Consider the following 123,589-nt stretch of genomic DNA (forward strand, 5'->3'; position numbering starts at 1 on the left):
TAATCATCCAGAAAGCCTGCTATCATGATAAATACAGAGGCAAAAGCTAGCAGCAGATCATTGAACTGAGAACAGGAACCCCGTTGGAGGAATGAGAAAAAGGATTGAAGGCGGGAAAGGGGCTTGCAACCCCATAAGAACAACAATGCCAACCAACCAGAGCTCCCAGGGACTAAACCACCACCCAAAGACCTCACATGGACAGACCCGGGGCTCAGTTGCACATGTAGCAGAGGATGGCCTTGTTGGGCACCAATGGGAGGAGAAGCCCTTGGTCCTGCCAAGCCTGGATCCCCCAGTGCAGGGGAATGTCGGGGTGGGGGAGGGTGGAATGGGGGATGGTTGGGGAGGGGGGACACCCTTATAGAAGGGGAGGGAGATGGTATGGGGGCTTATGGCCAGGAAATCGGGAAAGGGAATACATTTAGAATGTAAATAAAAAATATCCGATAAAAAGGAAAAAAAAAGAAAAAGAAAGAATGAAGGAAGGAAGGAAGGAAGGAAAGAAGGAAAGAAGGAAGGAAGTCAGTCAGTCTGCTACCAGAGGACCAGTGGAAAACACTTGTGGTCACATGGATTTTAGGCTCTTGGCATGCCCCTTGCCCAGATAGTGGTGTAGAAACCAGGGTAGGGGTGTGGAGACCTGAATTGTGTACAGAAGGCCCAGGGCAATAGGCACCGACCTCGAGCCCCACACCTAATGCAGTTCCCTCCCCTTCTCCACTTCTAGCACTCCTCCTTGCACAAACACGGACTTCCTCTGAGGAAACAAGTGTGTGAAAAGAGCTCACTTCAGTGGTACCCCTCTGGCTCACTGACCAGACACAGGTCATGATGGTGACTCAAAGTTCCCTCCCTCAGCATGGGTGGTGACCCTGAAAGGCGGCCAAGTCAGTTTCTTCCCTATCCTAGTTCCTGGCAGGTGACCCAGGACTAGTGTTCTGAAGGGGAAGAGAGAGAGAGAGAGAGAGAGAGAGAGAGAGAGAGAGAGAGAGAGAGAGAGAGAGAAGCACAAGTGACATCTGCTTGTTTTCTCAGAGAGCTCATGTGGAGTGAGGGGAGCCCACAAAGGTGAGGGGCAAGGCCCAACTTCCACAGGTTTGCAGATCCTCTAGGCAGAGCCAGTCTCACTGCCTGCTCAATACCAGTCTAAATTTCCTATTCAAAGGTTTAATTTTTTAAACTTTGTTTTGGGGTGTTTTGCCTGCACGTATGTTTGGGCACCATGTACACATCTGGGGCCCACGGAGGCTTCTGAGCTGGCATCAGGTCTCCTGTGACTGGAGCTGTAACACAGAGCCACCATGTGGGTGCTAGGAATCAAATCCAGGCTCTGTGGAAGAGCAAGTGTTTGTAGACACTGAACCAGTGTCTACATTGGCCAGGAACTGGAAACTGGATGGCTCAGAGATCTACTGTAGAACTAAACAAGACTGGTCAGCCCCTCCCACCAAAAGTCAATGAAATGATTCCTAATGGTATTTTGCTATACTCATAGACTGGTGCCTAGTTCAATAACTGTCATCAGATAAGCTTCCCCCAGCAGCTGATGGGAGCAGCTGCAGAGACTCCCGCACCCAAACATTATTCAGTGTTCAAGGAACCCCACAGAAGAGGAGAAAAAGGACTGTAGGAGCCAGAGGGGTCAAGGACACAAGGAGATCACAGCCCACAGAATCAACTAAACAAGGCTCCTAGGGGCTCACAAAGACTTAAGCAACAGTCATGCAGCCTGCATGGGTCTTTGCTAGGTCCTCTGCATAATGTCGTGATTGGTTTAGCTTGGGGTGTGTGTGGGGCTCCTAACACTGGAAGTGGGGGTGTCTCTGACTCTTTTGTTTGCTCTTAGGACTCTTTCCCCTCTGTGATGGTTTGTATATGCTTGGCCTAGGGAGTGGTACTATTAGAAGGTATGGTCTTGTTGGAGTAGGTGTGTCACTGTGGGTGTGGGCTTTAAGACCCTCATCCTAGTTGCCTGGAAGTCAGTATTCTGCTAGCAGCCTTCAGATGAAGATGTAGAACCCTAAGCTCCGTCTGCACCATGCCTGCCATGCTCCCACCTCAATGATAACGGACTGAACCTCTGATCCTGTAAGCCAGCCCCAATTAAATGTTGTCCTTTAAAGGACTTGCCATGGTCATGGTGTCTGTTCACAGCATTAAAACCCCAAGACATCATCCTACTAGGTTTCCTTGTGCAGTCTTGATATAAGGCTGTGTGCCTAGTTTTATTGCACCTTTTTATGCTGTGTTTGCTTGACATCACTGTGAGGTCTACTCTTTTCTGACAGGAAATGGAGCAGCAGTGGGTCTTAGGGAGAGGGAGGTGTGTATGTGGGGGACTGGGAGTATGGAGGAAAGGGAGGCTATGGTCAGGATGTATGAGAATAAATAAAAACGAAAAAGAATTATGGGGTAGGAGAGAAGGGAAGGGAGGGAAGAAGGGAGGGAGATGAGAGTGGGGTGAGGGGGAGAGAAGAGAGAGCAAGAGGAGAGCTAACTGGGAATGGTCTGAGCTTTTGAAACCGCAAATCCCACTCCCAGTGACACCTCCTCCAACAGGGCTGTACCTCCTAATCCTTCCCAAATAGTTCCACACAACTGGGGACCAGCTTTTCAAATATATGAGCCTGAGGGAGCCATTCTCATTCAAACCCCACATTCATCTCATTTACTTCAGTTCTGGCTGAGACTCTGGTCACAAGGCTTGCATGGAAACTGCTTTCACACGGTGAGGAGGAGCCATCTTACTGGCCCACAATTTTATTTGCTGTGCATTAATTTTCATGTCTTCACAAAGGCCTTTGACACAAATCTACAAAAAATAATTTATTAATAAACTATAGCTGATCATTTTGCGTCTTCCAATGTTTCAGGCGCCTCCTCTTCAGTATCTTTTGGTTCCACTGGGCCTTCTTTGTCGACCTCCCTGGAAGAACAATGCCAAGGCTTTCAAACTTTGAAACTGAACAACCTGCCCTTAGCTCCTCATTGAGCTAGACATTTACCATGATTCATCCTGAACATCCGTCTTCTCTGCCAAAGATGTATCACCCTGTAACTCATACCCACTTTTCTTGGACGTGTCTTGTTTTAATATATTTCTAAGCCACAGTGGCCACCTTAACCAGATAATTTTTTCCTAGGAAACAGAAGGGGAGACATTAGTTCGGCTTACTCTGCATCTCTTCCACAGCACCCAGTCTCAAGCTTACCTCACTCTTCGTTTGTCTGTAGTTTTTCTCACTCCTTGGAAGAAAACACATACAGAGGTCAGTTAGTGACTGAGCCATTGTCTTTTGTGTCTCTCCTGGGAGACATCTTGGCTCTTCCCATAACAAAAACCACCCAGCCCTGGGACTTGAGAACAATTCCATTCATGCCTGGCTTCTGGGAACTTTTGTTCTAAGGGACCCACAACACCTCTGGGAAGATCTTTGTCTATGGGTTGCACAGCCAAAGCAACAGCATGACTAGAGCCTTACTCATCCCTTTGAGCAAACTACCCTAGGCAGGAGCAGTTTGCTCTCCAGAACCTTTCCCATTGGTGCCTTTAGACCAACTCTCACATACAGATTTTCTGAAGGGAGAGAGGGGGCGCTCCTTTTGCCTAGCTCGAGTCCACAGCTCAATTCATAAACTCAGAGAATTTCACCCTGCAGACTTCCTCTGATGAGCGAGCTGAGAGAACAGTTTAAAGGACATGGCTAGTTGGGCGTGATGGATCATATCTAATTCCAGTACTTGGAAAGTGCAAACAAGAATTTTGAGACCAGTCTTGGCTACATAGGAGTTTCAGTTCAGCCTGAGCTAAGTGTGAAACCCTATCTCAAAAACAACAAAAAGGAGCAGTAAAGGACACGATGGCACAGACATACACTACCGTCCTTTCCGGTTCCGGTTCCGGTTCCGGATGGAGATGCTGGACAGAGTTATAGTGAAACATGAGCAGAGACGTGAGCATGACATGAGCACGGTGGGATGAAAGGACAAGGGCCCCTCCAGGGAGAATGGCCCTATTTCTGACACGCCCTAGAAAGTGGCCACAGAGCCAGACATTTCCTCCAGTCTCCACTTTACTAGAAGAGAGGCACCTATTTCCCAGTCTCTCCCAGTCACAGGTCTGTGAGGTTTGTGTCAATAACATAAAGAACAGAATCAAACAGTGACCAAGGGGACGAGAAGATGGTTCTCTTCCCTGGAGAGGAAGGGCTTGTGTCCCACCACTCACAGCCCTGCACTCAATACCATGGGCTCCTCTGCTTCTTTCCCACAGACCACAAGATGGAGCCTCTGGTTGCAAGCTGGTGCAGCCCAAACCTATGGGTTCCGCCCTTTCTGAAGGCCTGCGAACCCCAGATACACTCATGCTGGCACCAGCTGCCTTGCTGGGAGCCAGTTCAAACCACAGACAGGATAATGTTCTTTCTGGAAATTGTCTCCCAATCAGATGAGTCAATTAACTTAGGCCATTTCCAAGATTTCTGTTAACTCTTAACTTTTCCTTGAAAGATTTTTCTTATATTTACCACATGGGCTTTTCTTCATCTCCCTTTTTTGTTCTGTGGGAATAAACCTGTTTTGGAAAAAGCACAATTCTGATTACCAAAATGACCTTTGTCTCTAAATCCACTCATTCCTTCACTCCTCTGAGGTCTTACTCAATGAACACAGGAGTCCCACTGAGCTAGTCTTCCTCTTTTCACAATACCTAGTTTACCGTTTCACTTAATATGCTGTACTGTTTTAGATAAAATTAAGAAAACGATTCCTAATAAAAATAATTTCTGTTAAAGCTGAAAAATAAGAAATATTTTTTAACTTTATCAAAGTGTATATCAGGAGCCTAAACAATGGTGCCGTTGAGAGACCAAGACCAAGGGGCAGGAGGCCTCTATGGCTGCCATAGGTCACCTGTCAAGAAGGTCTCAATACGCAAAGAGGAAAACAAATGGGGACATGTTGGGAAGAAAGGGAAAGAACTAGTACTATTTGTATTAGAAACAACCAAAAAGCTGAAGAGAGCAAGTAAAATTGTACTGGGAACAATAAAATGTTGGTAGGGCAAGTCACAAAATGAGGAGATCCACGCACCAACCCCAATGCCCCTCACACATCCTCCAACACTAGAAACTGTAAGTACAACATTGATGAAGACGAAGAAAGGAGCTGAGGGTAAACTTAAGATGTGAGAATTCTAGTGATAAAAGCTTCACAACTTTTCTGGAAGAAATGTCAGGCCAGTCTTGGCTACAGTTTCAAAACATAGAAGACCAGAGCCAGAGAGATTGCTTGTAACCAATCCTGCTTGAGTGAGTTCTATCGCTGGGATCCAACATGGTGGAAAGTCAAGAACTAACTCCCTCAGATCTCCACATGTGTGCCCCCTACATAATAAATAAAATTTTTGTTTGGAGACAGGCTCTTACTAGGTAGCTCTGGCTGGCCTAGAACTCATTATAGGTTAGACTGGTTTGTCTCTGTTTTCCAACTAATACATGTTTTTCTTTTTTAATATTATTATTATTATTTAAAGGCCGAGGCAGGAGAGCTGAATCAGTAGTTGATAGCATAAGCTGACCTTCCAAAGGGTCTGGGTTTGATTTTCAGCAGCCAACATGGGTAGTTCACAACTGCCTGTAACTCTAGGCCCAGGGCCCCATACCCTCTCAGGGCCTTGGCAGGAAGCACATGCACATGCTGCACAGACAGATGTGCAGAAGCAGCTGGAGAGATGGCTCAGTGGTTACGACTGCTTCCTGATCTTCCAGAGGATGGTAGTTTGGTTCCCAGCACTCAACATTGGGTGGTTCACAGTTGCCTGTAATTCCAGCTTCAGGGAATTCAATACTCTATTTTGGCCTCCATGGGCACCCATACATATAGGGCAGTCATAGGGATATATACAGACAAATAAAAATAAACCTTTAAAACAAGAAGGAGAGAAATGCAGGAGATTTATCTTAAAGACAGGACACTTGCTTTCTTGCACAAGGCCACACTTGGTGGTATGGCCCTGCTACTGGTACAGCAAAGGCAGCAAGATTAATGGAAAAGAACATATAAGTGTTATTTTAGACCAATGAAAAAGAATGATTCAATGAAAATTATCATGAATTAGGCTAGAGAGATGGGTCAGTGGTCTGAGTTCAGTTTCTAGCACTGCTGTCAGACAGGTCCTCCAGCTTCAGAGGATTTGACACCTTTCTGGCCCCTGTGAGGACCCATACTCAGGGCAAAAACTGCACATTAACTTAGGAGAAAAAGGATTCTCTGACCTCAACACTACTAAAAAAACAAATAAATGAAACAAATTTTAGAAGAATTAAATAACTGTTGGGTATGATGGGTCCTGTGGTCCTACCACTAGGGAGAGAGCCGAGATAGACACAGGAGGATGAGGAGTTTTAAGGCTAGGCTAGGTTAAGTGGTAAAATTCTGACTGACCTGGGCTACGTGAGATCTTGCCTCAAAGAAACAAGAAAGGAAAATTAAGAGGAACAGGTACAAATGACAAAGCAGCGTTGGGAATGTGCTAGAAAGCAGCTGCAGAAAGTGCCTGAGGCCACAGAGCCTCTGTAACAGAGTGTGGAGGGTGCCTGCCGTCTGTGCGCTGGCCAGTGGACATCCTCCCAGGGGTTTGTAAACCGACCCCGTGCTGATCTTTGTTTTCCAGGCTTAAAGCTGAGCCTGTCCTCACTGAGAGAGAACTCATCATTGCTCCAGAGTGTCTCAAGTCAACCACCCCTCTGACACCAAATCAGAATGTGACCTAAGGACCTGAGCCTGAGGAGATGTGCATCACACACAGAATGCCTGCACACACGGGGACATCACTTGTACACAGAGGGGTAAGAGGCTCTGGCTTCCAGTGTCCAGGTTCTAAGTCTACTGTGCAGACAGGGCACACTCTGGACCCACGGGCACACCATGCTGCTGTCCTTACCTCAATGAGACAGAAAGCGATAATCAAAATTATCACTACGACGGTCACAGATATTGCCAAGATGACTTTCTTGTTGTAGCCAAACCCTGAGGCTTCTTTTGCACGCTAAAACATAGAAGGTAAATGGACATTTCTGTTACTGTTAAATAACAAGGTAAAAAGAATGAAAGGAGGAGAAAACTAATTGTTCATCATCCATTCTTGCTTGAGCTTGTGCATGGTAACTGACACATGTATATAATCTAGCACTTAGGTGAATGAGGCCAGAGGCATGAGTTCAAGGACAACCCTTGACACCAATACCAGGTGGGTTCCAGGCTAACCTGGAACATGCAGTAAGACTTGGGGTCAATGAAACTAAAATCTGGGCTTGGTGCCTTGGCACACACTTCTAATCTCCGCACTCTGGAGGCAGAAGCAGGTGGATGCCTGTAAGTTCAAGGCTAACCTGGTCTACTTTGCAAGTTCCAGGCTAGCCATAAATACATAGTGAGATTCCATCTCAAAACTACCAATCAATGCAAGCAGGACTAAGAGCTACAGCACACAGCTTAGTGGTCAAGCCTTGATTACTGTGTGTACAACCTCCTAAGTTTAATGTTCAGCACTGTAATATGACATGACAGTCAGAAAAAAAAACTAATAAAATTTTTCTATTTTAGTAGCTTCCACAATTCCAAAAGAACGTAGTTGGTTGTGCTACCAATCCAATGCGGTTGTTAGAGTTTGTACTTTAGGTTGGTTTCTGGCAACAAATTTAAAAGCTCAGTGGGAATCGCTGTCTTGGCTGGGCTAGAGTTATGCGGCCAGCAGAAGATCTGGAGTGGGAGCCCCAAGTCATTTCTGCTGAACTGATTGGGGAGACTGAGGCCCCCTGTCCCGGTGCTGTCCTCACCTGATCTGGTTCCAGACCCTTCCGTTCACCTTGCGCTCCTCTACTCTGGTTGACGTAGGTCTCAGTTTTCCACTGGTCTGTATCCCAGTCAGTCCTGGACAACTTGAAATCTTGCTGCTCACTGAGAAGCTTCATCAGGAGGCCTGTTCTGGAGATGAGCTTGGCACAGGACAGTTGCACTTGGGGGTCAGAACAGTCCATCTTTAAAGTCCTGATAACGTGGGAGATGAGCTTTCTCACATCGTTATTGGGGATAAGCGTCCCCAGCTGCTGGTTTAGATGAGATTCAAACTGTTCTTCTGGTGACATTGGCGATGGGTAAGCAAATTCTTTGAAGTTGTGAGGTGAGTCAGACCTGAAAATGAAGTGTAACTCTGGCTCACTGGTTTGCTGAACAGTGGGAATTAAGTCGGGTACACTGGCTATAAGTACATTAGAATCTGCATCGGGATTCTCAGTGGCTGTAATTTCTGATGCAGTTTCTTCAGGCATAGTGGCAACTGGTTCGAGAATATTTTCTTCAACATTATCTGTTGCTGCCTGATCTTCAAGAGGTATTTCTGTAGAAAGCTCTGAAGCAGTATATGATTCTGAAAAGGGCCCTTCTGGGTAACTCAGGTCTCCTAAAGATGAAAAGATCCCTTGTGCAGGGGAATTTACCAGGCTCCTCGCTGCCGACGATGCTGCCGCTGGCCTCTTTGTAATCAACTGGAAATGAGATTTTTTCTTCCTAAGGTTTCCACGTCTCTCTTCAGGTTGTAAATTTGGGTTAGAACCCTTTGCTCTCTTCACATTAGCATTTGCACTTTCTAACACAAAAATGGTATAAGACAAGTCTTTCCGTCTGTCTAGGAACTCAGGTAGCGATTTTGGAGCAGGAGCCTTGTCCACCAGGGCGGGTCCTAGGGAGGAAGAGAGTTCCTTCCCATGATCCTTTGCGAGTAAGGGCTCTGAAGGGAAGGAATTTCCCACTAATGCCCTGGGCTTCTGCTCCAGGTGGAGCTGCTGCAGCTCCACTGAGGCTGGGCTCCCGAGCTGCCTGTCCTTGGCGCTGTTCTCCACAGGTGTCTGGGCGCTCTGCTTGCTCCCCAGGCTCTTGACTCTCACCTCCTTGAAGTGCCTCTTCCTTAAGCTTCCTGTCCCCTCAGGGGCCCTGCTCATGCTGAGGAGCCTTCTCTCTGCCTTCTCGATCTCTGCAAGACTGTCTTCGTCTGCCTGGGCAGGTTCCCACCTCTTTTCAAATATTCCTCGTTTCAATTTGGGACCTAATTTTTTAGATTTTGCCTTGTGTCTCCCAGGTTTCTCTTCCTTTTGAACCTCATCAATTTCTGTGTCTAACAAATTCTCTAAAAAATAAAGTTTATTCAATTTATTTTTGTAAGTGACGTTACCAGACTTAGATCCACTTGTAACAGGAGCACTTTCTGTGTCCTTCTGCGAAGACCCCAAGGAATTACCTGCATCTTGTTCATGAGAAAACAGCAGTTTAATGTATGGTAACATGGAGGACATTACGTCTTCCATATTTCCCTCTGAGAAGTATGGCAGTATGTAATTTAGTGCACTCATAACGTCCTTTTCATCACCGAAGTCTATCTTTTCCTCCATGGAAGTGGACTCATTGGCATAGTCTGAACTGTCCTTTTCTGGTTCAATAGTGAGTTCAGTGCTGGTGTTCCCCTTCCGGGCCTGCAACACCTTCATGAATGTTCCTTCTGGGTTCCTTATAGATGCTTCTTCAACTGTCAAAGAATAAGACATTGCCTTCAGTCAGAGAGAATTTGCAGCCCTTCCTTAGTCCACAGTCACACGGTCTAATCAAAGAAATTAGGGGTCAGAAAGTACTGGTGTGCCATTAGTTTATGGGGGAAACCAACCTAAACTTAATTCTTTAATAAGGTAACAAGAGAGTGTGTCATTGACAAAGTAACCCCCTAATTGAAACATCCCACAGGGTGCACACAGAATGTCTATTTAAGATAGCCAATGCACTAGTAGAGCCCAGGGCCTGAAGACAAAGCCGGTTTCTCTGCACATCTGACCACCCTGCAGAGAACCTTCTCCGCTCCTATACCTACAGTTTCCCATCTCAATCTGAAGGCCCATTAAGTTTCCTGTCTCCATCTTCTTAGTGTGCCTTGTGCTGATACACCCAGAGCTGAGCATGAAGGTGGACACCCTTTGAGTGTGAAGAGGGCAGAAATGTTAAAGCAAATGCCTCTCAGTCACATCTGTATTGGATGTCCCAATTTCTTCCCATGGGCTCTGGTGCCACATATTCCAGCTCCCAGAGTGGAAGGCGCATCCTTCTCTCTGTGCATCTTCCTGCTTCGTCCATTATATTTGGGACTGGGGCCTATGAAGTATAGGTAAAGGCATGACAGTTTTCTGGGTTCATTCCTATGTCCAGTTCATTTACAGAGCAATAGCTATTTATGAATAAACATTACTTGAGTCATAAAATGCACAAGGTCAGAGCTACTCTTGTCTGCTGCCTTTTCTCACTTCATTTCTTGTTCTTCTAGCTTCATGTGGGAACAATGCAGATCCTCTGACAGTGGGAAGGACAAGGCTAACACTGTACAGCTATGTTTCTGTCCCAGAGAATGAGGATTTTCTGTGGTAGTGAAGGCTCAAGGGGGTGGTGAAAAGAAAACTGTGGGCCTCTGGACAGCCTAGTGTTAGGGTGAGATGACTTAGGCACAAAGTGCCAGCAGTTGATGCTTCTGATGTATAAAAGAAGAGAAATGCTTATCTGCCATTTCTGGGGAAGAAGAGAATAACATAATTGGTAAACACATTTATTAAAAATAAGTAATTTTTATTTATATGAACAGCCAAATGCTAATTCTATTTACCATCCACTAGAGCAAGGGTAAAGATCTGCAACCAAGCTATTTAGACAAGAAAAGTGTCATATTATGAAATGAAGTTATAGCTAACATGCCTAATATATAGAAAAATATTTTAGGACTAAGTATAAACTATACCACTGAGCTGCATCCCTGGTCTCTTTTAAAATTAAAAACAAATTATGGTAAGTTCTCATAGTAGTAGTATATTAAAGCTCTAAACTCCCCAGGGGGTGCTTGTGTGTGCTGGTGCACCTGTGTGGATTCCTCACTATCCTCCCATAAGGAGAGGACAGAGGAGGAGGAGGAGGAGGAGGAGGAAGAGGGAGAGGAGGAGGAGGAAGAGGAAGAAGAGGAGGAGAAGCAGTAACAAAGTAACTACTACAAGTAACATAGGGTCCCACAGCTAGAGAAAAAGATCATATAGTGTTAGATCTGCCCAATCTAGACATATAGTTTATAAATGTAATAACTAGATTATGTGAATTTTATATGGGCTTATTGGGGTTGGAAATTACCGCTGCACATTTTCACTAAAGGACCATCTTGCCTCAGCATCCTGAGGAGCTGAGATTACATGTGCCAACACACTCAGATGAGAAAATACTTAAAACTATGTGAATGATCTGGTGAGAGAAAAGATTGAGGTTGGAAACAAGTAGGGAGTTGGTCAAGTGTGGACATGAAGAGCTCTCTGTTCCATTGGCAGAGCAAAACAACACTCACTGGTCATGTTGAACAGAAGCTTGAGAGATTATAAATAAAAAAGTATCACTCATAGAATTACAAAAGTAGGGGTTGGGGATTTAGCTCAGTGGTAGAGCGCTTGCCTAGCAAGCACAAGGCCCTGGGTTCGGTCCCCAGCTCAAAAAAAAAAAAAAAAAAAGAAAAAGAATTACAAAAGTAAACTAAACAAAACCAATCTAGATATGTCAAAAAGACAAAGAGAATTTGAGACCTAATGCATACAAACCAGCTTACTGACTGCAGTGCACTACAGGCCTAAGGAATCACTGGAAGCAGTGTGCCAAGCAGACAGCAGAGTGCAGCCTGTAGTCCTTCATGCTTCCTTCCCATCCACTCCCTTCTCTTGTTTTCTGCACATGGAGCACTTCCATTTTCTAATCATGCATTAATAGCTCAGAGCTCAACTTTCAGCAATGAATGAATAAAAATTAGCAATTATTTTTATTGAATTTTCATTACTAGTTAAGAATTAAGACACAAAATTAAATCATTAATCGGGCAAGAGACTCACGACAATGTGTGGTGTTTGTCAGACATCCAGTGTTACAATGCACTTTGACTGTCTTGCAGACAACCTCAATATCAGCTTTAAATTTGCAGAGGCAGCAGGCCATGTGGCTAGGTAAGATCCTATAAATCGAACGACAGAGAGAACTGGTTATTGGAAATGGGTTACTGAGGTTAGAAGAGGCAGCCCAAGGCACCACAGGGTTGCAGAGGAAGGAGTACTTGGGGCATGTGGCATGGGCAGCTGGGTCTCGGAGACTCAATGCAAATTGCTGCTGATATTGAAAATGGTCATGGGGGGTGGCAGGGGTGCTCTATAGGTGGGTGTCAGGGTGGTTGTGTATGCCTAAAACAAAGATGTCGGAAGCAGAACTAGGTGACACTGATCCATAGAAGCATCTCTCCTGAGCTCAAAGTGTCATCTGGGTTCGTCATGCACAGCAAGAGGGCCTGAGTAAGCCTCCAACCTTTGGGCAATTTTCTCTATTCCTGTCAACAGAATATTAATGTAGGCCTAAAACAGCCTACTTTAACACGTACTTTGTGGTTAAATAGCAACCTAGATCACCACATCAACCAAATCTGGATTATTTTTGTGTTCCAAAAAACAAGGGCTATTTGGTATAGTGCTTATGACACACACACACACACACACACACACACACAAACACAAACACACACACACACACACACACACAGAGAGAGAGAGAGAGAGAGAGAGAGAGAGAGAGAGAGAGAGAGAGAGAGAGACTTTAACACTTTGGGAGACACAAAGAGAAAGAGAACAAGGGATAATGAATAACATAATGAAATACAATGTAAAGAGAATCTGTGAATTCTGACTGATACTCAACAGAAAAGCAAGGTAGGTCTTTGCAAAAACACTAGCTTACTCATGAGGAAGATCAATTTGCAACCACCAAGTAACAGTTCTGTCAAATTTATCAAAAATAGTTAGGCGAAATGTTTGAGAATAGGGTCTTTAAGGTCTCAATGATTCCTAGGTTGGTTCATTGTTCTTTCTTTCCTTCTCTCCTTCCCTTCTATTCTTCCTCCACCTGTTTTTGGGTTTTTTGTTTGTTTGTTTTTGTTTTTGTTTTTGAGATAAGATCTCTCTATGCAGCCCTGGCTGTCATGAAACTTGGTATGTATACCATACTGGCCTCAAACTTATAGAGATCCACAAGTCTTCAGGCAACATTTTTCTGCACTCAGTGGAGGTTGTCTTTGTATGCCTTAAATGTTCATTTCTGTACTCACAGAGAGCTGAGTACTGACCAGATTCTGGTACTGCTATTCTCATGGTTCATCGCCAGTATTATATTTTGTACACACCCTTCCTCTCTTGCCTTTTTATTGGCTTAATCAAGAGCTAAAGGCCAATACTTGAAGCAGGAAGGGAGGGCAGGACTTCCGGGCAGAGAGAAGCACTCATGGAGAAGGATTGAGAGGTGATAAGATTTGACAGCATGCCACAGAGATGAAAGGAACAGGTGCTGGGACTGAGTGAGAGAGGTAATGAACCGCACGGCAGACACAGACTAAAAGGGTTAATTAAGTTAGATGAGCTAGCTGGGAGGTAGCCTAAGTGAAGGCCTAAGCCATAATAAAAATTAGTAAGTCTCTGTGTCAGTATTAAAAAAACCCAACATGAGAGCATGTAAATTTAAGCTTAGGGCCTGAGAAAAGTTCCAGACACAGGGAAGGCCAGGCTTCCTAGGACCCTCAGTTCTCAGGCATGCCAGTCACTCACAACATGGGGCACACGGCTTTTTTCAGAGCACTTGCTTTTGTTGTACGGGTAGGCTGGCGAAAGAACGAGAGCACTTCATGAGCAGCTGGCATCCTGCTCTGTGAGCAGGCAGATGACACAAACCTTGGAGACTGCAGTTTCTCACCTCCAAGCATGGTGGGTGGAAACTGCAGCTCACTCTGGACTGCCACATCCCCAGTCAGATCAGCACCACAGCCCAGGGCTAAGTGGCAGCTGATGCCTGTGGTAGGCAGAGAGGCTCGTCACGTGGCTGGCAGAGTGGCTGTAGCCAGAGTTGGGTGGAGATGGAACCAGTAGTGCATCGCGGTGGACTGACTCTTGGTGAGCTGATGCCGCTGAGAAGCCTGCAAGTATTGCACGGGTGGAGGGACCGCCCCTTCCTGTCCGGCAGACTGTGGTGGGTGGCTGGGCCCTTTAAGGCTTGAAAGGAGCATCAATGACTGCAGGCTGCACAAGCCAGGCCCAGACTGAGAAGCTAAAGTCCCTCACACAAACAAGCCTCTGGTCCAGTATTGTATGTTTGAAATGCACTTTCAACTTCAGGTGCTAAAGAAAGAAAAGAAACCGGGTATAGACAGTCATAGAGAAAATGTACATATTTTGAAAATAATGAAGTCTTCGAAGGAAGGAGAGAGTAAGAGAGAGTAAAAAGAAAATATTTTGTGCTTAAAAACACAGAATGAAGACTACAATGGCAGAGGGAACTTGGGCCTGTGTAATTTCATTTCAATTACGAGAATAGAAATAATTATATTTTTGGTAATGATTGCAATCTTATATATCTTCTTTAAGAAAGATCAGAATGGACCCTCTTTGCATTCCATTTTTCCAGTCCACACTTCTAAATGTAATCCCAGTTCTGTACTCCATTTCCCAGACCACACCTCTGCCTGCATCCCTTGAGGCCTGCTACTACCCAGACCAGCCAGCTCTACCTGCACTCACAGAGGCCTGCTGACACCAGTAACAACCAGATGGCTAAAGGCCAGAATAAGAACACAATCAAAGAAACCCAGGGCAATGCGGCAGCACCAGAAATCAGCTACCCTACTACAGCAAGCTTTGGCTATCCTAACAGACCTGAAGTGGGATAAAATGACCTGAAACCTAATCTTATGAAGATGATGAGGCCTTTAAAGAGGAAATGAATAAATCCTTTAAAGAAATAAAAAAAAATACAATGAAAGAGGTGAGGGAAATGAATAAAACTGTTGAAGATCTGAAAATGAAAATAGAGGCAATATAAGAAACACAAACTGAGGGACTCCTGGAGGCAGAAAACCTAGAAAAATAACAGGAACTACAGAGGCAAGCATCGCTGACATAATACAAAGATGGAAGAGGGTCTCAGGTAAAAATGCAGAATTGGTAAAAGAAAACGCCAAGTCTAAAAAGTTTCCAACATACACACACAAAAAAAAAAAATAACCAGGAACCTCGCTGATCCCCGTCCGCAGCTCACTGTTCCCAAACCAGTGGGAGAGAGAGCTCACCGCCCGGACAGGTGGGCACTCCTGAGGCTGCAGAGCGGAAGAGACCACCAACACTGCCCACCCCTGCCCACATCCCTGGCCCAAGAGGAAACTGTATACGGCCTCTGGGATCCGGTAGATAAGGGCACTGGAGGAGCAGGTCCCCTGCGCCCGAGACACTGCCCGAACCTGAAGGAACCGACCAGATAAACAGTTTCCTGCATCCAAATCCCGTGGGAGGGAGAGCTAAACCTTCAGAGAGGCAGACACGCCTGGGAAACCAGAAGAGACTACACTCTGCCCACATCTCTGACTCCAGAGGAAAACACCAAACGCCATCTGGGACACTGGTGCACGGGGACTCCCGGAAAGGGCAGTGCAGGTCCTCCTGGTTGCTACCCTCGAGGAGAGCTCATAAGCAATACCCCACGAGCAAACTTGAGCCTCGGGACCACAGATAAGACCAACTTTTCTGCTCCAAGTGACCTGCCTGGTGAACTCAGGACACAGGCCCACAAGAATAGCTGAAGACCTGTAGATAGGAAAAACTACACACCCGAAAGCAGAACACTCTGTTCCCATAACTGGCTGAAAGAAAACAGGAAAACAGGTCTATAGCACTCCTGATACACAGGCTTATAGGACAGTCTAGCGACTGTCAGAAATAGCAGAACAAAGTAACACCAGAGATAATCTGATGGCGAGAGGCAAGCGCAGGAACCCAAGCAACAGAAACCAAGACTACATGGCATCATTGGAGCCCAATTCTCCCACCAAAGCAAACACTGAATATCCAAACACACCAGAAAAGCAAGATCTAGATTCAAAATCATATTTGATCATAATGCTGGAGGACTTCAAGAAAGACATGAAGAACTCCCTTAGAGAAACGCAGGAAAACATAAATAAACAAGTAGAAGCCTGTAGAGAGGAATCACAAAAATCCCTGAAAGAATTCCAGGAAAACACAATCAAACAGTTGAAGGAATTAAAAATGGAAATAGAAGCAATCAAGAAAGAACACAGGGAAACAACCCTGGATATAGAAAACCAAAAGAAGAGACAAGGAGCTGTAGATACAAGCATCACCAACAGAATACAAGAGATAGAAGAGAGAATCTCAGGAGCAGAAGATTCCATAGAAATCATTGACTCAACTGTCAAAGATAATGTAAAGCGGAAAAAGCTACTGGGCCAAAACATACAGGAAATCCAGGACTCAATGAGAAGATCAAACCTAAGGATAATAGGTATAGAAGGGAGTGAAGACTCCCAGCTCAAAGGACCAGTAAATATCTTCAACAAAATCATAGAAGAAAACTTCCCTAACCTAAAGAAAGAGATGCCCATAAGCATACAAGAAGCCTACAGAACTCCAAATAGATTCGACCAGAAAAGAAACTCCTCCCGTCACATAATAGTAAAAACACCAAATGCACAAAATAAAGAAAGAATATTAAAAGCAGTAAGGGAAAAAGGTCAAGTAACATATAAAGGCAGACCTATCAGAATCACACCAGACTTTTCACCAGACTATGAAAGTCAGAAGATCCTGGAGAGATGTCATACAGACCCTAAGAGAACACAAATGCCAGCCCAGGTTACTGTATCCTGCAAAACTCTCAATTAACATAGATGGAGAAACCAAGATATTCCATGACAAAACCAAATTAAAACAATATCTTTCTATAAATCCAGCGCTACAAAGGATAATAAATGGTAAAGCCCAACATAAGGAGGCAAGCTACACCCTAGAAAAAGCAAGAAACTAATCATCTTGGCAACAAAACAAAGAGAAGAAAAGCACACAAACATAACGTCACATCCAAATATGAATATAACAGGAAGCAATAACCACTATTCCTTAATATCTCTCAACATCAATGGTCTCAACTCCCCAATAAAAAGACATAGATTAACAAACTGGATATGCAATGGGGACCCTGCATTCTGCTGCCTACAGGAAATACACCTCAGAGACAAAGACAGACACTACCTCAGAGTGAAAGGCTGGAAAACAACTTTCAACCCACTAAGGTATGTTGCATTATGCTGTGTTTGTAAGTTGTAAGGGCACTAGAGGAAGGTATAGTTATAAATACCATCTAAGGCCACGTAACCAGTTGCAGAAACAAGGATTATAAAGTAATATGAATGCTTCTGTTTTATTTTGTTAAGAACACATTTGTATAGCTATTTGTGCTTTCTTCCAATTTCTTGAACATCGATTGGTATTTAGTTGAGATATTAAAAGAACGTTCTCAAGGAACACTGCCCCATTGTAAATTTGCAAATGCATTTGCGACTGTACAAGGAATAGTTATATTACGTTAGGCATATTCATGACCCTATTATTGCTTCATGTGAACATGAGATATTCTTTGTGTCAAGTTGACAATGGTGGATTATAATGGCTATTCCTGGTTGTCAACCTGACTATATCGGGAATGAACCACAATCCAGAATTGGAAGGCGCACTTGAGATCCTGATCTTGAGGCATAGTGGCCATGAATCCCAGGAGACTAAGGGAAAAAGATCTCTGAATTCAAGGTCATCTGGGACAAAGCAAGTCCTGGATCTAGTGATGGCACACATCTTTAATATGGGCCACACTTTCTGCTGGAGACTTACATAAGGACATTGGAGAAAGGAAGACTCTTTCTTCCTCACCTGCTTGCCTTGTAAAACTCAGCAACTACTAGATCACTGGACTTTCATTCACAGCTGCTGCTGACCATTGTTGGGGAGTTGGAATAGACTGTACGTCATTATAATACATCCCCTTACTATATAGAGACAACCCATAAGTTCTGTGACTTTAGAGAACCCTAACTAATTCAGAGACCATAGTCTTACAGAGTCTTAACGTTGTCTTAAAAGATTTAAATACAGTAATGCCCTATGGCTTATATTCACCCTATATAATAATTGGGCCAAAAGACTAGAGAGAGTTGATGTCAGCCATCTCAGAACCCGACCCTCAACTATGATGGCTGACATGGTAGAAAGAGGAGGCTTCAGTTATGGAGCAACAAGCCAGACTAGAGGCATCAGTATTGTCAAGGATCAGTTACTAGGTGAAGGTCAATATTCTGAATTAAGAGTATGGATTATGTTTGATGTCATTTTAGAACAATGTTGTAAAGTAGCTGTAAATGTTTTGGACAAGCATATGAACCATTTACAAAGATAACCCAGGGTTTAATGGCTTTTTACAAAGATAACTTCAGTTCTAAATAGAGCAATATCAGATCCAAGTGCTAGAGAAATTTTGATTGAATCTTTAGCTTTTGAAAATGCTAATGCTGAATGCAAAAGGGCTATTGGACCATTAAGGGTCAGATCTGCACCTGTTTATGAATGGATTAAAACTGCTGCAGACATTGAATATAATGCTCACAAATAAGTTATGGTTAGACAAACAATTAAAAGGATTAAGAACTCAAAATAACCATTGCTGTAGTAATGAAAGTTATTTCATAAGAACTGTAGACAAACAGTTCCTAAGAATAAATTTTTCTCTAACAGTAATCCAGGGAGGAAGTTTCTTGGATATGTGGAAGATGTGGAAGGAATCTACAGGGCTATGAATGATTATCCACAGATATCCTACTGTTGGATATTCCTTACTGTTGGAATTACCTAAGTAATTGACTAAGGGACCTTGCTCAGGGTGTGGCAAAAAATAAAAAAACCGAAAAACCAAAAAAAAAAAAAAAAAAAAAAAACCCACACGAGCCATCTGTTTGTTTCCTGTCAGCCAAGGAAAAACTGTGCTTGAAAGTGACTAGAAAAATTAAAACCTGACAGGACAAACAACACTGCTCAAAGCTTAGCTAAACCATTTAACAGAAATAGAGCAGTTCTTGTAGATAGACTGAGAGATTCCAAAGATAGCAGAAAACAGATATTTTAGCAAACTGCTAGAAATGAAGAGAGACCAAGGTTGAAATTACGATGAGATGTAATTAAGATTAAAGACCTAGTGGCTATAGGACCAAATGCAACGATAATATCACAAGCTTCCTTGAATCCAATTTGGCCATTTCAAAAGGTATCTACACAGTTCCTAGGAACTGGGACATTGTTTCAGGTAAAACAAAGTCTAAAATGAATTAAATGCATAGGACCAGAGGTCATGTAGGAAAATTAAAGCAATATATGGCCCTTAAATAAAACTGTAAAGCAGTTATATCCATGAAATTATAAACAAGAGATTTATTACAGCAGTAGGAAGCACTGATTAACATTTCTCCAGCTTCAGAGATAAGCTGTAAAAGAGATGTTCCTGAGAAAGATATTGGAAAATATTATCAAAAACACTTACAGACTGCCCAAGCTCCATAATCTGGACACAATAGAGGTTGGCTCTCCAAATTTATAAGGAGTGAGAATACCAACTACCCTACCATTAAACTGGTTCACTGACAAGCCTGACTGTGTAGATCAATGTCTCTTAAATAAAGAAAAGTAAACAGCTGGTCCAAGAGCAGCTGGAGGCTAAACATATAGAAACCCTTGGAATTCTCCTATATTTGTTATTAAAAAGAAATCTGAAAGAAGGAGTATGCTGACAGATCTGAGAGCAATCAATAAAGTCATTCAGCCTATGGGTTCTGTACAACCTGGAAATCTCTTTAAGTTCTTTGTTACCTAAGACATGGCCTATTACAATGATTGATTTAAAATATCACTTTTCTTCAACACCCCTTGAGAAATAAGATACGGAAAGATTTCCTTTCACTGTGCCCACATTTAATCGTGCCATACCAACCAAGAAATATCAATGGAAGGGATGTAAAACAGTCCTACCTTATTTCATAGTGCAACAGCAGTTGGAAATAATTCATAACAAGTTTCCTCAATCTATAATTTATCATTATATGGATGATATCTTGCTACCTGATTCAGATTCAGATGCCTTAGGGAAAAATATTTGGCAAAGAGAATTTTACCTTGTTGGGAATTACAAATTGCTCCTGAAAAAAACATCAAAGAGGAGATTCTATAAACTATCTAGGATATAAGATAGTTCTGTAAAAAAAAAAATGCAGCCACAGAAGATACAGATCAAAAGAAATCAATTACAAACCCTTAATGATTTTCAAAAAATGTTGGGAGATATTAATTGGCTAAGTCCCAAAATTGGACTAAGTACTCAAAAGCTAAATACTTTATTAAACACCAAGTAGTTTATTAAAAGCCTTACAAGGTTATTCAGATTTAAACAGTCCAATAAAATTAGCAGCTGAAGCTGAAAAGAATTGGCTTTGGTAGAAAAGAAATTACAGGATGCACATGTGCACCACTTGGATTCAAAGCAGAAAAGAGCAGTAATATCTTAGAATGAATATTTTACCATATAAACAGACTTTAAAACCTATATAAAAGTGTTTCTGATTTGATTGTGAAAGGGAGAATAAAACCATCAGTTAGCACAAACAGACACAGCAGAAATTGTAGTGCCTGATACTAATGCTGAAATTACCTTATTATGGTTAATAATGAGGATGGGAAAAGAGCTTACAGTGACTTTTGGGTGGCAAAAATTAACAACAAATATCCCAAAAGCTAGCAACTTCAATTTATAAAAAGAACTAATTGGATTCTTCCTTGCATAGTGAGAGGAACACCAATTTCTAAAGCTCTAACCTTTTATACAGATGCAAATAACTCAGGAATGGTAGATCATAAGTCAGAAAATATAAGTGTTGCAGGATATTTAATCATATTGTGACCTCTGAGATTGTGTTATTGTAGTGTGACTCAGCCCTTTTTGCACATTTAATTCCTCTGGCTGGAATACAGACATGCTCTTAGTAAACACCTCTAATCCCAAACAATGAAGGTAAAGTTAGTTTGTGGAGGGAAGTTGCCATTTTTGAAAGTGACGTCTGAGTAGCAGACAAAGTGATGAATCAGAGAAAAATTTGACAGAGTAAGATATGCACAATTCTCATGAGAAGAAATGGGAAAAGGAAGCTACTTAAGGGAGCAGTGCAGAGAGGAGAGGAGAGGAGAGGAGGGGAGGGGAGGGGAGGGGAGGGGAGGGGAAACAAGCTATACACAGGTATAAGTTAAATAAGCCACAGAATGAGAAGGAGCCAGGAGATTAGAACACACTGTAAAAGTTAATATGAGGCCAGGCAAAGCAGGAGAGAGAGAGAGAGAGAGAGAGAGAGAGAGAGAGAGAGAGAGAGAGAGAGAGAGAGAGAAGCTAGATTGAATCAGTTAGCTTGGAAGGGGGTTTGAGCCAGAAGAGCTGAGCTGAACCAGCCAGCCAGAGATAAAAGATCAGAAACATAACTAGATAGTGTGAGCTATTTAGCAGCAAGTCTCAGAGGTTGAAAACATTCTAGGCCTAGAAAATATTATTCAGAGGCTAGAAGCTTCCAAGACTAGGTCTAGGACAGCAGACTCAGGCAGTAAGCTTCAGAGATGACAACTGCTTCTGGCAAAAGTTTCTGTTATATATAAATAAAATAATTCAAAGTCCAAGGCCTCACCTCAAAAATCAGATTTAATGCTCTTTTCCTGGTTCTATTAGATTTTCTAGAACCTCTTAATAGGTACTGACTCTCAACATGCAGAGAGAGTTGTTTTGCATATAGAAACTGCTGAAATTATTGCAGAATTAACCTTGTTATTTATACAACTGTGGCAAGTAACCTGAAACAGAAATCATCTAATATATATAATCCACATTTGATCTCTTATAGGTTTGCTAGGACCATTGTCATTAGGAAATGAGGAGGTAGAAATATTATTAATAGTAACTTTTAGAGGCATCAATTTTTCATAAAAGACATCCTGTAAATAATAAAAGATTAGAGAAAAACTTTTCTCTAATTTGGCAATAAGTCAAGAAAATGATAAAGAATTGTCCTACTTGTTTATATAATCACCATTACCTATCAGAAGTAACCCTAAAAATAACCAAAGTAATGTAATTTGGCAGATGGATGTTTCAGGTTGCAGAGTTTGAAAAGTAAGTATGTATGTCATACAACTGACACCCATTTAGGATTATAATGGGCTCCTTGAGTTTTGAAAAGGCTGATTCTGTAACTACACATTTATTAGAAGTGATGTCTATATTAGGGATGCCTCTATAGATTAAAACTGATAATGCTCTGGCATATGTATCTAGTAAAACACAACAATTCTTTAAATGTTACAACATAAAACATTACAGCATGCAAGTGACATTCTGGAGAGGATACATTGTATTGCGTAGTCTGTGATGGGTGAACTCTGGTTTGCAGGGCCTCTATAGATCTCACTTCAGAATTGATTCTTGCAGGTGATATGCCTTCCCTGTCATTATTAAATTAATATAATTCTTCCTGGGCACCAGTCCACATTACTGGGCAGATTTTCTGTAGATCAATGAAGATGTACTTTCTTGTAGCAATGTTATGTAGACGAACTGATGATTTCATAGTTCCTAATAATGATTCTATAGAATTCCTAAATTTATAAAAGTAAAATTTGAGCCATCTATAGAAAAAGCTGCAATTAGGGCTCTGTAAACCTTTATGTGTCATGGGCTAATTGCATTGAGATAGAAGCAGGCTTGAAACGAATTTACAATCAAGGAAAACATTCCTTTTAGGCTATCTGTAAAACCACTATCTGATAACTAAGGTCATAAACTGGAAATGGATAATTTATTAGGTGCAAGAACAAAAAAATGTTGACTGGATTTATCTATACAAAACAGAGAGCACAGAGAGAGCAGAGAGAGCAGAGAGCACAGAGAGAGAGAGAGAAAGAGAGAGAGGGGGGAGGGAGAGCACAGAGAGCAGAGAACAGAGAGAGAGAGAGCAGAGAGAGCACAGATAGCAGAAAACACAGAGAGCAGAGAGCACAGACAGCAGAGAGAGCAGGCAGGCTTCTTCTTACCATGAGACAGGGTTTTTCTTAACAGCAGGTTTCTTCTTACTGACAAGGACAGGGCTTTTCATACTCATAAAAGTCGACATTTTTTTCTTTCTCTAAGCAATAAAGTTTGGAGCTTACATTTCATCCAGAGTGAGTTCTTTCTGCACTGGTGCTTGCTCAATAAACCTGCTTGAAGATTTTGCTCCATCTACCAAACATACATACATACATATATGCACACACACATACATACATATATATACACACATACATACATGTGTGTGTGTATGTGTAAGTATATGTGTATGTATTTAAGTATGCATGAATACTTGTGGGGTTGATGAGGCAGGTGGTCGGACCCAACAAAAAATGTGAATGTGCCTGTATATAAATGTGTGTGTTTCTATACATTGTCTATGTAAAAGTTTCTGTTTCTGTGAGCATGACTTTCTTTTCCTGGTTCACTAAAATTTATTTGCTCCAAGCCCCCCTCTTGCCTGGTCAGTGAGAGGTCAGGCACCTGGGCAAGAGAAAAATGATCTTTAGCAATGAATCCTCTACTGAATTCCCTGGTGCTATACAGGATATGTTAATTGCCAGAGAATTATAAAGTAAGAGTTATGTTTTCTAGTGCTTATGCAAGCACAGAGAATTATAAATAATAAGGGAGGCAAAGAATTAATTTCCCCCAGTGCTTAATGAGGCACAGAACAGCAAGAAAAAGTTAAATTTCTTACCAGGCCAGAGATCATCAGTGTTTTGGCTGTGTTCAATGCTGTATTCCACTTTAGCACCCCTTCTAAGGCCAGTCAGGCCCCCAGCAAAACAAGTTACTAGTATACCTTACAATCATACAGGTCAATCGGTTGTGTAGAGATCTAACAGGACTTTAAAGGAAGTGCTCATAGCAACCCCATAGGAAGACCAGCAGTCTCAACTAACCTGGACCCCCGAGATCTCTCAGACACTGAGCCACAAACCAGGCAGCATACACCAGCTGATGTGAGGCCTCCAACACATGTAAAGTGGAGGACTGCCGGGTCTGGGACTCAGTCAGAGAAAACGCACCTAACCCTCAAGAGACTTGGGGCCTCAGGGAGTGGGGAGTTTTGGTGGGATGGGGGAAGGGGAGGGACATCCTCCTGGAGACAGGGGTGGGGGGTGGAGGGAAGTGTGGGATGTAGAACAGTTGGAGAGTAGATCAGGAGGGTGCTAAAAAGACTAAAGACTAAAAAATAGAATAAAATAAAATAAAATAAAAAAACAGAAGGGGGATATGCCATCTCCCAAAGATAGATTAAATAATGCTTTATTGATTTTTAACTTTTAAAATGTCAATGAGACAGGTAGCCCAGTTGCTGAAAACACTGGATCTTATAAAGGACTGTTAAGTCAGCCCATATATATTATAAGATTGTGTTGACTTCAGAATGGAAGTTAGGAAATGTGTTATTTTGGGGGAGAGAATTTGCTTTTTGTTTTATCAGGAAACGAAAAGATGTGGATTCCATCAAAATTAGTTAAGATTAGTTTTGAACAGGAGAGACCTGAAAATCCTGGCTGCCGACATGAAAGAGGTCCAGAAGAACAGCCAAGCAGGCATACAAATGCTAATTCAAGTCCCTCAGTGGGAAAGGATCTGAGACTGGCTGAGACATGAATGCCTCTGTGGAGCCAATGAGCCTTACTGGCTACAGAGTCCTCACGGTCTATTATTACAGCCATCCCTTTATAAGGCATGAGTGGAGATTATATTATAGTCTGGTTATACAGTCAACAGACCTATAAAGTTTGAGGCATTTCACCTGATCAAACATAGAGCAAGGAATCATCTTCAGCTACTTGTGTACACTGGACACAAATGCAGGAATGTATACTTCCTTTAAATGTTTGTGTTTTCAGAACAAAAAGACCAGACACCAATAAAGACAAAACACGTAGCCCAGGTGATCCAGCCCCACAGACTGCCACAGTTGCTACATCCAAGACAACTTCAAGTGGCTAGCTAAGTTGGTCCAGCTTCACAGACTGTTGCATCCACGACTTGACAGGCCCTATATTTTCCCATCCCACAGAGAATGGGCAGCAACCATACAGCTAGCTCTCCTAGGACTTGGCCTTCACCCCAAGACAGCAGGAAGCTGTCTTAAGAATATGACATCCCCTTTCTCAAGAGGTAGGGTAGGTGTTTTTCAGTCATTCCGTGGGCGGTGGGTATTCACCACTGTTTAAAGGGCTGGAAGTTAGTAATGGTCTTGGTCAGGGAGGAAATAAAGGAGGTCAGGTTAAGAGATCTCTTTCTTACTCTCTCTATAGTCTATTCTTTCTCTCCTATCTAGTGTGAGGCGGAAAGGGGGGGGGATGAGAAGAAAATGAGGTGGTATAGGGATGAAAGACAAAAAAATTTAGAATATTGAACCTACTTTAGAAAGCAACTACAAGTCTCAAGTATTTTACATTGGTGTGGATCTTTGTTTACAAATAGGAATTTAGGGCTATTTTTGTTACAATGTATCTTATACATGTTTCAACTCTTGTCATTTAAAAATGTAGTATAAAGGTCTAGTCCTATGAAAGCAACTAGTGTAGACAGTTTAGGATAATTAAAAATGCAAGTTAGTATATAGTCACATATAATAATCTTGTAGTCATGTTAGGTGCTAGTTTAGTTAATTACAGAAATAAGCTTATTTAGCCTCTTGTATACGTTTTTAAAGTTAAAACAGATAGTAAACAGAAATAATGTCTACCTATTCAGATAAACTTTAGATAGGTACTCTTTAAACACTTCAGAGATTTACAGAATATGACATTTAAGATGTTTTTAAAATAAAAGGCTTTTCATGACAGTGAGACACATCAGCTCCTGGCAGCAGCTATAATCTATCACAAAGATGATGATGGACACCAAAAGAAACCTCCTTATGGGGTTTGCTTCAACTGTCACAAAGCCACTAGCCACTGGGTAAAACACTGCTGATAGCATGCTGCCAGAACTGTGGATTAGCAGGACATCGGGAAGTTGATTAGCCAGCTTTGCACAGACAAGGTAGACCAGTCCTTCAAATTTCCTGCTTCACGGAAAAGGCTATCAGATATTCTGGGCCTGAAGGCTGAGGACTGGATGTCCCAGCATTACAAAGGAACCTTGGGTGACCGTCCAGACAGCCAGTACTCTCTATCATGTCTATAGTTTTAGAAGCTGCTTGCTGTCTACTTCCTGTTTACTCAGGTAATACGTATTCCTTCTCAGGTTTCTCAATTCTCAGGTTTCTCATGGGGGAAGACAGATAGTCATAGTCTCACATATAGATTTAAATTGTTTAAGATTTAAGAAAGTGTTTTAAATCTAAAAATATGCTTATAGGTTGATAAGTGAGTTACGTTAGAAAATGATTTAGGTATAAAATTTTGAACTCACCAAGACAGGATAGATGGCAGAGTGCTTTCTCCAAGATTGCTAAATACAAATGGGCTGGACATTGTGAATGTAATTCTTACCTGATAGTTATCACAATTGTCCTTGTTATAGTTTATTGATGTTAGAGGAAAAGTCATTCATTTATTGGGTGATGTTGGGGTAACCTTTTTTGTGCACTGTGCAAAAGTTGTCTTGGTACTATTCAAATGTTGATTTCTGTGCCAGCAGAGAGCTGAGTACTAAGTGGATTTTGGTATTATTTTTATGGCTTATCAGCAGTATCATATTTTGTAAACACTCTTCTTTTCTCACCTTTAGACTGTCTTAAATAAAGAGGCAAAGGCCACAGCTGAAGCGGGAAGGGAGGGCGGAAGATCTGGGCATAGAGGGGGACTCGGAAGGACTGAGAGACAAGATTCACCAGTGTGCCACCCAGCATGACACCGAGGTGGAAGGGACAGGTGCTGGCACCGAATGTGAGAGGTTAAGGGCCACAAGGTGGGTGTGGACTAGAATAGTCCGCTTAACTAAGTTAGATGAGCAGCTGGTAGGTAACCTAAGCTATAATAAAAATAAGTCCCTGGCTCACTATTCAAAAGTTGGTGGGTTCAAGAAAGTCCGACAATACATGAGTTCCTGCCTTCTGTGCCAAGACAAGCCACTGGAGTCAAAAACTTAAAGGCTGGAAACAGAGTGGGGCTTCTTCAAATCTGGGAGTGCTTCTGGCTGCCATCAACTGTAGGAGAGGAGACTGTGGCTGCCTAGTACAGTATCCCCAGGCTCTGTGGCCTCTTAGTGAATTTGCCTCAGACTATCAGGTCTTTAGGATGTTCTGAAAGGCAGAACCAGGAAGTCCACTGGTGCTCTAGAAGTCTGGACAGCCATCCATGAGGTAACTCACCCCTGGGGACAATGGTTCTCACTGTCCTCAGCTGGCTAGCTGTTTCCTTTTTTTTCCCCTAGAAATGTGTGGATGATGAACAGACAAAAATTAGGCCATTCTGGGTCATTTTTCTCATTTTCATCTTCCTACTCTTCCATTTGTGTCTCGCCTTCTTCAAAAGAACGCCAGTTAGGCAAAACACAACCTAGGGCACTAAATGCTTATGGAAGAAGTGTCTAATATAAAATCAGAAGCTAACAGGATGAGAGACCCTGCCCAAGACTCCCTGCTTTCAGATGCTTTCAGTGGATGTGAGGTTTGCATACGCTTGGTCCAGGAAGTGGCACTATTAGCAGGTGTGGCCTTTTTGGAGTAGGTGTGTCACTGTGGGTGTGGGTTTTAAGACCTTCCTCCTAGCTGCCTGGAAGTCTTCCACTAGCAGCCTTCAGATGAAGATGTAGAACTCTCAGCTCTGCCTGCACCATGCCTGCCTGGATGCTGCCATACTCCCGCCTTGATGATAATGGACAAAACCTCTGAACCTATAAGCCAGCCCCAATGAAATGTTGTCCTTTATAAGACTTGCCATGGTCATGGTGTCTGTTCACAGCAGTAAAACCCTAAGACAGTGGATCAAAGTAGTAAAGGACTCATGAGGCACTTGTGTGCTGAGCAAGCAAACCATCCTAGTGAAGTTGCCCTCTCTAGCCAGTTTTTGCTGCTTTGTGGGTTCTTCCTTCTTCCACCCATTCCTCACCCTTTCAACCCACTGACACTAGATAGGGGAGACAAAACAGTAGAAAGGAAAGGGGTACTATCATTATTAGACTACATCCTACTGATTAGGGGTGTCAAGTTCCTTAGGGCAAGTTTGAACTTTGCTGTCAGGATATCTGATTTCGTCCTGCTGTTCCTTCTTTGAAAATGACTTAACCAACACCAACCAGCAATCCAATCAATAACCGACAAACCACTAACGACCCAACAACCTACCGGGGCCCTGGCATCTACATACCCTCTGAATTCCAAATAGCACACACTTGCACAAACTCTCTGCTACTGGCAAAATCGCACCCCTGTAGAGCACACGGCAAATCATAGTCAGCTGCTGAGAAGCAGCCTCGCATCCCCAAACCTGGGATTAAAACGAAAAAACATTCCCATAATACAAACACAAACTCTAAAATTCTCACTACATTTCCCTACTTTTGTTCTAAGCCATTAACTGTGATGTGTGTGGCAGGAAATTATGAACAGACATTTTCAATGAACTGAATGCTCTTTGGGCTGGCGTCTAAGGCTTTCAGGAGTCCTCTCCTGCTCGGTTCTAATCTTCATCAGTTACTTGTAGCCAAGTCTAGGGCATCACTTTCTGTTTGGTGTTTCCTAGCAGACAGCTTGTGTTTTTATTCATTATTTTTATTTTATTTTATTTCATTTTTTGTTGCAGGGCTTCAAGCTAGGTCTCCCATTTTATTTTCTTGCCTTGGATTTCTCTCTTGGATCTATACTCATGGATCCAGAGACAATCCCTGCCACATCGCCTGCACATCCCTGGAAGCCTGGGTCTTCTTTCTGGTTTATATTTAAAAAATCATTGCCTTCTTTTCCAGGGCAAAGTACCGTATTTCTCACAATTAACACACCGGACACATTGAAATCTGAGCCCTTTAGCAGTTAGGTCACAGCCTCTTTGCAAATGATTGTATTTTCTGCCATTGAAGCACCAGAAGCACCAGACATTTTGATATAGCAGACCTCTACATAGCTTGACCTATTTTGTTAGCATTGAACCTTTAGAACCAGTATTGGTTGTGTACCTTATTATCCATTCATCTATAGGTTCAAGACTTTAATGGTCTAATAACTTCTTACATTCAGTATTTGCATTTTGATATAGCTCTGTTCACAGCTGAGACTAATCTTTGTAAAAAAAAGAAAAGAAAGCCAGTGAAGGCTTCCCCAGGGCTTTGTGTAACCTTTTATAAACGAGGTGGATCTTTTCCCAGGATTCTCACCTGTGTCCCAAGCTCTGAAAGCCACAAAGCAACCTTGTTCTACAGTAGCGTCAAGAGATTGAATCTGTCCTTGTACATCCCAGCACTGCCCTTCCCCCAGCAACTGGCATTTCACTGTATTTACTCCTCTCACTCTGTTTCACTGGCCAGTGTTTGTGGCTTCTTCCCTCTACCATGACAGCCATTGCTATTGTGGACCGGTCTCTAGTATAGCTGTCTGTAGGATGATGTCATTATGCAGGTGAAGGCAGGTACAGGATAGAACGAGGCCTGTCATTGGCCAAGAAGGAAGGATGGGCGGGAGAAAAGTTTTAGAGAGGAAAGAAGAGCAGCTGAGAGAACATGGCGGTGAATGTTAAGATTTCTCTCTGCACATTTACAGGTTGTTATGACTATTCTTAAGGGATGTATATGTACAGGATTTTGTGTGTCTAGATGAACAAATTATATCTTATTTAAGTGGGAGTTTTTATCCTTATCAATTGGTTGCAAGTTTTTGTGTGTGGCTGTATTGTACATTGAGCATTTAACAAATAAATCTGGTTGCTGGGTCCCACTTTGTTGAGTCATGACTTCACTGGGTTATTGGGAGGGTGAGCAGAGTCCGTGACAGGAAGCCATGCTAGGCTATAGGATGTCTGGGGTTAGCGTGGTGTGGGGCCACGCTAGCACTGCCAGCAGGACTTGATGTGAGTCATAGGCATGGCAACAACTGCCAAGGGGACAGCGTGTGAAAGTGGTAACAGAGAAACAAGAGCGCGTAGATTCTTGCGGAGTGGGCACTCGCCAGAACCAGGTCGCATGCCTTTTTAGTTTTACCACAACATGTCACCAATCCCATCCAGTCACCAATCCCATCCAGTCACCAATCCATCCAGTCTCCAATCCATCCAGTCTCCAATCCATCCAGTCTCCAATCCCATCCAGTCACCAATCTATCCAGTCTCTAATCCCATCCAGTCTCCAATCCATCCAGTCACCAATCCCATCCAGTCTCCAATCCCATCCAGTCTCCAATCCCATCCAGTCTCCAATCCATCCAGTCACCAATCCATCCAGTCTCCAATCCATCCAGTCACCAATCCATCCAGTCTCCAATCCATCCAGTCACCAATCCCATCCAGTCTCCAATCCCATCCAGTCTCCAATCCATCCAGTCACCAATCCATCCAGTCTCCAATCCATCCAGTCACCAATCCATCCAGTCACCAATCCATCCAGTCTCCAATCCCATCCAGTCTCCAATCCATCCAGTCTCCAATCCATCCAGTCACCAATCCATCCAGTCTCCAATCCATCCAGTCTCCAATCCCATCCAGTCTCCAATCCCATCCAGTCTCCAATCCCATCCAGTCTCCAATCCCATCCAGCCTTGGGGAACAGTTCTATTTTGAGTAACTCAGTTTAGAATTTGTTTCAGATATGGCAAGTGCATTTCATAGGAAAGCACAGCATCTTTAAAATGCCTTAGATCCATCATTTACTACAGGATGTCATACTATCTCATCATACCTTCCCCACTGTTAGCAGGCATATATGCTCTATGACTACCTGCAAAACTGATGGTGATGATCTTGTAGCCCTGGGGCCACCAGTCCTCACATTCTGGTAGCATGGCTGGTTAGAGATTAACCCTTTCTCCTGAAATGGGCTATTTGACCAGATTGTCCTCTGGCCCTTTCAACCTTTTTTGCCCTGTCGACTGCCCTCTGCACAGTATATCTCCCTCTTTCCTCTTGCAGGAAGCTCCTGCTCTCTCGCCCAGTCACTAGAACTATGCCCTTTGCTCTCCCTTGTCTGGCACTCCTCGCTTCCCGAGGACTTCCACTTCTACCCACAGTTTTTCCAGTTGCACAGACAACTCTCAACCCTCAGAAACACGAGCAGGGTGACCCTTTGGTCTTCAATTTTAGCCATGTTTTGTTTCTTAGGTCCTTCCATTTCCACCCGCAACTTTTCCAGTTGTTCAGCCATTATTCCAATCTTTTTTTTTTCCTTCCGATCTTATTTGAAACAGAATTATATGAAGAAGAAGAAAAAGCAGAAAGTTGGCTCTAGAAGAAGAGTGGGGAGATTTCTCAGCAGAAGGCACCACAATAAATTTTGCTGGTGTCTTGGGGAAAAAAAAAATCCATTCCTCCACAGTATTTAAAACCAACTTTCCCATGACTGGGCACCACTTACAACTAGCTTTTGGTACTTTGTGGGTTCTTCTTTTTTCCCCCTTCTCTATCATTTTCCTACCCTTTCAACCCCCCAACACTAGATAAGAGATTTAAAAATAAAAGGACAGAAAGGAAAGGGGCAATGTTACCTTTCGACTACTTCCTGCTGATTAGGGGTGTCAAGTTCCCTGGGGACTGACTGTGCATGTCTGTATCTCTAGAGATGGTAAGAATTCCAAGTCCTTTGGAATACACTAGGATTCTATTGTTGCTGATTCTTTTTCTGCTCTTGCTACTTTCTTTCCCTGCCTGTAGTGTGCTCTCCTCTTAGTGTTGTCTGTGAGGCTTTGATTCTGCATCTTTGGCATCACCAGGGATGAATTCCTGTGTCTTATCACATGGAGGCTCCTACAGTGCTGCCACTTCTGCTCCAGGTCCTCATCTTCCTCAGAAAGCAATGGCTTTCTCTTTTGGCACACCTGAAGCTGAGTCATAGCCATAATTCTTCTGAAGGCATAAATAAATAAATCTACAGGCATCTGGAAGGAGTGCTAAAGCAGCACCACACGGTTCCTGTCAGGCTCTGAGCACTGCGTGTCACCTGACCGTGAGCTTGCCTGTTATTTGCATCTTGAGCAGCTTCCGCAGAATCTTCAGAAACATTATTTGCAAAACTGTCCTGCCACTTGAGTGTTTTTCTTCCTACAACCTGAGAGAGACCCGTGGAGGGACTTGTGCTACCTTATTAAAGAGGAAAGGATGGCAGAAGAGACCATGCTAGGCAGCTAAGCACTGCCTGGCCCTTTGCAGTGAGGGTCAGCCTACAGCACTGGCCAGTACATACAAATCATGACTATTTGGTCCCCCTCTACATGGTTTCCAGACTGATATCCTCCAGACGTTTACCCCAGTGATGTCCTTTTCCACTTGGGCTGCACTTTCAATTCTGGGTAACTCAAAGATTTCTTATGTAAGTTACACAAAAAAGCACAAACTGGAGGAGAAAAACAGCTAGTGTGTCATACATAAAAATGTAAAAACATGTGCTCTTCAGGAGACACTTCATTAGTGAACATAAACTATAACCAGAGAAAAGATACTTACTGAACACACATGAGACAAAACTTTGTATGCACAGTCCAGAATGCAAACTTTATGCAAGGTTGCTTCCTATGTGTGGGCATGTGCCATACTCAGAACACATATGGTAGAAGGAGATTACTGGAAGTTGTCCTTAGACCTTCACACGTGTGCCATGGAGTACGCTCACCATACACATTCATGTGCACAAATACATACACGCAAAATAGAGAAAAATAGATCCTTGCTAAGAAACTGGATATAGTGGCAAAGGTGTAAAGGCAAAGGCACGAGGACAGCACAAGTTCAAGGGCAACCTGAGCTATATAAAAAGACCCCGTGTCTCAAAGACAAACTGAAACCAATGCTCAACAGGAACAAAAAAAAAAAAACAAAAAAAAAACAGGATTCAGATATAGACACAGGCTTAAACGCACGCCACTAAAACACACTGTAGTGTAACTAGACACTACACAGCACTGGTTGTTAAGTAAATGCAACACAGACTACAAGGACACAGACACTACCACGTACCAGGTAGTCGAAAGGCAACCTTTTCTTATTGTTGAGACAGAGACACGATCTCTTATTTATCCTGGGCTATCCAAGAACTATCTATGTAGCCAAAAATATGTTACTATTATATCTTCCTGCTTCCGCTCTGTGAGTGAGTGCTGAGGGGGACAGGTATTCACCACGATGCCTGGTTTACATCAAACCCAAGGCACCAGGCAAACTAAGCAAACACCGTACCAACTGAGTTCTAACCCCAATCCAGGTGAGTGCTTTTTAAAACTGAAATATAAGGATCAGGTAAATGAAGCAACTGTCACACATTGCTGGTGACATCTGCTAAAGATCATGGTGAGTGAAAGAAGACAGATCGAAAAGGCCACAAACTATGGAATGTCATTTAGGAGACATTCTGGAAAAGGGAAGCTATAGTCTCAGAAATAAGGCCAGTGGTGGATTGAGGGGTGAGAGGAGTGACTGAGGGCAAAGGCTCACGAGGGGCCTTTGAACTTTTATTACTATTGTGTATACGCATGTGTTTGAGCATTCATACGGAGGTGAAGGGCATGCTTGTTGAGTTGGTTCTCTCCTTCCACTTCAATGTTGTTTCCAGGAATGAAGCTCAGGTCATTGGGTTTTCATGGGGCTATGCACTGAGCCATTTCACTGCCCACGGCAGACCTTCTGGGGGTGAAAGAGCTTGCTAAGTTGCCTAAGCTGTAGGGTAGTGTTTAGATGACTAGGCAAACTCAGACTGAACTGCATGAAAATTATAAATCAATAATCTTGACTTCAGAAAATAATAGAAAACTATCATAAAACAAACTTTTAAAAGAAATATCTTAGAAATTATTCTAAGATAAACCTTACAGATGTTGAAGCTCCAGAGTCTTCATGAGGATGTTCTCAACTGTTGTCAGTTGCACCTGTGTGGTCCCCAGGTCCCTGAAGGAGAAAGCCGGACTTCATGAGGAACCGTCTCACCACACACTTACTTAACCCTCAGCTTTCTAATAAAACTCCCTGGCTCAGTTGTAAGCCAGCCTGTCCTAGAAGAACTTCTACAGAGCTAAGGTTACTGCTTCTACCGTCCTCTAAATGGGCTGGCACTGAACACAATCCATCTTCCTACTTCTCATTTTCATGTTGCCTTTACTCCATAACTCCCTACTTTACACTCTCTTTTCTGTTTAAAAATAAGCATCGGATTCTTCTAGAGCTGGAGACAAAGGCAGTTATGAGCAGCTAACCTGGGTGCTGAGAAACAAACCAGGTTCTCTGCAAGAGCAGCACACACTCTTAACTAATGAGCTATCTCTCCAGCCCCTCACTAGCATTTTAAAATCATACAGTCAAAACTAAAACTGTGACTTGTTTGTTTATTTGTAACAGGATTTTTGGTGTAGTTTTGACTGTCCTGGAACTCATAAAGATGCACTGGCCTCTGCCTCCCAAGTGCTGGGATTGAGGGCACGCACCACCGTCACCCCGACAACTTTTTTTATCCTTACAACAAAATGCTCTTTGATGCGTAGAACATAGGGTGGAATAGCTAACACTAAAGATCTTTGGAAAACGTTGCATGGAAACCTACTACTAGAAAAGCTTCCTAAAGTCCACAGAGTTTAAGTTGAGTAACCCTATAATAGGGAAACAATTTCCTTATGAGACTCCACAGGCTAACAAATAAAAGGGCCAATACTGAGGATGAATTACTTGTTTGACATTGTTGGCCACTGAGGTCCCTTAGATTTCCATTAGTCTTCATTATTGCCAACCCTCTTGATTATCTTTCATAACTTGATGGTAAAACCCTACCGCAGAAGATACCACATACTTAAGCCACAGAATAGGAAGAAAGACTAGTATTCAACGGGAAACTTCACATTTATTGGCTATAACAGTGCTGGAAGGTGCTGTGCGCACCTAGTCAGCCGTCTTACTCAACCATGAATCTTGCAAGCCAAAGTAACGATTGCCCTGAGTACACATGGTCACGGATACAATACTGACACATATGTCATCCAACCACTTTCCAATGGAATCTAAGGTCTGCTCTACAAGCTGAGATCCACAGCTAGCACATTACTGGGGCATGAATCTGTGACTAGGCAGGTCATAGGCCTAGGGGAAAAACTACTATTACTACTCTGTCAAAAAAAAAAAAAAACAAACAAACCACAGTGTTAAATTCTAATGACTTACCTTTAAATCCATACATTAATATATCCCTCAACCCTCACTATGGGAAGATGGCAATTAACACAGAGACTGACAGAGGTCAAGGTGCAGAGAAAAAAAAAAGACTGTAGACTGAGTAGCCCTAAATGGGGCATTTTATATCACATCTCTCTCCAAGGACTCAGGGATCATAGTAGGAGAAAGGGCAAAATATTGTAATAGCCAGAAGTATAGTCATTCCCTGTAATGACTGCAAGCAAACTGTTTTCTAAACACGACAGGGCAGCTGCACATATGAATTCGTGACAGCTGTGATAGCATGCATGTTAGAGACTTATACAAAGACAGGGCAGACAAAATTCCAATACAAAGAGGGAAGTGGAGCATGAGACGATGCCCATAGCTAAGGGCTATTGGAAACTGAAGGCAACTGAGAAAGGGAGAACCTTTTTTAAGGGTGTGGCCCAGGTGAGCTGACCATATTCTACTGGAAAGCCATACAAACAAAAGTCTAAGAGCACAGAGTTGGGTGGGTAGGGATGGAGTACGGATGTGAGGAGAGTTGAGGAAGAGATAAGTATGATGCTATCACAGAACTAATTAGAAATGAGAAACAATGCTCTCTGAACGTGAAAGTCAGTAAGGATAGAAACTATCTCATAATTTGCAAGATTATTGTAATACTTACAGATATTTTAGTGCTGGCAATTTAAAAAAGTAGGGATCTTCAACAACAGTGAGAGGATTTCGGCTGAGAATTCTGAAAAAAATACAATTTAATTGAAATTACCAGCATTTTCAATATGCATGAGTCTACTTATAAAGCTTAATTTCTTTGATATGGAACTTTTGAAAAAAGGAACTTTTAAATCAAACAGGATTGTTTAACAGGTAAAGGTGCGTGCCACCAAGCCTGACAAGTTAGGTTCAGTCTCAAGGACCTGCATGATGGAAGGAAAACACTGAGCCCCCCCAAGCTGTCCTCTGACCTCTACATACATGTCATGGCAATCACATGACCTCCCTGACATTCATATACCCACACACAGACACAAAACAAATGAGCAGACAACTAAAAAACAAAACAAAACAGAAAATATCAGGAAGAGAAAAACAGAAAAAAATAGTGGATTGAAAAGAAAAAAAACGCCAGAGAACTTTTAGGTCAAAAATCCTACAGACACAGGCGGGGCTGGAGGTGAGACTCAGTGGTTAGCACTGCTGGCTGCTCCTGCTCAGGTCACAGCATCCACAGAGTCGGTCACAGTCATCCATAATTCCTGTTCCAGGGGATCCAATGCCGCCTTCTGTCTTCTAAGGGCAATGTGTGCATGTAAATACATACAGGCAAAATACCCAAGTACAAAAAATAAATCTAATTTTTTTAATACCACAAATAAGTACACTGGCAGTAAAACCTTCCACAGTAGAAAACATTATTTTTAATGTCTCCCATTATTCAAGATGCTTGTCCATTTAAAAAATATATAAATAATTTGTGCTCAATTCACTCACTCAAAGAAAAAACCATGTGGGAGGGTCTGTGTGGAGGGGGCCATATCCCTGGCTGTGGAGCCAAAGAGGATGTCAGAGGAGGAGCTGGGTATAATTCAGGCTCCATCAAATACTCTTACTTGTATTCTTGATCAACAAAGCCTGTGATCATTGTCAGTTTCCTGGTCTAAAACTTCTGAAGGCAAGGAATATGGTATTGCTACTGTTATCCCTGTGCCACAGGGAGTGGCACTATTAGGAAGTGTGGCCTTGTTGGAGGAAGAGTCTCACTAGGGCTGGGCTTTGAGGTTTCAGAAGCTCAAGTCAGGCCCAGTGTCACTATCTCTTCCTACTGCCTGACCATCTAGATATAGAATTCTCAGCTTCTTCTCCAGTCCCAATTAAATGTTTTCCTTTGTAAGAGTTGCTGTGGTCATGGTGTCTCTTCACAGCAATAAAACCCTAAGACACAGCTGAGGAGTTATGAATGGCTGAACGTTTTTGGAGTGGGGTGCAGTCAGGTTTTCAGAATGAGACCCCTGATGAGATGATCACTGACACTCCAGTGATGCTTTCACACAAAGGAATACATGGCACAATGGGTGTATTTCTCTTGCTGTGACATAATACTATACCTAAGGCAACATATAAAAAAGTTTATTTGAACTTAGAGTTCAGAGCTAAGAGATTATAGGAGTAGAGCACAGGCGTGAAGAGGAAGCTCGGGGCTCACATCATTAACCGTGTAAAGCAGAGAGAGCAAACTGGAAGTGTGCAAGTCTTTAAACCCTTAAAGCTCATCACCAGAGACATACTTTTCTAACAAGGCCCACCCCTCCTAAACCGTCCCAAATGGAACCACCAACTGGGGACCATGTATTCAAATGACTAAAAAAGAAGACATGAGTTGGGGGTGGGCCTGGGAGGAGTTGGAGGAGGAGAGGGTGAATATCATCAAATTACACTGCATGAAATTCTCAAAGAAATAATAAAAACATTGCATTAAAAAATCCATTGTGCTATTTTACCTTTAATTGTAACAACTTAAGTGGTTCAGTTATTACTGGTCCATTTACCCATGAGAAAACTAGGCATACAGGGGCAAAAGAATGTCTGTGTTTCTAAGATCATGAAAAGTAAATCAGTTAAAATCAGTTCTGACACCAAAGCTTATGTTTAACTTGTTAGATGGAATTTAAGACAGCTGTGATTTAACATTAATTTTCCAGAGGACTTAATATGGAAAACTTTTCAATTTATTTTTAGTGTGTATTAATTGTGTCAAATAATGAGTTAAAAATAACTTATTTTGTTTTGTTTTTTTCTTTTTGAGGCCAAGTATCAGGTAGATCATTTTATAGCTTCAAACTAGAACTTACTATGCAGATCAGAATGGCCTTGGAGCTCTGATCCTCCTGATTTAAATATCATGTGCTGGGATTACAGAAAATGGCTTAAAAATAATGGTTTAAACTTCATATGCTTATCTGAGAATGTCTCTATGGGAAGTACAGTTTTCTTTTATTCTTGTGCCAGGACTACTACCTAATTAGGTCACTGTCATTGAGACTTGAGAAACTCAAAGCCATGACATCAATGAAAGTGTTGAAGTAAGGACATTGTCACAGTGTCTTTTCAGAGCTACAGAAATCCTAACTGAGACAGGGGCCAGCTTACAGTGTCAGTAGTTCAGTCCATGTGTGTCTAAACAGGAGTACCCACAGAGGGTAGGAAGTTAATAAAGGGCCACGAAGATGGAGGGACGTCAATGGAATAAAGATAGAATGCAGACGGTATGAAGGAAGAAAGAGTGAAATAGGACAGATTAAGTGACTTTCAGGATGGGAAGGCAGGGTAGAGGAGGGGGTAGTATGGGGGTATCTAACACTAGAGACCTTTGAAATGCCACATGGAAACTTACTATACAAGCTTCCTAAAATATATACATTTTTCCAAAAATAAATATTACGAGTTGTCCGTTATCAGATATGTAGGCCCTGAGAAGCTGTCCATGTTCCAGGAGATGGTGCTAAATTCATGCCATGCAAACACAGGCAGCATCAAGAAGACTCAGCAAAAGTTTTTCTTTTTCAAAAAACAATCACTCAAACTTTGTAGAGGAACTTTAATCCAGCAACATGACTGCTCTGAACACATCCAAAGACCTTCTAGGTTTGTGAGATCTGGCTGGTCACAGACACACCCTAACAGACACCTTTAATCCTAAACAATTACATTTAATTCAGGGACAAACTAAGTGATGAATCAGAGAAAAATGTAACAGGATGACAGGATATGCCCGATTCTCATGAGAACAGCACAGGAAGGATTCTATTTAAGAGAAGCAGAGACAGGGGTGGTGGGGGAGATCGATCAGTGACTTGGGAGTCAGCTGAGAGGCAGTACAATGAAGTTGAGTTCTTTGAAGTTCAGTTGAGAGCAGCTCAGTTGGTGGAGTTTAGAGGCACTTTTTTTTTCTTTTCTTTTTTTTTAGGAGCTGGGGACCGAACCCAGGGCCTTGCGCTTGCTAGGCAAGCACTCTACCACTGAGCTAAATCCCCAACCCCCTTAGAGGCACTTTTTACTGGGAGAGTTTTATGGAGAATGGTTGCAGAGAGAATAAGCTAAACACATAGGTGAAGACAAAACAAGCCAGAGAATGAGGAGCCAAAAGATTAGAACAGATTACTAGAGTTGGTTCAGGCCAAGCAGAGCAATTCAGTTAGAATCTGAGAAAAGCCAGTTAGAATCAGTCAGCTTAGAGAGGAGTTTGAGTCAGAACAGCTAAGTTAAACCAGCCAGTCAGAGTTCAAAAAGAGCTAGGAAAAGTAAGTGTATTCAACAGTAAGACTCTGAATGACAATTACTCCTGAAAAATAAAAGCTACCTTTAAAAATGTTGAGAGGGAAGGATAGGAGCTGAATTAAAGAGGAAAAAATGTGAAGGTAGATTTGAATAAAACATGATTTGTGTGTGTGTGTGTGTGTGTGTGTGTGTGTGTGTGTAAGTGTATAGTGATATGTTTAACAGAGTCATCCTATAGTGGGGAAACAATGCCTCTTTCAGACAACATATGCTATCAAATAAAAAGCCAAAATACATGTAATATGAATTACCTCTTTTCAAGTTGTTGGTCAGAGGGATTCCCTTCACCCCCTTCTAAATATTACATATAGGCTATTGCCAATGCTATTGGTTTCCCTCTAGAATTTGATCATAAGACCATATAGCTGAAGATAAGACATATTTGAGTCATAGGGAATAGAAAAATCAAGTGGCTACCTGCTTGAACTACTTTAATGTTGCTGTGATAAGATACCATGACCAAGAAAACTTAGAAAGTGTTTAATTTAAGCTTACACTTTAAGCAGTCAGAGTCTGCAAAGGTGTCAGTGCAGGAACAGCTGAGAGCTTACATCTTGATCCACAAATAGAAAGAGGAGAGCACTGAGAGTGGCTAGAGCCTTTTAAAACTTTAAGGCCTTCACCCTGTGACAAAACTCCTCCAAGAAGACCACTCTTTCTAATTCTTCCCAAACAATTTCACCAACTTGGGACTAAGTACTCAAATATATAGGTCTATGGAGTTATTTTCATTCAATCTGGAAACTTCATTAGTTTTCACGGCTGGAAAATACTGGAAGGTACTATGTACACTCCTAGGGGAAAGGAATGACTGAAATTACCAAGTTGTGAAATCTGCAAAATTCAGCAATTATAACATGACCACTGGTGTAATAATGGCATAATTGTTATCCAAGTTACCAGTTACTTTCTGGTTAGATTTAAAGCCTACTACATAAGACAGAATTCATGCCTGGCACAGACAAGGTCCAAAACCTGTAATTTGCTAGTTCACTGGCTCTAGAGGAGATTCAGGTACTATTACTCTGGACATAACAATGAACTGTTCCCTACATTCTTATTTTTATGCCCACAGATTAGTGCACTTTTCAATTCAAACCAGAGAAGCCTTTATTTTTAACAGTAGATGACTAATACAAAAACATACAAATAGACAACATGCAAAGAATGAGAGACTATGGAGTACTTAACTACAGATGGCGCATCTATACTATACCACATCCTGTCCCCCAAGGGTCATGGATCATCAGAAAAGTGGGGAAAGAAAGACTGCAAAAAGCTAGTGGGAGCTAATATCTCCAGAAAAATAGTATTTGCTAAACATTTGCACTGTTGCAGAAATGAACACATACCATCTGGGACTATATTCCTGAGACTGGTACAAGACCAACTTAGCTAAAATCGTAATAAGGAAGAGGAAGGAACTCATGAAGTTCTATCCCTATCTGAGGAGCTACTGACCATGATGGTTTCAGGGTGAGGGAGAATAGTCATTCAGAGATGTAGGCCTTGAGAGACTATCCATGCTCCAGTAGATGGTCCTACACTCATGCCATGCACATACAGGCAGCACCAAGAAGACTCAATGAGTTTTTGTTTTTAAGGAGCACTGAAAGCGTTAGCAGGAAAAAGTAATAGGAGGTGTAGGGGTTGAACTAAAGGGGAAAGAATGTGGAGATAGGTTTGATTAAAACATGCTACATGAGAAGTTTCCACTGTCAGGGAAGACTCAAACATGGTCTGGGCCCCCCTCCCACCTGGGGAGTATGTCTCTTTTGTGTGTGTGAGTGTGTGTGTGTGTGTGTGTGTGTGTGTGTGTGTGTGTGTGTGTACAGGCACACATGCATGTGCTTCTGCTTTCAATAAATGATAGCTGATTGCTAAAAAAAAGTCATGTTATATAAAAGTATGAAATTCTCAAAAAATATAAAACTATAAAAGAGTAAATAGTTTCCTATAGGAAACCAATGCTAGGGGACCAGAAGGAAGCTCTGGGGTATTTCTGGGGCCATGAATCAATTTATGGCCATTTACTCCATGAATATTCTTAATAGTGGGCAGATACATCAGTGGGGATAAAACTTGGATTTTCCTTTCACTTCCTTTCAGGGTTATGCTCTTGACATAACCAGAGCCAAACTGTCCTGTGAATGTGTTTATCTGAATAATGTGCAGATCTTCTGCCAAGTGAAGACTTCCGGGGAGTATGAGTAGAAGCAATGAATGTTTAGCAGCTAGTGACGAAAGAATTTAAAACAACAAGCCATCAGTCCGGACTTGCTTAGAGAAATGAAGGAGAATCACTTTAAAGTCGGAGGTGGGGGAATACATTTACCATTTAGATTATCAACCACTGTTGGATGTTTTGGTAACATTTTTCACATGAATGAGGAAAGATGCCTGCTACCAATCAAACAATGGGACGTACTTAATGAGCTTTTGGTGTGTGTTTGAACTGGATTTCAGATCCAAGAGCATCTGCCCTAGGGTCCTGCCAACATGTAGCATCTGTGTTGGTCAGTAAGGTAGAGGCTGTACTCAAGGAGGTACCTGGAACCAGAGGTGACAATGGATCTTGAGGAGCCTGATCCTTAACTAATTTGGGACCTTTGTACAAAACTTTTGTAATGCACGGAGATAGAACTTCAACTTAAAAAGACTCCAGGAATCACATACTAGGTCACAGAATTCCTCTTCTCTCTCTTGTCAACTTGCCTCTGGAAAAGGTGCAAGAAGCTTGTGTCCCACTAGAGTTCGTGCCTGCTGCCAGGACCTCTGAAGCCATGCAGGCTGCCAGAACTCCAGCCCAAACACAGAAATCAGCACCTACGTCTATAATCTCCCTAAACCCAGATGTCTAGACACCAGTGTAAGGACACAACCATAGCAAAGGCCACATGTCACCACCAGAACCCAGTTATCCTACCACAGCAAGCCCTGAGTATTCCAACACAGCTGAAGCACAAGAAGACGACCTTAAGCCAAACTCTATGAAGGCAATAGAGGACCTTAAAGAGGAAACGGACCCCTTAAAGAAATCATGGAAAAGAAACAAAAATAGGAGGAAATGAATAATGACCCCAAAGAAAGCCAAGGAAAAACCCAAAGGGTTGAATGAAACAAAACTGTTCAGGACCTGAAAATGAAAATGAAAGCCATAAAGAAAACACAAACTGACCAAACTCTGGAAATGGAAAATCTAGGTAGTGAATGGGAGTTACAGAGGCAAGCATCTCCCAAAGAATACAGTGGAAGAGAACTGCTCAGGCATTGAAGTAATTATAACAGAAGTAGATTTATCAGTCAAAGAAAATGTCAAATCTAAAACTTTTCTGACACAAAACATCCAGGAAATTTGGGGCACTATGAATAGATCAAACCTAAGAATAATAGGAAAAGATGGAGGATGAGGAAGAGGAAGAGGAAGAGGAAAAGGAAGAGAAAGAGGAAGAGGAAGAAAAAACCCAGTTCAAAGACCCAGAAAATATTTTCAACAAAATCAAAAAAACATTCCTAACCTAAAGAAGTACATGTCTGCTGTCTATTACAAATAAGGCTGCTATGAACATAGTGGAGCACGTGTCTTTGTGGTATGGTGGGGCATATTTTCTGTATATGGTCACAAGTGGTATAGCTGGGTCCTCAGGTAGTATATGTCCAATTTTCTAAGGAACCACCAGATCAATTTCCACAGTGGTTGTACCAGTTTGCAGTCCCACCACCAATGGAGGAGTGTTCCTCTTTCTCCACATCTTCACCAGCATGTGCTGTCACTTGAATTTTTGATCTTAGCCATTCTGAGTAGTGTGAGGTGGAATCTCAGGGTCGGTTTGATTTGCATTTCCCTGATGATTAAGGATGTTGAACATTTCAAGTGCTTTTTGAGATTTTTCTGTTGTGAATTCTCTGTTTAGCTCTATATCCCATTTTTTAAATTGGGTTATTGGTTTTTGTTTTTTTTTTGTTTTTTTTTGTTTTGTTTTGTTTTTTTTTTCGGAGCTGGGGACCAAACCCAGGGCCTTGCGCTCGCGAGGCAAGCGCTCTACCGCTGAGCTAAATCCCCAACTCCGGGTTATTGGTTTTTATGGGAAGTTAACTTCTTGAGTCCTTTATATATTTTGGATATTAACTCTATCTGATGTAGGATTACTAAAGATTTTTTTCCCAATCCATAGGTTGCCTATTTGTCCTACTGGCGGTGTCTTTTACCTTACAGAAACTTTTTAGTTTCATGAGGTCCCACTTATCAAATGTCAATCTTAGAATCTGAGCCATTGGTGTTCTGTTCAGGAAATGTCTCCCTGTGCCAATGAGTTTGAGGCTCTTTTCCACTTTTTCTTCTATCAGATTCAGTGTATCTTGTTTTATGTTGAGGCCCTTGGTCCACTTGGACTTGAGCTGTATGCAAGATGATAAGTATAGATCTACTTTTATTCTTCTACATGCAGACCTCCAGTTAGACCAACACCATTTTTGAAGATGCTTTTTTCCCCACTGTATGTTTTTGACTTCTTTGTCAAAGAACAAGTGTCCACAGATATGTGGGTTTATTTCTGGGTCTTCTATTCTATTCCATTGATCAACCTGTCTGTCTCTGTACCATATGGTCTTGTCCCTCAACCAAAGAATGGATACAGAAAATGTGGTTCCTTTACATAATGGGTGACCTTTCAGCTATGGATGGAACTAGAAAATATCATCCTGTGTGTGGCAATGCAGACCCAAAAAGGACATGCATGGTATGTACTCACTATAAGAGATTATTAGGCATAAAGCACACGATACCTAGGATACAACCCACAGACTGTAATAAGTTTAACAAGCAGAAAAGCCCAAATGAGGACGCTTCAATCCCACATGCAAGATGTACTGGGACAATGGTGCAGAACCCGTGGGACAGGCCAATCCATGACTGGTCTAACTTGAGGCCCATGGCATGAGTGGGAACCCACACCTGACACTGATTGGATGGCAAGGAACTAGAGGTAGGACAGCCTAGAGGCCCAGGATAGAACCAAACATGACTGGGGGGAAAATATTCGATGAAATACTTACTAATGAATCATTGCTATACTCACAGATCAGTACCTAGCCCAGATGTTACCAGAGAGGACTCATCAGCAACTGATGGAAGCAGATGCGGAGGCCCACAGCCAAACACTAGGTAGAACCAGGGGACTCCCACAGAAAGGGGAGGGGAGGACTACAGAGACCAGACGAATTGAGGATACCATAAGAACACAGCCCACAGGATCAACTAAACAGGACAACCACAGACCCTGTGTGGATCAGAGCTGGTCCCCTGCATATACATCATGGTTATGTAGCTTGGTGTTCTTATGGGGCTCTTTTTTTTTTTTTTTTCGGAGCTGGGGACCGAACCCAGGGCCTTGCGCTTTCTAGGCAAGCGCTCTACCACTGAGCTAAATCCCCAACCCATTATGGGACTCTTAATAGTGGGAGTGGGGGGCCTTTTTTGCCTACTTACAGCTGCTGTAAAAACTGCATTCCATGCCATGCCTGAAATGTTCCAAAGCTCAGTTCAGTGAGTAAATTGCACCCAAGGTTCCTAAAATAATTTTAAAAAATAAAAAAGACATGAGGCAAAAGACAAAGTCCCCAGAACAGTAATAGTCACCTAGTATACATATGGTGAGACATAACCTTCTCTGAAACCGTCTCAGTGTCTTCTCAATCCACTGTGGACAACGCTGGCTTATGATTCATACTTCATATTTACATAGCAGTGTACAACTACAGTAAATGATAACTAAGTCCCCCTTCTTTCAATGATCTTACTCCTCTAGGACAGGGTTTTACAACCTCAGTACCGCTGAATTTTTAGGCTGGAGCACTGTTTTGTCTGATAGGTTTGTTCTACATACTGGAGGTTGTTCAGAATAGCTTTAGTATCTGCATACTAGAAGTCAGTTGCAAATCCGCAGTTGCCAAATACCATCTGGGTGCACGGTCACACCAACTAAGAACCAGAGCTATATATTGTAAGACGAGTCTCATTCATTTTTACCACAGACAAAAAAATGTGGGGTGAGATAGTTCAGTGAGTAAAAATGCTTCCAGGACTCATGGTGGAAGGATAGAAAATATAAACAAATCCACATGGATGTATACACACACACACACACACACACACACACACACATTAATTTGTTGTGTAATTTTGGTTGCTTTCTATTAGCTACAAAGTGTTCCATTTATATATTATAATTGGTTTCATCATGACAGTTCACATTATATATGGTAAATATGTATATATATATACATATACACACATATATATGTGTGTATATATGCATTAGATCTTACTTCTTATCCTTACTACCATTCTCCACTGTCCCTTTCCCCTTCCTCTCCACAGTGTCACTTTTTCTTTCTTTTATGTTATACACACACACACACACACACACACACACACACACACACACACCCCACTCACTTAAATCTAATTTCAACTGATAGAAAACAACATCTTTTTCCCACATCCTCTCTTGTTCTACATATTTCTAGACTTCTTGCTCTCCATAGTCCATCTTCTCCTTTCATGAGAAATACATATGTGAGTTCACATATAAGTCTAAGGGTGTAGATTTAGCTCACTGCTGGGAGTGCTTGCTTAGCAAGTACAAGTCCCTGGGTTTGGTCCCCAGCACTGAAAGAAAATAGGCTTACATCTACTACATGTGAGAGGAAACATGTGCTCTCTGTACTGAGTGTGGCTTATTTCCTACTAGCGAATCAGTAGCATGGGGGTTATAAAATTCCAAATATGGATATATTTGTGACTTACATATACTTCAGAAAAGGTAATGATTCAAATGTCCCTCTTTCAATATAGCGTATTTTATTGCAGGATAAATCCCTAGGAAAAATAAAAGAAATATTGCTTTGATTAGTTATTAGATATCTCATTAGTATGAATAAAGCAACAGAATTTAGAACTGATAATATTATTGTTTTGTTTAAACTCTAAACCTTTGGTTTTATACTTGAACTTTCTTTTTCTTTTCTTTTTTTTTTTTTTCTTTGGTTCTTTTTTTCGGAGCTGGGGACCGAACCCAGGGCCTTGCGCTTACTAGGTAAGCGCTCTACCACTGAGCTAAATCCCCAGCCCCATACTTGAACTTTCTTGAACCCTAAACCCTATCCTAAGTATCTTGACTTTATGTTCCTCACCTATAGATCGCTATAAACTGGTAAATTTCAGAGGTTGTCTTTCTTGAGAGAACTGTAAAGTGACTTGGTTTTTCTATGTAGAATACTCCTCCACCTCAGCCTCCTGAACACTGAATTTACACACAAATCTGGCCCCTGGAAGCTTTAGAAGAGGGAAATTCTCAGCCTTCTCCAGACGTACTGAATTGGTAACTTGGGGATGGGGGCTGTCAGAAGGAAGTTCTAACAAGTTCTCTAGGTGACAATGAAGCTCCCAGCTGTCTTGGAGCATGAGTTACAGCACAATGATCCCATTACGGTTGCTGGCTTGGCACTCAAACCCAAAGAAGGCCTGGCTCTGATCTACCTTCCCTCTTGTACTCTGCAGATGCTCACCCCTGAACCCCTCTAACTCTGATGTATACCTTTTTCTCCACTCTTATTTTTAGTGTTTAACACATTCTCCCTAAGAGACCTGCCTGATGATCCCCACTGACTCTCCAAGGTCTTACTCAGATTGCACTGGTGCAGGGACAGCTTCCGTGAGTCAAGGTCCTTTCTCCTCTTCAGTACTCTACACACAATTTATATCTCAGTGACCTATAAAGTATGTAGTATGAATGTGTACATGTGTGGAGGTCAGAAGACAGGCTCTAGAAAGCAGTTCCTGTCTTCTACTTTGTTGAAGCAGGGTCTCTTGTCCTGCCATACTGCTTCCTGGAGGCTAGCTGGCTGACTGAAGATGCACACTGCTGCATCTGGCTTTTCTCTAGTGTGGGCTCTAAGGACTAAGTGTGTACGTCCCTGAGCTTTCATGACTTATGCTTGTGCTCGTACCCACTGAGCCCTCTCCTCAGGTCTCATTAAAAAATATTTTACTTTCACTTCTGTGTGTGTTATGTGTCTGTGCACATGTTGACAGAGTACTAGAAAGGCTTCTGATCCTCCGGACCTGGAAGTTCAGGAAGTTGTGAGCCCCCTGATGTTGATGCTGGGAACCGAACTCAGATCCTCTGAAGAACAGCAAGTGCTCTTAACTGCTGAGCCGTCCTCTCCAGCCCCGTCCTGCTTTTAAAATTATTTTTGCATCCCTTCTTATAATAATAAACTTGAAAGTAGAGTCCAGCTTATCTACGTCACCCACCGAGTTTGAGACTGACACAAGTAATTGAGCAAATTCAAATATATATAAAAAATAAACACATATTTGATGAGTTTTAAGTGACTTTTTTGGAAAAAATTCAGTTTATGACTTCGTGGCTGAATCTTCTGTGTCTCGGCAGCACTGAGAGCCATGCTCGTGTGCTACTTCACGGTATGTGAGTTCTGAGAGGGAAGGAGCTTTGCCTTATGCCTCTGTGACACCAGTAAGAGAAGCTGTATTTGGCATGTCCTATTTTAACACATTTTTAAAATGGAGAGACATTTAAATAAGTGAATGATAATGTTGACATGAAATAGTTTTTTTATAAACTAAAATAATAAGAGAATTACTCCACTAACTTTATTTTCTCTAAAGTAAAACCCCTCAAAACCAATACAAAGTAGGACCAATCAAGGACATTCTCTAAGTGTCTATAGGAGGAAAATGTTTTTGGTTTCTTTTTTAAAGACAAGTTTCACTATATAGCCCTGGTTGGTCTTCAACCCAGAGAGATCTGTCTGCCTCTGCCTCCAGAATGCTGGGGTTAAAGATGTGTATCACCACACCCAACAGACAGAAGATTTTTTTTAACACCATATAAGGCGATATGTATGCACTTCCCTAATGTTCTAATACAAAATATACCCCATTCATTAAAAAAAGTCACTTTTTTCTGTTTAGCTCAGTAATGATTAAAGATTTGTACTGTTCTGGACCCTGTGGGGAAAGGCTAGAAATCTAGCTCTGACACTGAACAACATACTATATTCTTATCTCTAAATGAAGAGAGTTACGTTCCAAGTATTCTTTCCTGGACAACATTGTTGTTGAGATCTTTTTTCCCTTTTTTATACAGTCTCTAGACACTATAAAGCCCTGACTGGCCTGGAACTCACTATAGACAAGACTGGCCTCAGCCAAACTCAAGAGACTTGCCTGCTTCCACCTCTCCAGTGCTATGATTTAAGTAATGTGCCAGTATCCCTGCCTTTTATTGTTTAATCAGTGAATGGCAGGGGTATTTCTGGGACCTCTGCTCCAAGTAAACTTTTGTATATACTTACTAACCACTATTTCAGTATTTATTTCGACATGAGCATAAAAATTATTGCATTGAAAACTGCAATACCAGTCTGTTCTCCTAATGACTTAATCATATTAATAATATTTATATACTCTACCATTCAGCTGCTATATTCCGTTGTCAATTTCATTTGGGCTAAGTTGTCATTCAAAGCTGGATGTGATGGCGAGTAAATGTAATCTTAGAACTTGGTAGGCATAAGGTATATCTATTGTGGTTGGTAGAGATATTGCCTAAGATGCACAAAAGCTGGGACTCGATACCCAGTATTATAAAAAAAATGTGATAATATATCTCTGTAATCCCAGAACTTTGGAAATAGAGGCAAGAGGTGCAAGAATTTGGCAGGTCCAGCTCTGGCTCTTTAGAGAGCTCAAGGTGCGTGTGTGCTACACGAGACTGTGTCTCAAAGGGGGAAAAAGCATTGTCACAAGATTCTAGGTTAATGACCTTCAAATTCAAATCAATGTAGTTGGCCAAATGCTCTCTTTGATACAACTATCTCAAAGTTAACATTAATTTCTTAAATCCTACTATGCTATCTTAAACCTTTTTGTAAAGACTGAATTAGTAAACATGTTAGATTTCTAAGCCCACACACAGGTCCAGAAACAATGGAGCCAGCTGCCAGGAACCGAAAACCTCTGAGATGAAGGGCCAGGGTGAATCTTGCCCCCTTAGGTTGTTCTCATCAGGCACCCCGTCACATCAACTTGCACCAGTCCTGTAAGAGTGTCAAAGCACTCCCAACTCATGGCTACAAGGAAATGAGAACATGGACCAGGCTTGACTGAGGTATGGCAAGATGTAAATAGAAGCATATGCCTTAGAAAACGAGGGCCGTGTGAGTTTCAGTAATGGCTCAGGGCTTACTAACGTTCTCCTTCTGCAAATGGACTTCTGTTTGAAGCTTGCCGATACGATTTAGGAAGTTTAAAGTGCATAGAAGGCATTTTGATGTTAGAGCGAGGCTGACACGCCCGCAGACTGACATAACTGCAGAGTTTCTTGTATCATGTCTTTAGAGCCAGGCCCTTGCCAAGCAGCCCTGGGACAGGCAGGAAGCCCACTAGGCAGACCATGCACTGGTCCAACTTGCAGCGACCTTCCTGCTTCCCACCTCCCTCAGTACTGGGACTAGAGGCAAACACTGCAGAGCCTCGTCAGTAATGGCACAGTTTTGTTGCTTGAAGAGATGTTAGTGTCTAATTCACCCACAGATAGCACATTACTTACAAATAGATATGCTAAACTAACTTACAAAACCTGGAGGGACAGCAGGCCTTCGAATGAATCCTTATGCAATTCAGTCAGGTGATTTTCACTGAGAATTCTGGAAAATCAAAAGGTTATCTGGATCAAAAATCATCAATAGACAGAGAACGTTGGTGTGGAATGGGACGTAGGTGCACACTGTCATGTGCTACTGCTACAGTGTAAGGTGGTGCTACTTATTTTTAGGGCAATTAAAATTTCAAATGCACCATGATCTCCATCCCAAAGGTTCTATTCCTGGATATCTGGTCTATTGAAACACTTGTCCAAGGTACACAGGACATTTAGTACAGCCAGACATGGAGCAAAAAAATCCCCTAGATAGTCACTAGACACCAGCAGGATAATATTAAATTCTCACTGATGTGCACACTCTAGGAAATATTACACAGAACTGTAAGTGAATAATATAAACCTCTACATATGTGAAAGAAAACTTTAAATATCATGGAGTGAAAAGAAGAAATTGCAAATGACCTTCCATGCCCATGGATTGGCAGGATTAATAAAGTAAAGATGGCCATCTTGCTGAAAGCAATCTACAGATTCAATGCAATCCCCATCAAAATTTCAACACAATTCTTCATAGAATTAGAAAGAGCCATTTGCCAATTCATTTGGAAAAGCAAAAAACCCAGGATAGCAAAAACTATTCTCCGCAGTAAAAGAACTTCTGGGGGAATCACCATCCCTGACCTCAAGCTGTATTACAGAACAACAGTGATAAAAGCTGTATGGTATTGGTACAGAGACAGGCAGGTAGATCAATGGAATAGAACTGAAGACCCAGAAATGAACCCACATACATATGGTCACTTGATCTTTGACAAAGGGGCTAAAACTATCCAATGGAAAAAAGACAGCATTTTCAACAAATGGTGCTCGTTCAACTGGGGGTCAGCATGTAGAGGAGCGCAAATCGACCCATTCTTATATCCTTAACAAAGCTCAAGTCCAAGTGGATCAAAGACTTCCACTTAAAACCAGATACACTGAAACTAACAGAAGAGAAAGTGGGGAAGAGCCTCGAACACATAGGCACAGGGGAAATTTTCCTGAACAGAACATCAATGGTTTATGCTCTAAGACCAAGAATCAACAAATGGGACCTCATAAAATAGCAACGCTTCTATAAGGCAAATGACAGTGTCGATAGGACAAGACAGCAACCAACAGATTGGGAAAAGGTCTTTACCAATCCAACATTCAATAGATGGCTAATATCTAATGTGTACAAAGAATTCAAGAAGTTAGACTCCAGAGAGTCAAATAATCCTATTTAAAAATAGGATACAGAGTTAAACAAAGAATTCTCAACTGAGGAATACTGAATGGCTGAGAAGCACTGAGATAAAGGTTCAGTGTCCTTAGTTATCAGAGAAATGCAAATCAAAACAACCCTGAGATTCCACCTCCTACCAGTCAGAATGGCTAAGATCAAAAACTCAGGTGACAGCAGATGCTGGTGAGGATGTGGAGAAAGAGGAACACTCCTCCATTGTTGGTGGGATTGCAAGCTGGTACAATCAGTCTGGAAATCAGTCTGGCCGTTACTCAGAAAATTGGACATTGAACTACCTGAGGTCCCAGCTATACCTCTCTTGGGCATATACCCAAAAGATGCTCCAACATATAACAAGGACACATGCTCTACTATGTTCATAGCAGCCTTATTTGTAATAGCCAGAAGCTGGAAAGAACCCAGATGACTTTCAACAGAGGAATGGAGACAGAAAATGTGGTGTATTTACACGATGGAGTACTATTCGACTATTAAAAACAATGACTACATGAAATTCTTAGGCAAATGGATGGAACTAGAAAATATCATCCTGAGTGAGGTAACCCAGTCACAAAAGAACACACATGGTATGCACTCACTGATTAGTGGATATTACCCGAAGAGCTTGGAATTCCTAAGAAAAAATTCACAGATCGTATGAAGCCCAAGAAGAAGGAAGAGCAAAATGTGGATGCTTCAGTCCTTCTTAGAAGGGAGAACAAAATACTCACGGGAGGAAATACAGGGACAGAATGGAGCAGGGACGGAAGGAAAGGCCATCCAGGGCCTGCCTCACCTGGGGATCCATCCCACATGCAGCCACCAAACCCAGTCAGTACTGCTGATGCCAAGAAGTGTTTGCTGACAGGAGCCAGATATGGGTGTCTCCTGAGAGGCTCAGCCAGAGCCCTACTGATACAGATGAGGATGGTTGCAGCTCACCATTGGACTGAACAAGGGGACCCCAATGGTGGAGTTAGAGAAAGGACTGAAGGAGTGGAAGGGGTTTGCAATGCCATAGGAAGAACAACAAAATCAACCAACCAAACCCCACCAGAGCTCCAGGGACTAAACCACCAACCAATGAATACACATGGAGGGACCCATGACTCCAGCTGCATATGTGGCAGAGGATGGCATTTTCCAGCATCAATGGGAGGAGAAGCCCTTGGTCCTGTAAAGACTTGTTTCTCCAGTGTGGGGGAATGCCAGGGCATTGAGATTGGAGTGGGTGGGTGAGAGTAGGAGCAGGGGGAGGGAAGAGGTTATGGGAAAGGGGGAAAGGGGATAACATTCGAAATGTAAATACATAAAATATCCAAGAAAAATAAAATTAAAAAGAGAATAAAAAATTACCAAATGTTATCATTTATCTAAAAGTGATAAGGAAAACAGAGACACTTTTATTTTCTGGATGCAAATGTGTCTGGTTGGATATATACCAATTTAGAGTAGTGTTACCTCAGAGCTGAAGAATATGGCCCAAGGAAGGTTTCACTATCCCTCTTATTTAATTACTATTGAAAATGGCATCACAGATTGTTTTTGTACTGCAAAACAAATCTGCCTCTTCTTTCAATGAAAACCCACAACATTTAAATTAAAATTTTTGCCTGCACTGGTGAGGTTCCAATTCATGATCTCATGCACTGGGCAACTGTACTAACACTGAACCACACCCTAGTCCTCATTCAACTTACCAGAGAAATGCAATCAATACCAATTTATTTGTTTATTTCGTGAAATTAGAACTCCCTACACCTTCCATGTTAAGTTATCTATTCTACAGAAAGTTACTGGGATGCGTAGATAAAATGTCTTTCCTCAGACATACTGACCTTGAATCTGGACAAAAGGGTCTTAGTGCAATATTTTGCATAATATGTGGAGAGAATATATCTATGCACACACACACACACATTACTCACAGTTTCTCAGTCCAACGGTATACCTTCCATACATTTTTGTCAATGTAAGAAATATCATTTCCTTTGAAATTTCTGTGGAGAAACAGTTGATATAGTTGAATAAATAGGAAAATAAGAAGCAGAATCAGTAAAAATTATAACACCTTTATGGAAGTGCTCAATGCAGAACATGGGACACCATCAACTTTATAATTCTTTAAATCTATCAGTTTCCAAGGGAGCACAGTTAAGAATGTATGGCTACTGGTGCAAATGGTGAGATATTTCCTCAAAGGTTAACTTCTAATCTGATCCACTTTTTGGTTAAAAAATGATAGTTGATTATTAAGTATTTTTCTCAAAATTACTTGTGTTTAAATAAAATCCTTCTATAAATCCATAAAAATATGATTCAAACTTTAATATAGTAGTTAATAATTCATCAGGAAAATAGGCAAATTTTTATCACTATTAGTTAATAAGAAACCATATTAGTAATACCAAAACTTTGTTTAAGGTCTGTCTGTTGAAGCCTGTGTAGGTGTTAGAAAGATGAAAAAGTTAGAATTGGTGAGAGTAACGTACTTGTGTGGAAATAGTTCTCGGACATGCCACATAGGGGGAAAGGTACAAAACCACTGAGAAAGGAGTTTAGGCTAATGTGGGGAAAACACAAATGAAATTGCATTTCGCCCCCCAAAATGCAAGTGAGATTTGTGTTATGGATGGCAGGGCACAGAGAAGGGTGACAAGCTCTCTGGAGTGAGGTAAATAAATTATCCTATAAACACTGTATGTTTTGCTTCCATTTCGTACATGTATGTGTAGAGGCCCACATTCGATGGTAAGAGTCATCCTCAATCAATCTTCTACTGTACTGAGGCAGGGTCTCTCAATCAAACCTAGACTCTCACTGATACAGTAGACTTGTCCAGCCAGATTGTTCTGGAGAATGGGATCTGGCTTTCAAGCTGTAAATACAGGTAGCCTGTCACACTGACCTGTCGTTTACAAGGGATTTTGAGGATCTGAATTCTAGGCCCCACCCCACACTTGCAATTTGGACGTGGTAACAACTGAGTAATCTGCCCAGGTGTCCCAAACCTCACCACTTTTTCCAGTCCTAATGATGGGATCCAGGGCACTGTGTGTGCTAGTCAAGCACTCTACCACTGAGCTGTATTTCTAGCCCTTCGGTCATTCTGAGATAGTGCCTCACAAGTACAGTCCAGGCTGGCTTTGATCTTGTGGTTCTCCATATTCCCCAAGTGCTGAGATTATTAGATACAGGCCAACACACAAGGCTTCCATGATATTTCAAAAATGAGAATATATACATGAGTGGCACATACTTAAAAGCAGCTATTAGATACCTTAGTTATGTTCAGTTTCTTTGTTCTGTGACTCACTTTGAGCATTTACCTTTCGTTATGTTCTTACTTCTCAGTGAAGACTTTCTTGCTCAGTTTAAACCTATGTTTTCTCATATTAGGGAAGAAAAAAACCTTTTCACTTGATAGTGGACATCTCCACTCAACCTAAGATAATTTTATGTTCACCAATAAAGAAAAAGCTTACAACTGAACTCAGCACCCCCATGCTCTTCTTGTTCCTGACTGCTGAGTCCATCTGTTAAACTGTCTTCCTCATCTTCATCAAAGACAGAAACTGTGGGCTCATTTTTTTTTTAATTTGGAAATGGGATCTTACCTGTAAGCCCTGGCTGGTGTGGAACTCACTCTGTAGACCAGACTAACCTCAAATTCGCACAGACCTGCCACCTCTGCCTCCTGAGGACTAGGACTAAAGTCTGTATCAGTTCTCAGCTCTTTAGTCAGTCACTAGATCCTACCGTCTCCTACTCTGTGGGGATTCAGGGTTTTCTTCCCACTGCCAAATAGCCACAGTGGCCCAGGTCTCCCTCACTGTATTCCTAAATTTTGCTAGATCCTTCTACATGGTCATCAAGAATTAAGTTTCTCGGGCTGGAGAGATAGTGCAGTGGTTGAGAGCATTGACTGCTCTTCCAGAGGTCCTGAGTTCAATTCCCAGCAACCACATGGTGGCTCACAACCATCTGTAATGGGATCTGATGCCCTCTTCTGGTGCGTCTAAAAACAGCTACAATGTACTCATATAAATAAATTAAATAAATCTTTTTTTAAAAAAAGGAAAAAAAAAGAATTAAGCTTCTCTCCTGGATCACAACACATGGGTGCTAAAATAATCCTATATCTGAGTGTTAACACATGCCTATATTTATTATTTAAGAGGCTGAGGTAGGATGAACATGAACTTAGGGCCAACCTGTACTACACAGCAAGGTTCTGCCCTCCATTTAAAATAGCTTTTCAAAAGTTCTTAGAAATCTATTATGGTTCTCCATATCGTACTGTAACTTTCAAACCACTAGAGTTGATATTCAAATTATTTCATAGTATGTCTCATTGTTTTCCCTTTGCTGGTAAAGGAGTCTACTTAAATCATTATTCTTGTAGCTATGCCTTTGCCTATGCTGTAATCCCTATTTTTTATTTAAAAATTAGAAACACTTTGAGCCAAAGTTAAAGTTTTCACATAGCATTCCCCTTTCCCCTGTCTAGTGTTTCATGTTCCACCAAACATATATGGGTCACATACTTCTTAGCCCTGAGTAATGTACACAATGAATGCAAAATATAGAAAGCTAAGAAAAAGAATGAGCTCTGAACAAAACTGAGAGATTTCAAAGTATTAACAGTTAGCGCTTATGTATGCTAAGAAATGAGATAAATATTCCATGTATTCAACTAAGCCTCACAATAGTCCTATGAAAGAGTAGCTATCAGACTTCCCATTTTACAGGTTAGGAAGTTCATTCGCAGCTAAGCATTCTTCCTAGAGTTGAAGCGCTACCACAAGAAAGACCTGAGGTCAAATTTCAGGAGTCCAGCTCTGCAATCTACTCCAATCATTCTGTTACATGTTCACTAATTAAATTATAGAGAGGGTGTGGTGAAATAGAAGAACAGAAATTAAGCAATGAATATAGAAAAAGAAAGCTATTATGAATAAAAGGTTGGAAGGGGCACTAAAGTAACAAGGAAAGTGAAGACAATAAAAAGTTGACAAGCCAAGGTAAAAGCAAAAAGTCAATCAACAGGAGCTGGGATGACAAGGAAGGTGCAGGAAGGCTTTGAGGGAAAGATTGCCATGTCAGGCAGAATGTAAAACAGAAATAAGGAACGATGAGTCTTACAAGATAGCAAAAGTGTCATTGTAGGTGCTGGGCCTTGGCACAGGCACTTGCTGGAGTCTCCATATTGGGTTGGGATGAACACACAACAGTGTCTCATTTTCACATAAGCAGAAGTCACATATGTTGGTGTAGTTGTAGGCATTTTTTTCTATACTTAAATCATTTTCTGTATTAGAATTTTCAGAATATGGAGTTATGGTAGATTCCATTTTCAAAACTTGAACCGTGACTGCAGTTGAGCTTGGATGTCTCTCAGCCTGATCTGGAGGTAGACCTGTTATGCATTTTGGAGTAGGAGCTGTAGTCCCTGGGGCTTTAGAATGTGCAAACTCTGGAGAAGCAGTTATAGTTGTTGAGACTCCAAAATGTGTGGCCACTGGATAAAGAACTGTAGTTGTTGGGACTTCACAAAGTGAAGCCTCTGGATAAGAAGCTATAGTTCTTGGGACTTCAGGATGTGCAGTCTTTGGAAAAGAGGCTATAGTTGTCAGGACGTCAGATTGTGCGGTTTCCAAAGCTGATAAATTTGAATGCTGAGTATCAACATAAACTGAAGTTGATGAATAATATTCTACAGATTGGGTTACGGTCTCCATAGGTATCTCTGAAGTCTGAGTTGGAGTCTCCTTCATTCGAGCAGAACGTTTAACCATTGTATTAGGTTGTTGAGTTACAGAAAATTCTGAGTGCAAAAGTGGACTTACGACTTGATGAATTGAAGAAGGAACTGTAGTCTCATTGAAAGTGGTAGAATGATGAGCCTCAGTAGTAGAGCCAGAAGATTCAAAAAGTTCCAGGTTTAAAGGTTGATATGGAACACTGGGTGTTAGGTATTTATCATTACCCTCAATTAGAGATGAAACCACTACCTCTTTATATTCTAGAGTTTGAACTACAACCTCTTTTGGAGACTCAGTATTCTGAGCAAGGGACTCCTGCACAGGTTTAGATTCTGTAGTTTTGAGAAAGAACAGATCTAGAGGTTCAACTACCATTCCCACTGAAGGGTGTGGATGCTGAAAGAAAACCACTTCTGGCTCATGTTCTTTACTTTCCTTTGGATTTGGAGGTTGCTGAGCCCTTCCAGGAGGAGAAGATATGGAGATTTCCTGATCCAAAGGCAGTAATGAAACATTGGGTGGAGTTGGAGAATCGTCTTGACCATCAACTGGAGCTGGAAGCACCCACTGCTTATATTCTACACTTGGAGCTACAACCTTTTTAGGTGACTTCGTAATCTGAATTGGGATCTCCTGCACTGGTTTAGATTCTGTAGTTTTGAGAAAAAACAGATCCAGGGGTTCAACTACCATTCTCATGGGAAGTTCTGCATGATTAAGAAAAATCTTCCCTGACATATGTCTTTTAGTCTCTATAGGAGTTGGAGAATGGTGAGTCCCACCAGGAGAATGAGAAGGTGTGATGAGTTCTTCATCCAAAGATTGTAATGACATAGTGGGTGGTATGGGAGACTTGTCTTGACCCTCAAGTGGAGCTGGAAGAACAGCCTCCTTATATTCTACGGTGTGAGCTGCAACCTCTTTAGGAGATTTTTTAATCTGAGTTGGGTTCCCCTGCACAAGTTTAGATTTTGTAGTTTTGAGAAAAAACAGATCAGGAGGTTCAACTACCAGGCCCATGGGAGGGTCTGCAAAATGAAGATAAATTTTGCCTGGTGTATAATTTTTAGTCTCCTTCGAATTTGGAGGGTGGTCAGTCCAACTTGGAGATTGAGAAAATGTGGTAAGTTCCTGAATCAAAGGCTGTAGAGACATATTGGGTGGTGGAGGAGACTCAGCTTGACCTTTGATTGGGACTTGAAGCACCCCCTTCTCACTTTCTACTGTGTGAGCTACAACTTCTTTAGCTGATTTTGGAATTTGAGTTGGGGTCTCCAGTACAGGTCTATTAAGTATTTTAGTTTTGAGAAAAAAAAGATCTGGAGGTTCAACTAACATTCCCTTGGGAGGTTCTGCATAATGCATGTAAATCTTGCCTAGTGTGTGGCCTGTATTTGCATTTGTACTTGAAGGGTGGGAAATCAAAACATGAGGTTGAGAAGATAAGGTGAGTTCCTGATCCAAGGGCTGTAATGATATATTGGGAGGGGATTGAGATTCATCTTGACCCACAACTGCAGCTGTAAGAACACTCTCCTTATATCTAGTACTTGGAGAAATAATCTCTTTAGGTGATTGGGTACTCTGAGTGGCTGTCCCCTGCACAGGCTTAGATTTTGTAGTTTTGAGAAAAAAAAGATCCGGAGGTTCAACAAACGGTCCTGTGGGAGGTTCTGCATAATGAAGGTAAATCTTTCCGGCTGTATTTGGAGGGTGGGGAATCCAACCATGAGGTTGAGAAGATAGGGTAAGTTCCTGATCCAAAGTCTGTAATGATGCATGGGGCGATGATGGAGACTCATCTTGAACCTCAACTTTGGTGGGAGGGCCAGCCTCCATACCTTCTGGACTTTGAGAAACAATCTCTTGAGGTGACTTGGTCATATATGTTGGAGTTCCCTGCACAGGCTTAGATTTAGTCGTTTTCAGAAAAAACAGATCAGGAGGTTCAACAAATGGTCCATTGGGAGGTTCTGCATAATGAAGGTAAATCTTGCCTGGTGTATTTGGAGAGTGAGGAATCCAACCATGAGGTTGAGAAAATAGGCTGAGTTCCTGATCCAGAGGTTGTAATGACACATTGGGTGGGGAAGGAGACTTATTGTGTTGCTCAACTGGGGCTCTAAGAACACTCTCCTTATGTTTCTGGGTTTGAGAAACAATCTCTTTAGGTAACTTGGCTATTTCTGCAGAGGTCCACTGCACAGGCTTAGATTTTGTAGTTTTGAGAAAAAACAGATCCGGAGGTTCAACAAATGGTCCGGTGGGAGGTTCTGCATAATGAAGGTAAATCTTGCCTGGTGTATTTGGAGGATGGGGAATCCAACCATAAGGTTGAGAGGACATGGTGAGTTCCTGATCCAGAGGCTGTAATGACATATTAGGTGCGGATCTAGACTCATTTTTACCCTCACCATGACCTGGAAGAAGAGCCTGCTTATATTCCGGACTTCTAGAAACCATCTCTCTAGGTGATTTGGCTATCAGTGTTGGGGACCCCTGCACAGGCTTAGATTTTGTAGTTTTGAGAAAAAACAGATCTGGAGGTTCAACAAATGGTCCTGTCGGAGGTTCCGCATAATGAAGGTAAATATTGCTGGGTGTATTGGGAGGGTGGGTAATCCAACCATGAGGTTGAGAAGACAGGATGAGTTCATGATCAAGAGGCTGTAATGACATATTGGGTGGGAATATGGATTCCTCTAGACCATCACCCTGAGCTGGAAGAACAGCCTCCTTATTTTCCAGACTTAGAGAAACCATCTCTTCAGGTGATTTGGCCATCTGTGTTGCGGTCCCTTGCACAGGCTTAGATTTTGTAGTTTTCAGAAAGAACAGATCTGGAGGTTCAACAAAGGGTCCTGTGGGAGGTTCTGCATAATGAAGGTAAATCTTGCCTGGTGAAGTTACAGGGTGGGGAATCCGACCATGAGGTTGAGAAGACAGGCTGAGTTCCTGATCCAGAGGCTGTAATGACATATTGGGTGATGATGTGGACTCATCTAGATCCTCACCTGAAAGAACAGCTTCCTTATATTCCGGAGTTTGAGAAACCATCTCTTTAGGTGATTTGGCCATCTGTGTTGGGGTACCCAGCAAGGGCTTAGATTTTGTAGTCTTTAGAAAAAATAGATCTGGAGGTTCAACAAATGGTCCAGTGGGAGGTTCTGCATAATGAAGGTAAATCTTGTCTGGTGTATTTGGAGGATGGGTAATCCAACCATGGGGTTGAGAAGACAGGGAGAGTTCCTGATCCACAGGCTGTAATGACATATTGGGTGGTGATCTAGACTCATCTTGAGCCTCACCATGGGCTGGAAGAAGACCCTGCTTAGGTGATTTGACCATCTGTGTTATAGTCCCCTGCACAGGCTTAGATTTTGTAGTTTTGAGAAAGAACAGATCTGGAGGTTCAACAAAGGGTCCTGTGGGAGGTTCTGCATAATGAAGGTAAATCTTGCCATGTGTATTTGGAGGGTGGTGAACCCAACCATGAGGTTGAGAAGATAGGGTGAGTTCCTGATCAAGAGGCTGTAATGACATATTGGGGGGGGATATAGACTCCTCTTCATCTTTACCCTGAGCTGGAAGAACAGCCTCCTTATTTTTCAGACTTAGAGAAACCATCTCTTCAGGTGATTTGGCCATCGGTGTTGGGGTCCACTGTGCAGGCTTAGATTTTGTAGTTTTGAGAAAAAACAGATCTGGAGGTTCAACAAATGGTCCCGTGGGAGGTTCTGCATAATGAAGGTAAATCTTGTCTGGTGTATTTGGAGGGTGGGGAATCCAACCATGAGGTTGAGAAGATAGGGTGATATCATGGTCCAGAGACTGTAAGGATATATTTGGTGCGTATCTAGACTCATCTTGACCCTCACCATGAGCTGGAAAAACAGCCTCCTCATATTCGGGACTTTGAGCAACCATCTTTTTAAGTGATTTGTCAATCTGTGTTGGGGTCCACTGAACAGGTTTAGATTTTGTAGTTTTGAGAAAAAACAGATCTGGAGGTTCAACAAATGGTCCTGTGGGAGGTTCAGCATAATGAAGGTAAATCTTGTCTGGTGTATTTGGATGGTGGGGAATCCAACCATGAGGTTGAGAAGACAGGGTGAGTTCCTGATCCAGAGATTGTAATGACATATTAGGTAGGAATACAGACTCCTCTTGACTCTCAACCTGCGCTGGAAGAATAGCCTCCTTATATTCCGGACGTAGAGAAACTATCTCTTCAGGTGATTTCGCCATCTGCGTTTGGGTCAGCTGCAAAGGCTTTGATGTTGTAGTTTTTGTAGAAAACATATTTGGATGTTGAAACAATGGTACAGTAGGATGTTCTACGTAATGAAGGTAAATCTTGCCTGGTGAAGTTACAGGGTGGGGAATCCGACCATACTGTTGAGGAGACAGGGTAATGTCCTGATCCAGAGATTGTAATGACATGTTGGATGAGGATGGAGACTCATCTTGATCTTCACCTGGAGCTGACAGAACAGCTTCCTTATGCTCTAGAGTTTGAGAAAACATCTCTTTAGGTGATTTGGCCATCTGTGTTGGGGAACCCAGCAAGGGCTTAGATTTTGTAGTTTTCAGAAAGAACAGATCGGGAGGTTCAACAAAGGGTCCAGTGGGAGGTTCTGCATAATGAAGGTAAATCTTGTCTGGTGTATTTGGAGGATGGGTAATCCAACCATGAGGTTGAGAAGACAGGGAGAGTTCCTGATCCACAGGCTGTAATGACATATTGGGTGGTGATCTAGACTCATCTTGAGCCTCACCATGGGCTGGAAGAAGACCCTGCTTAGGTGATTTGTCCATCTGTGTTACAGTCCCCTGCACAGGCTTAGATTTTGTAGTTTTGAGAAAAAACAGATCTGGAGGTTCAACAAAGGGTCCTGTGGGAGGATCTGCATAATGAAGGTAAATCTTGCCATGTGTATTTGGAGGATGGGGAAGCCAACCATGAGGTTGAGAAGACATGGTGAGTTCCTGATCAAGAGATTGTAATGACATATTGGGTGAGGATGGAGTCTCATCTTGATCCTCACCTGGAGCTGAAAGAACAGCTTCCTTATATTCTGGAGTTTGAAAAACCATTTCTTTAGGTGATTTGGCTAACTGTGTTGGGGTCCCCTGCACAGGCTTAGACTTTGTAGTTCTGAGAAAAAAGAGATCTGGAGGTTCAACAAATGGTCCTGTGGGAGGTTCTGCATAATGAAGGTAAATCTTGTCTGGTGTATTTGGAGGGTGGGGAACCCAACCATGAGGTTGAGAAGACAGGGTGAGTTCCTGGTCCAGAGGCTGTAAGGATATAATGGGGGGGTTTCTAAGCTCATCTTGACCATCTCCATGACGTGGAATATCAGCCTCCTCATTTTCGGGACTTTGAGAAACCATCTCTTCACGTGATTTGTCAATCTGTGTTGGGGTCCACTGCACAGGCTTAGATTTTGTAGTTCTGAGAAAAAACAAATCTGGAGGTTCAACAAAGGGTCCTGTGGGAGGTTCTGCATAATGAAGGTAAATCTTGCCATGTGTATTTGGATGGTGGGTAATCCAACCATGAGGGTGAGAAGACAGGGTGAGGTCCTGATCCAGAGGCTGTAATGACATATGTGGTGGGGCTCTAGATTCCTCTTGATCCTCAGCCTGAGCTGGAAGAACAGACTCTTCATATTCAGGACTTTGAGTAAACACCTCTTTAGGTGATTTGTCAATCTGCCTTGGGGACCCATGCACAGGCTTAGATTTTGTAGTTTTCAGAAAGAACAGATCTGGAGGTTCAACAAAGGGTCCTGTGGGAGGTTCTGCATAATGAAGGTAAATCTTGTCTGGTGTATTTGGATGGTGGGTAATCCAACCATGAGGGTGAGAAGACAGGGTGAGGTCCTGATCCAAAGGCTGTAATGACATATGTGGTGGGGCTCTAGATTCCTCTTGATCCTCAGCCTGAGCTGGAAGAACAGACTCTTCATATTCAGGACTTTGAGTAAACACCTCTTTAGGTGATTTGTCAATCTGCCTTGGGGACCCCTGCAGAGGCTTAGATTTTGTAGTTTTCAGAAAGAACAGATCTGGAGGTTCAACAAAGGGTCCTGTGGGAGGTTCTGCATAATGAAGGTAAATCTTGTCTGGTGTATTTGGATGGTGGGGAATCCAACCATGAGGGTGAGAAGACAGGGTGAGGTCCTGATCCAGAGGCTGTAATGACATATGTGGTGGGGCTCTAGATTCCTCTTGATCCTCAGCCTGAGCTGGAAGAACAGACTCCTCATATTCAGGACTTTGAGTAAACACCTCTTTAGGTGATTTGTCAATCTGTCTTGGGGACCCCTGCACAGGCTTAGATTTTGTAGTTTTCAGAAAGAACAGATCTGGAGGTTCAACAAATGGTCCAGTGGGAGGTTCTGCATAATGAAGGTAAATCTTGTCTGGTGTATTTGGATGGTGGGGAATCCAACCATGAGGGTGAGAAGACAGGGTGAGGTCTTGATCCAGAGGCTGTAATGACATATGTGGTGGGGCTCTAGATTCCTCTTGACCCTCAGCCTGAGCTGGAAGAACAGACTCCTCATATTCAGGACTTTGAGTAAACATCTCTTTATGTGATTTGTCAATCTGCCTTGGGGACCCATGCACAGGCTTAGATTTTGTGGTTTTCAGAAAGAACAGATCTGGAGGTTCAACAAATGGTCCTGTGGGAGGTTCTGCATAATGAAGGTAAATCTTGCCATGTGTATTTGGATGGTGGGTAATCCAACCATGAGGGTGAGAAGACAGGGTGAGGTCTTGATCCAGAGGCTGTAATGACATATGTGGGGGGGCTCTAGATTCCTCTTGACCCTCAGCCTGAGCTGGAAGAACAGACTCTTCATATTCAGGACTTTGAGTAAACACCTCTTTAGGTGATTTGTCAATCTGCCTTGGGGACACCTGCACAGGCTTAGATTTTGTAGTTTTCAGAAAGAACAGATCTGGAGGTTCAACAAAGGGTCCTGTGGGAGGTTCTGCATAATGAAGGTAAATCTTGTCTGGTGTATTTGGATGGTGGGGAATCCAACCATGAGGGTGAGAAGACGGGGTGAGGTCCTGGTCCAGAGGCTGTAATGACATATGTGGTGGGGATATAGACTCCTCTTGACCCTTACCCTGTGCTGGGAAAACAGTCTCCTTATTTTCCGGACTTAGAGAAACCATCTCTTCAGGTGATTTGGCCATCTGTGTTGGGGTCCACTGTGCAGGCTTAGATTTTGTAGTTCTGAGAAAAAACAAATCTGGAGGTTCAACAAAGGGTCCTGTGGGAGGTTCTGCATAATGAAGGTAAATCTTGTCTGGTGTATTTGGATGGTGGGTAATCCAACCATGAGGGTGAGAAGACAGGGTGAGGTCTTGATCCAGAGGCTGTAATGACATATGTGGTGGGGCTCTAGATTCCTCTTGACCCTCAGCCTGAGCTGGAAGAACAGACTCTTCATATTCAGGACTTTGAGTAAACATCTCTTTAGGTGATTTGTCAACCTGCCTTGGGGACCCCTGCACAGGCTTAGATTTTGTAGTTTTCAGAAAGAACAGATCTGGAGGTTCAACAAATGGTCCCGTGGGAGGTTCTGCATAATGAAGGTAAATCTTGCCTGGTGTATTTGGATGGTGGGGAATCCAACCATGAGGGTGAGAAGACAGGGTGAGTTTTTGATCCAGAAGTTGTAATGACATGTGTGGTGGGGCTCTAGATTCCTCTTGACCCTCAGCCTGAGCTGGAAGAACAGACTCCTCTGATTCAGGACTTTGAGAAAACACCTCTTTAGGTGATTTGTCAATCTGGCTTGGTGACCCCTGCACAGGTTTAGATTTTGTAGTTTTCAGAAAGAACAGATCTGGAGGTTCAACAAATGGTCCTGTGGGAGGTTCTGCATAATGAAGGTAAATCTTGCCATGTGTATTTGGAGGGTGGGGAATCCAACCATGAGGTTGAGAAGACAGGGAGAGTTCCTGATCCAGAGGGTGTAATGACATATTGGGTGAGGATGGAGACTCATCTCGATTCTCACCTGGAGCTGAAAGATCAGCTTCCTTATATTCTGGAGTTTGAGAAACCATCTCTTTAGGTGATTTGGCCATTTGTGTTGGGGTCCCCTGCAGAGGCTTAGATTTTGTAGTTTTCAGAAAGAACAGATCGGGAGGTTCAACAAATGGTCCTGTGGGAGGTTCTGCATAATGAAGGTAAATCTTGTCTGGTGCATTCGGAGAGTGGGGAATCCAACCATGAGGTTGAGAAGATATGGCGAGTTCCTGATCCAGAGATTGTAATGACATATTGGGTGGGGATGGGGACTCATCTTGATCCTCACCTGGACCTGAAAGAACAGCTTCCTTATATTCTGGAGTTTGAGAAACCCTATCTTCAGGTGATTTGTCAGTCTTTGTTGCGGTCCCCTGCACAGGCTTAGATTTTGTAGTTTTCAGAAAGAACAGATCTGGGGGTTCAACAAAGGGTCCTGTGGGAGGTTCTGCATAATGAAGGTAAATCTTGTCTGGTGTATTTGGATGGTGGGGAATCCAACCATGAGGGTGAGAAGACAGGGAGAGTTCCTGATCCAGAGGCTGTAATGAAAAATGTGGGGGGGCTCTAGATTCCTCTTGACCCTCAGCATGAGCTGGAAGAACAGACTCCTCATATTCAGGACTTTGAGTAAACATCTCTTTAGGTGATTTGTCAATCTGCCTTGGGGACCCCTGCATAGGCTTAGATTTTGTAGTTTTCAGAAAGAACAGATCTGGAGGTTCAACAAAGGGTCCTGTGGGAGGTTCTGCATAATGAAGGTAAATTTTGCCATGTGTATTTGGAGGGTGGGGAATCCAACCATGAGGTTGAGAAGACATGGTGATTTCCTGATCCAGGGATTGTAATGATATATTGGGTGGGGATGGAGACTCATCTTGACCCTTACCCTGTGCTGGAAAAACAGTCTCCTTATTTTTCGGACTTAGAGAAACCATCTCTTCAGGTGATTTGGCCATTTGTGTTGGTGTCCCCTGCACAGGCTTAGATTTTGGAGTTCTGAGAAAAAACAAATCTGGAGGTTCAACAAATGGTCCCGTGGGAGGTTCAGCATAATGAAGGTAAATTTTGCCTGGTGTATTTGGATGGTGGGGAACCCAACCATGAGGTTGAGAAGATAGGGTGAGTTCCTGGTCCAGAGGCTGTAAAGGCATATTGGGTGGTGATCCAGACTCATCTTGACCCTCACCATGAGCTGGAAAAACAGCCTCCTCATATTCGGGACTATGAGGAACCATCTCTTTAAGTAATTTGTCAATCCGTCTTGGGGTCCACTCCGCAGGTTTAGATTTTGTAGTAGTTTTGACCAAAATCAGATCTGTAGGTTTAACAAAGGGTCCTGGTGGAGGTTCTATAGAATGAAGGTAAATCTTGCCTGGTGTCTTTGGAGGGTGGGGAACCCCACTATGAGGTTGAGAAGACATGGTGACTTCCTGATCCAGAGATTTTAGTGACATATTGGGTGGGGATGGAGACTCATCTTGATCCTCACCTGGACCTGAAAGAACAGCTTCCTTATATTCTGGAGTTTGAGAAACCATCTCTTTAGGTGATTTGGCTATCTCTTTTGGGGACCCCTGCACAGGCTTAGATTTTGTAGTTCTGAGAAAAAACAAATCTGGAGGTTCAACAAATGGTCCCGTGGGAGGTTCTGCATAATGAAGGTAAATTTTGCCTGGTGTATTTGGATGGTGGGGAACCCAACCATGAGGTTGAGAAGATAGGGTGAGTTCCTGGTCCAGAGGCTGTAAAGGCATATTGGGTGGTGATCCAGACTCATCTTGACCCTCACCATGAGCTGGAAAAACAGCCTCCTCATATTCGGGACTATGAGGAACCATCTCTTTAAGTAATTTGTCAATCCGTCTTGGGGTCCACTCCGCAGGTTTAGATTTTGTAGTAGTTTTGACCAAAATCAGATCTGTAGGTTTAACAAAGGGTCCTGGTGGAGGTTCTATAGAATGAAGGTAAATCTTGCCTGGTGTCTTTGGAGGGTGGGGAACCCCACTATGAGGTTGAGAAGACATGGCGACTTCCTGATCCAGAGATTTTAGTGACGTATTGGGTGGGGATGGAGACTCATCTTGATCCTCACCTGGACCTGAAAGAACAGCTTCCTTATATTCTGGAGTTTGAGAAACCATCTCTTTAGGTGATTTGGCCATCTCTGTTGTGGTCCCCTGCACAGGCTTAGATTTTGTAGTTCTGAGAAAAAACAAATCTGGAGGTTCAACAAAGGGTCCCGTGGGAGGTTCTGCATAATGAAGGTAAATCTTGTCTGGTGTTTTTGGGGGGTGGGGAATCCAACCATGAGGTTGAGAAGACATGAAGAGTTCGTGATCCAGGGATTGTAATGACATATTGGGTGAGGATGGAGACTCACCTTTACCCTCACCCTGTGCTGGAAAAACAGCCTCCTTATTTTCCGGATCTAGAGAAACCATCTCTTCAGGTGATTTGACCATCCGTGTTGCAGTCCCCTGCACAGGCTTAGATTTTGTAGTTCTGAGAAAAAACAAATCTGGAGGTTCAACAAAGGGTCCCGTGGGAGGTTCTGCATAATGAAGGTAAATCTTGCCATGTGTATTTGGAGGGTGGGGAACCCAACCATGAGGTTGAGAAGACAGGGTGAGTTCCTGTTCCAGAGATTGCAATGACATATTGGGTGGGGATCTAGACTCCTCTTGGCCCTCACCATGAACTGGCAAAACAGCCTCCTCATATTTGGGACTTTGAGAAACCATCTCTTTACGTGATTTGTCAGTCCGTGTTAGGGTCCACTCCACAGGTTTAGATTTTGTAGTTTTGAGAAAAAACAGATCTGGAGGTTCAACAAATGGTCCTGTGGGAGGTTCAGCATAATGAAGGTAAATCTTGCCATGTGTATTTGGAGGGTGGGGAACCCAACCATGAGGTTGAGAAGACAGGGTGAGTTCCTGTTCCAGAGATTGCAATGACATATTGGGTGGGGATCTAGACTCCTCTTGGCCCTCACCATGAACTGGCAAAACAGCCTCCTCATATTTGGGACTTTGAGAAACCATCTCTTTACGTGATTTGTCAGTCCGTGTTAGGGTCCACTCCACAGGTTTAGATTTTGTAGTTTTGAGAAAAAACAGATCTGGAGGTTCAACAAATGGTCCTGTGGGAGGTTCAGCATAATGAAGGTAAATCTTGCCATGTGTATTTGGAGGATGGGGAATCCAACCATGAGGTTGAGAAGACAGGGTGAGTTCCTGATCCAGAGATTGTAATGACATATTGGGTGGGGATGGAGACTCATCTTGATCCTCACCTGGACCTGAAAGAACAGCCTCCTTATTTTCCGGAGCTCGAGAAACCATCTCTTTAGGTGATGCGGCCATCTGTGTTGCAGTCCCCTGCACAGGCCTAGATTTTGTAGTTTTGAGAAAAAATAGATCCGGAGGTTCAACAAATGGTCCCGTGGGAGGTTCAGCATAATGAAGGTAAATCTTTTCTGGTGTATTTGGAATGTGGGGTACCCAACCATGAGGTTGAGAAGATAGGGTGAGTTCCTGGTCCAGAGGCTGTAATGACATATTTGGTGGGGGTTGAGACTCATCTTGACTCTCAACTAGAGCTGGTAGCATGCTCTTCTTATTTTGTGTGTTTTGAGCTGTAACCTGTTTCAGTGATTTTGTCATCTGATTTGTGTTCTCACTTTCTGTTGTAGCTTCTGTAGTCTTGAGAAGAAACAGGCCATGATGTTTAAGTTCTATTTCCATGTTGGGTTCTGCATAATCAAGTAAAATCTTTCCAGTTGTATGTCCTTTACTTTCTTTTAGGTTTGCATGCTGTTGAGTCCAGCCAGGAGACTGTGAATGTATTGTTAATTTCTCATCCAAAGATTGTAATGCCATACTGTGAGGTGTTGGAAATGCAGTTTCTTTTAGTATTGGCATTGGAATTGTCACCTCTTCACTTTCTTGAGCTAGAGGTACAACTTTTTTGCCTGGTTCTGTAATTTGTGTTGTCTTCTTCTGAATGCTTTGTGAACGTTCCTCCTCAATAGTAGGTTGATGCTGAACAGTATGTTCTAAATGGAAAGGTTGATTGGTGACCTCAGTTAGATTTAAATGCTTATGATGATCATGATCTGGATATATTCCTTGACGGTCCTTTGGCGGTAGAACCATAGTCTCATCTGGAGTTGTCAGTTGGTGAGCCTCTCCAAGGAGCTCTGAACTTAGAGTGAGTTCCTGGTCCAAGGAATTCAATGAGACAATGGATGAAAGTGGATACTTGGCTTGATCCTGAACAGGTGCTGGAACTGCCACTTCTTGATATTCTGGGACTGGAGTTACAACCTGTTTAGGTGGTTCTGAAATCTGAGTTACGGTCTCTTGCATACTGTATAAAAGTTCTCCCTCAGCAGTAGGTTGTAGACTGGAACTTATGGTAAGTTCCAGATCCAAAGGTTGAACTGTGGCTTCAGCTGGGTTTGGATGCTGAATGTGAACATATTGTGGATTTATCGCCAGAGAGTTCTTAGAAATTGTAGAATGGTAAGCCTCTTTTGTAGGCTCTGAAGTTACCGTGAGTTCTAGATCTAACGGCTGCAATGATTTTTGATACTCAGCTTGATACTGACTTGGTGTTGGAACTGTTACTGCCTGATATACAGGGACTGGAGCTACAACCTCTTTATGAGGTTCTTTATTTTGAGTTGTGCTCTCCTGCACAGTTTGAGAAAGTTCTCCTTCAGGAGTAGGTTGTGGAGTTATGGTAAGTTCCAGATCCAGAGGTTGAACTATGCCTTCAGTTGGCTTTAGGTGCTGAACAGAAACTTGTTGTGGAAGTGTCACATCAGTGTACATTGGAGGAAAAACAGTAGTCTTTTGAGTTATAAAATGTTCAGTAGGCTCTGGAGTTATGGTGAGTCCCAGGTCTAAGGACTGAAACGAGACAGTGGGTGAAGGTGGATACTCAGCTTGATCCTGACTTGTTGTTTGAACTGTCACCTCCTCATAGATTGGGACTGGACCTACAACCACTGTAGGTGGTTCTATGATCTGAGTTGTGCTGTCTTGTAGAGTTTGAGGAAGTTCTCCCTCAGCAGTAGGTTGTGGAGTCATGGTAAGTTCCAGATCCAAAGGTTGAACTGTCACTTCAGTTGGGTTTGGATGCTGAGTTTGTTCTGAATGTATCACCAGAGGGTGCTTTGTAGGATGAACTGTTATAGTCTGCTGTGGAACTGTAGGATGATGAGGCTCTCTGATAGCCTCTGAAGTTATGGTGAGTTCCTGGTCTAATGGCTGAAATGAGACAGTAGATGAGGTTGTATACTCAGCTTGATCCTGACTCACCTCCTGATAGACTGGGACTAGAGCTACAACCTTTATAGGTGGTTCTATGATTATCTGAGATGTGCTGTCTTGTAGAGTTTGAGGAAGTTCTCCCTCAGTAGTAGGTTGTGGAGTTATGGTAAGATCAGGATCCAAAGGCTGAACTGTCGCTTCAGTTAGGTTTGGATGCTGAGTGTGAACTTGTTCTGAATGTATCACCAGAGGGTGCTCTGGAGGATTAACTATTGTAGTCTGCTGTAGAACTGAAGGATGGTAAGACTCTCTGGTAGCCTCTGGACTTATGGTGAGTTCCAGGTCTAAGGACTGAAATGAGACAGTGGGTGAAGGTGGATACTCAGCTTGATCCTGACTTGTTGTTTGAACTGTCACCTCCTCATAGATTGGGACTGGACCTACAACCACTGTAGGTGGTTCTATGATCTGAGTTGTGCTGTCTTGTAGAGTTTGAGGAAGTTCTCCCTCAGCAGTAGGTTGTGGAGTTATGGTAAGTTCCAGATCCAAAGGTTGAATTATGGCTTCAGTTGGGTTTGGATGCTGAGTGTAAACTTGTTCTGAATGTATCACCAAAGGGTGCTCTGGAGGATGAACTATTATAGTCTGCTGTGGAACTGTAGGATGAGGAGGCTCTCTGATAGCCTCTGAAGTTATGGTGAGTTCCTGGTCTAATGGCTGGAATGAGACAGTGGGTAAAGTTGAATACTCAGCTTGATCCTGAATTGGTATTGGAATTGTCCCCTCATGATGTTCTGGAGCTTGAGCTATAACCTCTTTAGGTGGCCCTATCATCTGAGTTGTGGTATCCTGGAAAGTTTGAGCAAAGTTCTCCTTAGGAGTAGGTTGCAGATTTATAGCAAATTCCAGATCCAAAGGTTGAACTGTGGTTGTTTCTGAGTTTGGATGCTGAGTCTCAACATGCTGTGAATGTGAGATTTTCACTTGAGAATAAGTCTGTGGATTTACAGTTCTCTTTGGTAGTATATGCTTAACCTCTGGAATAATTCCTGAAGTTAAAGTGACTTCCAGGTCCAAAGGCTGGAATGAACCATTAGATGATATTGTATACTCACCTTGATCCTCTTGGATCTGTCTTGGAACTGTCATTTTGTGCGCTGGAATGTGAGTTACCATATTTTTCAGTGGTTTTGAAGGGTGGTGTGGAATCATGTTATTGGTTGGAGAAAGTTTTTCCTTCCTAGGAGGTTTTAAGGCCTGAGCTGCAGAGGGCTTTAGCACTGGAAATGATTTTGGATTCTCGTGGAGGCTTTTAGGACTAGATTGGGTAATTTGCTGATATAGAGAAGGTTCTAATCCCATAGTGTAATCTGGAGGTAGTTCTGAGGTTTTCAGATGAGTGGAAGAAAGATCCACCTGTTTAGAGTTGTATGTTGTCTCAGACATGGTCTCTTGGAATGCTGAAGATTTGGTGTTGGAAACATATGGAGGTTTTGAAAGGGTGCTGGTCTTGATATGTGAAAATTCACCTTGCCCAGTGGAATCTATGGGTTGAAGTAGGTCTTCCTGTGGGAACAGAATAGATCCATCCTCCAGAGAGGGCTCTGGAGTTATGGTAAGTGCTAGGTCCTCATGTTTAATGGTTGTTTTATATGATTTTGATTGTGTACTTCTGAATATTGTTTGTAGATCTACAGGTGAAAGAAACATGTCTGTCACTGAATGCCATGCTGAGTTCTCCTGCTGACTTGGAGAAGGTTCCACAGAAAACTCTTCAAGATGGCCTGGCACCCCTAGACCAACTGGAGAATGCTGATCCTTTTCTGGGAAGGTTGAATACTGAGTTAGGATATTCTGTAATGCTGGAGAATGAACTTGACCATGACCTAGGGGTGGACCTGTCACCTCGTGGTGACCCGGAGGTTGTGCTACCTCTTCTGTATGCATCCCTACACTATGTTCTGGAGTCTCCTGCTGGGTTGGAAAGGGTTCTCCTCCCTCAGAGATCTGTGATATTCCAGTAGTGTATTCTTGCTGGCTTAAACGATCATACAGTATAGGTTCTAGGGATTGAGATAGAACACCTTGTTGATCTGATAGGAATTCAACCTCTTCAGGAGCTGCTGCAGCATCATAATAGACAGGAGAAGTTCCCATCTCCATGGGTTTTTCTGTTATGGTAATATCCAGATCTAAAGGTTGATCAGTCACATTTGACAAGATAGAATGTTGAGCCTGATAGTGATTTGAGGGCAAAACTGTTACTTCATCATTCTCTGGAAATTGAGCTAGTTGCTCCTGTTCAGTTGCAGAAGTTTTAAACTCTTCATCATACTCTGTTGCTTGAGCTGGTACCTCCAGCTGGCTTTCAAATTGACTCTCCCCAGGAGTCTCAGGAGCCTGCACTGGAGGTTCCTCCTCATTGACAAAGGGTTCCACATCATTAGAATACTCTAAAGCATGCACTGGGAATTCCTGTGGTGCTAGAAAAGATTCAGTCTCCTTGACAGGCTCTGAAGTTACAGTAAGGGCCACATCCACGGGTCTAACTGTAACATTTGGCAACTGATATCCATAATCTTCATTTTGAGTTGGCTGAATTTCATGAATTGGTAGAGTTTCAATTACAGTCTCAATAGAGGACCCTGGAGCTCCAAATAGAATCTCTTGCTCTACTAGAGGGAGCACTGTAGGCTGAACTGAGGCTTCTGGCTGGTTTTCAGAACCTGATCCAACCTCCTCAGAAGACTCAAAGAGTTGAACTGGTTGCTCTAGTTCACTGAGAGAAGATTCATCCTCCAAAACAGGGCCTAAATGTTGAGATAGATCTTCCTGCAGGGTTGGTAAGGGCCCTATCTCCTCTGAATCCTCCTGAGGATGAACTGAAGATTCCAGATCAATTCCAGAAGATTCACCTTCCTCAGGAGTCTCAGAAGTTTCTGCTGGCTGCTGTTGCTGGCTAGGAAAAAGTTTGGCTTCAACAAAAGGACCTGGAGTCTGAGTTGGAGTTTCCTCCTCATATAGAGATGACTCAACCTTTATAGGCTCAGAAGTTATTTTAAGTTTTATATCTACAGGCTTACCTGTAATAGTGGGCAAAGTATAATGGTGTTGATAGTGAGCTGGGTCTTCTTTTTGAATTAAAGGTTCATCTTCCTCAGGGGACTGTGGGAAATAATCTGGAGCTTCCTGCTGGGAGTTCTCTGGATTTCGAGTTTGTGTCTCCATCTGATAGAGTTCAACCTGCTCGAAGTGCTCAGGAGCTTCCTCTGCATTCTCCTGGGACTGCAGAGGAAGGTTATAAGAATGAGGTTCATTTATATTCAGATCTTCATAATAATCATCCCTGATTTGGTTCTGAAATTGAGGTTTTCCAACAACCACTTTAGCAAGTTTCTTGTGCTGAGCTAGATCTTTCAACTCCTTGGGTGAAACAATGAATGTTGTTGCTTTTGAACTCTGGCTGTCTAGCGGTGGAACAGGTATTTCATACAACTGATGATCTGCAGCCCCGACTAGACTGGTAGTACTTTTGAATTCTGAAGGCAGAGTGAGAGCCTGATTTTGATCCCCATTTAGCATTAAATTATCCTCTGGCTGTTCCCCCGTTGGTATCAGCTTGTTGGTCAGATCCTTATGGGGAACAATGAGCTCTTCAGATTCTGGTTTCAGCTCCTGAAAAGTACTGGGGTCCTGGAACGGAAGTAAACTGTCAGTCAACTCTTCAAGTGGGGATAATACCTCTGAGGAAACGGAGGACCCCAGGTAATCAACGCCCCCTGCATCTGTCTTGGATATTCGAGTATGTGCAGCTTTACGTGAATGATCAGAAGGGTGCCAAGACCAGAGCTTGGTTGGCACCCAGGGCTCTGAAGTCAACTGGACTGGATTTCCAGTGAACTCTGGAATGGGACTAGCTGGGGCCAACAGCCACAAAAGTTGCCACGTGAAAAGAAGCCTTCGTGCGCCAAAGTGGAGTGGAGACATGACATGCAGTAAGGACTGATCCACAGTGCTGTCCCACACTGGTGGGAAACTGAATGAAAGCCCCCGGAACCTTGGCAACCAGCTTGCCTGGCCCCGCCCTTTATTTATGACAATTGACCTTTGTTACAAAACCATCACTAGGCAGGGTTCCAGTTGGATTCTTCTTGTTCTCTTGCCTGTAATCTTTTCTCCTGGGCCTTTTGGACTATCTTGTAGAAAATTCCAACAGTCAAATTTAAAAGTTATCTTGGATTTGTATCCTGCTTCTTGCTTCTAGAGCATCTTCCTGTGTCCAGAGTAGACTGTTCAATGAAATAAGCACCAAATATCTGTTGTTAGGACTTTAAAAATAATGTTTAATTACAATAAAGTTATACTCTTCATTATTATTGTATGGTGAATAGGGCATATGCTCCAACATGCACGCAGAACTCCAAGAACAGTTTATGGAGTTTGTTCTCTCTTTCCACCTTTAAAAGGCTTCTAAGGATGGAACTCTGGTCATCAGGCTTGCATTATGAGGTGGCAAGTACCTTTATCTGTTGAGCTTCCAGCAGGCTGTGAATATGAGCTTAATCATACATTACTATCTTCAAGTTTTTAACCTCTCATAGACCTTTTTAATGTAGACCTTCTGTAATGTGCTTAACCTTTACGGGTTTGTCCTAAATTTTGATGTACATTTTGGAACACTGACTACTTTAGAACAAAGCTACCATATCCAATCCTTTCTCATCTGAAAGCATTCTTTAACTATTTTTACCAAAATGTATTTTATATCTATGCCTTTTTTTGTGTGTCTCTTTTCTCAATTGATTACTTTCTTATACTTTCTTTACAAATCTAAAATCATTTTTTGTCACACCTCATACTGTCATGTGGATATGTAGGATGCTTATAAACTGCAACAGTGCTCTGAGCTACATAGCTATGTACCTATGTGCCAAAATTAAGCATAAGCCCACCTCACACCTCATACACAAACAGAGGACATGGGCCACACAGCAAAGATAAAGCTAATAGACTCAGTGAGATTCTGTTGTCAAATACAGATGAGAAAAAAATTGCTAAGGAACTTGGTGTTCATGTTATCTGAGAAGAGAATAGCTAACTATTACTTGCGCCTTTGTTGGGAGAGGGAACTATGGCATCCACAACCCTGAAGAGTCCCAGCGTCCTTTTTGCTCTATGTTGGTAGTAGCCTAGAGATTATACTATGCCACTGCCTTTCTTTAATCTAGGAAAGTGGAATGACATATTCTTTATGAAAAGACTGGCTGTTAGACTTCACTCAAATGCTTCTTCTGATGTTTGCTGCCATCTCAATGTGCACAGAAGTTCACTCCACCCAGATGAAAGGAAATCAGACAGTTACTCCCTAGAATAACATCTATCCTTTCTGAGTCTTTATGGCTTCAAGAATATCACAAAAAGAAGCCAGTTAAAAAAGATAAATGGTCTCTTCATGTAAACAAAAAAGACACTTACTTTAAATATAAAGGTAAGTTCTATATCTAAATATACCGGTAGCTATAATCTCCTTGTGTTTCAGTCTGCATCACTGCTTTTCTTTTGAACACTCTTGGTATACCATATTCTCAATAATGTATAAATGATTATAACCTCCCACTATTTTCTTATTAATTATTCCATCATTGACTCTATTTCTTAGACTTGTTTTATTCTGTTTACCATATAGAATATTCTGCATGTAACTATCAGTAATTTTTTTCAAAATCAAAGAGGGCTTCTTGCTTAACTCAGAAGTTAAGACACTGAAGACAGCTGTCTAAAAATAGGTGTCTGACAAGACCTGATGGCTCTTAAGATCTGTCAGCAATGCTAGGGGAACCTGAGCCATAGTAAACAGAATGATGATTGCCCTAGATCCAACCAAATAAATGAATTTTTAAATGCTTGTAAGAATAATAATTGTTCTATGTTTCAAAAACAAAAGTATATCCGTTATTCTTAGACCATTATCCTAGTGAGGAAAGGCAGTCATAACACAGCATCTGCCTAACTGACTTGACTTTAGGTACATTCTGATAGAACTCATTGTCTCTGCCCCTAATCTTCTCCAGAAGTTCCTGGTGCCAGCTTAGGGATCTAAGTTGAAAATATGGCATGAATCTTACATACCTGCAAGTTTCAAATTGACAGGTGGGAGATTTACTTCTTGCAGACTCTTATAGGTCAATGCTTGAATCACACACTGAGCTAAATTGGTTGGTAGAACAGATGGTAGTGAGCCTATTCTACTCCAACATTAGCAACCCTACTTCTGACTTAGACCCTCTAACCTTAGAAGCAGTCTAGAAGAAAAAAAAAGCTCAGAATCAATTGAACTATCTTTTCAACACTGAATTTATTCACTGCCATTCCATAAGCAGTCAAAGACCTAAATGTTCACACAAGAGTTTATGGAAATATTTAGATAATGGTTTGCCAAAGTAATTGAAGACTCTCAAGACATTTGGATTTGGGCAACTATTTTATCATAAAAGCAAGTCCTTAACCAGGAAGTAAGGAAACATAATTCTCTTTTTCCTCCAAAACTTCCGGGCAGGTCAACCCTTGTACTGTAAATTTAAAAGTTCTGTCAAGTATATGCTTAATAAAAACTTGCCACTGAAAAAGAAGTTCAAAAGAAATTAATAATAATACATCTATCCTCTATTCTCCTCTCCACACTGAGACCAAAGCTTCCTCCAACTCATAACACAGACTCTTTGGGGGCACTAACAACTCAAGGGTTTCTATGTTCATGAGACAATAGCACCACTTTTGCAGCATAGAATAACTAAAGCCGTTAATGCTAATAGGAGTTTGAATTAAAGACTACTCTAGAATATATTCTACCCTCCCCTGTGTACGTGTGTGTGTGTGTGTGTGTGTGTGCGTGTTAATGAAACTAAAATCAAAGGCCTCCTGAGTGTTAGGCAAGCTCTTTAACACTGAGCCACATCCGCAGAACCCTTAAAATTTTAATGAAAAGATATTTTTAAAAAACTTCCAACAATCCCAGCTGACAGTGAGGTATCCTATAGTTTCAAAATCAATTAAGATTTGCAAAGGAACTACTAGATGTTAGCATTTTGATTATATAGTAGAGAAGCAGTGAAGAAAATACGGACTATTCAAATGATTAAGGTGGTTAATTCTAGGTGGTGGGGTAACTCATTAAATATCCACTTACTTTCAATAGTAGTCGTTCTCTTGCATGTTCTCCACATAATCCAATTTACCCTTTTGTCTGAAGTCTTTGATTACACTGGCATAAAAGTATGGTTAGCCAAAGTCTACGAAGTTTTCTTCATGACTGTTTGGCCAATGGAAACCAAAGTAATAATTTGACCATCCTTGGAATTGTGATCCATTTAGGACATGAGCCCAGTGTCGGGCTGCCTTATATTTGGTGCTAAGATGAAGCTAGTCACAAGAGACTTACAATATCGTATCTACCAGAGATTCTATTCTGGATATACTTGTCTTCAATGCTTGTTTTACAGAGTGGATGTGAAGATTAAATGGTATAAGAAAAACAGTTTTAACTGTAATCAGAGAGAACCCTAAACAAATGCTTTTTTTTTTCCTGGAGCTGAGGACCGAACCCAGGGCCTTGCGCTTGCTAGGCAAGCGCTCTACCACTGAGCTAAATCCCCAACCCTCCCCCCCTTTTTTTTAAAGTAAGAGTACTTTCCTGCCTCATTTTCGGGACACTTGATTTACTAGTTGCCCTCTATTGGTGTGATGATAACAAGGAAGTTCTGTAGAGAAAAGCTGAGAATTGTGAGTGAGCAAAGGCATGTTTCAGTCTTTACATCTAGTAGCTCTCACTTCAGATTACGGTCGAAAATGCAGAGGAGATGAACTGGCCAACACCCTCCTCTCCAAATTGCTAATCCATTAAAAGAAAGAAATACACCTATCTCTATGAGGCAACTAAAGCTATGGCAACCAAAGCTGTGAGAAAGGTTCAACTGCATTACTACACTTCTGTGACAATGCAAGTTCTTCCTAACATTAAATATTTTGCAAATCATTGTGGAATTTTCTTTTCTTTTTTTCTTGACAAGGCCTCCTATAACTAGATTCTCTTCGTTGCCCCAGGACAATATTGAACTTCTGATCCTCCTATCTCCAATCTGAGTTGGAGTGTTGGGATTAGAGGTATATACCAATGTGCCCACTTTTGATTTTTTTTTAATGTGATGCTAAAAAAGAGATGCCCACTTCATGCTAGGCAAGCACTCACTCTACCAAGTGAACTAATTGCCAGCCTTACAATACAGTAATTCTTTCAAAGATATCTACTTCAATTTTTTTAAAGTGTTACATATTCATAAGATTTGAACAATACAAAATAAATAAATGAAAGCACTATTAGTAGCCTGTGGATCTCTTTATGTACCTTTGTTCTCTGTCACAAGTCTATAAGCAAATAAGCACCTGATAGGCCAATATTTTGTTCTTTTCCAGAACCAAGTACAGTTTATACTATCTACCCTAGGATTGATGATATGTCAATTGAATGACTGAATGAATAAGTGATTTAAAAATGAAATTGCTTTTTGAAAATCTAAATCTGCCTGTTAGAAATGCCCACTACTGGGGTTGGGGATTTAGCTCAGTGGTTAGAGCGCTTGCCTAGGAAGCGCAAGGCCCTGGGTTCGGTCCCCAGCTCCGGAAAAGAAAAAAAAAGAAAGAAAGAAATGCCCACTACTGCAAGGGGACTGGCCGTATGGTGTGTCACAGTGGGATTCCTTTGGACAAGCAGGAAGCACAGCTTACCATAATTATTTCTCGCAGTCTTCCTTCATGAAGAGAAAAATGAAATAAAAATTTCTCTTAAAAGTGCTTTATCTCCTTTCTTGGTGGTATTTTAAACATTGTTCTCTTTTCTATATTTATAAAAGGTGTGTGTGTGTGTGTATGTGTGTGTGTGTGTGTGTGTGTGTGTGTGTGTGTTGGGGGTGGGAGACAAGACAGAACGACTTATATTCACTGAAGCTAAAGGAATAATTATAGTTAAACTGGTAACAAGGCAGAAGGGTGAATCATAGGAAGGCAAGGTTCTGCAGTAAGTATGACTTGGCTTATGCAATGATGGGCTTAGCTTGTAAAATTCTTAAAACCTAATATTTATAAAATGGCTTCAGTCCAAAAACCAATAAAAAAAAAAAACTCGCTACTGCTTTGTAATTTTTTCCAGTGACATCTACACTTATACAAATGCTTGGACCTACTCACAGGCTAGAAACCAATCACAATAGGTAAAGAGTGTCTGACAGATGATCTCTTCGGTCATTAGAAGTAGATGAAGAAAGAGAACGTTGAGCAGTGTACAGAGGTAGAGATAGTGTACTAATATACTACTGAGGGGTTGGGGACTTAGCTCCGTGGTAGAGCGCTTGCCTAGCAAGCGGAAGGCCCTGAGTTCGGTCCTCAGCTCAAAAAGAAAAAAAAAAAAAAAAAGAATATACTACTGAGTAGAGTGTCCAGATTCAATAAAAGCTACATGGACACACATAGGTAGCAAAGAAATATCAAGTGGCCAATCATTACAGGAGTTCGAATTGAGGGACATAGTGAGAAGTCGCCTTGGAAATTAAATTGCTTGGCATGTTGACATGGAAGGGAGTTTCTACAATACCTTGATGGAGCCCATTTTCTGGGAACTGAAGGGAGTTTTGATAGACAGTTTAAAAGTGTTCAAGATAAGCTATCCCCTCTTTGGATTACAAATGACAGGTAAAGCAACAGAAGTCAATGTCCTGTGGTTTCTTAAATTTAAAGGCAACATAATCTGGAACAGAACATTCTATAGGAGTACACTTGAATTTGACATCACACAAGTCACTACTACAAACCTAAAAACAATATCACGCAGAAGCCTGGAGCCAGGGGCTCAATGAAAATGCACCTGGAAGCGCGGTATGAACCAACCAGACAGCAGCACAAAAGCTCGCTCACTGCCCAGCACAGAATTGAACTCCAGATCCTTCACTTGTACTCACCTTCCTGAGCGTTGATTCCCCGGCCCTTCTCCAGCATTCCTCCCCGAACGAACGCAGGCTTCCTGAGAAGGAGATGAGTGCGTGAGAAGCAAAAGCGCGGATGGCTAAGATCGTCCCGCTGGCTCACTGGCCGCTGGTCCTCCAGTCCTGTGTCCAAAGTTATTACTTGCAGGTGAAACTCGAAGCCGAGGGACCCGGATTCCCTCAGGCGCGGGAAGCAGCCTCGTCCATCCTCTCCTCAGCACAGCCCCTCTCTTGCAAAGACACAGGTCTGAGGGCCCACAGCTTAAGTACCCACTCAACGCTTTCGCGTGCCAGCCGCAACTCCTACTCCTTACCCTCACTGCGCCTGCGCAAGCAACGCACAGGCGCACAAACAAGGGGCGTGAGCCGCGGGTAGCCAGCGCCCTCCTCGCCCCGCTCACCTGGCTGACCTCTGTTTCTCAGTCCTCAGCTCCAGCTGCACCACTAATTCCCCTATCCAAGCATATTTTTAAGGGTAGAAATGCAGGATCCAACTGGCTTCACCTTCACTTCCGGAAGAAACTAAAACAGTAGGTAGTAAGCTCCGTTGAACTGGTGGGAAATGACTTCTAAAGATAGGTTCCTTGGAGTTAATTCTTAAGAGGTTTAAAATATGCTAGATTAAGCAGAACTCAATCACTAGGGGTCTAGCGGTGGAAATGTTTAAAGATATGTCCCTGATTGTCCTGGAGTTTCTAGTGGTGTTTGTTATGTGGAGTTGGGCGGCGGGGCGGGATGAGAAGCTGGGAGTAAAGTGAGAAGCAGCACATTTGGAAGGGATCAAAATGGGTCCAAAGAACTACTGGAGCTGATGGCGCTTAAGAAAGGTGTTCCTGAAGCTATAATGGGCTACCTATGGGAGTAATACTCAGAGAGAAGGTGAGGCCCAAGGCTCAATAATTCTAGGTTGTTAGAGGCCAATAGGACTCTGCAGAACTTGTGAGTTCTAATGACAGCCCTCAGATCCGTGCTATGATGGCGTTTTCACCTGTCCTCAACAAAATAATAAAAGAACAGTTTTATTATTTTAATGTTTATAGGTGATTTGCCTACAAGTATGGCTTATGCCTATTACTTACATAGGCCAAAAGATGCAGTTGGATCCCTTGGAACTTACAGGTAGTTGTGAACTGCCATGCAGGTGCTAGGAATTGATCCTGGATCCTCTGGAAGAGCAGCCAGTGTTCTTAACCACTGAGCCATCTCTCCCACCCTCACAATAGACTTTTTTTAATTGTATAAAATTAACTGTAATATAGTCCCACCCCCCCTGAATTTTACAAAATGATGCTAAGACTAGTTATAATATTCTCTTTTTTTAAAATAGCATTGATTCATTTGTCCATAGTGAAACCCGTGATGCCAATCGCTCTAAGGACAGCTTGGACATTTGGGCTCATTTCTCCACCTATCCTTGGTCTCCTGATTTGCTGCTCTCAGGCTCTGCAGAGTAGAGGCTCAGTTAAAGTTGAACCAGGTTGGATTACTGGTGCTTTGAATGCCATCATGGTAGCACTCTCTCATTTATTCCAGAAGAGTGCTGTGGAAAAGAGATTCGGAAATGCTCGTGGAGCGAGTTTGATGGAGTCTCCATGTCGAAGCGCACCTGTGAACTCAAACCACTCTCCAAGGCTCCTTTTGAGATTCTTTTCCATAGATAGGAAAGGTGGCATGCCATACACAACTTGTGACAAAGCAATTGTCCCATCCATGCACAGCTCCAAGAACTGCTTGATCAAAACATACACTGTCATCTGAGCATACGATGCCACCATTGGAATCTAGTCTATAAGCTCTTTCCCAGGAGACTTAAATTTGGTTGCTAGAAAACCAAAGAGCAAGGATCCTACCCAAGACTGGGAGGTGAACCAATCAACTGAGGCACTTGGTAAGTGTTGAGACAGGTTTCAGACACTGCGTAGCCAGATTTCCCTAGTATAACCAAAAGAGTCTTGACTGGATGTTGACTCATTCAGAGCCGCTACAAATTTTCTCAGCAAGACCCAATAACCAACCCAATCAGGAGTGTACAGCAGTGGCCAACAGTAGACGATATCTCTAGAGATATAATCACAAGTTCTTTACTTCCCTCTAGGCAGCACACCAAAGGTTCATAGGCAGCCCTGTCTTTCCCTTGGACAGGCGAGGAGAGATATGACCACTCAGGAACTCCAGCAGAACACAGAGCTTCCCACAGTTCTGGGAATAGATAACACATGAACATCAAACTGCCAGTAGCTGGATGGAATCTTGTCCTGTGTTCACGACTGAGCACGGACAGCGTGCTGATGTCGATGTCTCTCTTTCTGCCGATTCCTACATTGGGAATCTGTGGTATCTCTAGGATGTTCTCTGCAGTCACCACTCAAGTTGAAAAACAACGTAGGGGTTGGGGATTTAGCTCAGCAGTAGAGCGCTTGCCTAGCGAGCGCAAGGCCCTGGGTTCGGTCCCCAGCTCCGAAAAAAAAGAAAAAAAAAAAAAAGAAAGAAAAACAACGTAAATCCAGTATCAGTTGTTTCTGTGTCCATACAGAAACAGCTTTTACTTCATCACCGGCAAGAGGTGTCTGGGTGGGGTCAGGCTTCCTTCTTTTGTTGACATTTTGTAGACATCTTAGAATATTCTAGTTATCATATTCTTAACTAAGTATTAAAATCAAGTTGGAATACACGATGACTAATCCTTGTCGCCCAGACCTGATTTAAGATTACCCTGGATGTGTCTGGGAGGGTATTTCCAGAAAAGTTTTGATGGAGGAAGGAAGACCCACTTGAATGTTGGGTGGTACCATCCCATGGGCTGGGATTAAGAAAGTGAGCTGAACACCAGCATCTATCTCTCTTTCCTAACTACAGATGCCATGTGACCAACTGTCCCACACTTTTGCTGTGATGGACTGGACTCTCAAACTGCGAGTCAAAGAATAAAAACAAAATAAAATAAAAACATTGGTTCCCCCCCCCTCAGTATTTTGGCACAGCAACAAGACAGGCATCTAATACAGGGCTCTTCTGGTTTTAGTTATTGATTGACATCCTACTTGCTTGGGAAATACAAAAGTCAGGAAACCAATAAATTGTCAGATCCTTCGTCTGGTTGCTGATGCAGTTAAAGCTTGGGATAGAGGAATAGGAGGTCCGAGCTAATAGTCCAGGTTAGTTAGACAGTACTGATAGTAGCTGGGTGCAGGACATCCCCCATCTGTTCCTTTTATGCCTTGTTCTTTTTTTTCTCTCTCTCCTTTTCTTTTTTCTTTTCTTTTTTTTTTTTTTTTTTCGGAGCTGGGGACCGAACTCAGGGCCTTGTGCTTGCTAGGCAAGCGCTCTACCATGAGCTAAAGCCCCAACCCTTCTGCCTTGTTCTTAAGCAAATTGCAGTTCATATCTGCACCTGCCAAACCAATAAGACCCTGTGAAGAAAAGCTTTTGTGCGTGTGTGCGTATGTGTGCACAGGAGTGTAGGTCAGGACAACTTGCAGGAGTCGGTTTTCTCCTCTACCATGGAGGCTCCTAAAACTGAACTAAGGCTTGACATTAAGGCTTGAACGGAAGCTGCTACCTGCTCAACCATTTTGCTGTTCCCTTTACTACTACTACTACTACTACTACTACTACTACTATTATTATTATTATTATTATTATTATAGATTGTCAGTCTCTCCAAATCATTTGTACCTATTACCATATCTTTTTATCTACCATTTTCTCCTCTTCAATACCAGACCCTTGGCACTCCTGGCTGGTTACCTATATCTGATCTTCAATTTATCTTTAAAAACGGTTGTCTGGCACTGTTTCTAACCGATGTGTATAGATTTAGAAAACATTTTATTGCCCACTGCACTGTTCCCGGCTATCTCCTTTCCTTTGCCACTTTAATTATGAACACCCAAGGGTAACAGATACACCGGTCTTCCTTTTTTTTTTTTTTTTTTTTTTATGCCTAGAACACTCTTAAAGTGACAGGTACACAAGTGTAACTGGAATTAATAACTAAATGAACACATTCTTTGCCCATGGTGTGCTTTAATAAATTTTGAAAAATGCAATTGTATTTATATGACACCTTCTTGGTTTGCAAATGATAGGAACAAAGGAACCGGGCCTGGGTGAACACAAGCAGGGAGCCGAGGTAAGGCGTTTCCCCCTGGGACTCTGGTCAGTTTTACTTGCGAGTGGGAAGAGGAGAAAGTAACAGGTGAAGGCAAGACGATGAAATAGTGAAGAATGGCCAAGGAGTACAGAGGTCCTGGAGTGACTCCCCAGTAAGTCTGCACCCTGGTTCATACCAGACGGCATCCCGTCAGCCAGTAGGAGAGTGGCCGTCCTAAACAGTGCAACCTCCAATCTACCCTGTGGAGTTAAAAATATGAGGTGTTTGCTCTCTGTTTAAGTGATGTTTCTCAACACACTAACCCAGTTCTTCAGACTCCTCCCCTAGAGCATTCTCTAGAATCCCCTTCATTCCTAGCAGGGCCATCCCTTCTGATTCTTCTTTAGTGTTCTCTCGCCTCTGCTGCTTACCCTCTCCTGTCATTAAGTAAGTATCCACATTTTCAATCCACATTTCCCTTTGAAGGTGGGTGACACTATTCTCTAGAGTTAGCTAAAACCCTGGTTGCAATCTTTGAACCTACCCTTGAGAAAGAAGCAGCCCTTAAAATCATTAACGCTCTTTCCTGGAATCTTGTATTGAATATGCAAGGCTCATAACTTTAACCCTTACACATTCCTGTAGATGAAGCCATATGTTTTACTCACATGTCCAGTTTGAAGCACAGAGAAGTGGTCCCCTACGCATCCAGCTTTGAGGAGCTACAAGCGTTGGGGGTATGTATCCTACTAAGGGCCCCCCTTTAATAGGAAACATTGTCGATTAGGAGAGGCCCCCTGCAGTAGACACATTTGTATTAATTAAATCCTCTCATGCTTCCAGCTAATTGGAACAAGGAGAAAAACCACTGATTCTCTATCTCTCTGGAACTTGACTAGGACTTGTCTACCGAGTCCACTTAGGGCTTTTAATTGTAGACTTGGGAGGCTGTAGTCTGTCTTATGTGTTGGGAAGCAAAGATGCTAGCCTACAGAGGACAGTGGCTTGCTTATGCAGTGGAAGCAGAACTGGCCACAGGAAACCACTGCCTTTTTCCTAGCCTCCCCTGAGGTTCCTGTCCTCTCCTGAGGCCTAGTTGCTACATCCCTTGAATGGGCTCAGTAAGAAACCTTCTCTTGAAATAAATTTCTGGGCTGGGGATGGCTCACTAGCATAAGGACCTGTGTTGGAATCCCCACCAAACCCACATAAAGGCTGGGTCATCTTCCCTGCCTGCCTGCCTGTAATTCCAGTGTTCAGGAGGCTGGGACAAAGGATTTCTGAAGCAAACTGTTTAGCCAGACTAGCTAAACCTGTGAGTTCCAGGTCCAATCCAGAGACTTCATCCCATCAATCCTCCCACTATTCCTCCCTCTAGTCCTCCCGCTAGGCCTCCCACTAGCCCTCCCATTAGGCCTCCCACCAGCCCTCCCACTAGTCCTCCCACTAGTCCTCCCACCAGTTCTCCCATGTCCCCTCACCAGTTCTTCATCCCTCCAGATCCAGACACAATCATTTTTGCACAGTGGATGGATGGAATGAGGTTGGGATTCAGTAGTTCTGAAAAGAAGGAAGAGGTCACCTGTGCTGGGTACAAAGACTAATCCCAAAAACCAGACAGACACTGTCTCGACCTAGGGCTTGAGCACTTTCAGGTTAGGCAAGGCCTCCATCCTCGGAACCCCTTAGCTAGCCTACAGTGGTTGCTGGAGATGGGAAGTGGGACCAGAAGGAGACTGGACTCTGGCCCCTCTTCTTCCTGTAGCCAGGGTAGGTAATGGCTCACCCAACGTTTGCAGGATTTCTGGCATGAGGGATGATGCCAAAACAGACAACACAGAGACTAAGAAAAGGTCCTGCTTTTAGTGGGTTCTATAGGTGAGAAGCCCAGGGATATTAGGGTAGGAAGGATTCACCCACCCTGTCAAGCCTCCTGGATTAGCTTTGACACAAGAATTTGTACCTGGCCGTTAGCCTGGGTCCTAGTGAATGGACATTTTTGAGCCTTCAAGACCACAAATCACATTCATTTCTAGACTAACTGCCTCCCTCTCCCTCCCCTCTTCTTCCCTTCCCTTCCTCCCTCCCTCCTTCTCCCTTCTTCCCTTTCTCCCTCAGAAAATATTTTTTCTTCATTCCTCAGAAAGTATCTTATTGTACATCCCCAGGCCAGCCTTGAGTTTCTGGGCCCTGACAATCCTCCTGCTCCAGCCTGCCGAGTAGATAGTACTAAATGACGACCCATCTTGGCTCTTCTCTGAGCTTCAGTTTGCTCATCTGAGAAGTGGGGCTCATAAACAATTTCTACTGTGTGGAAGGGTGGATACAATGGCCTGTGCACACACTGTGTTCGATATAGAGCATGTTGTCAGTGTGGCTTCAAGGCCACTCCTGGCCATGAAGAGTCTTTCTGAGCTCAGGTGACCCTCCAGACCTTCTCCAAGGACAACTGTGGAGTTATTCATCCGCTCAATCAAGGAATTCCTTGTTCTTTAAACTGTCCTTGGAAGGACATGCCCAGGTGGTGCCTGGGAAGAAAGGTCCTGTAAATAGAGCCTAATCTCCTCTCTCACCTCTCCCACCCTAGGGTTCCCAGCCAGACCTTCACAGTCCAGGCGGCAGAAGTTCTCTGAATGACTCTGGTAGTCATTGCACCAGTAACGGCTATTGATCTGGAAGATTCCATAGTCAAAGGTACCATCTGCATTCTCAGTCACCTTTGATATGTTGAATTTGCTCTCCACAAAAGCCAAGCACAGCCCTTAGAAAAGAGAGAAGAGGGATGCTCTTTAGGTAGGATCTAAACTGAGTGGGTAGGAAGTTGACACAAAAGGGGGCGGGAGAGAAGGCATCAGGAGAGAGAACAAGGCCCAAGAGGCTAGCCATGCCTGAAGAGCTAGAAACAGCCATAGGTTTCTCCATCCTGTCCTTCGGTCCATTTCCCCATCCATTTGTATAGCCACACACACCCCCCATCTTTCCACCTACGTATGTTTTATGCACTCTCGCTGAGTACCTTCTGTTAGCTAGGAGCTATGCATAGCCAGATAGGCTAGTATTGACTTCAAGGGGTCTAGTACAGATTGAACAAAAGTACAAAAGTATGGGCTTAACACAGAGGAGGGGAGGAAGAGAGGGGAGGGGGGAAGGAGAGAGAGAGCGAACGGTGAGGGAGATAGAGAGAAGGGGATAAGGGAGGAAGGGAGGGAGTGAGAGGGAAGGAGGGAGGGAAGCGGGAGGGAGGGAGGAAGAGAGAGAGAGAGAGAGAGAGAGAGAGAGAGAGAGAGAGAGTGAGAATATATGTTCAAGTCAGTTTTCATTACTTCAGGACCTCTCGTTTCTGCAGCTGTGTCCTGTATTCCACACTAACTATGGCCTGGAAGCTTCAGGCTGCTCTCTCTCTCTCTCTCTCTCTCTCTCTCTCTCTCTCTCTCTTTCTCTCTCTCTCCCACTCTCTCTCTGCTACCCATTTCTCCATGAGTGCTAGGATTATAGATGCATTAAAAAGTTATTTTTATTTATGCGCATGCGTGTCTGTGTGCATGTGCATGTGACTGCCAGGTGCCTGTGGAGGCCAGAAGTATCAGGTGCCTTGGAGATGGAGTCGCAGGTTCTAAGTTGCTCCAGAGGGGACTCAAACTCAGGTCTACTGGAGGAGTAGAGCATTTCTCCAGCTCCCACTTTAAAAAAACAAAAACAAAAACAAAAACAACAACAAAAACTTTAAGATCAAAGTTATCAGGCATACAAGGCAGGTGCTGTTACCCGCCCAGCCATCTGCTGGCCCCTTAAGCTTCTCCTTGGTTTGTTTGAGACAAAAACTTTGCTATAGAGCCCTGGTTAGCCTCATAGCAATCCTCTTGCCTTCGTCTCTGAGAATGACAAGCCTGCACCACGTTCTCCACACACATGTCACCACCAGCCGACCCTGGATATCTGTGTGTGTGCTTGTTGCTGTGTTTGCCCTCCTAGAATGTAAGCACTGTGAGGGAAAGAATTTGATTTACCTCTACCACAGTAGTGCATAGCAAGTGCTCAGTTAATAGCCGTTGGTTGAGATGGGACATGTTGGGAGAGACTTCTTGTTGGAGGGAGATAGTTCTCTGAGCTCAACTTGGAAAGACAAATGTCAGAGAAAGGAAGGCCGGTAAGAGATGCAGGGAAGGGGGGCGGGGAAGGAGCCGAGGAGAGGACACTCACAGTGAGGCAGGGAGTAGCCCTCAAACCCATCCAAGTCCTCTTGATACAGAATCCTGGCCAAGGTACAGCGATTGATGATGCTGCCATCATTCACGACCAGAAGGCAGCTCACCACACAGATAAACAGCACCCTCATCATCATCCAAGGAGACGGGGTACCAGCCGGTCTCTGAGAGCCTGGGGAATCTGAGCGAGAAATCAAATTTCCCTAATGGGGTCAGAGAGTGCTTGGTAAGGAAGAGGAGGCTCCTGCCAAGAACCACCTTGTTCTGTAGATCCTCCCAGAAGGCCCCCCAGGCTGGCTGGGAGCTAGGGCCAGAGAGGTACACTTTGAAGCTGGATAGGGCCACCTGCTGGGACCACTGTTGCCCACAAGGGAATCCCTGTGAGGCTCAATGGCCAAGCCAGACCTTCCTGCATCCCAAGGCTCTGAGAAGCTTATCTCTGAGGGACATTCTGAATCACAATAAAAAGGCCTGCAAGACACACCTGTGAAATAAAGAGCTATTTGCTACTGACCTGAAAGTCTAACTCAACAGGGCTTCATCCATTCTATTTGCAACACCAGAGCGGGTCAGTTCTCCTTCCTCTCAAGAAGGCATGTGTTCTTGGCACCCCCAGCCTTCTGGAACCCTGGTTCTGTGACGTCATCACCCTCCAGGAAAGATGGTGGTTTGAACTGTGCAAGCTGTCCAAGCTTCAGGTAGAAATGGTAGATAGGTCTGGAAGGCAAGGAAGGTGTCCCATGTAAGGCAGACGGATGGGCAAAACCCTACCACCTCCCTCCCTTTCTGGGAACAGGACAACCTTAGCTTCCTACTCGTCCTGCCCGTGTCCCTGGGCTGTAGGATGTGTACCTATATTCTGAATTGGAACTCGGCAGAGCTGTGGGGTTTTGCACAGGACCTATGTACCTTGCAATTTGATTTCTGTGGGCCCAGCCCCTGTGCAGCTCCAGTCCTTTGTAGAAAGTCTGTGGAGTCAAGGCCAGAATCCAATCCAGAAGCAACCTTCAAGGATCCACATACACCTTTTCCTTCCCACTCTCTGGGACTCAGTGAGCCTCCCTTCCTCCATAAACAAAGCTGAGTTGTGTTTCTGTTACACGCTCACAAAGAAGACCTATCTACCTATTATAACATGACGATGCTTCAGAAGGGTGCTGAAAAATATTTAGAAATCACTATCACTAAACAAGATACATTTAGTGGGAAGGTAATTATGGGTAATTTAGAAGTCTGGAAGCAATGCTCAACATCTTGAAGCTGGTACTTGCTGTGCTAGCCAGCAGCCACTAGAGGACAGAAGCAGCCGGTGTCAAAGAAGATGGGGGTGGGGGTGGGGGCCAGAGTTTGGTATTCCGAAATGCAACACGCCTTCCCTTAGAGGCCCTAGCCTCCCCAGTTAGCCAGCAGCGACCATTCTCTTGAATTTCAGACTTGGTCTCTTTGGTTAGGAATCTGCCTTGTTTGTCCGTCAGCACTGGGAGAGCTCCCTGTGCTCCCTGTGCTCCCTGTGTTTAAACAAGGGCGGACACCAGGCTCCGGGTTTGTGGAGCTGTCGATGGCACCAGAACTGTGATTCTCAGAGTAGCTTCAGAAAATTCTCCCATTCACTTTGCCTGGAGCCCTATGATTAGGAAGCAGGCCAACTTACTGGACCAGTCGCTGCAGCATCATGGGCTTAACTAACCTGGTTGGCACACGGCCAACAGTGGGGCACCGGGATAAACGACTCAGTGAAAGAGACAGAAAAGAGAGCAGAGTCGATGCAGACAGGGAAATGCCCATGGATGCGGTGGATGAGCCTCCCAGTGAGAACAAATGTTGACCCTGAATGAGCCCTGTCCGCGGGGTGCAATGCTCAACTCTGCAGGCAAGGAATCCATTTGTCTTCTCAGAGTTCCTAAGAATCAGCTGCAGAGAAGTTAGCCATCCCAAAGTCTCAGAGCTGGGAGGAGGCAGCCTAAAACCAAACCTGTGAGATTTAGCAATCACATAAACAAAATCGTCTTTTTTTTTTTTTTTTTTGAGGCAAGAACTCTGTAGCCCAGGCTAGCCCCAAACTCATGGTCCTCTTCCTGCCTTAGTCTCTCAAGTCCTGATGGACTTATTGTTGAGCACTAACGTCCAGCTCTGCCGTTCATTATTTGAAATAGCCACATTACATGTTGCAAATCTGTGATGTGTCTTAATACATTTCCTTTTTTTTTTTTTTTCTGTTCATTGAGAGTTGAATCTAGATGCCTAATCAGATTCAGATGAAGGTTTAAACTTTTGGCAAGTCTTGTCAGTTGTCTTCCCAAAGGCATTGTCCTGATTTTATTTCTGTTGTTATGATTAAAATTCCCTGACAACCGACAACCGGCAATTTAGGAGAGAAAGGATTTGTTTTAACTTGCAATTCCAAGTTACAGTTCACCAATACTAGGAAGTCGTTGTAGAAAGAGCTTGGGACAGCTGGTCGCATCACACCAGTGATCAGTGGAGAGGACTGAATGTCTGCGTTTGCTTGCTTGCCTTCTTGTGCTCAGATTGGTTTCTCCATCTTAAACAATTCAAGATCCCTTGCCTAGGGAATGGCGCTGCCAACCTGGGCAGGCTTTTCCCATATCAGTTAACTTGGTTAAGACAACCTTGGACAGACATGTCCACAGGGCAGTCCGAGTAGACAGTTTCTCTCTGAGACTCTTATCTCAGATGATTGTAGGTTACCTCAACATTAAAGCTAACTGTCACAAGCGTGTCATGAACTTCTTCAGTGATATTGCTCAATGTCCAGCCCTGTTATTTCAAGTAGTACGTGCTCTTAACTGCTGAGGCATATTTTCAACCTAGTCTCCCACCTTCTTTATAATTCTGATGAAGCAGGAGGTAGCAATCATTTTTTTTTTATAGAAGCCTTCATAGTATGTATTTTCACCATTGCAGACCGTAAGATCTCCTTGCAACTGTTTGGTTCTGTCATCACGGCACAAAATCAGCCGCAGATAAGGCATCCGAGAGTGAGTCTGTCCCTGCTGCTGTAAAATCTCGCAAAAACAGGTTGTGGCTAAACTTGGCCCATCAGCTAATGACTGATCCTTCTTATAAACAATAATGTACAGTGTGTCTCCTTTGAAACAAACCCTTGTATAATTGAGCAATTGCTGTCTTGTGATAGCAGCTTTATACCATTTTCAGAAGTAGGATCCTTTTCCAAATGACACACATAAAAATTCATCTAGCCAGGGGCTGGAGAGATGGCTCATCAGTTAAGGGCACTGGCTGTTCTTGCAGAAGATCCAGGTTCATGTGTCAGCACCCATGTAGCCACTAACAGCCAGCTGTAACTTCCGTTCTAAAGAGTCTGTCACCTGTTTCTGGCCTCCATGGGCGTTGCATGCATAGGCCCTGGATGGTTGAAAACTTTAGTAATGGCATCATTAGTAGCTATTAAAGATGCCATTGTTAAATAACATCATGTAGGGAGCGTACCAAGACAACCAGACCCAGAAACAAACATTTCTCACACTGGCCCCTCGCTTTTACCCTTTCATTTGTCCAATTGGCCAGAAGAAATCATACGACGAGTTCCATCAGTGTGAAAGGTATGTGTCTTAGTCAGGGTTTCTATTCCTGCACAAAACATCATGACCAACGGGCAAGTTGGGGAGGAAAGGGTTTATTCAGCTTACACTTCCACACTGCTGTTCATCACTAAAGGAAGTCAGGACTGGAACTCACACAAGGGCAGGAAGTTGGAGGCAGGAACTGAGGCAGAGGCCATGGAGGGGTGCTGCTTGCTGGCTTGCTTCCCCTGGCTTGCTTCCCCTGGCTTGCTCAGTTTGCTTTCTTACAGAACCCAGGACTACCAGCCCAGGGATATCACCACCCACCATGGGCTGGACCCGCCCCCCCATCACTAATTGAGAAAATGCCCAGCAGCTGGATCTCATGAAGGCATTTCCTCAAGTGGGGGCTCCTTTCTCTGTGATAACTTCAGCTTGTGTCAAGTTGACACACAAAACCAGCCAGTACAGTAGGATTCTATGGTTCATCGGTGGTTACCTAACCGTCGCTCAGGTCACAGGCAGAAGGATCTCTGTGCCCAAACAGCTTGGGTGGGGGAAGGTACTAGGATTGATTCTGCAAGAGGGAGAATGCGTCACTGGCATGTTGGCACGTTGCAACCCACTGCTGCTGACTACAATGGAGAAGGGAAATTCCTCAAGACAGTGGGCATGCCTCAGGCAGACAAAAAGCAACAATCACCCATTTTCCCCAGGTCAAGCTTCCTTAACAAGACAGAATACAAGCTTAGCCAGAGCTGGCCCTGTGCCTATACCCGCAAAGACTTGCTTCATGTCCAGAGTTCAGAGGCATTTTCCCTGAACTGTTGAAAGTAAAAAATCACTTCCAACCTTGGAAAGCGACAAGAGACACTACAGATGCCTGGCCGTTCCTTGGGCCAGCATCTGACTGCCATCCTGTCACTTCAAAGACTCAGTGCTGAGCCCCATGCCTGCGAGGCTGGGAATGGTTTCCCATGCTTAAGCCAGAGTTGGCATCACTAAGATGCTTGGGAATCCAAATAGAGCTTCCCTTCCTGTGTTCTACTAGCCTTGGGTGCCCAGCATGCATTGTCTTCCCCTAGCTTGTCCTTACCAGCTTGCTCTTACCAAGTTTCTCTGCCTCTGACCTACCTGTCTGTGGCAGGGACTGTCCTGTACAACCATGATTTCCCAAGGTCCCACTCATTTTATTGTTTTGAGACAGGGAGCCATATATCCCAAGCTGCTCTCAAATTTGGCAAGTAGCACAGTAGAGGATGACCTTGAACTTCTGACCCACCTGCCTCTGTTCCCCAGGACTGGGATTACAGGCACGCAACACCACGCTTGGTTCATACCAAGCTGGGGCTCAGACCCAGGGCCTTCTGCAAGTGCTCTACCTACTGGGCTACATACCCAGCCCTTCCTTTTGTTTTTGTGAGTCAAGGCCTCATTCTGTAGCCCAGACTTTACTGGAGCATATGGGAGCTCACCTGCCTGACCCCGCTTGCCACGCGCCTCCCCAGACTGTGTGGTATTACAGGCATGAACCGCCATGCCCAAACCAGGGGCCCCATCTCTTCAAGGTTCAACCATCTCCTAGTTCCGCCCTAGGAACAAAGTCATCAGCACATGAACCCTTCGGGGACGTTTCAAACATATTCGACTTCAGCAACCATAAGGCAGCCCTGATCTTTCCCTTCAGCTGTCTGCACTGGCAAATATCCCCCAAGGGTCTGAGCTAACAGGGAACCACGGGCTCTTCAAGCCCTGTCATTAAGGGACTGGCATCTTGCTCTGTTCCCTGCTGTTCCGGCTGGTAGGGAGGCTGCTGCACAAACGGGCAACACAGAAGGATCTCTCTCTCTCTCTCTCTCTCTCTCTCTCTCTCTCTCTCTCTCTCCTTCCTCCAGGCTTGTTCTTTCTGCTCGGGAAGCCAGATGCTTTGCAGTTTAATTGCATGCTGCAGTTGGAAGTACAGAATGTCAATGTTGGAAAGGAAGGACCTCGTTATAGATAATAGCTACCAGCATTTATTGAGCACTTACTCTGTGCCAGGTGCCGTGCCAGGCCTGCTTCCAGGCATGGCCTTATTTAACTTTTGTGGCGTTGTCTGTGTTCTACACGAAGAAACTGAGGCTTAAGAGAAGCTTCAGACCACTGAACTGAGAATAGGTCCCCTATTGAAGGAATCAGAGAAAGAACTGGAAGAGCTTGAAGGGGCTCGAGACCCCATATGAACAACAATGCCAACCAACCAGAGCTTCCAGGGACTAAGCCACTACCTAAAGACTATAGATGGACTGACCCTGGACTCTGACCCCATAGGTAGCAATGAATATCCTAGTAAGAGCACCAGTGGAAGGGGAAGCCCTGGGTCCTGCTAAGACTGAACCCCCAGTGAACTAGTCTATGGGGGGAGGGCGGCAATGGGGGGAGGGTTGGGAGGGGAACACCCATAAGGAAGGGGAGGGGGGAGGGGGATGTTTGCCCGGAAACCGGGAAAGGGAATAACACTCGAAATGTATATAAGAAATACTCAAGTTAATAAAAAAAAAAAAAAAAGAGAGAGAAGCTTCAGAGAATTCCCCTGTGTTCTAGGCGGTACCTCATGGCACAAAGTATTAGTTGATATTAGCAGGGGGTGGTGGGGGAGTAAGGTTGTGTTGAGGGGAGAAAGGTTTCCATTGTCGGATGCCACATCCTGACTCTCCTTAGAGAACTCAAAAATAACACCACATATGTAAGGCCCTGAGAGTTCCTGCAGCATCTCATGTATTGCAGACTTCATATTACCACTGCTGTGGAAAGGGCAGTCTGGAGACTGCAGATAATGACCAACCTCCTCATCTACAGATGGCCCATGAGGCCTAGACACTTTGGGGACAGACCAGACAAAGACCCTGGGCTTCATGTTTCTACATACACAGAGCACAAAAAAGCAGACAGAAGCTCATCTGGTCCACTAACCTGTTTGAGTTTTAAAAAAAAATGTAATGAAGACTTTCTTTGTGTCTGTACAAGTGTGTGTGTGTGTGTGTGTGTGTGTGTGTGTAAGTAGGAGGTCAACCTCAGAGGTTGCTCCTCAAGTAGTATACTTACACATACACACACACACACACACACACACACACACACACACACACACACACACAGACCCTTTTTTTTTTGAGAAAGGGTTTTTTACTTGTGGGACTCTACCAAGTAGGTGAGGCTATCTGGAAAATGAATCTCAAGGGACCATCAGTGTCTGGTATTACAGGTAGGTAATACAGTATATATGTACAACATGCCCCACCTTTTATAGAAAACATACTTTGTAAGGATCAAACTCAGGTCCTCATGCTTTCAAAGCAAGCATTTTACTAAGAATCTCTCCAGCTTCTTGATTAATGGATGAACCAATCAAAACCCCAAAAAGGAGGGTTGACTTGTCCAAAATCACACAGCCAATTAGGAGCCCAGCAGAAACAGATTCTAGATCTCTAAAATTATAATATTCTCTAAAACATGACCCAACTAGACATAGTATTTCACCTGTTATCCTACACCCAGGAAGCTGAGGCAGGAGCATCTTGAGTTCCAGGTCAGCCAGGACTATGTAACAAAACTGACTTAGCTGTGAAGAGAAACCATGACCAAGGCAACTCTTATGAAGGCAAACATTTACTTGGGACTGGTGTCTTACTTAGGGTTTAACTGCTGTGAACAGACACCATGACCAAGGCAACTCTTACAAAGGACATTTAATGAGGGCTGGCTTACAGGTTCAGAGCTTCAATCTATTATCAACAAGGTGGGAACATGGCAGCATCCAGGCAGGCATGGTGCAGGAGGAGCTGAGAGTTCTACATCTCATTCCAAAGGCAAACAGAAGACTGACTCACAGGCAGCTAGGACAAGGGTCTTAAAGCCCGCCCCCACAGTGACACACTTCCTCCAACAAAGCCACATCTATCCTGACAAGGCCACACCTCTTAATAGTACCACTTCCCATAGGCAAAGCATATTCAAACCACCACAAAAAAACCCTGTCTCAATAACTCAGTCAATCAATCCTAAATCAGACAGGTGGTGGCAGGTGAGGCATAGCGTCTCTTGATACCTATGACAAATATATCTGCTCATTGGGCAGTGCTTGTGCTGGCTTTCCACAGCTAAAGGTATCACCCCGCCCCCCCCCCCACCTCAGGCCTTTCTCCCACGGACCTCGGTAAAGCTACCCTGACTAGTACAACCTGAGGGACTCCCTGTGCCCTCTACCCACTTGCCATAGCAGAACAGGGCTGGCACCACAGTGGCAACGTCTTGTGAGCGAGGGCAAACAAAGCAACCAGTGTTTAATTCTGTACCCAGGGCAGTAAAAATGCCATTGGCTTCCCTCCTGTCCTCCAACTGGAAACACGAGACCATTTGGACAGGAACTGGGCAGAAGGCAAATTTGCCTGCCTCAGGAAGAGCTTGCTGAGATAATGAACCATGTAAATAGGATCCAAGAAGATCTGCTGGTGATGTAAATTCCACTCCGGGGCTCTCAGCCTCTCTGAAGGGCATGCTCCTTCCATGGTCAACTATTTACATTTTAAATAGAGAGAAGGGCAGAGAAGGTATAGTTGGGTATGTAGATGAGCTTGGTCTTACCGTTATTACAATAGCTCGCACGTGCGAGGAACACTGTCTTTACCCTGTTTACAGTGTAGATGGTTTCTAATGTCAGCTCATGAGGACGTTTTAGTCCCCATGGTTCATCTAGCCAGCAGCTGCAATGAGGAAGGTTTTATTAACCTCTTTGCCCCGGGGGAGGATCGTTTCTTACCAACCCTGGTGGCCCACACATGCCAGAAGGCCAAAGGTTATTTCAAACAGCTGCAGAGACAGTGCATTACCGCCTCCTGAGTGGCCCATGCCATTCCTCTTGGGGACCAGATTGTCCACATGGCCCTTCCAGAGCTGAGAGAGACAGAAGTGTGACTGAGGTAGAGGGTAAAAATAGTCCCACGTGGGTGGCAGCTGGGCCAGAAGCACCTTCTTCCTTCTCTCTAGAGGAGGGTGGCAACCCGGGTGGAGAACAGCTCCTGGGTTCCAGAGGCCCCCACCCTGCACTTTGAACTTCCCTTCTTCCCCTGACAGTGAAATGCACCCCACACAGATCTACCCATACGCATCATGAGCTGGAAGCATGTGGACTTGGTTGTAAGTCTTACAGGTCTGTAAGTCTTACAGGTCTGTAATACTGTCTGTGCCACACTACCTGCTACGACCTCGGGCAAGATTTCCTTCTAACTCTCCAAGGACTTCTTTCTCCAAGGCTTGCTGTGAGAGCATGGCCATGGGAGGGCTGCTGGCAGGTTTCATTTTTCTTCCCTCTTCCATCTACCAGCTGTTTACATGCTAGCCCATTCTCCAAGTGTGGCCATGAGAAAAGTCAAGCAGCCCCACGGAAAGGCTACTGTGAGGGGAGGATTAAGGTTTCCTCCTGCCTACAGGCAACTAAGGAACTAAGGGAGTATGGTGGTTTGAATGGAAATGGCTCCCATAGGCTCATAGGGTGTGGCCTTTTGGAGAAGTGTGCCTGAGGAGAAGCTCAAACCAGGCCCTGTGGCTCACACTCTCTCTTCTTCCTGCCTGCTGATCCAGATGTAGAACTCTCAACTCCTCCTCCAGCACCTTGTCTGCCTGCAGGCCACCATGTTTCATGCCACAAGACAGTAATGGACTGAACCTCTGAACTATAAGCCGACTCCGAGTTGCTGTGTTCATGGTGTCTCTCCACAGCAATCGAAACCCTAACTAAGACAGAGAGATCTGGGAAGCCAGTCCTCTGCCCTCAGCCTAACTTATAGATGACTGTGACCTTAGCCAAGACCTGGAGTTCCATCTTGTGAGGGACTGTGCCAGAGCCTAGCTGCTCAGGTACTGGGAGGAAACCAGTGTCTGCTCCGTGTGAAGGGATCTGTGAGGCAGCCATTGAAGAAGGAATGCCTTTGCCTGTCAGGGTTCCCACAAAATTGAAGAGTACAGGAGCCAGGGAGAAGGCTCAGTCAGTAAAGCGTTTGCCACACAGGTGTGAGGACTTGAGCTTTGCACACCTGTAATTCTAGTGCTGAGGAGGTGAAGACTGGAGGCTCCCTAGAGCTTGAAGGTCAGGTAGTCTGGCTGGCTTAGTGACCTCCAGACTCAGCTGGAGACCCTGTTTCAGAACTAAGATAGAAGGGACTGGAGCTAAAGCTCCCTGAGAGAATGCTTACCTCACATATATGACACATGGGGTTCAACCCTTAGTCCTGAGGGGATCATGGGGAGGAGGTGGAGAAAAACACTCACCTTTGACCTACACACACACACACACACACACACACACACACACACACACACACACACACACAAACACATACATACCTGGGGGTGGGGGTGGAGTAAAAAGAGTTGATACACACCAAACTGGCCAATCTTGCCAGGACTCATGGTCCAGAGAAATAGTGGGTAATGACCTGGGTTTGGGTCAAACAGGTCCCCCATTTCTGAGCTAGAGGAGCCTGAGAGCCCAGGTCTACACAGGCAATAGCCAGACTTGTATGTGAAAATCAAACCTTAATACCTAGCAGCAGTCAGAAGGCTAAACACAGCCCCCGTAGTAACAAGCAGGCTTGAGTTTGGCAGGCAGCTAGCAGCTGACAGCGCCCCTAGTTTTGTCTCTAAATCCTGAAGGACACGATAGGGAAAGCAATATGTTCCCCCAAACTATGCCTACCTTTCGTTGAGCCCAAGTTATACTGTTCTGTACCCCACCCTCAGGCTTTCCTGCCTCTACTGCGAAGCTTCCTGCCCTGCCTGCCTTCAGTCAGCTAGACACAGGCAATTGGCTGACTCTTGTCCCAGCAAGATCTCAGGGAACAGCCTAGGCTTGTCCTCAGTTGGTGATTCCACGAGCTAGAGCTCTCTCCCTTCACACGACAGGTCAAAGGCAAACATCTCTCAACCCTCCTTTCACACCACGTTATCCAGAGGGATCTAGACTGAAGGGTAGGTGGGCCGGCAGCAAGGACTGAGAACTTAAGGACTAGAACATTGCCCCATGCGTGCTGCGCATACTCCCTGAAACAGGCGTTGTCCTGTTCTCCCTACTCACTCTCTACTCCCACCCTTTGCGGCCGACAGCTGGACTTCAGCTGGATAGAGTCAAGGACATGGGCTCCAAGTCCAGCTTAAGCCTCCCCCCGCCCCGCCTTAAGCTGAGCAGAATAATGAGCAAAGGACATATACGAGCATTTCTCTAAAGAAATTCTGCTGCCAAGAGTAAAGTACAGACTGTCCGGGCCAGATACTTGCAGTACAAAACAGCATGTACACTACAGAAGACAAGACACTACATTCCCGGACACAAATAGACAACCAGGAGGAGGTTGTACCTAGGTAATAACACTGACCTGCCCCCAGGCAGCAGTTTTAGAGGGTTTCCCCCACTTTTGCTGATCCATGCTAAGTGATCTACAATGACTGATTCTATAAAGTAAATCAAATAGAAACTCCCCCAGATGACTTAATTTTAATGAATATATGAAATAGGGGTGGCATATGGGGCCAAACACATGGTAAGAGGCAAAGAGCTTTCCTTGGCTGTGGCTTCAGCCAGGGGAAAGCTGAGAGGGTCCAGCAGAGACAATGTGGCACAGCCAAGACACCCAGAGTCAAGCCAGTTGGAGCCGGCAATGCCAGAGCCAAAGCTACCCATTCCTGCCCCGCCTTAAACATGAAGAAGGGCTCCAGACCGCCCCCAGCTACAGTTCTGAGAACAGACATCTTGGGGCAGCTTTCAGCCCAGAAACAGACAGCAACCATCCAGAGTGAGTCAACGTTATTTGGCCGGAGGGCAGGAGCTGCCTGGACGCTCTGACCCTTTCCAGCGGAGTTTGCGCAAACTGCACGCTGGGAGGGGTTCGTGTCCCCGCAGCTTGGGCGCCGCGAGTGGGTTGGGGAAGGGCGGGGCGGGGCGGAGCTCGGCGGTTGCCAGGGGCGGGGCGGCACGGCAGGCTAGGAGCTCCGTGGGCGATAGCCACGCACTGTTGGCTCTCTCCAGATCGCGCGCCGCCTGTTGCTCTCTGCTCCAGGCCGCCGGTTTCCGGGTGGGGAGGTAGGCGGACCGAAAGCGTGGGCGGCCTCCCGCCTTCCTCTCCTGCTGGCGCAAGGGTGATCCAGGGACCCCAAGGCGTCCCCGACAGCGCGGACGCCGCCAGCTCCCGGCGCGTCCTAGCCCGCGTATTCAGACCCCCCAGGCACCGCGCCGGGATGAACGTGAGCTTTCTGAACCACAGCGGCCTGGAAGAGGTGGGTGGTGACGCCCGAGCCACCCTGGGAAACCGCAGCCACGGGCTGGGCACGTGGCTAGACTGCTGCCCCGGCGGCGCACCGCTGACCGCCAGCGACGGGGTCCCCGCGGGACTGGCGCCCGACGAACGCAGCCTGTGGGTGTCGCGCGTGGCGCAGATCGCCGTGCTCTGCGTGCTGTCGCTCACCGTGGTCTTCGGCGTTTTCTTCCTGGGATGTAACCTGCTCATCAAGTCCGAGAGCATGATCAACTTTCTGATGCAGGAACGCAGGCCCTCCAAGGACGTGGGCGCCGCCATCCTGGGACTGTACTGAGCGCCGGCCGCCCTCGCCAGCGTCGGAGCACGGCGAGGAAGGGACCACGGAGCCTCTTTCTCAAGGCTTTGTCCGCTGCCTGCGATCAACGAAGTACCTCGCACCACCTGGTCCTGGACTCCTCAGGACTCCGCGGCGGTGGCGCGGGCGGTGCGCGAAGGGACTGTCACTCTGGACTCTTTCGTGTGCGCTCCAGCAGGGGCCAGGGACGCAGGGTTCTTCACAGGTTTTTTACAAAGAGAAGTTCGGGGCAGGGTGGGAGACACGGATAGGGAGATGTAATGCGAGGCTAAGGTTACTGCCGCGGGGATGTCGGGCGTTTTAGTGAGGGCCAGCTCCAAGGAGGGCTCAGGGAAGAGAGAAGCATCACTGAGATTTTGCATCTGATCTCGCATTGCGTCTGAAAAGAAATTTTGTAATAAAACCATGGCCGTCGGGCTTCCTGATACATTCTAACTGTGCCTGTGCGGGGTGTGTGTGTGTGTGTGTGTGTGTGTGTGTGTGTGTGTGTGTGTGTGTGTGTGTGTAGGGAGGGGAACGTGTCCTACTTCTGGCCCTATTTGGTTGACTTAAACTGTAGGGCAGACAGCGCTGAAGCTCCTTGGGGTCTCGGACCAAGAGGAGAGAGAAAGGAACTGTTTTATGTTTGGGTTTGGTTTGTTTATTGATTTCTTAGTTTTTCATTCAAGTTGTTTTTGTTGTCTTTTTTATTTTTTTCCCCTTCTTTCTACAAAGAACTGTTTTCTTCTACACCTACACCTACAGTGGAGGAAGCAGGTCCTTTGGGGCAGCCAGACACTTGGTGAGATTAATTGCTGGAAATTGAAATGGAAAAAGAAAGTGAACAGAATTGGGGGAGGGGATAAAAATAAATGTATCAGACAAATTCGTTTGGGTAGAGAGGGACTAGATCTAGTAAAATTCCAGCCTGAGCCCAGAAGCCCCATTTAATGGTTTATTTTGCCCCACTCCGATAGATGGTAGATGGATGGACTCAGAACAGACCCCTTAGTTCTGTCCTGGAAGGGGACTTGGATGTTTAAGATGAGGAAAATGACCTCCAAATGCAGTCGTCTTCTGAGTACTAGATCCTTCTGTTTAAAAATGCATCCTCCACTCCCTAATAACCTGAAACTAAGTTCTGGAGGGGACTTGGTGCTTACTGGACAAAAGGAAGGGAAGAGGGCCATCTGTCCAGGCCACCACAGGGAGAAATCCCTCTTCCCATAGGCTTTTTGACCTATGTGCACCCTCTTAGTGAGTCTTGGGCATAGAGTACTTGGAAAGGTTTCTGGGGAAACGGAGCTCAGGTCCCTCCCTCTCCTCTCCAACTGGGCGGAAATGAAGGAGGACTAAAAAGAGAATGGCTGGTGCCTTCTCTGGCTTTAGAATGGATAACAGAAGGAACCTTCTGTCTTTGGCACCAGTTAGATAGGAAAGGAGGCTGCGGTGGGGATGGGATATATCACATGTGGTGATTGAGTCTGAAGGATTTTGACTCGTCTCAGCTCCCATACAGCTCGGTAGCTTCGTCAACACTGAGACATGTCCTTCCCACCACCCTGCCATTCAGTCGTATACCCGGGGATTCATCCGTGGGCTGGACAGGTCAGTAAGGCCAGGTACTTCAGAGCCCTTGTTAAATATCTATGAGACAAGTCCCACAGCATGGACAGAACATTGGAGTGCCAGTGACTGGCTGGCATTATCTCGGGTAGTTTGATTGGGCGGGGAGGGTCTTGGGAGATGGGGAAACTTGGAAATGGACTCTTGACCCCTGGCATGAGTTGGCACAGGTGCCTGGAGTCTGGGCCACCTACTGGCCTGGAGAATTTCACAGAGACCACCACAAAGAAGTCTCTTTAACTCCCAAAGGGCAGGAGACAGGGGAGGGGGTGGGAGCTTGGGAAGGAACAAGGGCTTCAGATGTCTGCCTGGCCAGGTTCCAGTGAACACTGAGAACTTCCTGCAGCAAAGCGCCCTGCTGCTAGTGTGACGGAGGGGAGGTGGTCCACGAGTTCAGTTTCTTGAATTTGCTGACAAAGGAGAACTTTAGTGCAGAAGTCTTTCGGGTCCATGATCATTGTTAACAAAGACCTGTCTGAGAAGTATGAATGTTTTGTTTTTGAGTCAAAAACTCTAAGGTCTCCCTGTATGACCCAAGATGGCCTCGACTTACAATCTTCCTTCCTTGGTCTCCTGTGCTCTGGATTCACATGCACACACCAACAGCCTAGGCTTACCATGAATGTCCCACTGTCCATTTCAAACTGTTCGAGCATTCATTCACAGGCAAATATGCATAGGTGCATGTTTGCACATGCAGGTATATGCAAAGGCCAGGAAGAAATGGCAGCAGGCACTGGTTCTGGGGAGGGGAGGAGGAGCAGACACATTTGTAATTCTTACTTCTGCAGCCTAGGAGGGATGGAGTGGTATTGACTGCTATGTAAATCTCAGACAAGAGGAGGAAGACAGGATCGAGTTAGGTAGAACCCAGTGAGGCACGACGCTCCAGGAAAAAGGTGACCTGTGATCAGAATGTTGAGCCCTGGGACTTTGGATGAAAACACTTCCTGTGTCTACAACCCTTGTGTAGTATGTATTCTCCCTGTGAGACTGGCTTAGGACTCAGTGGCCAAATCTCAGAAGGTCCCAGATCCAGCATGGAGAAATTCACGACCCTGTTCTGTGGTATCCTCACTGTTCTGTTTCCTGGCTCTGTGACTTCAACAAAGTAGCTCAACCTTTCTGTGCCTCCGTTTCATCTACACAGTAAGACCCAGAGGTCCTATAACATGCATGTGAGGTAGTCAATACAGGGCCTGGCACTTAAGAGACAGTCAGCAAAGAAAATTGCCAGCACTGTGGTTATCTCTGTTGAATGTATGAACTCTTTTCCCAGTAAAATGGAATTGCCTCTGAAATGAGAACCCTGGACAGAAAGATAATATTAATTCACACTCAGACCTCATTTTGATGTTTTCAAAGTAACAACAAAGTGGGAGCACTTTGTTAAGTATCTCATTGGTAAAGCACTGGGTTTTGTTAACATTCCCATTTTACAGATGATGAAATTAGGGCCCAAAGAAGCTGCCTGAGTAAACACCGAATAAAGACCTTGCAGAGTAAGACAAGACATCACCTCAGTTGCTGTTATGGGAGAGGAAACTGGGGTTGGCTTTAATGGACTTCTTCATGTTCACTCTCTCTGTTAGCATCTACAACTAATCTACTGTAGGTCTAGTCCTGGGCCAGGGACCTGCAAGAGCCCAGTCCCAGTCTTCCCATCCCTGAGGCATCAGCAATGGTCCTGGGGTAGAGCAGCTAGAACTCAGTCTTGTCTTCTATTCCTTGCTAGATGTAACATCGTCTACAAGATGAACCTGGAGCAGAGGACGGTTGGGAATGCTAACACCCACACCCCCACTCCTTCCCCAGCTGCAGAGGGTGCAAAGCCCTGGGCTGCACGGAGCCCCACCCTCCTGCGATCCCCACCCTCCCGTGATCCCAGCACCACAGCAGACCATCAGTCACCTGGAGTGTCAGAACTGGTTTCCGTAGGAAAGGAGAGAGAGCAAAAGAGGCCTATGTCTGTTCCCAGTTGCCTCACTGCCCTAAAGGGGGTTCTTTGCTGAGCAGAACTAGGGGTGGGGTGGTACACCACCACCACCGTTTGTTCCAGGCTGCCATTCAACCAACCATGTGCTCCCAGCAGCTCTTCCTGGAGTCCTTTTCTGCCCCCGCTTAGCTTGTCTTCACCCGGAGCCAGGATCCATGCAGGAGCGTCCTCCCATTCTAGCTAGAACAGGAAGCAAAAATAAGAAGAGGAGGAGGGAAAAGGAAAGGGATGAGGAGAGAGTGTGATGGGGGGGGGGAGCTGAGAGAAGATGGTATGGAGAAGAAGGCAAAGAATAGAGAAATATGGCGGAGGGGGAGCGAGAGGCTCGGCAGGATCCTAAGGTCTCCTCCTCTGTGCCATCTTCAGGATTCTACACATGGGATGGCCAACCACAGCCACTTCCAAATCTGCTGTAAATAGAGAGGCAAAGCAGCAGCATTAAGGGGGTTAATTGAGGTGGTCCCACCCCTACCTGTGTCCTCTGCCAACCACACAGCTTCCTTGTGATGGTGACCCTTCCTCAAAGCCAAGGCCTGGGCCCCACTCCTCTATACTCCATAAAGTATCATCCCTAGTTGGGGAGGAAGTTACCACAAAGGGTGTAGTTCAGGCCATAGAACATAAATAAATAAATATATGAGCATTCAATAAAATCAAGGAAATGGGTGGACAGTAGGTAGATGTACACCAAGGCACAGGGCGTGAAGAGGCAAGCCTCGGGCTTCCTGGCTGACAGAAAAAGCCCTCGGCCCCTCAAGCTTCAGGTCCCTCATCTCTAAGAATATTAGCTGGCCAAGTGGTCGGGAAGTCGAATGAGAATGTCTGAAAGCACTCAGTAGTGCAGTGAACTATGCAAAAAGAATTATCTCGAAGTGATTGTGCATCTCGGCCCTGGTCTGTATGAGGCTCAATGCCAGCGCAGGATGCAGGCAGTCACGGTGGCAGGAGACACTGAATCACAGAGCCCCGTAGCCATGTTAGGTCCTCGGACACCAGCTTAGACCAGGAGGTAGAATCCGTGGACTTTATACTTGGTCCATTTTTCCTCATACAATGATCCCATTTGAGTTTTCACATTTATAGCAGCAGCAACAACAACAACAGAAGGGAGAAAGGGCAAAAAAGCAGTCCCAGCCTGTCTTCCAGAAAGAATCACCATGAACCCTTTGCTGTAGCTGCTTTTGTAGGAATCAAAACAGCAAAACTTGGACTTTTTAATTAAAAAAAAAAAAGAAAGTTCTTGTAGCATCCGTGCCATTTTGAACATTTGAACTGTTTTGAGGCGCGTGGCTGTTTTCACTTAGCAATGCACAGTGACAGGTTCGTTTGGGAACTAGCATCACCTACACGATAGGTTTTTGTTATGCACATAACACCCTTTAGCTAACTGGTCCCCTGCAGTTGGGTGTTGCCCTGTTTCCAGGTGGGTGGAAAGGCCCCAGCTGTGCGCCACCCCACCTTGCAAGTAAGTGAACTTAGAGAACGCTTAACTGGAGCATTCATGCCCAAGCATCTCTTCTGTTGCTTTCTTGGGATGCAGGAAAAGTCTTTAGGCTCTTGGATGGCATCTGCAACCACTCACTGAGTCCCATCTATTAGCCAAACTTTTAATTTTCACAGTAACCTTAGATGTTTAGATGTTGGCATTCACAGACAGACACTATGCACGCTCAAACAAAACAAATAAACAAAACACCAGGTCTGGCCAAGCAACGGCAGAGCTAGGATCTGGTGTCTTCGTCTTGGCCCCTACATGCTGTGTCTTTTGCTCCATTGTATCTCTATAACCATCTATAACCAAGACTGGCCCTGGAAGGGAGCAGAGAGATGCGATCTAGAGCCACGGGGTACAGCAGGCTTGGGGAAAGTAGCACGTTCCTATCTTACCATGACTCTAGAACTCAGAGTCTTAGGTCAGGCCACAGGGCAGCACCCCTCTCTCTGGTTCTTAGTCACTCATCTGCAAACCTCTTTCAGTATCTGTGTCCCATAAACAATTCTCCTTAAGCACTACCCACCGAACACACTTCTTATGGAATTGATTGTCAGAACGCAGTTTCTGCCTATCAGGACAGAGCTTGGTCACAGCTCACCTATGGCTGTCCAAGTAGCTGTGACCCTCTGCAGGGTGTGGTTAAAATAGAGGAACCTGAAGGCCAGGGACAGAGGAGAGGGGAAGAAGCATCTGGATGGTAGACACCTCCTTTCTGGACACTCACCATGTAGCCCACTAGCTACAGGATTACTCCAAAGTGGGGCACAGGGGCAAATTCAGCAGGAAGGACACTGATGTGTTCTGGGAAGGTGGCAGTCAGGGGTCCCAGGTTTTTCTCTCCTCCTCACAGCACATCTCCCTGGCACAGACAACCACAAGCCTTTGTCATGTGGTTCTTTTTTTTTTTTTTTTCAGAGCTGGGGACTGAACCCAGGGCCTTGCGCTTCCTAGGTAAGCGCTCTACCACTGAGCTAAATCCCCAGCCCTCACAAGCCTTTGTCATAAGCCGAGCACTAGGGGAACACACCGAAAGAGGGGCTCTTTGTATCCATGTGTAAATTTACAGGGCTCTAAGACCAGGGGAGGTTTTAATAGATATGAAATGGTGGAGCTCCCTCAAAAAGCACCAGGGACCTTTCCTCTGGGCCCTGGGCCCTGAGTATCTTCAAATGTACCTGTTATGCTCCTGGCTTGCAGATTTATATAATTAGAGATTCCACCTCAAAAAAAGGTGATTTTTTTTGCATTAATTTGGGGTATGGTATATGTATAGGCATTCACATGTATACACACCAGGGGGTGAAAAACTCTAATGAATTGCCATGGAGATAAAACTTAGGATGAAGTTGCCATAGTAACAGAAATGTTTTTGAAAGGCCACATCACCTTAGTGAAGTAAGGAGCTCCTGTCAAGAATTTGCTGTTAGAAGCCAAATCACAGACCTTCCCATCAGGGCCGGGTGCTTGCTCGCTCGCTCTCTATCTCTCTATCTCTCTATCTCTATCTCTATCTCTATCTCTATCTCTATCTCTATCTCTATCTCTATCTCTATCTCTATCTATCTCTATCTCTATCTCTATCTCTATCTCTATCTCTCTATTTCCTGTTTCTCCTGATCACTCCCAAGAGCACGAGATTTTTATCTAGGAAACTGATTAAAGTTCTGGCCAGTGAGAAGGCAGGGAAGACTCTGTTGATTTAGCGTATGGCGTCGGGCAAGTTGTTTCTCTCCTTTCCTGAGTCTCCTCTCATGCAAAACGATGAGGCCAGACACATGGAACCCTGTGTTCTTCAGAAGGTCTGCTCGCCTGCAGAGGACCCAGCCTCCCACCTATGCCCTAAATCCGGTCTCCTACAAAGCCGAACGGCTGCGCTGTCCGTGGTCCTGAAATCTCACAAGCTGAACACCTTGCCCAAGGCCTATTCTCAATGGAGTGATGTTAGCACCAGCCATGCTGGGCTCAGTGCATTCCAATCAGAGGCCCTGGGATTCAGAGAACCCCAGGGGAGAGATCTGGTGATGCATCCTAGCCTGACAATCTCTCTCAGGAGCAGTTAGGGGTCACGGCCCCCACCCCCACCCTTATCTATGAAACTTGAATAAGAGTCCAGAAGTTCACCTAGCTATGGGGAGAGGAGGACCCCCCCCAAAAAAAACCCCTCAGTCTTTCTCCTTTGCATGAAGCTCAGCTTTTCCACTGGTAACAGCAGACAGAGATCAAGACGCACCCCCTGTCAGGGACACATGCTCACTTCCACTAAAAGAGAAGCAGGTCTCGGACGCAGCATCTGCATGTTCTCAAGCCACAGCTGAGCGCTGATTGCTGCTTGTTATGAAACATGCTGAAATCACAATAGCTATGTCCCCTCCTAATTACTTGACCATCTCTCCATAGTCTACTTCCCTCCTCCAGAACACAGGATGAGAAAAGAAAGACAGGGGGGGGCATAGGAATTTGCTTGGGACATCAAGCATTTTCACCTCTTAATGTCCCCACCTGCCCACATAATGCAATGTGTGGGAGTGTGGAGCCCACAACTCGGAAACCCTCTACGTAAGCCCAGCTTCTACCCTGGACATCGCGTTCTTCCTGAGTCCTCATTTGGAAAATGGAAATCCGTTACACATACTTTAACTGATGTTTTAAGTAGTTGGAAGATTAAGCAGGGGTAGGGGGAGTCGGGGAGATGTTTAGCAAGCCCAGGGTCTGGCAACATTGAAAGTAACTGTTTGGTTAGTTTTAGCTGGGCTACAAACTGGCCCCAAAGCTTTAAATCCATGGTTCTGTGGGTCAGATGGACCTAGGTAGGCACTCCTGATGCAGCAGATGTCAGCTTGTGACTGAGGCGTCCAGAGGTGACACACGGACTACAGTGTCTGTTTCTGGCACATTAATGGGGACAGCCAGGAGGGTGAGTGTAGCAGGGTGGATGGGCTCTTTCTTCTCCTCAGTCCCATGCCATTGCCTTCTCCAGTCTTCGTGGGAGGAGAGCTGAACTTAGGACTGGGCAGATTTCTCCACCAAAAACAGAAGTTTCTAGACCTTCAGAATTGGCACAGAACTGGCATCTTTTCTCCTTCAACAGAGCTTATGTATTACTACTAAGTCACTAATTGAGTCCAGATCCACAGTGGGAGGAGACGGCACAAGAACATGAGGACCTGGAAGTGTGGCTCATTATGGGGTAGCATTTGAAATAAACACTTACGTAGATTAAGAAGTATTCTTGTTACTGGAATTTAAGGGAGGGTCCATTCCCTTATCCAATATTTTTTAGAAATACCTCTGGAGGTTGGAAGCATGCTCAGTGGATATTTATTGTGCACTTATAAGGACCATAGCTGGATCTTTGGCACACACACAGAAGCCAGAGGCAGGGGTTTGGTGGCCCACCTGTGACCCCAGTACTTGAGAAACAGAAATGGATCCCAAGGGGCAAGCTGTCTAGCTAGGCGGTCGGAACCAGCAGGCTCTGGATCCAAGCCAGAGACCCTGCCTAAGGGAAGAAGTAGAGTCATCAATGGAGACATATGATGCCAGCCTCTGGCGTCCACGTGCAGAAACATACAGGTGCACCACCCCACACACATGAAGAAGCTTGGATTTGCTGACTAGAGAAATTCAAACTCATGTGAGCACCATTCCGGCTACCACCCTAAGCTAGTCAAACCGCTCTTCCCCCCTCATCACCCTGCAATGGGCTTTGTGTACGGCAGGCACTAAATGCAAGTTGCCTTTTCTGTTAATGGTATGCGAACGCTTCTAGATCTGCACGGTTTTTCTTTGTGTGCGTTCCCTTCAGCCCATTCGATACCCTTGCGAATTTCCCGTGTTTTCCATTTTGGCACAGCGTGTCGCCGAATGTTATGAATATATCACCTTGTTATTTGGATTTTCCTTAATCGTGTTAGTGTATATATTTGGATCCATTTAATATGGTGAGCTTTTTTAAAAAAAAAACATAAGCAACAACAACAACAACCCATTTTGGTTACTTTTCTCCTTTTTCTCATGCCCTCTATTGGCTTGGAAATTAAACACATTGTCTTGATTCTTTTAGCAGTCACCTTTCAAGTTTTGACAGCTTCATTTTTGGAAAAGTCGTAAGTTAGTTTCTACCTTCTCATATAAATTATATCTATATTACATATAATACAGACATATATTAAAATGTTATTTGGAAGCAAGGGCTCACATCATACAGGGTGTTCTCAAATTTACGTACAACATAGTTCAGGTGACCTTGATAAAATGTTCAAATTCCGATTACCTCCTCCATAGACAAAATTGAGTTTATTGTTTGTTGTGTTTTTCAGGCATAGTTGCAAACTATGTAGCCCAGGCTAACCTCCAACTTGTCATCTTCCTCTGTCAGCCTCCTGAATGCTAGGATTAGTTACTCATCACTGTGTCTGGCTATCATGTTATTTTTGTCTCATTTTATCCCTAGCTTCAAAAAAAAAAAAAACTGTCTCCAAAGTATTCACTAGAAACATATCTTTTTAGTCCTATTTTAGATTTACTGTAAAATTAACTTTTGGAGCTGTTTGCTGGCTAGTTTTATGTCAACTTGACATAAGCTAGAGTCATCTGGAAGGAGGGAACTTCAATCAAAAAATGCTTCCATAAGACCAGGCTGTGGGCAAGCCTGTAGGGCATTTTCTTAATTAGTGATTGATGGGGAGAACTCAACCTGTTGTGGGTGGAGCCAACCCTGGGTTGGTGGTTCTGGGTCCTCTAAGAAAGCAGGCTGAGCTAGCCCTGAGAGTAAGCCAGTAAGCAGCAAACCCCTGTGGCCTCTGCATCAGCTCCTGCCTCCAGGTTCCTGCCCCCATGTGGGTTCCTGCCCTGACTTCCTTCAATAATGAACAAGGATGTAAAGTCATAAGTTAAATGAACCCTTTCCTCTTGGACTTGCTTTTGGTTGTGGTGTTTTATCACAGCAATAGTAACCCAGCTAGGACACGGTGTGTGGAACTATGAATTTTAACAGCTACTTAGAGTGCCTGGAAAGACCTCCTGGTGCAGCCTCTTTGTGGTCCAGCCTTTCATTCTTCTCCTTGGCTTCCAATGAGCACTCATCTATTCTCTGCCTCTGTCCCTGTGGCTTGCCTTCTCTGGATGTCAAATAAACGGGATCATACAACTCAATCCGGTTTCTCATTGTTTAATGCACCCAGTGTTATTTCATCTGTCAGGAACACATTTCTTTTCATGGCAGAATGGGTACTACCACATCAGATGGGTTATTAAACCACAGGTCTGATTTGGGTGGGTTGAGATGCGGTCTCCCTGTGCTGCTCAGGCTACTCAAGGGATTGCTTTGCCTCAGGATCCTGAGTGATGGAAGTGAGTCTACGACCATGCTGAGCCATCCCCTAAGTTTTAAAATTTGAACTCTTATTTTTGTCTATGGCTGAGGCATATTTGGGTTGTATTCAGTTTTGGGTGACTATGAATAAACCCAACATAAATATTCATGTATAGATATTTATACATGTGTGATTCAAAGTTATCATTTCGCTTGGGCAAATACCTAGAGGTGAGGCTGCTGGGTCACGTATGAAGCATAAGCTTGACCATATGAAGAACTGCAGACTACTTTCCATAGCGACTGCTTAACGCACTCACATTCTCACCAGCAGTGAGAGCTGCTCGGGTCACCGTGCACCCTCTTTGTTCCTGATATCACCTGAGCTCATACTTATTATGCGCGTGTGCAGTGGTGCCACACCTTGGACTGGATACATAATGAATGATGGTGTTATACGTCTTTGCAGGTGTTGGTTTTGCTCCTTTCTAATGTTGAAATGTCTTCCCTCACATCACTGAGCCATGAGATTCAGCAGCAGTAGCAGAAGGGGCAGAGGGCATGTGTGCACCATGATACATGTGTGCACCATGATACATGTGTGCACCATGATACATGTGTGCGCCATGAAACATGTGTGCACCATGATACATGTGTGCACCATGATACATGTGTGTACCATGATACATGTGTGCACCATGATACATGTGTACACTATGATACGTGTGTGCACCATGATATATGTGTGCACCATGATACATGTGTGCACCATGATACATGTGTGCACCAGGATACGTGTGTGCACCATGATACATGTGTGCACCAGGATACATGTGGAGATCTGGGCATAGCTTTCTGGAGGCAATTCTCTCCTTGTACCCTGTTGTGGCAGGCTTTCTCTTATTGTTTCTGCTGTGCTGAATACCCCAGGCTCACTGGCCTGGACCCTTCTGGGTGATTCTTCTCTTTCAATCTCTCGTATCACTGTAGAAGTGCCAGGGTTACCAATACACATGGTTACATACAGCTTCAATTTTTTTTAGACTATGCATTCTGGGGATCAAACTCAGGTCATCAGGTTTGCTCAGCAAGTGTTTTTACCTATCAAATCATCTCTCCAATCCCTGGACCTGGATCTTTCCGGCGACATGATTTTGGAAGATGCATTTCTGATTAGCCATCATTGAGTTTGGTCAGCGTGAGGAATCAGGCCTGAGAGGCTGACCGCTTCTAGACATCCTGATCCACGTGGATTTCTCTGTCCTTCTGTTGAAGACAGACATGGGCTGTGGTAGCCATTCTGAAGCCCACTCTGAGGAGTCTACCTAAGTGATCAGCCTCCTTTCCTCCGATGGCCTCTCTCACACACCTGTCTCTTCCTACTCAGAAGAGGAAGTAATTCATCTGTGAGAGTGGGAAGAAAGGCTATGGAGATGGGAAGTAGACAAAAATGAGAAGGATGTTTTGATTTGGAGAGAGAGATTCTGAGAGAAAGAGCCCTGAATAGGAAACTTGCTAATGCCAATGGTCTGACTTAGCTCCTTCTCGCCATAAGTCAGAGTAAGGTATTGCTGGCCAGAGGGCTCAGTATGGCCCGTCATGGGTGCTTCATGCAGTGAAGGGTGATTGCATGAATGAGACACTTAAGAGTGTCTCATTGTAAGAATCTGAGCGTGGTTTTCTTTCAAAAAATCTTCCAATTGCTAGTAAGACACAGTGGAACGTTTTCCTTGCTGTGGAAAGAGTCAACTTGCTTTTTCTTTTCTTCATGCCCCAAAGGACTATTTAAACAAAGCCCCCACTCCCCTTTCCCTAGGGACACTAAAGCAAACTGAACTCTAGGATCAGAAAAAGAGCCAGTGGTCTATGGCACTACCGGGCCAAGGAAAACCAGAAGACCGTGTGTGTGTGTGTGTGTGTGTGTGTGTGTGTGTGTGTGTGTGTGTGTAGGGTCCAGTGAGGGCTACATTTACCTCATTCTGAAAGGAAAATAGAATGCTTTTCCATTTTGGAGCCAAACTTCTCTTTAAAACTAAAATAGACATCAGCGATTACATATAACCGCCTGCCTGGGAGCTTACTCTACCAGGCTAACCATCTGCTTGCTGGTAGGAAGCAGATGCCGCTCGCTTCAGCCACTAAGCCGCCCCCCTCCACCTGGGCCGTCTCCCTGGTTCCTCTCTGACCACAGTTGAGTTGAGGTTCCCGCCACACTCCTTACGCTGATTGTTTTTTTTTTGTTTTTTTTTTTTTTTTAGTTCTTTTTTTTTCCGGAGCTGGGGACCGCTTACGCTGATTCTTGCCCACCTGTCTCTCCCTGGTGAAGACAGCCCTAGTGTGGCTCACCTTGTCCGGCTGTTTCGTTGTACAGACACCTCTGTCTGCCCTGAAGTCTACCTTTATTGCAAATCAAAACAAAACCAACCAACCAGCCAACCAACCAAACTAACAATACAACCCACTTCCTGTCTCTTGCTGTTAACCCAGCTTTGGAACAGATCTTGGAAGTAGGTCACATACCTAACTGTGGGGGAAACTGAGAGGGATCACACAGGGAGTGTTAGACAGAGCTGGTTAGAACTCAGTTCTCCCCCACCCCAGCAGAGGCGAGCCTTTGGCAGGCTCCAGTTTTCAAGCAGACTCAAGTTAGCCAAGGTCTTTGAGGTTCATCCTCAGCCCACCCTAACACCCCTAGAGGCCAGGGAGAACTCTCACATGCCAAGTGGGCTGTGGGACGGGTGACTTCTATGCCTAGTCCACGTGTTCCCGGAGTGTGCCTCACGTGGGCCTCCCAGTTGCTCGTCCTTTGCCGACCCTTACTTCTGGCCTAAGCTGGCTCTGGAATGACTTGGGTCTTGCCACCAGCCCAGCCTTCCTTCCATTTAAGGATAAAAGGAAGCTATTCTCTGAGCCCCACACACATCTCCCACCCCCGTAGTCTTCCTTGCTAGCTCCTGCTGTTGCGACTGTCAGGAGTGGAGTTTTGGGTAATTGTTGCTATGGAAATCTAGTCTTGAATTATTGTACAACTGTGCCCCATCTCTCTCCTTATTTAGTATGGAATAAGGATACCTAAAAACGCTTCGTGATTCTCCCTCATTCTCCAGATTGCTTAACCTGGGCCAAAGCCTCGGGGCGTCCTGCTCTCCACTCATCTCCAAGCTTCTTGGTTGGTTACGGACAGATAGAGTTCTGGGCAACTGAAGTTCCTGCTCTCTGTGGGACAACCCAAAGGAAATGACCTCCGGCACAATTGGCTCCTAGGTGATCGACCTCATGGCTCCCCATCCGACCAGTCACAAAGCCTGTGTAAAAATCAAGCCCCAATACCTCCTGTCCCCATAGATTGCGCTGTCCGGACAAGCAGCTCAGCTGTCTCCCTTCATGCTCTTCCTCCCACGTGCAGATGTCTGGGTCATCAGCACTATCTTTATCATGTCTCTCTCCTGTCCGAGGTCTGGCCATCTTGCCATCAACTATTCCGCTAAATACAGATTCCAACTGTAGTCAGTTTCCTCCGCTCCCCTGCACAGCTGGCCCCTGCACCCTCTGGGACTCAGTCCTCATTCCCTTTGCTTTCTGCTCTTGGTGACTCAGAAAAGCTCACTCATGTCTGGTGGGCACTCGGACCCTCCTCACACTTGCCACCTTAATGTAGGCTAAACTTCCTTCCTACAGGGCTTCTCTTGGCTCTGTGAAAACTCCTTACCTCCTGGAAGACATTCTTTTAGCATTCTTTCTCCATGACACTCATGGTGTAGCTGCTGTTGTAAAGATTTTGGTCTTTTGGAAAGAGACAGGGGTCAGAAACGAGGTGCACCTTCTCCCAGTGACTTATGAACTACACAGGGTATTCCCATCCAGCAGAAGCCATAGGCCACAAACACACAGGGGCCTCCTCTCATAAGTCTACCATGGTCTTACAAGCTTCCCAATAAGGGGATCCATTGTCACACAACAGTCAAAAGACAAGAGACAGAGAAAAGTCCTATAAGCAGATTCCTGGGAGCTGGAAAGATGGCTCAGTAGGCAAAGGCCCCAACTACCAAGGCTGATGGCCTGAGTTCAATCTCTGGGACCCACAGGGTGGAAGGGGAAGGCTGACTTTTGCAAGTTTCCCTAACACATATATACTCTCTGTCTCTCCCTGTCTGTCTCTGTCTCTGTCTGTCTCTGTCTCTCTGTCTCTGTCTCTCTCTGTCTCTGTCTCTGTCTCTCTCTGTCTCTGTCTCTCTCTGTCTCTGTCTCTCTCTGTCTCTGTCTCTCTCTGTCTCTGTCTCTCTCTGTCTCTGTCTCTCTCTGTCTCTGTCTCTCTCTCTGTCTCTCTCTGTCTCTGTCTCTCCCTGTCTCTGTCTCTGTCTGTCTCTGTCTCTCTCTCTCTCTCTCTGAAAATGTAAAAAAAAAAAAAAAAAAAAAAACCAAACAAACTGTAATTGTTAAACGGAATCCTAGCCATATGTGTGTGTGGGGTGGGGGGTTGCACATATTGCTGGCCAGGAGGGACAGGGCCTGAGTTTGAATATTGTTATTATCATTGGATCACGAATTCTGACTTACAGATAGTTCTTAAGGGCTGTTGATCATCTTCCTCTAAATTGGAAAATGGTCCTTTATGCTAATTATTCACTCTTTCTCTCTTCTCCCCCAACTGAAGACTTTTAGTCCAGTCTCCATATTTTCTTATCTGGCCATTGAGAAGGAGACAGATTGAGTGTCCAGTCTGAAGTGAGTAGAAGCAGCAGCTGGACCCCAATCCAATAGGCCCACCCTACACACAGGGACTCCCTAGTCTGAAGGTAAAGACACTCCAAATGCTGCAGTCTAGAGAGGTCTCCACTCACTGGTGGGGTGAAACTTGGGGGGAAGACACACACAGTGCTCAAATGGTTCGTGGAACTAGGTACAGCCAGCTTGAGCTTCGAAAAAGAGTAAGCCATCACTGGGGATGTAGCCCAGTGGAAGAGCATCTGCCTAGGATGTGTAAGGTCCTGGGCTAGGTCCAGCAGCCCAGGAGAAAAGTCAGAGCTAAAGAATCACAAAGACAGGATGGTGGAGTCAGGTGTGATGTGGCCGGTTCCCCAGAGGTGTGAATGCTGAAGGGGAGGGTTTGGTAGAGACAAGGCTGGCCCATGCACTGTTTCGGGGACCTACTCAGATAACTAACAAGTCTGTTCTTATTTGGCCTACTCTGTATGTAATACAAAGTCTTCAAGCTCTTGCTGGACCTTGATGATGAATCTGGGCACTTGAAGAACAATGTATGGCCTTTCACCCCTGCCCTTGGCATTTCCTTGTACGGATTTGGGTCTTAGTGCACAGGATCCAGGTCTTGTGGAGGTTTCCATTCAAGAGTCTCTCACTGTGAGGAAGAAACCCAGTGCGGGCCTGCTGAAGTAGGAACAGGAAATGCCAACTCTCCGCGCTGGGACAGCCCAAGCCTCTGGTGTGGCCGGACGCACAGGTGTTGAGTGATATGCACACTCTCTCCCCCTCGCTCTGGCTCCAGCACTGCCCCTGGTGAGCTTCACAGTCAGGTAGCCTCTTACTTGACTGCAACTAAACCACTCAGGCTGAAGTGTCATGGGCCCGAGAGGCATCAGTTAAGGTGAGGGTGGAAGAGACCATGCCGATTGAGTCTGTTCCCAGTTGTCTTTTCCAGAAACTTCCGTCCATGTCTTAATGACCAGAACTAAGGGACATGACAATTCCTAGCTGTAATCATCTCCAACTGTTCTGTTAAATAAGTGCCACAGGGGGGGGGATCGAGAATTGTCAGAGAGCCGTAAGTGTCCACAGGAATGCCAGGGGAAATTCTCTTTGGCTCTACACGGTCACGTGGTCATCTTTAAATCAACATTTATGACCTGTCACTTGCTTGGCCAGATTCTTATCGTTGGGGGAGGAGGAGGAGGCAACTCTAGCTGGCCTATGGAATAGAATTTCCATAAGAAAGAGACTTGTATGCTGGGCAGGTAAACAACATATGCTCACTAGAAGAATTTTTCAGCAGAGAAAGAAAACACACTAAAAAAAAAACAAACTTCAGAAAAATAAATAGCTTCAGGGATCTTCCCCCCTCCCTGGCACAATATACCATAAGGCAAGTCATGTTACAGGGACTAAATATAGCCACTGTGAGAAGACAGAGGGGAAATTATTTAGACAGGAAGACTTCTGGTGGGAGGGAACTTGTAGCTGGGTTGTGAAGGAGGTGCTGTATAGAGGGGGAGGGCAGCGTGGCAGAAACAATACGCAGAAGCCAGGAAATGGGGTTACCTGAGGCTCGAGAGAGGGGTGGTGGTCCCTGAACAGCTCCACACACGGAGCTAATTCTCATCTCCGAAGGTATCAGGCCATTTCTTTTCCCATTGGGTCTGTAACTGGCTTTGCAGTGGCTCTGGTTAGCAGCACTCTTATGACTGGGGACATTGAGCAGGGGACAGGGAAGATCTTAATGCTGAGCTCCAGAAGACAGGAGGGACCTGGCTGCAACTCGGAGAGCAGAGAACCCCTGGGAACAGGTTCCTAATCCAATTAAGAAGCAATCATGTGGACGTTCCCAAAGGCTGGCCAGTTACCAGGCACCTCCCAGGAGACTCTATCTGGCGGCTTGACAGATCACTGCTAAACCTGGGCTCTGGAGCTGTAGGCTGGCACGGCGGCTGGGCGAGGAGCCCAGGCTCAGACAGCTGGGGTGGGAATCTTTTAAGGATGAACAGGATGGGTAAGGCGCTTGTTGTTGTCATGGAAACCAACTCTGGGTAGATGAGACATGCCCCAGTGGAGAGAAAACCACCCACTGCTAAGCTTCACTGTGGGCGGCCAGCAGGCACCTCCAAGACCTGCTGCTCTGGCCAGTTTAGGGACTGTGTCCATCTCTGTCTTCCTCCTGGGGACACCCCAGTCTGGCCATGAGAGTGAGAACTTAAACCAGTTCCTGAGGGGTCTGGAGAGATGCTTTGAAACCAGAAAAACAAAATCTTTGGCATGGCTCCTACTTCCCTTAGTTAGCTGTGTGGAGCAGGAATACTGCACAGGGCTGGTGTGTAGGAACTGTGGCTAGGACGAGGGTCCCAGGCCCAGGCTCAGATGAGATGTTCAAGGCAGTAGGATAAAGTGGCAGGAGCCGTGAATGCCAAATACGTGGCCTTCTCTCCACTTCCAGCTCTGCCACCCCGAGCAGGCTGGGTGGCCCTTGACCAGTTGTCTTTCCCCCAGAAGTTTCCTTTCAATTACACTGATCCTGTTCTTAAGATTTAGAACTGGATGTTTTTGGTCTAATCCGGTCTCACATCTTGGCCCTCAAAAGTATCCCACCCCTGCACAGGGGACCCTCAAAGCATCAGGTCTGGGCTCTCTCTCAGGGCAGCTGCTGGGGTAGCCCCTTTCTGCTGGTCTTCGCAAAGCTCGGGGGATTCGATCTCACACAGGGAGGTTCCTCAAGCTCACAGCTACCCTGATTGCCTGTGGAGATGGGCCTAATAAGCAGCCTGTTGTAATTCTGCTTCCATTTTCAATAGGTATTATTTTAATTGGGCCTTTCCCTGGGACAGACATGAAGGAAACAGCAATTTGCAGCACAGGCCTTTGGCTCTGGGACTGAGCACACACTTAGCAGTTTCCATTCTCTGTGCCCCCTCTCCTCCTCTAGTCCCCTCTCCTCTCCTTTTCCCTCCCCTGGCCTTGCTGCTCACTTGCTCTCAGCATTTCCCCAAGTAGTGGCCTCCTGTCCACCCTACACAGAGCAGCAGAGAACACGGGCTATGGTCCAGGAGGAAGAAAAACAATCCAAAAATCCTGCAAGGGGGCCACAGTTAGGAAAGAGGGCGCCTGTGGACTCTGAGGTATTGAGAAGGCAACAACTAAAAAAAGAACCTCAAGTTTCTGTAGTAAGAAAGTGAGGGACTGGAGAGACAGCCCAGTGGTTTAGGGCACTTTCTGCTCTAGAGGACCACAGTAGTCCAAATGAGAAATGGGTGGTTGGGAGCCTGACTGCCACAGTTGGGCAGGTAGGGCAGAATGTCTTCCAAATTCTCAGGCCAGATCGTGAGATGTACAGATCCTGTCTAGTTCTTGCTTTCAGGTGCCCTCCCTTGGATCCTGGGCCCATGCTGTGAGGAAGCTCTGGCCACATGCATGAGTGTGCTGGTGTCGGCTTGGCAGCTCCAGCGCAGGGCTCGGGCTGACAGCAAGCACCACTCAGGTGGAGAGCATCCTGAGGACTTTCCTCTGTAGCTCTGGGATCGTCCAGCTGAGGCTTCGGATGTCATAGAAGAGTGACACGCTATACTAACCATGTCTTGTTCTATAGGAACTGTGAGGTGCAGCCCTGAGTGCTGGGTCCTGCAAGTTTGTAGTGGTTTTTATCCCGCTCGCACTCTGAATCCACACCCTTGAACTTGACTGTCAACATGAATCACCTAGGGGACAGAACTCTGAGTATGTCTGTCAGGGTGTTTGCAGAGAGACTTCACCTGACTGTAGGTGGTAGCGGTCCCGGAAGAGACTGAATAAAAGGGAGAAAGGGAGTTGTGCACCACAGTTTATCTGCCTCATGGCTGCCAACAGTGTGGCCTTCTCCACCATGATGGACTGAGCCGTAAATTCACTGGGAGCCAAAACAAACTTTCTTTTTATAGGTTGCTTTGCCAAGTATCTTGTCCCAGCAAGGAGAAAAGTGACTCAAACAGCAGATTATGATTCCGGTCTGGCCTTTCCATCACAGCTCATCCCTCCTTCATTCTCTCTCCAGAGTTCCACGGCTTACAGGGAGCCCAAGGTAGCCCAAGCCTGCCTCAGTGACATTACTAAGTCTTAAAGCAACCGACCCCATAAGCTTCCTGAGATCCACAAGTCCCTGCTGCTCCAGATGCTGCTTGAGTAGGGATTTCCAGTACTGACCACCTGGGTTGTCATCAGATTCTTGTCTCAACGTGTGTGTGTGTGTGTGTGTGTGTGTGTGTGTGTGTCTGTGTCTGTGTCTGTGTGTGTCTGTCTGTCTGTCTGTCTGTGTGTGTCTGTGTGTGTCTGTCTGTCTGTGTGTGTCTGTGTCTGTGTGTCTGTGTGTGTGTGTATGTCTGTGTGTGTGTGTATGTCTGTGTGTGTGTGTCTGTGTGTAATTCTTGTTGCACATGCACACATGCCCACAGCAGAGTATGTGTGTCGGAGGACAGCTTCATGGAGCTGGTTTTCCCTTCTACCTTTATGGGTTTGAATGTGGGTCACTAGGCTAGAATGCAAAGTGCATTGCCTGAGTCGCCTCGATGCCCCTGCTTCAAAAATGTTTGTTCTCTCTGTGCTCCACGCCATTACTAACATCCCCCACTCGAAGGAGCTGAGGATGAGTGGGGACCAGTAACAATAAAGAGGGTACTTGAATGCGGCTTGCCCAACGCCAAGCTTACGTAATGTTGATTAACAATAGGAAAGTTTGTGTGATTGTCCAAGCCTTGGCGTTGGCTGCAGACACCCCGAGGCCAAGGCATTATTGATCCCATTAAAGTAAGAGAAGCACAGGAGAGAGGACATGGCTTGCTCAAGTCCACACAATAAAGGGACGAGCTGATCCTCATAACCAAGTCATGCCAACTCTCCTGCCTTCTTAAAAACCAATCACTCCCATTGACTGTGCTCGTAAATGCAGGCATGTGAGCTGTCCTGGGGAGTGTCCTCATTACCCTGATAATACAGACAGGGAACAGAGTCAACAGATGGAACCCAAGGTTGGGGATGGTGACTTCACTAGGTTGGAGATGGGGAGACCAGGAAACTGGGTGCTCCTGAGGAGACTTGAAGAGCTATAGTATACTCCTTCCTAGGTCGTGTGGCTCCTGAGAGCTTGAAAATCAGGAAAGACTTGGGCCCTTCCCTATCTTTGGGTTCCAGGATGACATGGTATTTCCATCCACACCTACTCCCCACCTTTGTCCCCTCCCCAGATTTCCTCCCTACTCTTTGCTCAGTGCCCCCTGAACCCGGGCCACTGAACACTAAACCCACTCCCTCTGACTAGGTCCCTGCCTCAATCTCCAGCCCACTGTAACACCCCTTCAAGAGAGCCTACCTACTCCTGTGCCTCTGGACCCCAGGCACCTCTGCCCCAAGTGCCTGGCATCTAACTGCTGCCCCATGATATCCAGTCATTAAATTGGCCTCTTTTTACTTTGAGGTTGCCTTCTCTAGGCAGTTCAAGCTGATTTCAGATTCACCAATGGCCCTTTTGCCTCTGCCTCCCAAGCGCTGAGATTCCAGGCCTTCTTTATCACTCACAGCTTAAGACGACTTCATGGCTTTTATACGTAGGAATGTTTTGCTGTGTGGTGGGGCACATGTGTGCGCATGCGTGTGAATCCAGAAGAGGGTACTGGATGCCCTGATCTGGAGCTACAGAGGGTTGTGTAGAGCAATGTGGGTTCTAAGACCTGAGCCTGGGTCCTCCACAGGAGCAGTGTCTCTACACAGAGGGAACCACTCTTCAGTCCCTTAAGTTGACTTCATGTTAAAAGGTGGCAGTGCCGGGGCTCAGCTACTTTTCCTTCATTGAGTTTCCCAGGCATCCCCATGTTTAACCAAGTGCAAGTAAGAATGACCTTAACACTTCTATTCCAATGTCTTCTTATCCAAGAGATGCCTACAGCTCTTGTTCTAGAATTCAGCTTTTGGGGTTTTCTAGAGCCCCTAGACTGTGGTAAAGGGTTGCCTTCTGCCATGGTGGAAAAAGAAATGGTTTCTTGTCTTAAATTGCTGTGGACACCGAAGGTACACTCTGACTCTAGCAACAGAACTTGGCCAGCACCAGGAGACTGAGGCTTCATCTCTAAAATTTTTATATTCCCAAAGTCACATCTGCAGAGGTCCTGTGGCTCTGAGGTTGTTTTGCCCTCCTACAAAGGTATCTACTCCTTGCCTCTCAACCTGTGTCAACATGTCCCGGACACAGAAATCTACTCTTAACAGAAGTGTGGAAAGGCTACAGGGTGGGCTCTGCCCACACGGCCCCTGTTGCCACGTTGGGAATGAGAGGAATCGATTTCTTCCTGCACAGCCCACGCCTGTATCTCTGACGAGTTAACACCCACCATACATTCAGCTCTGCTTCCAGCTTCTCTGCCTCTGAAGGGCAACCAGCTCTTTACGAGCTCCAAGCAGCTGTGAGCTGTGTGGTAATGGGCTGATGACGGCCATCAACCCTGCCAGCAGCTGTCCCACTGCCTCCTGCAGCCAAAGGCTGGTGAGAGCTCATTAAGGCCGCAGGACGCCCTGTGTCCTCTCAGCCCCGCTGACTCTTTCTATCCTCCAAGGCCCAGTCATTACCCATCATCTCCCAATCTCTGGAAAAGCCCATCCTATTAGATGTCCCCACTGAGACAGCTGTGGAGAGTCACGGTTCCTCGATGGTGGGGACTGTGTTGCCCTGTCCTCTGGCTGTTTTGGAGGAAGAGGGCTAATCTCTGAAGCTAAGCAGGATGAATAGTGCACCACACTTGGAAGGCATGGATGAGCCTTCCTAGGAGAGCCCTTAAGAAGTTCCAAAAGAACCCAGGATCTGCCCCACACCAGGTAGCTCGAGCCTCTTAGGATTGACCCCCTAAACTACAAAACTCTCCAGGAAGTGGCCAAGGCTGAGACGCACCACTTTGGTGACAAGAACTGAGCTTGTTGTCACTGTGGTTCCCTCTCCACTTCCTCTCTGGACTACAGTAGCCTTAGCAGCGGTTCCGAGGTTGTCCCTAGTGGCTGGAAGGAGGGGTTCTAAGACACCAGCACTAGAGTGGCTGAGCCAGGGCAGCCTCTCAGGTGGCCCGTCCCCTCACTAGGGGACCCTGAATTGGTCACCACTGTCTGCCACTATTTACTAGGGACTTGGAAGGCTGCTCCTGCAGACCTTTCTACTTTAAAACCCA

General features: G+C 44.4%; 3 protein-coding genes and 1 long non-coding RNA gene across 9 annotated transcripts; 2 read left to right on the plus strand and 2 right to left on the minus strand.

Moving 5' to 3' along the window:
* Nucleotides 1–2,722: 2,722 nt before the first annotated feature.
* On the minus strand, nucleotides 2,723–81,025 carry Prp2l1 (proline rich protein 2-like 1). 5 transcript variants are annotated; one of them, NM_001419907.1, is made up of 15 exons: nucleotides 80,767–81,025; nucleotides 56,802–75,048; nucleotides 53,585–53,656; nucleotides 50,361–50,432; nucleotides 46,507–46,578; nucleotides 45,187–45,267; nucleotides 36,028–36,099; nucleotides 34,029–34,103; nucleotides 11,952–12,070; nucleotides 7,842–9,583; nucleotides 6,947–7,051; nucleotides 4,530–4,576; nucleotides 3,216–3,249; nucleotides 3,009–3,142; nucleotides 2,723–2,929 (listed from the first exon to the last, which is right to left on the minus strand). In NM_001419907.1, exons 2-15 carry the CDS (start codon nucleotides 74,744–74,746, stop codon nucleotides 2,851–2,853), a joined length of 20,649 nt encoding a protein of 6,882 aa, NP_001406836.1. In that variant the 5' UTR covers nucleotides 74,747–75,048; nucleotides 80,767–81,025; the 3' UTR covers nucleotides 2,723–2,850. The 5 variants fall into 5 exon arrangements, 4 of the variants coding, with proteins under 4 accessions (NP_001406836.1, XP_063124824.1, XP_063124822.1 ...); XM_063268752.1 differs by lacking the exons at nucleotides 2,723–2,929; nucleotides 4,530–4,576; nucleotides 80,767–81,025 and having other exon boundaries at nucleotides 3,072–3,142; nucleotides 56,802–75,045; XM_063268754.1 differs by lacking the exons at nucleotides 11,952–12,070; nucleotides 45,187–45,267; nucleotides 46,507–46,578; ... (2 more) ...; nucleotides 56,802–75,048; nucleotides 80,767–81,025 and having other exon boundaries at nucleotides 36,028–36,092.
* On the plus strand, nucleotides 79,324–92,209 carry LOC103693460 (uncharacterized). 2 transcript variants are annotated; one of them, XR_005490783.2, is made up of 7 exons: nucleotides 79,324–81,320; nucleotides 82,324–82,678; nucleotides 84,879–84,922; nucleotides 85,529–85,620; nucleotides 87,471–87,577; nucleotides 89,133–89,786; nucleotides 92,014–92,209. It is a non-coding gene; the product is annotated as an uncharacterized LOC103693460 (long non-coding RNA). The 2 variants fall into 2 exon arrangements; XR_001840297.3 differs by lacking the exon at nucleotides 89,133–89,786.
* Lyzl6 (lysozyme-like 6) lies at nucleotides 84,800–89,635 on the minus strand. Its single transcript, NM_001135833.1, has 5 exons — nucleotides 89,603–89,635; nucleotides 89,084–89,269; nucleotides 87,486–87,644; nucleotides 86,365–86,443; nucleotides 84,800–85,143 (listed from the first exon to the last, which is right to left on the minus strand). The coding sequence occupies exons 2-5, from the start codon at nucleotides 89,223–89,225 to the stop codon at nucleotides 85,074–85,076; spliced, it is 450 nt and encodes a 149-aa protein (NP_001129305.2). The 5' UTR covers nucleotides 89,226–89,269; nucleotides 89,603–89,635; the 3' UTR covers nucleotides 84,800–85,073.
* Nucleotides 92,210–100,704: 8,495 nt separating the features above from the next.
* On the plus strand, nucleotides 100,705–101,709 carry Rprml (reprimo-like). The gene has a single exon (NM_001109481.1). It carries the CDS (start codon nucleotides 100,902–100,904, stop codon nucleotides 101,253–101,255), a length of 354 nt encoding a protein of 117 aa, NP_001102951.1. The 5' UTR covers nucleotides 100,705–100,901; the 3' UTR covers nucleotides 101,256–101,709.
* Nucleotides 101,710–123,589: the final 21,880 nt, after the last annotated feature.

Source organism: Rattus norvegicus, chromosome 10 (assembly GCF_036323735.1).
Source record: "Rattus norvegicus strain BN/NHsdMcwi chromosome 10, GRCr8, whole genome shotgun sequence".
In the NCBI taxonomy this organism is placed as follows: domain Eukaryota; kingdom Metazoa; phylum Chordata; class Mammalia; order Rodentia; family Muridae; genus Rattus; species Rattus norvegicus.

Coding starts and splice junctions, on each gene's coding strand:
- Rprml (NM_001109481.1), top strand. CDS start 100,902: ATGAACGTGAGCTTTCTGAACCACAGCGGCCTGGAAGAGGTGGGTGGT.
- Lyzl6 (NM_001135833.1), bottom strand. CDS start 89,225: ATGATGATGAGGGTGCTGTTTATCTGTGTGGTGAGCTGCCTTCTGGTC. Junction 87,645..89,083: donor GGGCTACTCCCTGCCTCACT/GTGAGTGTCCTC, acceptor CTCTTTTCTAAG/GGCTGTGCTTGGCTTTTGTG. Junction 85,144..86,364: donor TCTGGAGGGATGAAGAACTG/GTGAGGGGACAT, acceptor TTAACTCCACAG/GGTAGATTGGAGGTTGCACT.
- Prp2l1 (NM_001419907.1), bottom strand. CDS start 74,746: ATGTCTCCACTCCACTTTGGCGCACGAAGGCTTCTTTTCACGTGGCAA. Junction 50,433..53,584: donor TACCGTTGGACTGAGAAACT/GTGAGTAATGTG, acceptor TTGATTTTCCAG/AATTCTCAGTGAAAATCACC. Junction 34,104..36,027: donor TTGCCAGCACTAAAATATCT/GTAAGTATTACA, acceptor TTTCTCCTTCAG/GGACCTGGGGACCACACAGG.